Source organism: Acinonyx jubatus, chromosome B4 (genome assembly GCF_027475565.1).
Source record: "Acinonyx jubatus isolate Ajub_Pintada_27869175 chromosome B4, VMU_Ajub_asm_v1.0, whole genome shotgun sequence".
In the NCBI taxonomy this organism is placed as follows: domain Eukaryota; kingdom Metazoa; phylum Chordata; class Mammalia; order Carnivora; family Felidae; genus Acinonyx; species Acinonyx jubatus.
Genome location: NC_069387.1, coordinates 121752136 through 121879732, shown reverse-complemented (window position 1 = coordinate 121879732; position 127597 = coordinate 121752136). Strand labels below are relative to the sequence as shown.

Genomic DNA, 127597 nt, shown 5'->3' with positions numbered 1-127597 from the left:
ATGAGGCCAACATTACTGTGACACCCAAACTAGACAAAGATATTACAAGGTAAGAAAAATATTGACCAGCGTTTCTCATAAACAAAGATATAAAATTCCTCAGCAGAGTAATGGCAAACTAAGTCCAGCAATATATAGGGACTCCTGGGGGCTCAGTCGGTTAAGCATCTGACTCTTGGTTTCAGCTCAGGTCATAACCTCATGGTTTGCAAGTTCGATCCCTGCATCAGGCTCCACGCTGACAGCGTGGAGCCTTCCTGGGATTCTCTCTCTCCTTCTCTCCCCCACTCTCTCTCTCAAAATAAATAAACTTAAAAAAAAAAAGTCTAGCAATATATAAAAAAGTAATATACCATGAGCTAATGGTGTTAATCCTGGGGGCATAAGGCTGGTTCAATATTCAAAACTCAATCAATATAATCTACCATATTAACAGTCTAAAAAAAATCAACAGTATCCCAACATATTAGACACCCTACACCAAATGGACAAATTCCTAGAAAGGTATGCTACCCAAACTGACTCAAGAAGATATGAAAATCTAAATGGATCTATAACAAATGAAGAGTTGAATTAGTAATCAAAAAAACTTCCCACAAAGAAAAAAAGCCCAGGCTCAGATGCCTTCATTAGTGAATTCTACTAATCATCTCATGCAGAGTTAACACCAATTCTTCACAAACTCTTCCAAAAAACAGAAAAGGAGGGAATATTTCCCAACTCAATTTATGAGACCACTATTACCCTGAAACCCAGATGAGAACATTATATTTATTTATTTTTTTTAATTTTTTTAATGTTTATTTATTTTTGAGAGAGAGAGAGAGAGAGAGAGAGAGGAGACAGAGCATGAGCAGAGGCAGAGAGAGAGTGAGACATAGAATCTGAAGCAGGCTTCAGGCTCCAAGCTGTCAGCACAATGCCCGATGTGGGGCTTGAACTCACAAACCGCGAGATCATGACCTGAGCCAAAGTCGGATGCTTAACCGACTGAGCCACCCAGGTGCCCCGAGAACATTATATTTAAAGAAAAACACAGAAAAATACTCCCTATAGACATAAAAATCCTCCATAAAATCCAGCAACATACAGAAATAATTATATATCAATATCCAAGTGGAATTTATCCCAGGATTAACTTTGCATAGGTTGACTTAACATATGAAAAAAATCAATTGATGTAATCTTTTTTTTTAAATTTTTTTAACGTTTTTATTTATTTTTGAGACAGAGAGAGACAGAGCATGAACAGGGGAGGGGCAGAGAGAGAGGGAGACACAGAATCGGAAGCAGGCTCCAGGCTCTGAGCCATCAGCCCAGAGCCCGACGCGGGGCTCGAACTCACGGGCCGCGAGATCGTGACCTGAGCTAAAGTCGGACGCTCAACCGACTGAGCCACCCAGGCGCCCCCGATGTAATCTTTTAATAATAGAATGAAAAACAAAAACCATGTGATCATCTCAATAGCTACAGAAAAAACATTTGACAAAATCTAATACCCTTTCATGATAAAAAAAACAACAACACTCAACAAACTAGGAATGGAGGGAAACTTCTTCAACCTGATAAAGGCCATCTATGAAAAACTACAGCTAACATCATACTTAATGGTGAAAGATGGACTACTTCCCTCCTAAGATCAGGAACAAGATAAAGATGTCTGCTCTTGCCACTTCTATTCAACACTGTACTGGAAGTTATAGCCAGAGAAATTAGACAAAGAATTAAAAGGTATCCAAGTTGAAAAGAAAGAATAAGACTATATTCACAGATAACATGATCTTCTGTGTAGAAAGTTCTCAGGAAAACACACACACACACACACACACACACACACACACACACCTTTTAGAATGAATGAGCAAGTTCAGCAAGGTTGTAAGATACAAGATTAAAATAGAAAAATCAATTATATCCCTATATATGAACAATCTGAAAATGAAATTAGGCAAGCATTTCCACTTACAATAACCTCAAAAAGGATAAACTACTTGGGAAAAAGTTTAACAAGAGTACAGACCTACACATTGAAAACTACAAAACATCACTGAAAGAAATTAAAGAATCAAATAAACGGAAACACAACTCAAGTTCACTGACTGTAAGACTTATTATTGTTAAGATGGCAATATTCTCCCAAATTAATCCACAGATTCAATGCAGTTCTACCAAAATCCCAGTTGTCTTTTTTGCAGAAACTGACAAGCTGATCATAAAATTCATGTGAAAAGACAAGGGACCCAGAAATGCCAAAACAACCTTGAACAAGAGGAACAAAGTAGGAGTACTCACACTTCCTAATTTTAAGACTCACTCCAAATTAATAGTTATCAAAGAGATAGTGTAGTACTAGCATATGGACAGACATACAGATCGATGCAATAGAATTGAGACTCCAGAAATAAACTGTTATGTTGATCTTTGACAAAGTGTCAAGACAATTCAATGAGAAAAGAAATGTCTTTTAACAAATGGTGCTGACATAATTGGATAGCCACATGCAAAAGAATGAAATTGGACCCTTTCCTCACACCATACATAAGAATTAACTCAAGATACATCATACACCTACATATAAGAATTAAAACTATAAAATTCTTAGAAAAAAATAGTGGTAAATCTTTGTGGCCTTGGATAGTTTTAGATACAATATCAAAAGCTCAAGCAACCAAAGAAAACAATACATTGAATTCATAAAAATTTTTAAAGTTTAATGCTTCAAAAGACACCATGAGTGAAGTTTAAAAACAATGCATAGAATGATAGAAAATATTTACAAATCATATATCTGATAAGACACTTGTATCTAGAACATATTTTTAAAAACTCTTTTAATTCAGCAATAAAAAGACAAATAGCCCAATCACAAAACGGGAAAAGGGTTTGAACGGATGTTTTTCCAAAGAAGATATATAAATAATTTAAGGAATCTACTCCTGAAATCATTGTTGCACTATATGCTAACTAACTTGGATGTAAATGAGATACCACCTCACACCTGTCAGACGACTAACATTAACAACTCAGACAACAACAGATGTTGGCGAGGATGCAGAGAAAGAGGATCTCTTTTGCATTGTTGGTGGGAATGAAGCTGGTGCAGCCACTCTGGAAAACCCAGCAATTGCACTACTAGGTATTTATCCAAAGGATACAGGTATGCTGTTTCGAAGGGGCACATGCATCCCAATGTTGATAGCAGCACTATCAACAATAGGCAAAGTATGGAAAGAGACTAAATGTCCATCGATGGATGAATGGATAAAGAAGATGTGGTATATATACAATGGAGTATTACTCAGCAATCAAAAAGAATGAAATCTTGCCATTTGCAGCTACATGGATAGAACTGGAGGATATTATGCTAAGTGAAATTAGTCAGTCAGAGAAAGACAAATATCATAGGACTTCACTCATATGAGGAGTTTAAGACACAAAACACATGAGCATAAGGGAAGCAAAAATAATATAAAAACAGGGAGGGGATCAAAACATAAGAGACTCTTAAATATGGAGAACAAACAGATGTTTTTCCAAAGAAGATAGGTAAATAATTTAAGAAATCTACTCCTGAAATCATTGTTGCACTATATGCTAACTTGGATGTAAATTTAAAAATTAAATAAATAAATATATATCTATACGTATATATAGAGAGAGAGAGACAAAAAAAGACATATAAATAATAAGTACATGAAAAGATGCTCAACATCATTAGTCATTAGGGAAATTCAGATCACAACCACAATGAGATGCCACTTGACAACCACTAGGTGGCTAAAATAAAAAAGATAGACAATAACAAGTGTTGGCAAGGATGTGTAGAAATTGGAACTCCATACAGTGCTGGTGGGAATGTAAAATGGTGTGGACCCTTTGGAAAACAGTTCAGCAATTCCTCAAAACGTTAAACGCTATTATCATATGATCCAGCAATTCAACTTCTAAGTATATACCCAAGCAAAAGGAAAATGTGCCCCCACCAGAGTTGCACACTAATGTTCACAGCAGCATTATACATAAGAGCGAAAAAGTAGGAACAACCCAAATGTCCATCAATAGATGAATAAATAAAATGTGGTACATCTATACAATGGAACATTATTCAGCAATAAAAGAAAATGAAGCATTGATTCATCAACAACATGTATGAACCTTGAAAACATACTAAGTGAAAAAAGCCAGTCACAAAAGAACAGATAATTTATCATCCCATTTCTATGAAATATCCAGAATAGGTAAATCTATAGAGACAGAAAGTAGACTGGTGGTTGACAGAGTGTGGGGCAGGTAGTATTTACTGCTAATGGGTCCAAGGTTTCTTTTAAGGGTAATGAAAAGTTTCTAAAATTCCATGGTGGTGATGGTGGCACACTAAACTAGGCACTTTTAGATGGTAATTTTTATGGTATGTTAGTTATATCTCAATTTTTTAAAACCCCTAAACAAGTGTTTACAGCAGCTCTATTTATAATAATAATAATAATAATAATAATAATAATCCAAATATCATTCAGTGAATGAAAGGTAGATAAATTATGGTACATTCACATAATGTCATAAAATAGAATAAACTATAGTTACACACAGAAAATTGGATGAATCTCTAAGGCATTACACTGTGTGAAAGAAACCAGTCTCAAAAGGTTATATGACAATCCTGAAAATTAAAAACTATATTGATGGAGAACAGTGGTTCCCAGAAGTTAGAAGTGGGGGTTGGTTGTGTCCACAAAAGGACAGCATGAGGGAGTGTTTTTGAGGGCTATGGGGCTGTTATGCATCCTGATTCTGTACACATGTGTTAAAACTAACACCAAAAATGTCAATTTTACTTATATGTTAAATTAAAACATGAAATTTAAAAAGATATACTCATTTCCCATGCAGTTGTTATAAAACATAAAACAAGACTGCAAAAGAGATCTTATATGGAGAAGCAGGACGTGCATTTAAGGATCATTCCTTTCAGAGAATGTGTTCCAGAAATACACTTGAATTTATGCACACTCCTCTACTCAAATCTTTTTCAAATGCAAGTAAGACATTGTTTGGATCTTTATATTTATTACTTTAAAGCAAGTTCTTTCTTGCTATGTCAGAAGTTACTGACTTGTCCACATAAAATGAAATGAATGAGTTAAAACCTCAGTAGTTATTCAGGCACGCATTTCAGTAGCCAAGACTGGAAAAAAGACATGTCTTAGACAATACAAGTGAAATTACCTTGTGTATGATGGAATCCTATAAAATGCTAGGTATTTTTATTTGGAATTATTACATTTCCTACGCACTGGGGACTCGAGGTTTAATTTTTCTAGGAGACAGATCCACAGAATTTTAGAGCCAGAAAGGATTTAATGTTTATCTGTTCGCTTTATTTTGCCAAGGAAACCAAGGCCCAAAAGTGCTATGGAACTTGTCCAAGATCAGAGAGCTAATGGATGGCACAGCAAGAACTGGAACTTGTTTTCTTAACTCTAATTCTTTGGCCCTTGCCCCTCAAGTGACCTGTGGAGTCATGCTCTAAATAAGGAGCTGTCTGTAATGTTGGGGACCACATTGGGGACCTACCTTGGAAGCTGAGTTCTTATATGTCAAGTTCTTCCAGTCAGTGTAAGGCTATTTTCCAGGGACACAACTGATCTTGTGGACACGAAGTGATAAAGGAGATTCTACTCTGCTTTGCAGACAGGTCAGCGAGCCCACAACATTAAGCGTTCACCACCTAAACTGAATATTCTGGGCTATTCAGGATTTCTATGACTAATTTTTATTCTACTTGTCCCTAAATATAAAGTTAAACTGTCTGGAATATGCTTCTTTTCCCACTATTTCCAGGTACCGGCAATCCTCCAAAAAGTTGTATTTTAATTCAACTGCTGGTTCTCGTGACGACACAACATTTTATCTCCGAGTCTTCTGAGGGGACAGAAGGCTGCAGGTTCTCATTACATTAGAAATGGCTAATGGGTCTATTGAGTCAGGGATTAAGTGAGTCAGTGTGGCACGGGAATTAAGAGCATTAGTTCCTGGGTCAGGATTCAGGCTCCACTCCTGAGTGGTTATATGCCCTTGACTTCTCTGTGCCTCATTTGCCGAATCTGGTTGTTCCACTGGTTAAATGAGTTAATACATGTAGGCACAATACCCGGATCACAATGAGCATTCAATAAATATTACAATTTTTCATTAAGTCTCAAAAGTTATACATTACTCTTGAGAACAACCCCAGAAAGACATGTTCACCCATAACCCCAGCATGTACAACCATGAATAGCATCTATAAGATGGTTAGTTTAAGTGTTGAATGAGTAAATGTAGCCTAATTTACAAGACTGCCTTCGGAGTTACCCCGTCTTTAAGAAGCTATTTTACTGGGAACTACAACATTCCACATGTGGTGTTGGAAATACCATTCCCTCTCCCTCAGGAAAAGGGCAGCTTTACCTGCCTGTGGTGTCCCATTTGTAGGATTCCAAAGAGTTGGGGAAAGAGAATTAGATAAAAGAAGTTTCCAAACGTTCCCCTTGGCAAAGTTTCCTGGGTTGACTGTCACTGGGACAGAAAAATCAGACAGAAGGGAGTAACTTGACTCACTTCATTCAAGCATTTATTGAGCATCTACCATGTGCTACAGTACAGCATCCCAAACAGGAAATTCAACTCTGAGCAAGACATCCTTGCCCTGGGAAGTCAGCCTAGTAGGCCACACTACCCAATGCACTCTATGTCTATAGCAGAAATGGAAAGGGCCATCGTTGTCCCCAAAGGGCAATACTAACTCTATTTGGGGAATCACAAAACTGTCATTTGGAATGGGTCTTTATGAGTAAGGAGAGTCTGCACAGCAAAGAGGAGAAGGAAGAGTATTTCAGGCAGAAAAAAAAAACAAACATTCAAGAATAGATGAATGAGGGAGGTTGGCAGGGTTAGGGAACAGGAGAAAAAATAAATAAAAGTGTGCCAAATACGAGAGAGAAGAGCTCAAAGAGAGGCCTAAACCTGTCAAAATGTCTTTGTTCTTAAAGGAAACTTCACTATGACTTCCAGCATCGATCTAATCTCATATGAATGTTTATTAATCGGTGCCTAAGCAAAAAGAAAAGATCCGACATACAGTTCTCTATAAAATCTACCCCCTCCCTTTCCCATACTACTCTGCCCACATCTGGAGCCAAAGATGTTGATTTGACTTTGTTTTGTTGTGTTGTTTTAATAAATACAACTAGCACTCCTTAGCAAGTCTGTTCTGGCTGTTGTGCCCTAAAACAAGCTGCCAGATATGCGCTTGCTCGTGGTTTTCGCCTCCCTCCTTGCCAATCCCTACCCCCAGCTGCTTGTTAGTGATACCAGAGAGCTGTTACCACTATTCCCTGTGCTTGACTGAGGACCAAGTCCCAGTTCAGCTTTCTTTTCATTCTACTGTGGCCCGGACAATCCCTCTTGCCCAGCCAGATCAGCCCAACCAGACCCTGAGGGTTGTATTACCAGCCTAGCTGATCAATCACAGCCAGAGAGAGATCACGGAATCCTACTGCAAACAGGTACAAGGAAACCTTACTTCCTGCTCTCCCAACATAAAGATTGTTTGCCTCAGTATGACATTTCTGACAAAAACTGATGGGGTGGAGAGCTGCTTACCAAGTTCCAGTTCCTTCTACTCCACCCACCTCTTCTTTGATCTCACTGCATACGATAAAGAAAAAAACAACTAGCTGTTGCTCAAACACGCACAATTACTTCCAGAAACCTAAAACAAACATGACGGCCAAGAGCACTGTATCCACTTCAAAATAAATCTTCGTGATAAAGCATTCAGTGAAACAATCATTAACTGGACGTAGAGGGGAGCAAGTCTTCTAAATGGTCATAGTGGTTTTAAACCTTTTGCAGGCTGCTGCACATAACTGAAAAAAGTAGTCGAATTTGGGCAGCACATTGGGGAGAGAGGAATAGACAGCTTAAAATACCCCTAAATAAGTGAGCAATAACTCCAAGGTAATCATAACTGTGGTATAATGGCCACGATCTTAAGAAAAAGTATCCAAAACTTGAAAATAAAGTAAGAGGGTAACGATGCCATTTCAGCACCATACTGGGGCAGTGTTTAACAAGCCCATTGAAGGATCATTCAGTCCTCTCGGGAATGTACCTGTTCTTGACTCCGTTATGTAATATTTTATCAGCGTCCAGACACGAAGTTTTGTTGTATTTTTTTTAAGATTTTAAGTAATCTCTACACCCAAAGTGGGGCTTGAACTCACAACCCCAAAAGCAAGAGTCACGTGCTCCACCAAGCCGGCGAGGCGCCCACGAGATGTTGAAGTTTTATGCTAACTTGTGCGTGTTTGTCCAGTAATACCAAAGGTTACAGTTTATTGCGCTGGAGGACATTAACCGGTTTTGTTACTACTAACAAATTCAATTCTGCAATCCTTTGACTGATTAAGGCTCTACTCCTTGGATTCTCCTTCAAATCAGCAACTTTAGCACCTAGTGATTCCTTTATACGTTGAATTTAATAAACTTTTATACATGTTCATCTTATTTTTGTACAAGCATCATGTTTTTAACTTTTTGAAAGCCATACTTTAGTCATTGTATTGTTCATTCAGCCATTTCTCTGCATTGTGTTGCTATCTACGAAAAACTGTCTTCTGCCCCGGCCACTTCTCAAAAGGCACCATCTTTTCTTTCTTAATGTGCACCAGCTTGACACTAACACATTGACAAGCCAAAATGGCCTGTCAATGGCCTGATCGTACCTTGCTTGGCCTTAAGTGGTTTATTTAATTGAATTATTGCTGACATTTCCAAACTGGAAGCAGTCACAACAACAATAAATACAGAGGTCTGCAGGGGCCTAAAAAGGGAGGATTTCTTGCAGCAAACTGTCAAACTCCTCAGACACTGACCCGTCTATATCTGACCACTTTAAAAAGGCAGCTGCCGGGGCGCCTGGGTGACTCAGTTGGTTAAACGTCCAACTTCAGCTCAGGTCATGATCTCCCAGTTTGTGAGTTCAAGCCGGGTCGAGCTTGGTGCTGACAGCTCAGAGCCTGGAGCCTGCTTCAGACTCTGTGTCTTCCTCGCTCTCTGCCCCTCCCCTACTCGCTCCCCGTCTCTCTCTCCCCCCCTCAAAAATATTTTAAAAATATTAAAAAGGCAGCTGTCGCTAAAGGCTCTGCCCGACGCATCTCGGAACAGAGCTGAGATCCTTCACTGCTTGAACGTGATAAGCAGGAAGTGCTGAGAGCTGACCTGCACCAGACTGAGGCCTTATCCTAACTGTTTGCCACAGACCGACTTCATGTTTGGTTTGTTAACTTCCCACACCCTCTGTTATCCCATTTGTTGTATGACTTGTCTTATGTTCTGCTTTGTGTGCCGGATAAGAAGCCAAGGCAATTATGTGGTGAAATGTCATGGAGTTTGGAAGCCTGAAACTGCTTGCCCATGACACTGGTCAACGTTAGTAACATCGGCTTTTCCAAAATTCCTCACAAAAAGCTACCCTTTGCCACGTGGACTCTACGGCTACATTTACTGAGTCTCAACCATCCGTAAGGAGCTGTGCCAAAGGACTATGGCCGATATAATAATGAACAAAACGTATTCCTCACCCTCAAATATCGAGCAGGAAAAATTAATGTTTACAAGTTAGTTAAAATAGAATGGAGTATGTGTCATAGCAGGAATACAAATTAAACTCCACGCACTCAGAAGTTAAGTCCCTCTAACATTCTCCAGAGCTTCTTGCGCCCATCTATCTTTATGATTATGCATGATGACGCAGCATTTTCCATGCCATTCCTCTCCACTAGACTGTATGCTCCAGGGCTGAGATCATGCCTTGTTCACTCCTGAGTTCTTAGTGCCTGATAAATAATAAATGCTTGGTTGAAGAGTCATTCAATCAAGATGGTCTTCATCATTACAACTTGGCCCCAATTGTGAGAGACTTCACGTTGGAGTCTGGCTGCTCACTTAAGAAGTCAGTTCCTTGAAAACTAGCCATATAATTTCACATTTGGAGGGAACTTGGAGAACATGTGGTCCAGCATGTCACTAAATTTGGTTGTGTAGATCATTGGTGTGTAGATCATTCAGAAGACAGCTTCTAGAATGTTCATAGGTGACGTATGCAAAGACATTTTAAATTTCAATAGGATGCATGTATGTATGTGTGTAGAAAAGATCTAGAACAAAGGAGAGCTTGCATAGATTAATGCTTAAAACAATGCTAAATTTATTTGAGAAAGTAAATATAGAACAGGTGAAACTTTTATGTTATTAGAGATCATAGTGGTGGCCCTTGGTATGGGAGTCAGAGGCCTGATGGGGGTTTCTGGGGTACAGAAAATGTTTCTTTAGCTGGGTGCTGGCTGCATGGGGATGGTCAGTTTGTAAGCTGTATTATGATGACTGCTCTTTTCTGTATGTCCAATGTATTTCAATCCAAAAGCGTTTTTAAAAGGTGAATGTAGTTAGTGAAATTAACAGTAGCGCATGGATACTGGAAAAATCCTAACCTGGAAAAGGAAAACTAAATTTGGAACACACAGACTCCAATTCCATTGTGTACATGAGAAGAAACTCAGTGATTGCCACAAATTAGCGGCGACCTTGAGCAGGAACCACCTTCATCCAGCCTTTTCTCCCATTTTCCCTTTCGTTCTCCCATTCTCAATTCCAGCAGGATCTGTACCCGCATTGTCTCCACAATGGTTTTATCAGCTGCTCCCAGCTCAGACACCCCTGACAAATCCTAACTCTTGCAGGGAGGTGCCCTTCCCCATTTGGCTGTTTTCACCATTCCTCTAAGCCCTTAGCCATATGCTGCCTTGCAACTAAATTGTCAGACTCTCAAAGAGACAGATCCTACAACATGTAACAATTCCATCCATTGGGCAAGCTACTTTCCGGTAAACCCGGGGAGGGGGGCGAAATCATGATTTGTGCTTTGGAGTCAAATTGCCTGTGTGCCAGCTTGTATCCCAGCTCTAGCACTTACTGCTGTGGGACTCCGGGCAAGTTTCATAACCATTTTGTGCCTCAGCTTCTTCAACTGTAAAGTCAGGGTTATGATAAACCTATCTTCTGCTGTTGTTGGTGAAGCGAAAGAAGATGGTCCATGTGGAGTGCTTGAAAGGGTGCTTAGTTAACTGTTCGCCATCATTACTATTATCTGCAAAGTGGAGAAAACACAAGCACCTTTCTCCTGCCAGAGTGAGGGAAAGGATAGAGTGGGCTAGAGCTGTCGGATATGTGCCTAAGCCTCAAGGGGGCGAGGACAGGGGAGGTCAGGAAGATCTGAGAAGATTCTCCAAGATGGAAGGTGTGTGCGGGCAAGGCAAGGGGGATACAGGGGCGCCACCCAAGACTTCGCGAATCAGAATCTGCAGTTACAAAGGCCTAAATTTCCCTTTGGCGCTTAAGCTCCTTAGACCTGGGCCCCTGACACCCTGCCCCCAGGGTCCTGGCATCTCGAGAGGTGAAGGGGATTCCCCTTTGAAACACGGTGCTTTAGAACAGCGGCGCAGCAACAGCACGCGACCAAAAGCGGGCTAGTAACCGCCTTCTTGCTCGCTCGTGAGCCGTCTTCGGGCAGGTCCTGCGGCCGGCACAGTGCTCCTTCCGCCTCCTACCTCCGGGAAGGCCACCGGCCGGGCCGCCCCTTCTGGGCGCAAACTGGGGAAGGCCGTTCGGCGCCGGCGGTGTTGCCCCGGGCGCTTCTCCACTTCCCGGCGGGGCGCGGGCAGTCTGGGGGGGCGCTTCCCCAGCCCGCGCCTCGCCCACACTCATACCTGACGAATCGCGGCCCCGGCCGCCCCGGCCGTGCGTCCCCGACTGGGGCCGTGCGGCCGCCCTGCGCTCCTTGCTCTTCCCGCAGCCCATCGCGCGCGGGGCCCTGTGGGAACGCAGGGCTGAGGGCAACAGAGCGGGGGCCGCGCGCCCCCTGCCGGCGATGGGCGGGGCTGCCGGTGGTGGGCGGGGCTGACGGGGGCGGGGCGACGGGCGGAGACACCCTGGTGCCCACGCCTCCTCTCCTAATAAACTCGTGGATTTTTTTCACATGAAGATACGCTGACTAAAGTAGGAAAATGCAACGTGGAAAGGAGGGGAAAGGTATCATCACAGATCTTATCTGTCAGATGACTGTTGCCGCGTTTACTATTTCTTTCCAGTTTTTTTTACCCTCAATACATAGTTTTGCTCGCAGGTTTTCACTTACTACTAGCGTTTTCCATACGATCACATAGTATGGTAAGCCACCCAGATAACTTCTTGACTTCCACCCTCGCCTCAGGATTTTTCAACGGATGAAACGGACACTGACCATTTTATTTTAAACAGAAGCCTGCTCACCCCATCCTCACCTCGACGGGCACAATTTACCCTACTCTTCCGTTTTATATAGCAATGACAGTCTTCTAACTTACGCTCTGTTCTCTCTCCTACTCACACTTCCCTCCCCTTACCAGAATAGCATCTTAGCATTTTTTTTCTTTCGTTTCATGTATCCCAAAAGCTTAGAACTGTGCCTGGGACATGGTAGGAATTCAATATTGAAAGGAAGAAGAGAGGAAACATTATCTTTAATAACTACCAATATAAAAGCCCTCCCAATAGAGCTACTGTACTAGGCTTACCTAGTCCTCTTTTGATAGATATTTAATTTGTTTCTTATGTTAAATACTATGCCTAAGACTGCAGTGAACATCTTTGTGTTTAGAGCTTTCAGGCTCTCCTTGCACATTGCCACATGGCCTTCCAGAATGGTGGTCCCCCTTTATACTCCTAGGAGTAAGGAATAACAGTTCCATACTACCTGAGAGTGATTTTTAACATGGAAGCCACATTGGGCCACATCAGATGGGGTCACTGTTCTCAATCAGCACAGTGCTTGGTTTTTCCTTCTTTCAATGAATTAACATACGTTAAGCATTCAACCCATATCCGGCTTTGTCCTAGGGTTACCGGATGTCTAAAACCAAGTTGCCTGCTCTTAAGGAACATCCATCCCAGCTGAGATTTAGTGAGCTTGTCTGGTCACCAGATGTGTGGCGATGGTGAGGCCCTTTGTTCTCATCTGGGTTTGTGGGCAAGCTTATTTCCTGCTCCTCTTGGGAGCAACCCAGAGTCAAAATGCTCTTGGAAAACATTGGGTGCTTATTTGCTTAAATACAGAAAACAAAAGCTGAACCCAAACCTTTTAAAAACAGACACTGCACAAAGCCAAAGTGAGGCTGAACAATCTCATCCAGGTGCTTACACTCTGTTATGATGGTAAGTAATATAACTAAGCAGGGGACTTTTAAAGGCAAAGAGAAGTTCCCTCCCTCCGTGAGCCAGGTCTATAATTCCTTTGTTCGGTTGGAATTATTATTTCAGAGATCTTTTTTAACACGGTTTTCTTTTTTTTTAATGTTTTTTTTAAATTTATTTTTGAGAAAGAGAAAGAGAGAGAGAGATACAGAGCATGAGCAGGGGAGGGGCAGGGAGAGAGAGGCAGGGACACAGAATGTGAAGCAGGCTCCAGGCTCTGAGCTGTCAGCCCAGAACCTGACATGGGGCTCGAACTCAAGGACTGCAAGATCGTGACCTGAGCCAAAGTGGGGCGCTTACCTACTGAGCCACCCAGGCACCCCAAAACATGCTTCTCAACGTATGCTAAAATTACTACATATTTTGTCAGCAAAATTCCAGTTGTGGTTGTCTTTTCTTTTTCTCTATTTAAAGCACACATTTCACTCAAATGATGGCTTTTCCTTTTTTTTTTTTTAAATACCTACGCAAAAGTAGCTGACAATCATGTGCTTGCCTGAGTCATCTTACCATATACTAGCGATTTGTTGGACACTCAAGATGAGCCAAGCACCCTGCTTACTGTTTTTCTCACATCATCTCATGTTGTCTACACAAGAGTGCTATGTGGTAGGGCCTGTTATTGTTCCTATTTTACAGTGAGAAGCCTGAGGCTTCTGGGTTAATTGCCCAGATACACAGGCCTACTATGCAAATCCAGGTCTCCTTATTCCAGGGCTTCTGCTCTTAAGCACTAACTTATGTAATGATTGCAGTATCGCAATCCACTAATCCCTAGAACATGAAAGGACTCTTTGGGAAATGTTTTTGAGGGATGATTTAATTATACATGATCTGTGTGAAGTACATCAAAAAAGAGGGCTCTATTTGGTCCAATAATAGTGAATGTTCAGTCCTCAGCTTACTTGGCCTGTCCATAGCATGGTACCTCCATTTTTCATTCTCTCCTCCTTGGAACAGTTGCCTTCCAGGATACCACACTCTCCCATTTCCTCCCATCTTGCAGGCTGCCCCTCTCAGTCTCCTTTGCTGGTTCCTTCCCAATCTCCCTGGCACTTAATATTTAAATGTCCCAGGGCTCAATCCTTAAACTTTCCCTGCCCTTCCCTCCCACCCCCATCTCAATCTGCATTCGCTCCCTCGGTGACTTCATCTGGTCTCAAAGCTTTCTGTGCCATCTGCCAAACTTACATCTCTTGCCTTAACCATCATCTGCACCTGAGTGTCCAATAAACTGTTCAAACCTAGAGGGTCCAAATAGATTGTCCCCTCCCCAAACCTGTACCTTCCTAGGTCTTCCCCTGCCCAGAAAAAGGCAACTCCATTCTTCCAGGTGTTCAGACGGAACACCTTGGAGTTCTCCTCAACCCCTCTCTCATATACCCCGCATTCAGTTTGCCAGAAAATCCTGTCCATGCTACCTTCAAACGATATTTTTAAATGAATAAAAATAAACAAACAAGCAAAATCCCTCTAACTACCAGTGTATAGGAAACAGAGGACAAAGGAACAAGTTAAACAACACATAGGTATGTGATCAGCAATATCCAGAATGTACCGATTTCATCAACGAATACTGACAAGAGAAGAAAAGAAAAAGAAGTGGGAGCATCTCATTTCAGAGACACTTAAGATATATGAGGTATCTAAGGGGAGTCAAATTCATAGACACAAAAAGTAGACTAGCAGTTGCCAGGGGCTGGGAGAAGGGGGCAGAGGGAGTTAGTGTTTAATGGAGACAGAGTTCGGTTTGGGAAGATGATAAAGTTCCAGACAAGGATAGTGGTGGTGGTGGTTGCATAACAATGTGAATGTACTTAATGCCACCAAACTGTAGACTTTAAAATGCTCCAGATGGGGGGGGGGGGGGGGGTGGTGCCTGAGTGGCTCAGTTGCTTAAGCGTCCAACTCTCGATTTCTGCTCAGGTCACGATGTCACAGTTTCTGAGTTTGAGCCCCTTATCGGGCTCTGCACTGACAGTGCGGAGCCTGCTTGGGACCCTTTCTTTCTCTCCCTCTCTCTCTGCCCCTCCCCTGTTCATGCTTTCTCTCTCTGTCTCTCTCTCTGTTTCTCAAAATAAACATTAAAAAAATAATCAAAATCAAAATAAAATGCTCCAAGTGGTAAAATTCTCATGTTGTACATATGTTAGTACAAGGCAGCGTGTGGACTTTGGATCCTGATTTGAACAAATCAATTGTAAAAACATTTTACAGGTGTAAAATACGGACTGCATATTTACATATTGCTAGTGTTTTAATGTTACAGTTCTTATCTTTTAGAGATACACTTTGAAGTATTTACAACTAAAATTATATGTCTGGGATTTTCTTTAAAATAATCCCATGTATTGGGTAGAAATACAGATAAAATAACATTGGCCCGGTATGAATTGTTGAAGCTGGCTGATGGGAACGGGGGGGTTCCCTCCACATTCTCTCTAATTTGTACGTTTGACATTTTCCGTAATAAAAAAGTTCTTAAGATTTTTCAACATCCAAAAACGGAGTACCTCTCATCTGGATTATCACAACAGCCTCCTAATGGTCTCCCTACCTCTGCCCTGCAGCGCCCCCCCGCCCCCGCTTCTGCTATTACAACAGGTCAACCAGAAGCATCCTGTTAAAATCATGTCACGCCTCTGCTTAGAAACTGCCATGGCTCCCCATCTCCTAGGAGTGAATCCAGTGGCCTAAAAGGTCCTATGTGAGGCATCCCCAGCCCGACTCTCTCTGACCTTCTCTCCTTTTCTCCTCTTTGTTCACTCTGTCCAGCCACACTGATTTTCTTCTTTCCCTGAAACACACCAAGCACATCCCATCTGAAGTCTTTCCACTGACTGTTCCTTCTTTTTTAAATTTTTTTTAATGTTTATTTATTTTTGAGAGACAGAGAGAAAGAGAGCACAAACAGGAGAGAAGCAGAGAGAGAGGGAGACACAGAATCCCAAGCAGGCTCCAGGCTCTGAGCCGTCAGCACAGAGGCAGGTCTGGAACTCACGAACCGAACCGTGAGATCATGACTGGAGCCAAAGCCAGATGCTTAACCGACTGAGCCACCCAGGCGCCCCTCCCCTGACTGTTCCTCCTGCTGGAACCACGATCCCCTCATGTACCCATGTGGCTCACTCCCTTGCCTTCCTCAGATCTTCATTCAAAATGCAGCTTCTCGAGGAAGATTTCCCTGGCCGCTCTTCTTTTCTCTTGCACCCCTTGCTCTACTGCTGACCCCAACACCTCCTTTCCCTCTTCTGGGCTTCAATTTTCTCCTTAGAGATGATCACCATAGAGCTGGGTGGCTCAGTTGGTTGAGCATCTGGCTTTGGCTTAGGTCATGATCTCAGGGTTCGTGAGTTTGAGCCCTGCATCTGGCTCACTGTCAACATGGAGCTCCACTGTCAACATGGAGCCCACTTCGGATTTGGGCAGGAATTGCTGTCTGTTTTGTTTGGTACCCAGAGCAGCATCTGACACCAGAAAGGCCACCACTAACTATTTGCTGAAAGAAAGAAGGAGAATCAATGAGATTACTCGTTGGTGATCTTGGAGTGGCATTCATCCATCCCCACAGAAAATACTTATGGAGCCCTTGCTGTGTGCAGGGCACCACTACGGGACAAGAGTTTATGGATGCCCACCCCACCCCCCACCGCTACCGTCTTTGTGATTTTCTATGGGATGACTGATGTCAAAGCCGTGGTCAGAACATCTCATTTACATTAAATCATCCAGTCCACCTCAGAGGGCCACTCCATAAATGGAATTTGTTTTATTTCTTATTATTTGTTTAAGTTTATTTATTTTGAGAGAGGGAGTGTGAGCAGGGGAGGGGCAGAGAGAGGATCCCAAACAGGCTGCCCTCCATCAGCCCAGGGCCCCACACGGGGCTCGAACTCACGAACTGTGAGATCGTGACCTGAGCCAAAATCAAGAGTCGGATGCCCAACCAACTGAGCCACCCAGGGGCCCCCATAAATGGAATTCATGAACAAAGTCTTAAAGTCCTAACAATTAGGGCTTTGCAAGTATTTGATGAATTTAATCTCTAAGTGTTGGCAATCCAGGTATGGTACGTTTCTCCTCATCCAGAAGAGGAGTTCCCTTTTCTAGTTAACTCTGTGTGGCTTGCCCGGGTTGTCCTGCTCCCGCCTGTCCCTGGTCCCAGGGCCAGGTCCCTAGCCCACCAGCTGCTCCTCCCTCTACTTGCTAAATCTCTGGATTCATCTGCTGCTCCCAGCCCTCCCTCTGGTGCCTCGGTCACCCGGCCGCACCCCCACCATTTTCCCTCCACCATAGTGAAGTTCTCAAGGGCAGGTCTGTGTCTAATTCACCTTTGTGTCCCCAGCACCTGGCTCAGTGTCCAAAGAGAATTAACGTGAAAATAATATAACACAACACCCACCATCAATCATACATTGAAAAACATTCTAGTTTTTTTTTTTTTTGAGCTTTCCAGTTATTTGGGTTTGCCATGGAATTTACATTTTAAAGCAATTTTCCTAAATTGAAGTTCTCTACTATTAGAACTTTCTGCTTGAGTCACACGCAAACTCCACGGTCCATTTTAAAGGTGATTGTAACACTGCGTCACCCACTTGTAGGACTGTCTGTTGTCTGTTGGCCCAAGACAATTAACCAAGTATGCCAGGCCAGATAAATGCCAGGCAAGGTAAAAATGAATGCCGGTTTTGCTACGGATGGAAACGTGGGCTCCAGAACTAGCTGGGGCAGGTCGTGGGGAAATGGAGCTACCAACCGCTCTTCCTGAAACATTCCAGACAGGGCTGCTCCTGGCCTCGGAGACTTCCCACAGTGCCCGTCCTGGGGATTGAAGTCCAGGCGAGGAGGGTGGAGAACCCGGCTGTGTGGCCCCAGACCCCCATTCAAACCCTGCTTCCCTCGCTCTCAGCTGTGTGATTTTGAGCAAGTTCCTGAACTTCTCCGAGCTTCCACCCTCTCTATAAAATGAGTATCTACATGGCGATAACTAGGAGGATGAAATAAAAGACAGGTAAACACTCAGTGTGACAAGTGGCACACAGCAGACACAGAGCAAGGGAAATCTCCTTGCTCTTCCCACGTCTTCCTTGGGGAGCTGTGCGCTTCAAAGTTCCCCTGAGAAAAACACCAAATGCCCTTACAACACCCCGAGTAACGGCTGGGCATTATTATACCCATTTTTCAGGTGAGGAAACTGAAACGTGAAGGTGTTAGGTTCCTACCAAGTGGCAAAAGCAGGGGCACCCGGGTGGCCCAGTGGGTCGAGCATCCAACTCTTGATTTCGGTGCAGGTCATGGTCTCACGGTGGTGGGATGGAGCCCCACACTGGCTCCTCGCTGGGCACGGCGCCTGCTTCGGATTCTCTCTCCCCCACCTTTTCCACCCCTGCCCCACTCGCTCTCTCTCCCTCAAAAGTAAATACACGTTTAAAAAGTTTTGAAAATGAAAAACACGGCTGAGACTCCTCTAACACAAATTCGGACAAGACAAAGGGCACGTCTCCGTTGCAGTCTGTTCACCTTGACGCTTGCTGAAACCAGACTGGTGTGGGCAACAGACATCTGGACACATTTGACTGCCCTGCACCCCCTTCCCCTTCCTTCTGAAAATGGAATCCTTCTTTTTGGTGGAGGAACCCACAGCGTAAAGCTCAAGGAAACCCTGACCTCACCAGTCACATACGCCACCAGTTGAGCAAACAGAAGCTTGGAAAAATTAAGGTAAAACACATAAATGCAGAAAGCGTATGCTCAGTGCACGTAGGCACAGATACGCCAGCCCTTCTGGCTTCAGGTCTCCAGGCCTATGTCAGCACGGATTGGCTGTGTTGACTTGAGGTGAGTTCTGTAGTATCTCCGGGCTTCAATCTTCCTCGTTTGTGAAGAACGGGACGATAATAATAGTGCTTACTTCCTAGGATGTTTATGAGACTGCATAAGTTAATACACGTAAGACACTGAGAATAGAGGAAGCGTATACAGTCTGCTTGGGCTGCCATAAATAAAAAGCATACAATGGGGAACTTAGACAATAGAAATTTACTTTCTCACAGGTCTGGAGGCTGGAAGTCTGAGATCGGGCTGCAGGTAGGGCTGGATTCTGGTGAGAGCCGTCCTCCTGGCTTGCACAGGACCACCCAGGGCCATTTCTCTGGGTGTGTGTGAGGAGAGAGAGAAAGAGAGAGAGAGAGAGAGAGAGAGAGAAAAGGAGGGATGGAGGGCAGGGGAGGGGGCAGGAGACCGTGTTGGGGGAGGGAGGAGATGGGGGGAGGGCGAGGGAGGAGAAAGGAGATGGGGAGAGGAGGGGAGAGAGAAAGGGAGAGATCTCACTTCCTTTTCTTACAAGGCCACCAATGCTGTCAGATTAAGACCCCATCCAGTCACTTGAGGGGTTGGGGTTTCAACATATGAATTGCAGGGAGTGGGGAGGACACACAATTCAGTCCTTAGCAGTAACTACTAGCTGGTTTTCTTGTTATCGTAAGTATTAGTCCTATTGCATTTCCGGAGGGTAACCGACATCATCTCCTTTTTTTTGAGAGCGGGCTTTGCTAGGGAGAAAGGGGCAAGTCAGTGGAGGAAAAGGTGAAGTCTTTGGTTGCCTGAGGACGAGGAATCTGAGGAAGAAGAAGGGAGGGTTCTTTCCAAAGAGCCTCCCGGTGGTGTTAACCTAGTGCCAGTTCTAAGTTGTGCTTTCCCCCAGAAGCAGTGCACTTAAACTTTTCACACAGGTATGTTTAAAATAAATAGGGATTTGGCATATTAGAAAAAAAGTAGAAAATGCGGAAAAGTAGAAAGAAGATAAAACACCCATAATCCACCTTCCAAAGACAAGTACTAATAGCAATATGGTGTCTTTGGGTGCAGGCTGGAGGCACCCCACGGACACATGAGGCAAGTGGGGAGGGAATTCTCACGGCTCATTCCTTTTGCCACTTCAGTGCTCTCAGGAGCAGTTCCTGTTACCAGATTAATGGGCGGAGAGGTCCCTGCTGCCCATGAATCTGGAACCACCTTTTTCCTGCCCACTTGCCACCGGGGCCTCCAGCCTCACTTTGCTTTTGGGTGGCCTCAGCCCCCAATATCTTTCCACAAGTCCCCTTTTGCTTAAGTAGGCCAAAGACAGTGTCTGTTGCTTACAAGCAACCAATCCTAGCTGATAAACCGAAGCTGTCAATTTTTTGAAAACTGCAGTTTAAAAAAAATTTTTTTTAGTGTTTATTTATTATTGAGAGAGAGAGAGAGACAGAGACAGAGCATGAGTGGGGGAGGGCAGAGAGAGAGGGAGACACAGAATCTGAAACAGGCTCCAGGCTCTAAGCTGTCAGCACAGAGCCCAATGTGGGGCTCAAACTCACAAACTGTGAGATCGTGACCTGAGCCGAAGTTGGGCGTTTAACCATCTGAGCCACCCAAGCGCCCCTATTTATTTTCATTTTTTAAATGTTTTTATTTATTTTTGAGAGAGACAGAGTGGGAGCAGGGGAGGGGCAGAGAGAGAGGGAGACACAGAATCTGAAGCAGGCTCCAGGCTCTGAGCTGTCAGCACGGAGCCCGACACGGGGCTCAGATCCAAAAACTGTGAGATCGTGACCTGAGCCGAAGTCAGCGCTCAATCGACTGAGCCACCCAGGCACCCCTGAAAACTGAGTTTTTGATGGCTACATGATCTTCCATTTCAGGGCTGTATCCTGAAATGTACATTAAGTACACGAGGTGCACTCAGCCAGGTCCATTTTGCCAGACACTTAGGTTAGATAAACAACTTTCCCCGGGGGCCTGGGTGGCTCAGTCCGTAGAGCGTCTGACTCAGGTCAAGATCTCACGGTTTGTGGGTTCAAGCCCGTGGTCGGGCTCGCTGCTGTCAGCCTGTCAGTGAAGAGCCTGCTTCAGATCCTCTGTCCCCCTCTCTCTGCCCCTCCCCAGCTTGCACTCTCTTTAAAAAAAAATAAAAATAAAATAAACAACTTTCCCTCCTGGATATCAACAATAATACCAAATTCATGTAACAGTTGCTTTTCTGTCGTCCCTTTCTCCTGTCTCTGTCCCCACTCACCAGGACTTTACTCCAGCTATCACCTTTTTAAAGTTTCTTTCTCTTTATGTATTTATTTGATTTTATTTTTTAGAGAGAGAGAACAGGGGAGAGGGATAGAGGGAGAGGTGAGGCATCTCTCTGGGACCTCTTTTATAAGGGCACTGAAGCCATTCATAAGGGCTTCACCCTCATGACCTAATCACCTCCCGATACCATCACATGAGCAGGAGGATTTAACGTGAGTTTAGGGGAGGTACACAGACATTCAGTGTTATGGCATCCAGCAAGAGGGGACTGGTTACGTAAATTATGATACATCCATAAAATGCAATGCTAAGACCCCATAACAAGAATGAGCAAGCTCTAATGTACTGATATGCACGTTCTCCAAAACAGTCTTTAAATACAATATAGCCAGAGCACGGCACATAGCCGTGTGCATGGCATACTACCATTTCGTTAAAAAAAAAAAAAAAAAAGTAAAGAGGAGAAGAATCTATACATGTACATGCTCATGAATACAGATAATATCTCTGTAAGAATTTACAAATTAGTAACAGTAGTCACCTCTGTTAAGGGACTAGGAAACTTGAGACAGATGGGAGTAACTTTTGCTACATGTATCTTTTGGTACCTTTTGAATTTTGGACCATATGATTGCAAAGAATATTAATAATGAGGACGAAACCTAAAAACAAAAAAGTTGTAGTGAGAGTAAAGTCCTGGTGAGTAGGGACAGAGATAGGAGGAAGGGAAGACAGGGAAGACAAAAAATAATACCACGAATTTGGCATTATTGTTGATATCGAGGGCAAAAGTTGGACCTACAAAGAAGGGAGAGGATGGTCTAGGTGTGTGGGGCTGAAGAAGTGTGCAAATTCACCTGACATGCCTGCCGGCCATTACCATCCCAGCTGGGCTCATATTAGTGATGTGTTTGAAAGGGCAGGTGGGTGTGGCCTGGAGTCAGGGAGAAACAGTCAGCCCTCAGGATTCAAGGTGCCATGGTTGACATGGAACTTTCCTACAGGGCTTCAGGTTATGGGAGACATCGTGGTAACTAGTCTTTGTGGACCAGGTGGCGGAGGAAGGTTTATTTCGCAAAGATGTACGTGAAAGGTTGGAGTCAGGAGAAGGGAAGGAAACCAGGGCAGGGAAAGAAGAAAAAGAAGAAAAATTAAAATGATAGAAAACCTAGTTTGGACCAGCCACTGTCCTAGCAGTATGTGTGGACTTGTGGACTTTGCCGACATCCAGGCCTCCTGACTTCTGGTAACAGCAGAAACGGGATGGCTGGATCTATTCAGAATTTTTTGAGAGCCCCCAGACTGTCTCCCCAAGTGGTCACACTATTTTGCGTTCCCACCAACAGTGCACCAGGGTTGTAATTTCTCCACATCCTCGCCAGCATTGTTATTTTCTGTTTTCTTCAGACTAGGTTTTATTATATTTTCTTAAAACTCACTGGATGCAGCATAGAGAATGGATCCGAGGGGCTCCAGGGTTAACTCCTGTGGGCCTGGATGAGTTGCTAAAGTGAGAGATGTGCCTGCGCAGCACTGACCTCTGTTCAAGACATAATAATGTTCTAATAGCGCTGCTTTGTAACCACGGAGCCAAGGCAAGTTTCAGGGAAGCTTGTCACTGCCAGCCTGTCAGTGTTGTTCATTGTCACCTGTGAGACTAGTGATGTGTGCCTTGTCTCAGTGAAACCCCCTTGGGCTCTGCCTTCAGGATGGTTACAGAGCAGGAATCTCCCATGTGACCAGCAGGGTATAAGCAGCCCAGCCTGCACGTCAGTTTGGACACTGATCCTAAGATGTTGAGGGCGCGTGTCGGTGGTTCCTGATCTGAAAGAGAAAGTATACCCACTCCGCCCTGTAACCAAAGGACAATGGTGCCCACTTCCAGCCTCCCCAGACCCTTTGTTGTGATGCAGACTTCGGCGACTCCCTGTGCATGACCTCACTTTAACGCTATTACCAAATTTTAGCCTTTTCCTGCAACATTGTCTTGGGGATCCTAATAGGGCTTCCTTAGGGCTCACCCCCTGTCTAACTGCTCCCCCGACTACAAAGGGGAATGACTGGTTCTATAGTTTCCCAGTGCCTGGCACAAAATACACCTGTATCCTAAATATTTGCTGAATAGTCCAGGTTAGGAGAGGTAAGGAGTGCAGAGTGGGGACAGGAGTCCTACAATCTAGTGCCTTCTGCCCCCCACCGGGTCACACAGATCACTCAGCAGTGCCTCGCCTGTAGTAGCTGCTCAGTAAACATTTCTCAAATGAGTAAGTGAACGTATGACGAAATCGATGTTCCGTTTACCTGGGTTCGGCAACGACATCAAAGGTGCTACAGAGCAAAAGAAAGGAAGGTCAGTGAGGAAGCTGCATGGGGCTTGTCTTTCTCCAGGCCTTCTGGACACGTCTCTCTCATGAGTGCTTCTCTCAACCCTTTTAGACAAGATGGCCTGAGCTTATTAACTTGTCCTGAAGTTGGTTCTCAGCGAGAGGTCCCAACTGACTTTATTCTGACATTTTACCCACATTTCACCCATGCGCCTCAACAGCACTGTATGGGTTCGCTGGCCTGTTTTGAACGGCCAATAATGGTTTAAAAGCCGATTTTTTTTCCTGCCAGTTTTTTCTTGTCAATCTTGCCTTTTTACCAGTTTCCTTTTCCCAAAATTGCCCATAATTTTTCTCTGCCCTAAAAACCTCTAAATAGAGACTTTCTCCACTTTAAGAAAAATGTCTTTTGAAGTCCTATATATATAAAGAGATCTTAAAGTGCCATCATTTCTTGGGCTTCTCTCCTTTTATCTTCCTTAAGTATCAACTGGCTCCCCACAATGTGTGAAGTTTTTCTCAAGCTCCGTTTTATTTCTATTCGGTAGCCACAAAACTCCTTTTGTGCTTGAGATGGGCTTCGGTGGAAAGATCTAGGAGTAAGTGTTCATTTTTAGATTTTTCCGAGAATAAATCAAAATGACCTCAATGTTTCACTGAAATTATTGGGGGGAGGGGAGAGTGGAATTGCCCCTGGCTTTGGTACTTGGAAGATGAGCACCCAGTTTCTTAATCCAGCCCTTTTAAAACAGCTATACAGGGGCGTCTGGGTGGCGCAGTCGGTTAAGCGTCCGACCTCAGCCAGGTCACGATCTCGCGGTCTGTGAGTTCGAGCCCCGCGTCAGGCTCTGGGCTGATGGCTCAGAGCCTGGAGCCTGTTTCCGATTCTGTGTCTCCCTCTCTCTCTGCCCCTCCCCCGTTCATGCTCTGTCTCTCTCTGTCCCAAAAATAAATAAACGTTGAAAAAATAAATAAATAAAACAGCTATACAGATAGCGTTTGTAACCATAATAATAATTAAGGTGTTAGTAACACAAAAGAGAAATAAACCAAAGAGCTTATCTTGGGCAAAGGAATGCACTTTGGTATTTATATCTGGAAACGGGTTTGCCCGAATTCTGGCAACTTCCTTGCTACATATCCAGACAAGAAGGAAGCGGCTCTGTGAGACACTGACTCAAGAAGGGCTAGAGAGATACATGGTTTCCTCACCCAAAGATTCTGCCTCAGTCATGTTTCCTACCCCATGCCATGAGGCCAGGGCCTTCCTTTTCACGTCTCATCCACACCTCCTCTGAGTAAACCTGAGATAATAGTGAAGCATTTTTTTGTTTTAAAGGTATAGTAGTTGGGGACTCCTTCAGATGCAACTGGCAGAAACTCCAAACCAGCTGGATTAAATAAGAGACAATTTATTGGTTTAAGGAAAGGAATGTCAGCTTCAGGCACAGCTTGATACAGGAGCTCAAATGATGTCATCAGGACTCCTGATCTCTTAAATTTTTTTTTAATGTTTATTTTTGAGAGAGACAGAGACAGAGTGTGAGCAGGGGAGGGGCGGAGAGAAAGGGAGACAGAATCCAGAACAGGCTCCGGGCTCTGAGCTGTCAGCACAGAGCCCGACACGGGGCTCGAACCCACAAACCGCGAGATCATGATCTAAGCCGAAGTCGGACGCTTAACCAACTGAGCCACTCAGGCGCCCCAGGATTCCTGATCTCTTAAACAGGCTTTCTCTACTGGAGATCATAATGATCAATGGAAGCACATACCAGCTTAGCATCCTCAGAGGAAGGAGGGGATGTTTCTTTGGCAAAAAAAAGTCTTAAGGAAGATTTTGAATGGTATCATTTGGGTCATGAGCCCAATTCTCCCATGCATGAGGTCCAAGGATGTGGCTATGACCCGAGCCACTCAAACCAGACAGGGCAGCTTTTCCCATAGGGAAGAAGAGGGAAGAGACGTCAGGCAGGAAAACGCAACAGATCATTCTCACAAAAGGCCTTTCAGAGTAACTTAGTGGAATAGCGGGCAGGAGGAAGTAAGTCGGGGATGGGGTGCTAGCTATGGGACAGTTTCTTTCCCTTCCATTTTTTTCCTTTCCTCCTCCCTTCCCTCGCGTCTTCCAACAATGCGCCTTCCTCGCTGAAAAACAGCAGGAGCAGCAGCTGCGACTGCAGACTTAAGACACATTAAAATGAAGATTTTAATAGAGATAGGAATAACAGAGACTGAGCAGGCTTCCCAAGTCAGGAGGGAGACTGTTGGCTGCCGCAGGGGAGACAAGGCAGGCCAGGCAAAGAAGATGGCCCGCATCACGTCACGGCTTTGCAGCTGGGGAGTCACATTCATTCAATACTGTGGCTGGGCAGAGGCTGCATGGTGGGAAAGGGGGGCCTATGGGAGAGGAGCTAAGAGAAGGACCCCAGGGCAGATTGGAAGGCTTATTGAACCTCATGCCGAAATGTTTGCACTTGATCTTATCTCTAGGTTCGAGAGAGCAGGGGAGGTCTTTAACCCTAGAATTCGTTTTTCAAATATTTTGATGATGACGTCTCTGGCAGCTGAGGGGGAGGTGAGACAGGATTGGGCAAGACTGTTGCCAAGGAACCCAATTAGGAATCTAGGGTGGGAATCCGGGCAAGAAGTGACAAAGACCCCGAAAGGCCGCGGCAGAAGGAAGGGTGGGGGTCCAGAGGAGAGCTCAGGTAGAATCCATGGGATTTGGTTCCGCTACAGTTCGGGGAAGGAGTGATTTACAGAAGAGGAATGTGGAGACCAAGAGTTGGAAGCAAGGAGCTACTGCCCTCCCCTGGCAAATTATTGACAGAATAAATCATCCATAAGAGACAAAGTCCATTGTATTCTCAGAACAGAAGCTGCCTGTCACCAGGAAACAACATCAGGAGGTACTTGTTGTGTAAGTGTAGCTTTTCATTTCATTCACTTCTCTGCAAATATTTATCAGGCTCCTGTTATGTGCCAGCTCCAGTGCTGCATGCTGGGTATAAGCTGGGGAATGAAACACACATGGGTCCCGTCATCATGGAGCTTTCTATATACCCTCCAGGGGGAGAAGGACAACAAACAAATGCGTGGAGAATTAAAATTTACCAACTGTGTACGGAGGCAATCGATTCCGGGTCCAATGAGAAGAAATGAAGAGATAGGGAGCAGGAGACCTCCCAGAATAGGGGTCAAGATGAAGTTGGGTTCTGGGTGGGACCGTTCACATCTCCTTCATCTGGGGTGGACATTTCTGAAATAACAAAAATATTGATACATGGGTAAACCTCATTTTGAGTTCACATATCTCTCTCCCCATGTATCTTGTGGTTTCAAATACACTCTGAGTAACAACACTTGTTTTGCCTTCAAGGGTTTATGACTATAACTCACTTTGTTGTATTTTATTTTTATTTTTATTTTTAAGTAGGCACCACACCCAACCTGGGACTTGAACTCATGACCCTGATATCAAGACTCGCATACTCTACCAACTGAGCCAGCCAGGAGCCCCTCACTTGTTATTTTGAAATTTACAATATAATTCTTCATATAGGGTGATTGAGTTACCCGATGTGCCTGTGGTAACAACAGTGGCTCCCACTGGGTGAGGCTTTCCTCTTCCCAACCTCTTGTGTAGACCCCTCCCACACTGATGTTGTGGCCATGTGACTTGCTTTGACCAATGGGACATTAGGAGACATGGCGTGGTGCTCCAGCATTGGGCTTGCCCTCTCTCGCTGCGGGAGAACAAGTGAAGACGCCTGAGCTGTTTTACTGGAAATGAAGGAGCAGAGATGAGGATTCCGGCATGGCATCCTAGATCCATCGACTCTCAGCCAGCCTAGAAACTATCACCACACGAGTGACCCCAGATGAAACCAGCAAAAAAGCTCCCTAGCTCAGAATATCTAACTAGCTGAATGCAGTCCGAAGGACCAACACTGAGTAAATTAAGGGATTGCTGTTTTCAGCCACTACATTTTAGGGTAGTTCTTTTTATGCAGCAATAGATAACTGATAGGGTGTAATCTTCAAACAGCTTAATTATTTTTGTTTTATAAACAAGGAAACTTAAAAGCAGCAAAGTGAAAAGACTGTCCTAAGGTCTCACAACAATTTGGGGGTAGACCTAAATTCTTGACATCACGTCTTAGACTCTAAGACCCAATTCTTCTCTGCAACTTCCAATATCTCTTAGAAAATACCCAAACCTTAATCTACTACTTAACGATGGCTCGCCAACTTTCTAGTTTTCTTAGCAGGCAACTCAAAGTGTTATTGGGATCGTGGACTTCTATTCAATTTTAAATGATTAAGAACCAAGATTAGATATAAGTGTAGGAATAAATAGAACTGAACTCATCATTTTGAAAATAGCCACACAACCTCATAACCAAACCTCATAAATTCTTGGGAAATATATTATTTTATCAATTCCAGACAACAGACTAGTTGAGAGGAAACAGAAGAACATTTTACTCAACTTGTTAAAAATAAATCATTGTGACTTTCTTTAATGTGCTTATAGAAGGACTGCATTATTCTAGTTCTTTGAAATATTAAAATAACAAACCTGAGGTGGTGTAATCTAACACATATGTTTCTAAGTCTTTACAGATAGGAAATCATTTGTTTCCCAGGACATAAAAGAAACCCATTTCTCTTAAATGTTTTCTGTCCTTTTTTTTTCCCAGCTTGAAAACTACTTTCAACTTTTTAATAATAAAGACTTGAAGATGTTAAATTACTTGCCCAAAATTACACATTACAAATCAGAGAGACGGAATCAAATATTTTTCTTTCTGATGCCAAGGCTCATTCTCTCACTGCCCTAAGTAAAATAACTATTATTATACAAGTAACACAAGCTCATAAAAACCCAAACTACGAGAGAAATATACAGACTAAAAGGTCCCCCTCTCACCGTAGGAAGCCCTGTTGGTTACTTACCTGACTTCCATTCCCCACTTCCTTCTTCCTAAGAGCACCTGGATTTTTTCCCAGTTTCTTATCCTCCCCCCAAGAACCAAATGATTCCAGGGAGGTGGGCGCTAGCTGAGTTGGAGGTGTGGTTCTGATTTGTCTATTTTTAATTTTTTTTAATGTTTATTTATTTTGAGAAAGAGAGAACATGAGCAGGGGAGAGACAGAGAGAGAGAGACAGAGAGAGAGAGAGACAAAGACAGAATCCGAAGCAGGCTCCAGGCTCCGAGCTGTCAGCACAGAGCCCAGCACCGGACTTGAACCCACGGACTGTGAAATCGAGACCGGAGCCCAAGCTGGATGCTAAACCAACTGGGCCACCCGGGAGCCCCCGATTGGTCTATTTTTAAGTCAATTATAGTGGTCTTGGTAGGGACAAGGACATGTGACACACGTAACACATAGGGGGCGTCAGCTGCCCATTTGTTCTTCAAAAGACAGAAAGCTTGTGACTGTCCCGAGGATGTCCTCTCAGATCAGCAGCCGCAGGAGCCCGAACCGAATGATGGTCACTGCACCGCCTGGGCATTGGAACCAAGTTTCCCAGCAGCTGCGTCCAGCTGTGCCGGAGCGTGGCCGGGATCCCAAGACAGGCTTGTGGCCGGGTGACCTGGGACTCCTCTGGCAGGAGACTCTGACCTCCTCAGCTGCCGATGTGAAGTTTGAATGTTTCTCCTGAAACTACTGACTGCACCTGTCTCCCAAGAGGTGCGCTGCCTGAGAACAAAGCCTACTCACTGACGATGGCAAAGCAGAAAGATGGAAAGAACCTGGGTCCCCAGTGATGTCCTGAGCTGCTGAGTTAATGAACCCCAGAGTCCCTCTCCCCATGGACTTCTCGTTTTACAAGATAATACGTTTCCTTATTGTGTGAGCCACTGAGTTGGGGTTTTCTTTACTTGCGGCAGAAAGCATTGCTACTGATACAAATCACCCTCCGAACCCACTTCCCAGAAAGAACTTCTGAGAACAGTTTACTCTGAACGTTTCCAATACATTTACCAATATACATCTCATTTTGCAACTTGATTTATTTTGTAGTCATCAATATATATACTATGTACATCCTTCCACATCAGTACATAGAGATCTTCCTTCATGTTTTTCATGGCCACATAGAATTCTATATAGGGATGTGCCCTAATCACTGTGCTTTTATCCTTGACCACTTATCTTGTACCCTTTTTCTGCATCAAAAGACAGGAGGAGAGACCCACTGGCAGAGCCTTCCCTAGAGGTCAAATTACTGTGTTCTTCCTCTTTCCATTGCAAGTGGGGCCATGGGAAATATACTTTTAAATGAACACCAAAGGCAGTCTGAGCACATAAACCAGCCTTAAGAACAAAAGAAGGCAGATGTTTTGTAGAAGCAAGATCTCCCAGCAAGGCCTGGTCGCAAAGAGGCAACCTGAGACTATGTGAGGAGCAGGGATATTCCAGACTATTCCAGCCACGGGAGCCTCCTCCTACCCTCTCTTCTTTTCTTCATTGATGCTCCACTCCGTCGACCTAGCCTCCTCTGGTGTGCCAGGTTCTAGAGGCCCAGGGGGAGGTGAGGCGTGAGGTGGCTTAGCGGGGTAAGAAGCTTCCGGCAGGAAGAGGTCAGGAGGCACAGCAACCTGCTCGGCCTCCAGCTCGGTCTCCCGCCCCCCACCACACGCGGGGCCCCGCCTCCAACACATTCAGGCCCCTAGGCCCCGCCCCCTCCCACCCCGGCCCCGCCCCCTGCTCCCTTCCTGGAACACCGACCTCTGGAAGAGATAGTCCGCGCCCTCGTCACTCTATATGGGGTTCTTTTGAGTCTGTAAACAAGCAAACAAACCAAAACCAACAACAACAACAACAACCCCCCCCCCCAAACAAAGCAGAACAAAACTGCCAGGAAGTATTCATTCTCACCTGCGGCTATTTATTGTTAGAGCGAAACAGCCAATGTGGTTCGCCTAAGGTGAACCTCCACCTTACCTTCTGAGAGATCTTCTTGGAGAGATCCTAAACCCATCACAAAAGTCGGATGCTGAAGACCCAGCTCTGCACCCTGATCCTCACAGGAGCTGCTTCTGGCAAGAACTGCACTTGCTCGCCGTTCCGGGATGCGTCCCACGTTCAGCCAGCTGATTTCAATCGCTCTATCGACCTCAAACTAGCCCGGCTTGCTTAGAGATGGATTTTGTCTGGGTGGGAAGATAAAAGCAGCTGGCTTGACTTTTTCCGAGCTGTTGGAGGCCTGCCTACCTATCATGGCAAAATTAAAATAGCACCCAGCCACATCACACGTTAAATACACTTTTAGGGTTTTCTTGTAAATGTTACTCGATCAAAATGGAGAACAGTGAGTATATTATGCCAATGTTTACATAAAAAGAGGCAAATACAAATTTATATGTATGTTTACTTATTTGGAAGAGAAAAGGATAATGGAAGAACACACCATTAAAAAGAACAGTCATCTGTAGAAGAAGGGAAGAAACTAATTAGAACAGAAATAAAATCTAGACTTCGAGTATACCTTGTTTTGTAGATTCAAGGAATCATGCAATATTTTATATGGTTGTAAAAAATAAAATCAAATGATAAAAAAAAGCAATATCGAGGGGTGCCTGGGGGGCTCAGTCGGTTAAGTGTCCGACTTCGGCTCAGGTCATGATCTCACAGTTGGGGAGTTTGAGCCCCACACGGGGCTCTGTGCTGACAGCTCAGAACCTGGAGCCTGCTTGGGATTCTGGGTCTCCCTCTCTCTCTCTGCTCCTCCCCTCCTCGCTCTCTGCCTTTGTCTCTTTCAAAAATAAATAAACATTAAAAAAATTTTTAAGCGATATCTAATACTGCAAGTTAAATTTTTAAAAAGGAACAAAAAGAAGGTAACTGTGTGTTCAAGATCCAGCATTAGCCACATTGTGAAGAACTAAGACCAAGATCACAGTCAGCACTCGTGGGGCACCATTCGAGGGTTTCAGAGAACCAACTCATGCTTTTGAAAACCAGTAAATAAAAGAATCAAACATTTCTCTTGTCTTTCCTCTACAAACTCTACTTCAGGGGAACGAAATAATCGATGAGGGGGTATTTCCTCTTATAGCATCCCAACTATTAAAGGAATGATGAAATTAGAATATCAGCGTTTTACAACTTTTAATGAATTCATGGCTCTAGGCAAAGATCACCAATGGTTGCAAATATCTCACAGACACTGTGTGGCCCTGATGGATGGAGGTACCTCTGAGGAGGCTTCCAAAAGCAACCGCATCTGAATCTAATCAAGTAACTAGACGGACTACCCCTCAGAGGAAATACCGAGGAAAGGACACGTTAAATGGCACTGTGAGGTGCAAAGTAGCAGAATCCACACTGTGGTAAAGTCCTCAAGACAAGCAACCTGGTTTATTCAACAATAAAAATTGTAAGTAAAAAGAAGAGAAATGAAGGGGAAAATCTATAGACTGAAAGTACAGTAAGACCTTGGATTGTGAGTAACTTGTTCTGTGAATGTTCCACAAGGCAAGCAAGCATTTCTAACAAATTTTAACTTGATAAACGAGCGAAGTCTTGCAATATGTGTCGGACGCGACACCGAATGTCCCATAATCACAACTGAGCCAACGGTTCTTGAAATTCGCTTTGACATACAAGTGCTTTGGATTACAAGCACGTTTCCAGAATGAATTATGCTCGCAAACCAAGGTTTTACTAGTATTTTTGAGGGGCCCAGCTGGTTCAGTCGGTGGACCTTGAAACTCTTGATCTTGGGGCTGTGGGTCGAACCCACGTTGGGTGTAGAGATTACTTAAAAGTAAAATCTTAAAAAAAGTATATGAAACATTCATTTGTAATGAATTGACTTCATTTGGATCCTGCTTCAAACAAACCATTAAAAAAAAAATCTATTCTCGGGGCCCCTGGGTGGCTCAGTCGGTTAAGCAGCGGACTTCGGCTCAGGTCATGATCTCGCGGTCCGTGAGTTTGAGCCCCGCGTCGGGCTCTGTGCTGACAGCTCAGAGCCTGGAGCCTGTTTCCGATTCTGTGTCTCCCTCTCTCTGACCCTCCCCCGTTCATGCTCTGTCTCTCTCTGTCTCAAAAATAAATAAACATTAAAAAAAAATTTTTTTTTAAATCTATTCTCTAACAAGCACAAAAACATTAACACTGGCTAGGTATTTGATGGTATTAATATTTTATGTTGTCTTTGGGTTTTTGTGGTTATGTGTATTTTTTTCTAATTTTTTTTTACATTTGTTTATTTTTGAGAGACAGAGAGTGAGCAGGGGAGGGGCAGAGAGAGAGGGAGACACATAATCCGAGGCAGACTCCAGGCTCCGAGCTGTCAGCACAGAGCCCGATGCCGGGCTCGAACTCACAAACCTGAGATCATGACCTGAGCCGAAGTCGGACGCTTAACCGACCGAGCCACCCAGGCGCCCCTTTGTAATTATCTTTTTTAAAAGAGTTCTTATCTTTTAGAAATGTTGAAACAATTACAAATGAAATGACAGGGCATCTGGCTATCCTCCCACCCCCCAAAACAATCCTGGGTTGACAGCCAGGGGAAGAGGTAGAGGGTATAAAAGAAACAACAGTAGTTGTGAGCTGATAATTACTAAAGCTGAGTGAAAGGTACTGGGGTTCGTTATATACTATTTTCTTTACATTTGTGTTTGCTTGAAAATTTCATTGATAAGACATTTTAAGAAATCCTTTGGAAGGAGCTCTCCTAATTTTGCTTTTAAAATTACTTAAGTAAGAGTAACTCATTTAATTTGGTTGTGATTTTTTAGAAAAAGGCCATATTTCGGAATCCTTTCCAAGTGGGAAAATCATGGTAATAACAACAATTAGTACACAGCCAGTACTTGGAGTGTGCCTAGCTAAGTGTTTTGCTCGTTTAAGTCTTGTCAACCGTTTTTGAGGTTGGTGGTATAATGATTCCATTTTTTACACAGGATTACAGAAGATGAGGAAACTGAACCTCAGAGAGATTAAACGACTTGCTGGAAGTCCCAGTAAATGGACGAGTCAGGATTTGAACACAATTTGGCTTCACAGTCCATGCTCTTAACCACTATGTTAATCTACAAATTATTTCCCAGTGTATATGGGACATTTTTATGAACACTAGATTGAACAATTAGTGAACTTGACAAATATGATACTTCGCGCGCACTTAACATTTATTAATTTAAAAAAATTTTTAATGTTTATTTATTTTTGAGAGTGAGAGAGAGACAGAGCATGAGCGGGGAAGAGAGAGAGAGAGAGGGAGGCACAGAATCCAAAGCGGGCTCTAGGGTCCGAGCCGTCAGCACAGAGCCTGACGTGGGGCTCGAACCCACGAGCCGGGAGATCATGACCTGAGCCGAAGTCAGAAGCTTAACCGACTGAGCCACCCAGGCGCCCCCACATTTATTAACTTTTCGAGATTTTTTTTCTTTGTATTTTAAAGCAATGTGTTTTTTTGCAAGGTCCCAAATATGTTCACGGGCCCCAAATACCCCACAGGCCCTTATATCCCTAAGACGTCTGTGGAATTCAACCGTTGGCCTGTTCAATCCTTACCTAGGTTAGGAAACTTTAAGATGACCCAAGCAAATAAGACTCCGAGTCAGAAACACAGCCTCATGTCACCGAGGAGAAAAACAAGAAAAGGAAAACGCAAAGCCGTATTGCATTTTGTAAATATCGATGTTGCTCTTTGCATCCTTCCAGCCGAAAGAGGGTTGGTACGCGAATTAAGTTCCCTACGGTTCTTGGGATGTGAAAGAGTCCAGAGTGTGCCAGGCAAGGGTTTTCCGAGCATGGTGGTGGTACCGGAGCGGTAGGGGATGAGTTAAGGTGGAGCACAAGGCCGGACAGGCGTGTGAAATGGGGTGAGCCACCGTGTGGCCCAACTGCCGGGGATGCTATTTGTTGGAGGCTAAGTGAATGCTGCTCCCTGGCTGCTCCCTGGCCATGGTGCAGTGCACCACCTGTCCCCGAGGGCACGGGGTAGGTCCTCAGTAAATGTTTGTTGACCTGGAATGAATTCAAAGGAGGGTTTCATCTTCTTTCAAATTCAAATCTAGAGATAAGATAAGCATTTCCTAAAGTGTGGCCCACAGACTAGTTGTCCTAGAGAAATGTTTTTCCAGAAAAGCAAACCGCTGCAAGCATATATCCATTCATAACGCTCTAAGTACCGGCGCTAACGAGTCCTGCAATGAAAATAATTTTTTTACACTTAGTCTTGAACTCAAAATTTCCAATCCTATTTGAGCATAGGCTTCCCCCTTCCCTCCCTTTTTGGGTAACAGAACATTTCTACAGACACTGAAGAGACTCTACCAGGGCATCTCCGTGTGTATAGACCAAGCTCTATTCACACCCCTCAACTCCACATCAGAGGGCTGTTTTCCCAGTTTGCCCATAGGGAAAAAAGCGTTTTATTTACTTATTTATTCATTTGTATATTCACTCAACCAACATTTGTGGCGTGTCTATAATGGTTCGTACGCTGGGAATAACAAAAGATGCCCGAGACTTCCAAGAATCCACGGTCAAGATAGGAAGACAGAAGGCTAAGCAGTTGAGCTGAAAGACGCTGAGAGAGAGCAAGCAGGCACTGCCTCGCGCGCTGTGGGCCGTCACTCGTGCTGACGCCCAGATCCGGCTAGGAGGGGGCAGGGAGAACTTACCTGGCCCGGGTGTCTCAGGCCATTTGCGCTGAGGATCCAGTTGGTTTTTTGCCACATTTTGATTTCCCATAAGAGATATTCATTTGGTCTTCCTAAAACCCTTAGAATTTTTTAGGTAATGAGAGGAGAACAAACCCCTTTTCCAACACATCTGAGTTTATAGCGTGGAGTGACTTTTGGAAAACCCCTAAGGATGGGGGCTGGTTGCCAGGGGACCCAACCAGGTGATCAGAGACTTGGAACTCTCAGCATCCCCTTCCCCACCTCCAGAGAGGAGGGGCTGGAGATTGAGTTCAATCACCAATGGCCCATGCCTTCATCAATCATGCCTATGTGATGAAGCCTCATCAAATCCCAAAAGGACTGGGCTTGGGGGGCTTCTGGTTGGTGAACATGTGGAGGTGCCGGCAGAGTGGCGCCCCTAGAAGGGCCCGGAAGCTCTGTGCCCCTTCCCTCGTAGCTTGCCCTATGCTTCTCTTCGATCTGACGGTTCATCTGTTTCCTTTATAATATCCTTTATAATAAGCTGGTAAACGTAAGCAAATGTTTCTCTGAGTTCTGTGAGCTGCCCTAGCAAACTAAGTGAACCCAAAGAGGGGGTCATGGAAATCTCCAGTCTATAGCCCATGGTCAGAAGCACAAGTGGCAACGGAATTTCTGACTGGCAACTTGAAGGGCGGAAAGACAGTCTTGCGGCACTGAGCCTTCAACCTGCGGGTCGGACATTACCGGCAGGTAGTGTCAGAATTGAGTTGAATTATAGGACACCCAGCCGATGTCGGAGAATTACTTGTTGGTGTTGAAAAAAACCCCCACACAGTGGGGTTTCTCTTTTTCAATCCATTGTGAATTGATACCTTTGCAAAAATACATTAAAAATGTATTACTAAGTCAGTGTGATACTGGCATAAAGAAAGTCCTATAGGTTAATGGAACAGAATTGAGAGTCCAGGAATAAACCCTCATGTTTATGGTTAATTGATTTTCAGCGAGGGTGCCAAGACAATTTAATGGGGAAATAGTACTCTTTTCAACAAACGGTGCTGAACAACTGGATATTCACATGTAAAAGAGTGAAGCTGAATCCCTCCTTATACTGTGCACAAAAATAAACTCGAAACTGACCTAAATGTAAAAGCTATTCTTAGAAGGAAATACGGAAGCAAATTTTGAAACCTTGGATTAGGCAAGTTCTTCTTAGATACAACAGCAGAAGCATGAGAGACAAAAGAAAGGGGTGCCTGGGTGGCTCAGTCAGTTCAACTGCTGACTCTTGATTTTGGCTCAGGTCACGATACCGGGGTCCTGGGATCGAATCCCGTGTTGGGCTCCACCCTATCAGAGCAGAGCCTGCTTGGGATTCTCTCTCTCCTCTCTCTGCTCCTCCTCTACTCTCTCTCCCTCAAAAATAAATAAACTTAAAAAAAGCAAAGAAGAATGAAAGTGAAAAAACAACTCATAGAGTGGAAGAAGGTATTTGCAAATCTCATATCTGATAGTGGACTTATATCCAGAATTTATAAAAAAATTCCTACCACTCAGTAAAAAAAGGGTAAGTAACCCAACTTAAAAAATGGACAAAGGGTCCGAATAGACATTTCTCCAAAGAAGATAATACAGATGACCGAAGATGTGATGTGAGCAGGGTTTAGGAAAACCAATAGGAGACAATGCAGTTCCCCTGGGTTTGCAACATCAGGAAACCATTAACACCCGTACGCCTGAGGGTGCAAGGGGATGGAATAGTTCCAGAATCTATGGAGGGTAGCTGACTGGAAGGGGCTGTACTGACAGGACTGTGTACTTCGGTATGGGAAGGCAGCGAACCCACAGCTTCTAGCAGGAAAATAACTGGGGAAATAAATATCCCAGCTCCACTCTCTTCCCCGCCTTTGATCTCCTGTAAGTACCTCCCCCGTTGGCCAAACTCAAGAGTGAGCTTGAGTTCCACAGTTGGAAGAATGTGGTAGAAACAGGCCTGGGCAGAAGCGAATATGGGATTTAGGGAGTAGGAGGAAGAGGTGAGATTTATGGGTGGGCTATGGATGTGGAAAATCAAAAGAAATCTGAAGGCGTGAGGCAGGGAAGGTGGGGGTGGGGAATGAGATGTCAGGCGGATTTAGATGTGATAACATTTGCTGTCCTGAGCACCGGGATGTTCCCTGATGGGCAGATCCAGGGGACAGTTCGGCTTGGGGCAGAAGTGACCTAAAAACTGTTGTGCGGTTTCCGGAGGACTTCTGTAGGGTTTAAGCATTGCCTTGGGCCAGAGTCCACAAACTTTTTCTTAAAGGGACGGCTGGTAAATATTTTAAAGTTTTGCAACACAACTACTCAATGGCCACGGTAGTGGGGAAGCAGCCATCCGTCCGTAATACATAAACGAATCGTGTGGCTGTGTTCCAAACACAACTTTATTCATAAAACCAGGCAGCCGGCCTGCAGGCACTAGTCTGCCAACCCCTGCCCAGGACACGTAGGAATTTTTTCATTATTTTGCCTCCAGATAGCCTTGATGTGTCTATTTGAACAGGCCTTTCCCCAGTCTGGCTTCCGACAGATAAGCAGCTGGACACCTTTCAGAGAACCGGGAACGAATGAGCCAGTAGATTCGGCTTTAATTCCCATGGATGCGTTAGAAAGAATCTGTGTGGGGGCGCCTGGGTGGCGCAGTCGGTTAAGCGTCCGACTTCAGCCAGGTCACGATCTCGCGGTCCGTGAGTTCGAGCCCCGCGTCGGGCTCTGGGCTGATGGCTCGGAGCCTGGAGCCTGTTTCCGATTCTGTGTCTCCCTCTCTCTCTCTCTGCCCCTCCCCCGTTCCTGCTCTGTCTCTCTCTGTCCCAAAAATAAATAAACGTTGAAAAAAAAAAAAAAAAAGAAAGAATCCGTGTGGAGCTGCCTCACCCATAATAAGGGATATGGGACAGGAATTTGCAGCTCAAAATATTGGATTTCACAAATTTTCCTGAAAAAAAAAAAAAAGCTAGGTTAAAGGAAGCTTTCCTTTTCATGCCAGGAACATACCTTAGTTTGGTGCAATGAAGGCGGAGCTTTGAAATCCTACAGACCTGAGTCAAACGTGTCACTGACTTGCTGTTCGGTCTCACCGAGCCGCTGTCTCACCTATAAGATGGCGAGAACGCTTGCCTCCTGGGTAACCATAGCTATGACCAGCAAATGTTTAAAATGAAAGCAGAACTCAGTGTCTCCCTTTCTTGACCCTCTTTAGTGCATCTCTCGCTCTCTGGGCGCTGCTGGGCACTAGGAGCATCTTGGCGGTCCCTTGGATACCAGCCAGCCTTGTTTCCCTCATGATAAGCTCTGTAATGATTTCTTTTGCAGGGCACATCACCCACAATGGTGGTGGAGAGGTGAGTATATATACTAATTCAGACGAAAGGAGATGACAAGCAGGTCACAACAGGCAGAATTAACTTCCCCTTTGCGATTATTATTCCTGGGACCGCACTAGACACGGGACGCGTTCCCCAGGGCTCAATTTCAAGGGAGGAAGACCCAGCAAGGACTAGCTTAGACAGCGTGGAGAACCAGAAATGGAGTCTCTCCTCTGTTCCTCCTCTCCGCTTCTCCCTGTGTGTTGGCTTTCTCCACAGGGCTGGTGGCCAGGCAGGCGACAGCCCACAGGCCAGCTCCTCCCAGCTTTGACACCAGAGACAGACCAACACCCGCTGTCCTTGGTGTCAGCTTTACGGTCCTGGGTAAGGAAGGGCTTTTTACGTGGGGGAGTTGGAGGTCAAAACCAGCATCAGCATTGGGGCCTGGGGCAAGTGAAAGAAGCCATCACTCCCAAACAACTTAAATTCCTCCCTCCCCACTCCAAAGCTTGTACGGGTCAAATAAAAATGTGTGCTGCCTCCAAAGCCCACACTGGCTGGGTAGGAGTTTATAACCTTGGAGCTCAAAGATCTCAAGAACTTGTTAGCAATTCAGCAAATGAATCCGTGACATTGACTGGAAGCAAAGGTGGAAGGGGCCTTCCCAGGCAGGAAAATGCTGTTTCAGAAGGATAGTTAAGGCGGGGCATGTGCCAAGTTGGGAGAGGCATCTTTCTCCGAGACTTCTTAGAGCGGGGTCATAAATGCCTTAAAAAAAAAAACAAACTATCGCTCTAGGCTCAGAAAATTCAGTCATGTGAATTCCGTCTGTGCTTGTAATTTTGTATCCTTTGATTGGATTGGGTTCTCATCGGACTCAATCGGTGTCAAGTCAAAAGTGTGGGGGTGCAATGGTCTCTGATCCTGAGATGGGGGAGGCGTAAGGATCCTGGAGACAGGTGATCGTAAGCTCCACAGAGCTGGCCAGATAACTTTGTCCAGGGGCTTGTCAGTGGCCAAAACTTTCCAGGGTTCGGAATTACCTACCATCCAAACCGAGAATGTGCTTAGGTACCGATAAAGCAGGAATATTTAAAGAGAGAAAGAGGGGGGCGCCTGGGTGGCTCAGTCGGTTAAGCGTCCGACTTCAGCTCCGGTCACGATCTCGCAGTCCGCGAGTTCGAGCCCCGCGTCGGGCTCTGCGCTGACAGCTCAGAGCCTGGAGCCTGTTTCAGATTCTGTGTCTCCCTCTCTCTGACCCTCCCCCGTTCATGCTCTGTCTCTCTCTGTCTCAAAAATAAAGAAAGAACGTTAAAAAAAAAATTAAAAAAATAAAGAGAGAGAGAGAGATTAAAAAAATGAGGGGAAAATATTTGGAAGGAAGAATTTGATATTGCAAAACATATCGAGGTGCCCGTTTTGGAGAAAGCTGGAACTTTTCAGAACTTTCATCCATGTATTTTGCACTGAAGCATCCTTTCTATTTTGAATTATATATGGGAGGCATGGCATCATAATCCTTTTGGTGTTTAGAGCTACTACAAGAGCTGTCTGGATCTGGAGGTGGGAGGGAGGTCTGTGGTCTCTGTTTCCTCCCCACCAGGTACCTTCCTCAGTTCCTTCTGCAGGGCTCAGTCTGCCTCATCACCCCTCCCCTGCTAGGACCATTCCCTAGAGTCCCTATTAAAATGTACTGCCCTTTTATTCCTTCCCCAGGCACCTCTAATCCACAGTGATGATGGTGTTAATGATGACATAGCATATAAATTACTCCCATAACTGGATAAACTAGATAATCTTTAAAGATGGCAGGATGCCACTGTAATAAAGACATACTAATAGCTGTTACACTTCTTCAGTACTCAGTCTTTCTTAGTTCTGATTTTTTTTTTTCAGTTGTCCCCATCTCAATAATTCTAGCAACGGTAACAGTGACTAACAATTTTGGCCATTTTTCAATGTGCCAGGAACTCTTCCAGGCTCTTTCTCCTAACTCACCACCTCCCCACCACTCCGAGTTAGGTTGTTATCTCCAAAATGGATGAGGAGAGGCATCACTTTGCAGATAAGGAGACTGAGGCATGCAGAGGTCACGTAGCCCATTTACACGAGGTCACTCACCAGTAGTCGACCGCATCAGGATTTCATATGAAGGAGTCTAGCTCTAGAATCCTCCATTCAAGTTAGCCAAGCCAATCCCTCAAGAGTAAACCCTATTTCTTCACTATTCCTTTTTGGCACAAAAATGTTCTACCTGGGGGCGCCTGGGTGGCTCAGTCGGTTAAGCATCCGACTTGGGCTCAGGTCACGATCTTGTGGTTCATGAGTCCGAACCCCGCATCGAGCTCTGTGCTGACAGCATGGAACCTGGAGCCTGCTTCAGATTCTGTGTCTCCCTTTCTCTCTGCCCTTACCCCACTCATGGTCTGTCTGTCCATCTCTCTCTCTCTCTCTCTCAAAAATAAACATTAAAAAATTTTTAAAAAATGTTCTACCTCTAAAATGTATTGCCAGTCTATCCACTACTCTCCACCTCTCTATCTCCAGCCACCATAAGGATGAGAAGATCTCATCAAGAAATATGTTTCACCAGATCAGGGACTTGGTCTTGTGCCCCACTGTCTCCCCAGGGCTGGCTGACACATTGCAGACACTCAGTAAAGATGGGCAGATTTCCTAACTGAAATCAACAAGCACGCATTGAGCATCGATTCTGTTTTTCAGAGAAAATTGTTTGCTTTCAACGTTTTTACTTGCAGGTTTTCTCTTGGGTTTATATACAGACTTACAAAACTGGGATTGTATTGTACATCTTCCTATAGTTTGCTTTATTCTCAATAGTGTATTCTGAACATCCCCCCATGTTATTAAAATTTCTTTAGAAATTTTTTTATAAATGTTTATTATTGAGAGAGAGAGAGAGAGAGAGAGAGAGAGAGAGAGAAGGAAAGGGGCAGAGAGAGAGGGAGAGAGAATCCCAAGCAGGCTTCGTGCTGTCAGCACAGAGCCTGACACAGGGCTCGAACCCACAAACCGTGAGATCATGACCTGAGCCAAAACCAAGAGCTGGATGTTCAACTGACTGAACCACCCAAGTGCCCCCCCCCCCCAATTTTTAAATAGTAATCTACTATTCTATTTCATGACATTAATAATTTTCAAATTGTTAAACAATTAGATTGTATTAGTTATCTGTTTCTGTGTAACAAATTACCCCAAAACTCGATGACTTAAAACAACCAACATTTATTACCTCACAGTTTCTGTGGGGCAAGAAGTCTGGGAATGGCTGTGGCTCAGGACTTCTCAAGGATGCAACCAAGATATTGCGTGGGCTGCAGTCATTTCAAAGTTCAAATGGGGGAAGACCCGCTTCCAAGCTTACTTGGCTATTGGCAGAATTCAGTTCCTTGCTGGCTGCTGGTTGGTGGAATCAGTTCTTTTCTCCCACGGTCTATAGATAGGTGGGTAGATGGGTAGATATCTACAAATATCTACTTATCTATCATCTAATTTTTTTAATCTTTTATTTATTTTTGAGAAAGAGAGAGACAGAATGAGAGCAGGGAATGGGCAGAGAGCAGGGGAGACACAGAATCCGAAGCAGGCTCCAGGCTCTGAGCTGTCAGCCCAGAGCTCAATGCGGGGCTCGAACCCATGAATGGTGAGATCATGACCTGAGCCGAAGTCAGATGCTTAACTAACTGAGCCACCCACGCACCTCTCTATCATCTATCTAAAGAGAAAACGAGAAAGGGTACTCAAGACAGAATTCAGAGTCTTTTTATAATCTAATTGTGCCTGTTCTAGTCTATTCATTAGGAATGAGTGGATAAGTCCAGCCCACGAACTAGGGGAGAGGATTACACAAAAGTGTGAATACCAGGAGGTGGGGATAATTGGGGGCCATTTTAGTCTGCCTACCATATAGTTTTCCCCCAATTTTTTCTACTGCTAACAACGTTCTTCTGAATATCTTATTACCTGCATGGCAAATTATTTCCTTATGATACATTTATTGACTAGAAGGATGACAACATCGTAAAGGCTGCCAATGCACACTGACTAATAATTGCTTTCTAGAAAGCTTCTAGTCATCAGTGTATGGGAACACCCATCTCACCATCCCTTCATCATCATCTTTGTTGTAAAATTCTTCGCTTATTTGAAAGATCTCTCTTTCTTCTGATTTGCATTTGAGGGTAAACCTTTCCTCCCACCATGTTTATTAGCCATTCATATTTTTCCTCTTAGGAGTTTTCTATTTTGTGTCCATACTTATTTTTCTATCAGAGATTTAGTGGTTCTCTTATTAATTTGCATGTGCTTTTCAGATACAGATATGAACAATGGGTGGGGTATTTTTTGGGTAACGATTTCATTGGGATATCACTTACATACTACGCTATTCACCCATTCAACGTGTACAATTCAACGTTTTTTAGTGCATTGACGTATTTGTGCAACAAATCAATTTTAGGACATTTTCATCACCTCAGAATGAAACCCTGTGCCTTATAGCTACCACTCCTTACTCTCATCCCTTCTTCCAGCCCTAAGGAACCGCTACTTAACTTCCTGTCTCAAAGGATTTGCCTATTTTAGGCATTTAACATAAATGAAATCATATACTCCGGCTTCCTTCGCCTTTTTAATGTTTTCGAGGTTTATCCACGTTGTAACACGTATCGGAACTTCCTCCCTTTTCATGGCTGAATAAAGTTTCGTTGTATGGGGATGCCATCAGTGGATGGACATTTGAGTTATTGCCACTTTTTGGTTATATGAACAATACTGCTCGGAGCCTTCATGTAAGAGTCTTTGTGTGGATATATTTTTTAAATTTTCTTGGGTGTAGACCTAGGAAGGGGAATTGTTGGATGAAATAGCAGCTCTAGGTTTAACTGTTTGAGAAACTGCCAGACCATTCTCCACAATGGCTGTAGCATACTACATTCCCGCCAGCACTCAACGTGGGTTCTGATTTCTCCACATCCTCAATAATACTTGTCATTTTTTATCTTTTTTATTACAGCCAAACTAGTGAATACGAAGAAGTATCTTCTTGTGGATTTCATTTGGATTTCCCTTAGGGTTACTGATGCTGAGCACCTTTTCATGTGCTTATTGGTCATCTGTATGTCTTCTTAGAGACACGTGTGTTCAGATCCTGTGAATGGGTAGGAATTTTTATCAGACGGGTTGGGGCCAGAATGAACCTGCAGTGGGGCAAGACTAAAACAGAGCAGGTTTGAGACGTGGTTCCCCCAACCTCTAGCTGTGTGATTTCCGGGTTTCTTAAACTCTTAGCCTGTTTTCAAGTCTTTTAAATAGGGATAAGAATAACATGACGTCATTGTGTGGCTGAAATGAGAAAATACACATGTAGAATTTAGCAAAGTACCTGCTACATGGCACCCATGCAAGCAACGGAAGCTATTTTCATGATTTGTAAAAGGTTACATGGTAAGAGCTGTGTTTCAGGAAGATTAATCTGGCCATGTTATTATATTAAATAGATTAAAGAGAGACTGCAGACAGGGGCATCAATTCAGAGAAGACCCAGTAGTTTAAGCAAAAAGCAAACGAAAGGAGAAAAGTATGTTTTCTGGCCTTTCCTACTACAGACGGGTTTTTCTCCCGTCCACAGCCTGAGCAGCCCTGGAAAGAAGTGATCCGGTGGCTTTTTCAGGTAAATCAAAGGTATTTGCTCTATTTCCCCATGGATTAGTGAGTTAATTAGCTAACTAATTAATTAATTAATAACTCACTAATCCATGGGGAAATCGTGATGAATACATTTTGAATATTTTGATTAACACTTCATAATAACTTGAAGAACTTTAAATGTGTTTATTAACTCTGTTTCTCTGGAGAGAGATAACCTATAAGGCTCTAGTAATTTCAGGGGCATTTATATTATCAGTTAAAATATAGCTGTCTCCAATGCCTGCTCAGGCATTCAATGCCACCACATACCTATAGAGCAACATTATGTGCTGGGCACTGTTCCAGGCACTGAGCATACAGTGGTGAACACAGGGTCTTTGCACTCAAAGAGTTCATATCCTAATAAGGTGAAATGTTAACAATCTATTCATTCAGCAAATATTTATTGAGCACCTACTATATGCTCGGGATGCATTGGTGAACAAAACAAGCAAAAACCCTTGTCCTCATAGAGCTTACATTCTAATGGGAAGATACAGACAATAAGCCATAAACAAAATAAATAAGGAAACTCTACAGTTTGTTAGAAGGTGATAATTGTCATTGAAAAACAAAGCAATGAAGGGAGAGTGGGGATCAGGAGCTGGAATCACAACTTTTAGATAAGTTGATCAGGGTCAGCCTCATTGAGAAATGGAAGGAGCTGAGAGAGCGAGCTATGTGGATATCTGAGGGAAGAGAATGTACCAGGCAGGTAGAACAGCAAGTGCAAAGGGCCTGAGGCAGGAGCATTCCCGTTAGAAACAAGGACAACAAAAAGCGGAGCGAGCAAAGGAAAAAAGGAGACGTTAACAGAAGAGCGGTGAGGGGATAGATCATAAATACCATAGGGCTTTTTCCAGGGAAGAGGCAACCATTCATTTCTGAAAGAAACAAATCAAAAGTGCTGATTATATTTCTTGCTAAGCAAAGGACAGGTGCACTGTAAGGCAGAGTCTGTGAACAAAGAAATCTGTGGCCTTCCATAGTGTTTTGGAAAGCGTGGGTTCAGAGATTCGCACTTTTAGAAGCTGGACCGTTTGGGGATGAGTTGACCTTTAGCTAAGGAAGCAGGATTACTGGAGTGTGGCCGTCGCTGATTGGCTGACTTTCTGAAGCAAGGAGCTGTCGCCGCCAAGTGAGAGGTTGCCCCTGATTGATTTTTAAAAGAGATTCTGGTTGGTTGTACTATGACCAAAGAACAATTAGTCTTTTCCTTTGTTCAACTTGGAACGAACAAACTTGTCACCCTCCGCTTTGCAAGGCCACTGTAAAGTCTTTGTCTCTTACTCTGAGGGAAAGGGAGAGATACTGGAGGATTTCTGAGCCGAAGGGTGACAGGATCTAATTTACATTTTCCAAGGCTCACTCTGGCTGCTGTGTAGGCAAGGGTGGAAGCAGGGAGACAAGTCAGAAGGCCAGGTTGCTGCCGCCGTCCTGGTGAAACGAGATGTGGCTTGAACCATGGGGCTAGTAGCGGGGGTAATGAGAAGGGCCCCCATTTGGGATATATTTACTTACAGACAACAAATAAGTAAGACAATCCAATTCGGCTAAGTATATGGGAGTGAAAAAATGTTTACCTTCACATGAGTGATACGACCAGATGCCCTCATAGAGTAACCCAGGGTGGGGGGCTACTTTAGGAGGGGTGAGGGAAAGACTCTTTGAGGAGGTAAGATATCAAAGATGAAAAGGAGCCAGTTAAGACCTTGAAGGCAGGAGCCATGTGTGTGTGTGTGTGTGTGTGTGTGTGTGTGTGTGTGTGTGTCAGAGCCAAGACCAATGTGTTTAGAAGGTGGAAAGGGGTAGGGGAAGAGGCAGCATTTGGGGAGAGGGGGAGAGAAAAGCAGAAGCCAGATCCTTCCAGGCACTGAGTGCACAGAATGGATTGAGAAGAGAGGGCGAGAATAGAATCAGGAAGTTGGAAACAGAGACCGTTCTGTACTAGACAGTGTCATCGTGGAAGTTCTACGAGGCCTCATTAAAGTAATAAAGTAGAATCCAACCGGGAAGTCTTCGTTGTGTTTTGTTTGCCGATTTATGACTCCTATAAATAATGGTATAAGTTAAGGGGCAGCTATGGTGTGTGGACTAGTAAAAGAGACAATCACCTGTCCTCTGACCTTTGGTGAAAAGTCTAGATTGCTCTAGAAGCAATAAAACATCTGAACTGTCAAAAAAAAAAAAAAAAAAAAAGAAAGAAAAGAAAAAAGGAAAATCTAAATTAGTCTAGATACTGTCTTTTCCATGACTAAACTCTGATACACATCTTTCACCATGTGATCATGAAAAACAGTTAATGTTTACTGGGGGGCTTCCTGAATGCAGATATAAAAGGCACAGAGAACTCAGGTTGTCCAGATAGCATGACCTGGGATCCAACAGCAGAGGGGTGTGGCACAGGTCCTCGGTCTTTTAGAGTTAGCTCCTCAGGGTAAGGAGAGGGCTTTACCCACCTTTGCAGCCCTGGGCTTCCAGCCTAGCTCCTGGTAAACAGAGGGAGCTGAACAACCCTTCTGTTGGATCTTGATTAAACATGTCAGTTAGATCAACGGTACTGAAATAACAGCATGTTAACTCAGCGAAAGCAGTCACCTTGCAGCTTTTGGTTCGACATCCAGTGTGTGGATTAGTCATGTTTCTCTCAATCCTCCTACTTCCTTTTTTATATTTCCTGTCTTTAAGCACATCATTTCACTCTGAAAACTCCACTTGTAGGGCAAATCATAGGGAAAGGGAGGAGTTCAATGCAGGCCAATTTTACTACTTTTTAGCAAATAACACTTAAAAAGTTTGATAGAGATTGAAATTCATATCATATAGAGATCTTAAGATAATGGACCAACTTTTTTTTTTTTTTTAGGGCTTTCTTTGTGCATTTTATTTACTTCCAAACAATCCTAAGAAGTAGCTAGTATTACTCCCATTACAGAGATGAGGAAACTCTCGCGGAGAGATACAGAAATCTGGCTAGGGTCACAAGCCAGGACGAGGTGGACATGGAATTCAAATCAACTTGTTTGATTCCCCAATGGCATTGCTACTTACTCCTCTTGGAATAACTTGGAGGCTTTCACTTGTCTTCGCTTCCTTATTTGCTCTTGAAATGTTAAAATATGCGGAGAAACAGTAGAAGCTCTATAAATAAAACATGCCTATATATTTTTAAATGATTAAAGCTGGAAAGTTTAATGTGGCACCAGGCCACTTGTTTAGTGGAAGTAAAGGGAACGCGACTCCCGGCTCCCGTTGCAGAAATCCTGCTGCCCTTTGCAGTGAGCGGTGTCTGGCTCACAGCCCATCTGTGAGGGTCACAGCCCAGGGAAGTCCGACCCAGACTGCAGTCAGGGAAAGACAGCGGGGGAGCTTGGGCTGCAGAAGCGAGAACAGGCCGTGGATTCTTGCGGCGCAAATAATCATCCGGTGGGAAAAGCTACTTGTCAGGTAGCAACTATTGGGGGTGCGGGGGATGGGGGCGGGAGCGACAGGAAATGCAACATTTTAGATTCAGGGTTAAGGCTGGCTAGACTGACCAACCTGTTAAACCTGAAAGAGAGGGTTGTATCTTTAGATGAAATCTGAACAACGAACCCCCGAGCTCAAGTTGACCGAGGGGAAGCCTTTGTGCATTTGGCAACGTTTACAGGCACACAAGGAAAACACGAGGCGCTGAAGGCATTCCAGGAGGTAGCTGTTGCTCAAATCCACCTGGTAGATCGAGTGTCGCCCTGGAGGGCTGTTTCTGCCCTTGGTTTCCCCTTCTTAAAAAATCGAGGCGCAGGCACGCTGCCCTCAGGCGGGTGAGACACTTTCATGTGGGGGAGGGAGGGGACTGAAAAGGGGGGGAAGCCTGGGATATCACGCTTCGAAGAGGCCCGGGAAAACACCGTGGGAAGAAAGCCCGCAGAGACCTCAAGAGGGTGCCCGGGTCTCGGCCCCGGTAAGCCCCGCGGAGCTCGGAGGCCGCCGGCCAGGGCAGCGCAGCCTCTGCGGGAAGCCGCCCGCCTCGGCCCGCAGCCTGCTCTGCAGGCTCCCGCGGCTGCCGCCGCTCTGCACACCCGGCGGAGGAGGGCCGGGGCGGGGCCGCGGCCGGGGGCGGGGCCGGGGCGGGGCCGCGGCGGGCGGGCGGGCGCGCGGGAGGCGCGGAGGGAGGGTGCCGCGCCGAGGGAAGCGGCCCGCGGCGGAGGGAGGGGAGGCCGAGTCCTGGAAGCGGAGCTCCGCGCTGGGACTGGTTCCTTCGCAGCCATTTTCTGTCCAACCAAACAGCCGATTGGAGACGGGAGCCAACCAGGGCTGCATTGGAGGTTTGTGTCTCGCTTCGGCCAATGATCGCTCCTAAACCGACTCCACTTTAGCTCGAATGAAATGTCCGTCTCCTCCCGGCGCCGTCCCCGCCGCCAACGCCGCCGCGGCCGGGGCCATTCGCCTCCCTCCCGCCCGCCCTCCCGCCCGGGCCGGGGCCGGGGCTGGGGCCGGGCCGGCGCCTGCGAGGCCGCTCCCGCTGCGGGCCCGGCCGGGGAGCGGGCGCGGGGCCGCGGCGCGGCTCTTTGTGCGCCGGGCCGAGGAGCGGCGGGACGCGGGCCAGGCCGCCTCCTGCTCGCCGCCGCCGAGCTCCGGGCCCGAGGCCGAGGAGGGGGCGTCGGGGCACCGTCCGGCCCCCTCTCGGCGGCGCCCCGGCCGGCTCCATTTTGTGCGGGGAGCCGGGCGGGGGCATTGGCCCGGACCCCGGTCCCGACCCTGCGCCCTTGGCCGGGCTGCCGCGCGGAGTCCCCGGGGGCGTCCCCCTCCCGCCCGCCGGCTGGCCCGCGGGGGCTTGGCGGGGCCGGGCCGCTTTGTCTGCCCCGGCGCCCCGGGCGCGGCGGGCGGGCGGCAGGCGTTGGGCGCGGGCCCGGGCCCTGGGCGGGCGAGTCGGGGGATGCGCGCCAGGGGCGGCCGCCCCGCACCGGCGGGACTGACAGTCGGCCGGGCCCGGCGGTGGGGCCGGGGCCAGCCCGCGCACCTTCGTGGGGAGGAAGCGAGGTCCCCGGGAGGAAGGAGTGGATTTGGTTTCCCCGCAGTCTGGCTTACACGTAAAGAATGCAGCCATCTGGCGGCTTGCGGTCCCTGGACTTGCCCCGAAGGTGGGAAGGAAGCCTTTCGGATTGGACTAAGGTTTTAATCTTCGGTGGGAGGCGGGGAGGATCTGCCGGGCCTGAGGAGCAGTAGTAGTCTTCGAGAACAAAGAATTAGAGAGCACCCACAAGTCGTAATCTTGCCCAAAGTACTGTAACAAGGTAATTAAACAAGGTTAGCTAGCATACGACCTTTAAAAAAATTAGCATCCTACTAACCCGCATGGACTCCCACGGTGCCACGGTTCGTGCCCCGAATCACTGGGGTGGTTTGGGCTTTCTTAGTATGGAAAGTAATCGGCAAAATAAAGTGATAAGATAAACTGATCGATATAAGTGGCACTAATAAATAGGGGTTTTATTTGTAAAGTATTGAAAGTTTAACTAGAATGCCTTAAAAGGCAATTATTCCTTCCCCGCACTGCTCCTGTAGCTTAATTTAAGGATTCTATTGATGCAAAACTCTGGTTGTTGATGCCAAAGAATGGAGGGTGGAGGAAGGGTCTGCTGCTTTTCTTGGATACAAATTTGCATTTCTTCAAACATTAAACAGATGTATGCATTCCCTTGAGCTTTCACATATATCATAACCTGCCTTTAGGAAAATATATACCATATGAGGTGACAGTGTTTATCTTTAATGTATTGAATCTAAATATATACGGAGTCAACTATTTGGGTGAGTGTGATGAGGTGTGTCCCCCGCATCCCCCCCACCCCCAAGCAAAACACATAAATATATATAGCTCTATTATTTTAAGTGTTCTGGGGATTTTCTTTCTCAAAGACACCCTTAAAAAAAAAAAAACACGCTTCTAGCTACAAGGAAGGACTCTCCGGGCAGTTTTGGGGGTTAGAAAGAGGACAATATTTAAGAAGAAATTAGACATTGCTTTTAAGATTATAGCAGAATAGACAATGTCATCCTGTCTTTGCTGCCTGGACTGACATCTAAAGAATTCAATTCAGTGGCTACAATTTTTTCTTCTGTTTACTAGATTTCGTGCTTGAATGCATATCATTATTTTCTCTTCCTTTAAAATTAATACTGAAAGGAAATGTTTTTGTTTTGCCCCTCCCCCCAATTTAATTGCTTCACTTGAAAAAAGGAAAAGAACAAATGAGAAATGGAGGTTGTAACATTGTAATTGATACCAATTTATTCAGCTATTTATGCTTTGCAGTGAAAATGAAGTGCTACTCAGATGCAATTTTAGTCCAAAATGGTGGTGCTTTAAAATGATAAATAAAGGTCTTAATTGATCGTGTTCCATGTATGCTTTCTGGGCAGCATGTTTCTTCTTTCAGTATAATCTGAGGTGTTTAATTTAAAAGCATTGTATTCTGAGATATTTTTCTCCCCTTTTGAGTTTTTGGACTCCTAAATTTCACTGTAAAATATTAAGATTATCACCAAGAAATTAAGTTGGGGCATTTGTGTCTTGAGTGTTAATATTTTGAATAATTTAGATGTGTAAATTTTGGTCTCTGGCATACAATCTGGGTGTTGTGATGAATATTTATGATGAACATGACTAAATTCAGGGTTATGTTAGAAAAGCAATTCCTCCTGCCATAGAATTAACTTTTTTGCAAAGTCTCCAAAATATATCTGCCAATTTAAGAAACCTTTATTGGGTGCCTGCTTTTTTGCACTCGATTGAATAAGAATAGTAGGCGAAATTATACATGCCTTTTAAATTTTTACTAGGAAGGAAGCCTGTAGGCTATACGTTGTTACTACTAATAGATGTTTATCTTCTAGGTTGAAATTGGGCGAAGGGTAGACACCTTTTAGACAGGTGTTCCTGAATACCACTGGCAACACGGTTCTGACAGTATTTCATAACAGTAAGTACGTTTTACCATTTTGGTTGTTAATTAGATTTGAACAGTAATTAGCTGGGAACAAAATTATAACGGATGTATATTGGAGGTCCCAGGTAGAATGAATGCCTTTCAAGTCTAGACAGGCAGTACCTACTCATTTCTGTTGCTTCCTTCTTTTTAGTGACTTGCATGTATTGTTTCCTGTGGGCCCCTAAGCGCTGTGGAGGCTACAAGATAAAAAGCTTGTCCCAGCTCTTAAGAGGCTGTTTTGCTGGAAGGGCTTTAATGGAACTGAATGCTTAGAGGACATTATGCAGGGAAGGGAAGACGCTGGTTTTAAGGGTAGCACAGGTGGGGTCAGTGTGGGTAGCTGGGAATGTCAGGGACCTAGCCTTGAAGGCTGAGTGGAGTTTGGATAGGTGGCTATCACCAAAAGCAAAAGCTGAAAGCAGGGATTAGTAACTTCTGTTTAGGGGATGGGGAGTAGATCTGCATGGTCCAAGTGGGAAAATCCTAGGATAATCTAGTGAGAGATACTACATCTGTGATGTCAGGCACGTCGCAACTTCCTTGAGCCGTGACTCATGCCTCACTCCTAAAATAAAAGAGCTGTACCTGGTGATCCTTAAATAAGGCACATTCTAGCACTAAGATTTTTATCAGCCCTGAAGATAGAGTTGGAAACAAGTTTAGTTAGGTTAAGTGGGGGATCCGCTCGTGTAAAGCCATGAAAACCTAGGTTTGGATTTGATGCTGAAGACTTTTAAAACCACTATAGGTTCAAGAGCTATAGAAACAGTGTTTTAGTGAGATCGGTCTTAAAACAGTATGTACCCAGGTACGGTGGGTAGTAATCCAGTGGCAACAGAAAATGGCTGGGCATATCCACAAAACTTATTAAAAGAGGTAACAGTTCAGGTGGAACTTACAGGAGACTGAAGAACGTAAGATGGCACGGGTATAATTAGCCTGGAGTGTGGGATTGAAGTTGTGAAAAGGAGATCAAGGAGTTCTTGTCCATTGTCTCGTTGCAGGACACGGGGAGGGTGAGTTTCCTTTTCCAAAACCTTAAGCTGGCAGTGATGGGCTATCAGACACGTTCTACAGGCACGGCCTGCTGGCGCGGCAGGCAGGATATGGTGGGAGATTTAGGATTTCTAAGCATAAAGTGATATTTAACGAGTTTTCCTTAAGAGAGTGAGGGAAGAGAGAGAAAACATAACCTGGGATGAAACTAACAATTGGGAGGTGGGGAGGAACAAATAAACCGGGAAAGAACATTGCTTTTGAAATCAAGGGAGAAGAGAATTCCATGTGTGAGTGTGTGGTCCACAGTGGGCAGCACTACTAACCACAGGCAGGTAGGATGAAGGCAAGACTATTGGCAACTTTTGTTTTTTAAGTTTGTTTATTTTTAGAGAGAGGGAGTGGGGGAGGGGCAGAGAGAGAGAGGGAGAGAGAATCCCAAGCAGGCTCTGCACTGACCTGAGCTGAAATTGCGAGTTGGACACTTAACCCACCGAGCCACCCAGGCGCCCCCGATTATTGGCAACTTTAAGAGCAGTTTTGGTGTCATGGTGGGGTGGAGAAGCACATGTCCGGGGGTTTAGGAATGGAAAGGTGCATGAGGACCATCAGGGGGAGAATGATAGCTAGACAAGGGTGTGGAGCAGAATTACGGTTTACGAGTCTGTGCGTACTTGTGTGTGTTCAGTGGGGGAGACTAAGCATGTTTAAGAAAGAGTAAAGAAGCTGGTCAAGGAGGACTGAAGATCCGTTAGAGGGGAGGAATCTTTTTGTCATTTCTTCTCCTCAAAGAGATAAAAAGGCATTGGTCCAGAGGACAGGTGACAGTGGTTGTGTGAGAGAGAAAACCATGCCTAGAAAGAAGGGTGAGAGCTGTATCTGAAGGGACAAAAATAACACTAGGTTACATTTGTTGGGTTCTTAGTACGTATCCTGCACTTTGCTAAGTATTTCTTATATAATAACTTCACTTCTCATAGCAACTCCACTTAAAAAATGGGCAAGTTGAAGCACAAAGAGGATGGTAAGTAAAGACACAAAACCCGGTGGTCTATCCTGAGAGATCAGGTCTGTCCTGATCACAAACCCAAAACCAGGTGCATGGCTTACACCTCACAGATACTGTCCTGGCTCGAGACGCAGCTTTAAATGTCTTTAATACATGAGGTCAGTAGATCTAGAATTGAGAGAGGGTAAAGTCAAGATTTAGGCTGATGGGCTATGGGAAAAACTAGCAGGAACAAGTACTGTAAAGTAGTTGGCATCTGAGACTCTGGATTTAACTCCCATTTACTGTGCTGCCTTTGGGCAAGTCATTAGCCTTCCCTGACCTCAATTTCCTCATCTGTTTCGTGGGGTTGTGAACACTGACTGCATGAGATGTTTAGAAACTGTTCAATAAATGTTAAACATACTAAGGAGGGAACTGTTTCCTGCATTTGTGCAAATTATTAATACAATTTAAAATACTGCTGTATCACAAAATTACAGAATGAACATGTACTAGGCAGCTATTTCACATAATATTCTAGAAAACAGTATCAGTTCAACTAAGTAATTAGAATAGCCAATAAAATTAATTTGACGGGAGGGGCGCCTGGGTGGCTCAAGTCGTGATCTCACACTTCTTGGGATAGAGCCCCGGCGACGGCACCGAGCCTGCTTGGGATTCTCTCTGTCCCTCTTTCTTTGCCCCTCCCCCACCCATGCGCACGCACTCTCTCTCAAATCAATAAACATTAAGAAAACTTAATTTGATGAGACTGAACTACTCTTTGTCTATATTTATTAGTTCTTCTGGATCTAATGATTTGTCACTTTACCCATGTGTTGTCACTCTCCTACATGCTCTTCCCTCTTCATTGTCTGGATAAAGCCCAACACTTCAGCTTCTCTGTTCTTACACCAGGTACAGATGTGCCACGACTGGACATCCTGGTGCCAGTGCACATTCGTGGTCGCCAGCCGCAGCCCCGCTCCTCTCTTGGCTCAGCGCTTCTATTCCCCGCCCTTCCCACTGTCTGTCTCCCCAGCTGCAGCCATTCCAGCAGCGTCCTCTCGGGCCTTCCTCCAGTTCGTTTTCAGTCCGTCACCAGGACTGTCGATTTGACCTCCTACAAGGCTCTTTCCTCTGCTCCCCTTGTTCCCCAGGGCTGTTGTCTAGGACCAGACACGGGGAATGTTCATCGTCTCGCCGGAAGCCATGCGCTGACCGCAGCCTCATGGTCCTTCGTGGTCTTCTGCCTCCATTCTTGCTCCCCTCTGTCCGTTTCTACACCGGACTATAGCCAGAGTGATACCGTGAAAAAGAAATCTGATTTGCACAATTCTGCTAAAACTCCCCTTTGCTTCGCTCTGACTCACGAGGCACTGCTTGCTCTAGCCTCTACTTAGTTCATTCCAGTTCACCAGTACTATATTTTGTGTTTGCTTTGCCTGGAACATTCTTTTCCCATTTTTCTTTGCCTGATTTCTGTCTTTCAGTTGAAATTTCATTTCCTATGACTGCTTCCTTGACTCCCCAGACTGGTGTGGTCCCTTTTGCAGTAAGCTCTCAAAGCATGTAACACAACACCTTTGTTTTCCTTAGCATTTGGCACTAGCAGTTAGTTAATTGTCATTATTTAATAGCTATATATAACATTTACTGAGTACTGCTATTATACTATGCTAAGTCCTTCCATGGTGAGTCCTGTCTCGTCCCACGTGCTCAAGATCTCATGGCAAGTAAGTAGGAAGGAATTCAAACCAGGTGATAGGATTCCAGAGCCTGGGCCTTGGAAGTATTAATAGACTGCATTCCCCAGCCCTTCCCCCTGCTACTAGTTTATGTAATATTTGTCTTCTCTGCAAGATGAGGACAGAGATCTTGTCTGTGTTGTTGACTGCTACGTCACCAGCACATAGCACGGACCTGATAAATACCACGTGCTTACTTGGTAAATATTTGTTAACTGGCTTACTTAAAATCTACAGGCTATTTTGTATATTTTTAAAGGAAGTTCAGACCTTGAAAAAGCCTTTGGGATGTATCTAGCAAGTTTCCCTGCCTCCTTTCCCCCTTCATATATATGAGTGGCTAGCATAAGCATCAAAGATGAGGCTAATTTGTTGAATGCAAGGTACTAAGTTGCCTTGGGGATTCAAAGAAGGGGACACTAATTTTAGGCTTCAAAATGGGGTCTTATCAGAAAGATTTCAGGAGGATGGGAGAACGTTGGGATTAAAGTATGGGGCAGGATTTTCATGGTAGAAGGATAGAGGAGAGGAAGACAGAGGTGTGGTGAAATGACAGAAAAGCTAAGCCCTGCAGACCCAAAGACACAGCTAAGCCAGTGCCCTCAGGGTGGATGGGACCCGCCACCTCCTGAGAACACACGCGCCAGACATAGCCCCGTAGCAAGTTCCCTTTATTTCATTCTGACAAGTCTGAAATACTTTCAGAAGTATTTCTTGGAAGACTGCCGTTCAGTGGCTAATGCTGTGAATCCAAATGATAATCTTGCTGCTAATCCAGTGCATGAGAAGATAATGTGATTTAAACTTTATGCCTTTAATATTTTTTAATATTAAAAAATGTGTGTTTATAAATTAATTAATCTCTCATATTCCACCCCGCAAAGATTTTTTTCCAGTTGTAGATTCTGAAACAGCCACTTTGGTTCTTTCTCCTGAACCTTGATCTCCCTTAATCTCCCTTAGGGCACTGGAAAAAACTAGTCAATTCACAGATATCCTCATTGAGCTGTCTTTACGGCTAATAAATCCATCACCATATCTATTAAGGATCACTCTCTTAGTCTCTTGTTAGCATTTTAGAATTAAGATAGCATTTTATTTTGGGGTAATGTTTCACATGTTAGCTGTTTAAGATGGGGAAGTTGGTATTATTTCCATTTTATATAGAAATACATTTAATGGGTAGGCGATGCTGTTTTCAGGATCAGTAGAAGAGTCCGAATCAGAGCTCACTGCCTGTTGTTTACCACTTCTTAGAAGAAACTAAGAAGTGTCATCAATAAACAGGAACCCTTGATACCTAATAATAGGTACTTGCACAAATTACTAAAGGCAGGTGAATTCTATTTTCTAGCCCCTTAGAAAATTATATAAATTATGGAAATGTGTCTTTATCTACAATTAAATTAGATACCACAGTCAACAGATGCATCAAAGAAATGCCATGTTTTTGAAGACGTGGAAACTAGCTTGGTTATTTTACTACTAGATGAAAATCTAACAGAGATGGAAAAGACATGTTAACATAAGGGCTTAAATAGTGCAGTCAAAACATTAAGTCCTAGGCCTTGAGAATCCTTTAGGATCAAGTGTCTCTTTTGGATTGGTCTGAAAGCATGTAGAGATTGTATTTAATTTTTGCTACACTTTTTATTCAGGTAATGCGTTTAAAATTTTTCTACCCACAAATAGCCAGTCCCTTCCTGCTTTGAATAGTATTATTTGCAAAGCAGAAAGACTTCTAGGATTTGCTGTGTTGGTGACATGGAATGGAGACAATTCAGGGTTAGGGTTCACTTTTCTCTAGATTTTCCCTCTTAGAATTCTTTTAGCTTTGAGCAAACTTAATTCAGGCTTCTTTTAAAATAAAGCCACTTTAATTCTCATTCTTGTCTATGGTTATGGTTTTACTGTCTTTATATGTAGATGTCCAATCTCCCTGACCCCTCCTTTTCTTTTTCTTTAAAGGATCTAAAGTTTGAGGGCGGGAGAAACTGTTGACTAGATTTAGAGATGACAGCCTCATTCAAAACATGGGTGTGCTTATAAACATGGAGAACAAACTGAGGGTTGCTGGAGGGGTTGTGGGAGGGGGGATGGGCTAAATGGGTAAGGGGCATTAAGGAATCTATGGAAATTATTGCTTCACTGTATACTAACTAATTTGGATGTGAATTTTAAAAAATAAAAAATAAAGTTAAAAAAAATGGGTGTGCCTTCGGGTTGCATGGGTACAGATGTGTGCAAGGAATCCATATGCTTCCTATACCAGACAGTTTGAATCAAGACATTGTCCCTTGAACTTCTGTGAGACAGCAGAGACAGTTTGCGGCAGGTGCAAGAGGGTTTGCGTAGGGATAACAGGCTTTACTGTAGCAGGAGAGCGGAAAGTGATGGACATGGGTGCTTGTAGGTGACTGCTGAGCTGGTTTTGGCTTTGCTTTTCATTCCAGGGATAAGCTAGGTTCTAAGTCGGGGTTGTCTGCGCTATACGTGAGGCTTATGGAATTGAAAAGAAAGAGCTGTGTGTTTTAGATTCATTTCCTCGTTTTGTTTCTCCGTTGGTCTTGTGCTTATCACTTATGGAGGGTGGATTGGGGAATTTTGAGTCATTGGGAAAAATTATCCAAAGGTTTCCAAATCAAGAAATATAAATGTTTTCTTTTAGTAAGCTTAAGGCCTTGAAAACTAATTGACCCACCCTGTGACAGCTTATGAGGATTGAATCTAGTATGCTTTTTTAATACAAGTTTTACTGAAGGGTATTGCAAACCTTTTTCTCCTCGTAGATGGATGGCGACAGTGCTACAACAGACGCTTCTCAGCTAGGCATCTCTGCGGACTACATCGGAGGAAGCCACTATGTGATACAGCCCCACGATGGTAGGAAAGCTACGAGTAAAACACTGACTGGCAGAAGTAACTTAGTGGAAATCATATTACCGTCACATTCTAGGTTACTTGGGTCTTTACGGGAAAATTAGCAATCTTGTGTCAAAGGTCAACGATGGTCTAAGAAGATGTATCATGCTTTTTTTATTAGAAATAGTCTTCAAAAGAATGATGAGTTCTAGAAAAGAATTCTATAAATAAAGTATGCCTTTTAAAAACTGGTACCGTTTCTTTAAAAATTTGTTACTGATGTCCTACTTAAGTACTGAGTATGGCACATTCTTTTTCAGTTGATACAGTAAAAAATTCTTTAGAGGGTGAGTTGCTAGCTATTATATTTCTAGTACTTACGAACAGACTTATTTTTGTTTTTCATTAAGTATTAAGTTTGATCTGTGTCAGCTGTTAGGATGGCAGTGTCATGTCGGCCTGTGAGAAATAATTTACTTTGTGGCATTCTGATGTGGAAGATTAAAAAACACTAAGATACATTTTTTTAGAAGGCAGTTGGGGGTGGGTGAGAAGTTACCTCATCCTAAGACAGACACACATAAAAATGTAACTTGAATCAGCTTAAGTGCCTTTCTTTTTTAATACACATAAATAGTGGGAAGTTTACTTACAAGATACTGCATTTAGTCATAAAAGGATATTACTGGTATTGTGAAAGCTTCAGTTATATCTAAATCTATACAATTTGAGAATTCGCTTTTTGTAAGATCGCTGGATCGGTGCAATAGCTTTGTTCAAAAACTTAGTATCAATCTAATTGGGTCAGTAATATTCAAGGCCACTTTTCCATTCTGTATAAACTTGGCTTTGGATAAACATATAAATAACCTCCTAATCTAGCAATATGAAAGGAACCCTCAGTCATAGTCTGTAAGTTTTCCAGCTAAGTTATGTAATAAATATTTCTGAGTACCCCTTCTATGGAAGATGCTATACCAAGTTCTAGGAAGTACACAAAGCTGATCCCTGGCCTCTGGTAGCAAACATCTAATAGGGAGGATGAGAAATAAAAAGAATTCTAAAATGTGTCAGAAAAAACACAGAGCAATCCTGTGATATTTTTGTGAAAGGAGAAATCACTTCTGAAGGTGCTGTGGAGATGTTTCTGAGCTTTTTGGAGAATGGATAGGTAAGGTTTTAGTAGGCAGATCTGAGGACAAAAGTGTTTGAGGCAGTGGGTTGGAAATTAAGGAGTGGGTTTGGTTATGGCTATGAGAAAACCGTGAAAAGAACCGCTACCCTCCTCCCTAAAAATGCCTAGGAAATGAACCAGGATGTTCTGAACTTAGATTGTTTCAGGTAGTCTTCTCTATGACGAAGTAAAGGTTGTGAGAAACGTTAAACCTGAGTTATTTTTATTTTTTTAGATACGGAGGACAGCATGAATGATCATGAAGACACAAATGGTTCAAAAGAAAGTTTCAGAGAACAAGATATATATCTTCCAATTGCAAACGTAGCAAGGATAATGAAAAACGCCATACCTCAAACGGGAAAGGTAATGCAGGGGAGACATTTTACCCGGCTTGCTTTTTCCAGGGGAGAGGGGAATGTAAACTGCATGAATATGTATATACAGTTTCTGTATATAGTCAGCTATTGTTTTCAGTCCTTTAGTCTCTCTTTCTCTCTTTCAGTTCTACACCCTTAGTTACTGGACAGTATTCCATTTTCAGTTCCCGCGGCCCCCGGTGCTTCCCCCTCCCCCACTTGAAGCAGATAAAGTAGAATTAAGAATCTTTTAAAAATATCAGGTTTGCCAAAATGAACAAATCAGGGGACTATAGATGCTGGAGAGGATGTGGAGAAACGGGAACCCTCTTGCACTGTTGGTGGGAATGCAAACTGGTGCAGCCGCTCTGGAAAACAGTGTGGAGGTTCCTCAAAAAATTAAAAATAGACCTACCCTATGACCCAGCAGTAGCACTGCTGGGAATTTACCCAAGGGCTACAGGAGTACTGATGCATAGGGGCACTTGTACCCCAATGTTTATAGCAGCACTCTCAACAATAGCCAAATTGTGGAAAGAGCCTAAATGTCCATCAACTGATGAATGGATAAAGAAATTGTGGCTTATATACACAATGGAGTACTACGTGGCAATGAGAAGGAACGAAATATGGCCCTTTGTAGCAACGTGGATGGAACTGGAGAGTGTGATGCTAAGTGAAATAAGCCATACAGAGAAAGACAGATACTGTATGTTTTCACTCTCATGTGGATCCTGAGAAACTTAACAGAAACCCATGGGGGAGGGGAAGGAAAAATAAGAAAAAAAAGAGGTTAGAGTGGGAGAGAGAGCCAAAGCATAAGAGACTCTTAAAAACTGAGAACAAACTGAGGGTTGATGGGGGGGTGGGAGGGAGAGAAGGGTAGGTGATGGGCATTGAAGAGGGCATCTTTTGGGATGAGCACTGGGGGTGTTGTATGGAAACCAATTTGACAATAAATTTCATATATTAAAAAAAAATCAAAAAAATAAAATATCAGGTTTGGGCAGATGGAGTTGTAACTTCTATAATGTTGCAGCAAAATTGGGTCTTTTTTTTTTTTTTTTTAAGATTTTATTTTTAAGGAATCTCTACACCCGGCTCAAACTCAACAACCTCGAGATCAAGAGTCGCATGCTCCACCAACTAAGCCAGCCAGGTGCCCCCAAATTGGGTCATTTTGGACTGATACAGAAAAATCCTTATATTTGGAAGCAGCTATTTTTGTACAATCATAAATACTAACACACTTTTGAAGTCAACGGGCAGGAGTCGGTTTTAAGTAGTTCTGTCTTGAGACAAACAATCATATAGACTGTTATTTAGAACAACTTAAAAACATTCATTGTCACTCTACTCATCACTTGGTCTGAATTAAAATCCACACTTTTTATATTATATATAACGCAATAAACTTTCTTTCTCACTGCAGCTTATAAAGTACTTGTGAAAGTAATAAAGATCACAAATAAATAGATTATTAAAATACATCACCAAGGGGGTCCCTGGGTGGCTCATTCAGTTGAGCATGTGACTCCTGATTTTGGCTCCGGTCATGATCTCATGGTTTGTGAGTTTGAGCCCTGCCTTGGGCTGTGCGCTGACAGCATGGAGCCCACTTGGGATTCTCTCTCTCCCTCTCTCTCTACCCTTCCCCTGCTCGCACGCTCTTTCTCAAATAAATAAACTTAAAAATATGCATTCCTAAGCCTAGAAGTTCCAATGTGAGAGGTCCTCCTTATATTTTAAGGGGAAATAAATCAGAGCTGCTGATTGTTGTTGAAATAGGTTAAGGCTGCATGCCTCAGCCACTGGCTACGTACAGTTATTGAGCACTTGAAATGTGGCTGGTCTGAATTAAGATGTGCTGTAAATGTAAAACATACTTCACATTGTGAAGGTTTCGTATGAAAAGAAGAATGAAAATCTCTCCCATTTTAAAATGGATGCTGTGTTTAAATGTTAGATAATAACTTGGATTTGTTAGGTTAAATCTCAAAATTCATTTCACCTGTGTTATTTGTATTTAAAAAAATTTTTTTAATATATATATACTTTTGAGAGAGAGAGAGACACAGAGCACAAGTGGGGAAGGGACAGAGAGAGGCAAACACAGAATCTGAAGCGGGCTCCAGGCTCTGAGCTGTCAGCACAGAGCCCCACGTGGGGCTCGAACCCACGAACTGCGAGATCACGACATGAGCCAAAGTCGGACATTTAACTGACTGACCCACTCAGGCGCCCCTTACCTGTGTTTTTAAACCTAGCTACTAGAAAACCTAAAGTTATGTATACAGCTTGCATTATAGTATCTTGCCTGACTGCATTTATGCAGCTCTTGTTTGCTTTTCTCCGGGATATAAAATAGGCATGGAGATAGGAAACAGTATGTTTCAGCAAGGATTTTTGTTACTCCTGTTAGAAGTGACTTGGAATTGTACGATTTAATTCATTAGCTTTACTTTGAAACCCCACACCCTTAAAAGAATTCTCGCTTTTATAATGAGGTAGCCGGTGTGCCCCTTTTTGGTGGGCTTTTTAATAAACTCAAAGCCTGTACCTGACACTCTGGATCTTCAGTAGTAAAAATGTCGCCAAATGTCACTATTGTAAGCCTTACGTGAATTCAGTGTTTTGTCTTTTTAAAATTTTCCAGTGTCCTTATTTGCAGAAATGCTAGGGCAGAGAAGCGACCCCTAAGTGTAGCCCCGCAGTACACTATATACACAGGAGACTGATTTTCTTGGGGCACCTGCTTAGTAAGTGTTCGTCTTTATGGGATGGTAAGGACAGCCAGTGGTTGCTTCTATGCCTAAATTGTATCTGTTTCCTGTGAATAGTTGTCAAGGCTTCTCTCACTTGTATTCGAGTTTTTGTTCTCATTCCAAAGGTTGGAATTTTGATAGCACACAATTTGTCAACGTTATTAGCATATATTTCAGAGATTAAATGTTAACAGCCATAAACTGAAATTTATAGTCTTCTGAATAGCCTTTTATTTCTGCAGGTTGTTAGGAAGGGGATGGTTACATTCCCTGCAGATTTACCTGTGATTTTTCTCTTCAGATTGCAAAAGATGCCAAAGAATGTGTTCAGGAATGTGTAAGTGAGTTCATCAGCTTTATAACATCTGAAGCAAGTGAAAGATGCCATCAGGAGAAACGGAAGACAATCAACGGAGAAGATATTCTCTTTGCCATGTCTACCTTAGGCTTCGACAGTTATGTAGAACCTCTAAAGTTATACCTTCAGAAATTCAGAGAGGTAAATAAACTCTTCCATTATGCTTTTAAGAAACTAAGATATATGATTTACTTTAACTTTTTAAATGTATCATTCATCAGAAGAAGTATATGGTCACTTCTATTACTGTATTTAAATAGTAAGTCCTTTCTTTTTCCCTTTATTACTGATGACATCATAGTTATGTAATGATTCAGAGCACGGACTCTGGATTCCGGCCACCCGGAGGCTGGTTCCAAGCTCCACCACCTGTAACCTCTGGGACCCTGGGCAGATTATTTCAATAGGTTAGGCCTTGGTTTCCTGGTCTGTAAAGTGACGTGAGTAATAGCACCTACCTCACAGAATTACTGAGAGAACTAAGTCAAATAGTCCACGTATAGCACTTAGCTTGGCTGATCGTGAGGACTCAATGGTAACACGCTGTTATTATGATTAATTTAAAAGCGGAGCGTCTCAAAGCTTGAGGCCTTGCAGATAAGAAAAACGGAATTATAACTATCCTTTTTTTTGATTAAATTCTTCCGCATTTCTTACTGGGTTTATCTTTGCCCGTGGTACGAATTTTGTGGAAATAAATTGAGATCAGCGTATTTATTTCCACACTACCACTTGGGTGTCAGATTCACATTGCTTTCAAAATACTTCCTTAATAGCTTTAATGTTAGAACCCCATTAAATTAGTGACTTAGCATTGAGTGATTAAAGTAGGGAAGAGAATGTGTTAAATTCTTCACAGTACTTTTCCAAATCTTCTGCATCATAGAACCTTAGAAGTGGATGGAAACTTAGAGCTCTATGGTACAAACTATAATCTTGATTTAGGAGTTTGAAACTTTAAACTTGGCTATTATAGTGCTGTACTGTCCGGTTGGCTGAGAGCTTTATATGTATATAGTTAAATGATAACTTGGATCATTTATAGTAGATTTATGGGCTGAATATTTATAGTGCTTTTCAACAGACTACTTCATCTGTAAATAGACTTCTATTTTCCTTTTGATGCAGTGTGGAATTAGAATGATTTTATTTTTATCCGTAAATATTTTAGATTTTCTAGGTCATTACTAACACTGCCTTGTGATGATTACTGCTTATATAAAAAGTTAGCATTTTGAAGGGCCTCTTTGTATGTAATTAACCAGAAGTGTTAATACTCTGTGCAGTGTTTGTAATAATAGAAACTCCTAATTTTAGGAAACAAGCATTCTCATCTAGAAAACAGTGTCTTTTGAATGCCAGTGATTACTTTTTTGATTTGTCCTTCCCCAGGCTATGAAAGGAGAGAAAGGAATTGGTGGAGCAGTCACAACTACAGATGGATTAAGTGAAGAACTTACAGAGGAGGCATTTAGTAAGCAGTGTTATGATACGTTTATGCAACTGAATGTGTTCTTATAAGTCACATAGTTTGTTAGCAGTGACTAATACTAAATGTGGGGGTACTTTTGGACCATCAGCCCTGAGTATTCTGACATAGCACTTCTTTAGTTCATGCCCTTATAGTTGAAGTCAGTGAGGGATAAGTATCGAGATTGAAATTCTGCCGACATTATAACCTTTCACCCATAGTTCTGATTTCAGTAGGCCCTAGTTTTTGCTTTAAGATTTCACATGAGATAGGAATATTGAGAATTGTAGTTTGTAATATAAAATCTGTGATTTAAATAAATTTGAACTGATGGGTTTTTTGGAAAAAATTTGAATAGGGGCACCTGGCTGGGTTAATCAGTGGACCGTTCAACTCTTAATCTTGGGGTTGTGAGTTTGAGCCCCATGTTGGGTGTACACATTACTTTAAAATAAAAAATTTGTGGGGGCACCTGGGTGGCTTAGTCGGTTAAGCATCCAAGATTTCGGCTAAGGTCATGATCTTGCGTTCCTTGAGTTCAATCCCTGCGTCTGGCTCTGTGCCGACAGCTCAGAGCCTGGAGCCTCCTTCAGATTCTGTGTCTCCCTTCCTCTCTGCCCCTCCCCCACTTAACGCTCTTTCTTTCTCTCTCAAAAATAAATGAGCATTAAAAAAAGAAAATTAAAAAAAATAAAAAATCTGGAGAAAAAACCCTGAATATTGTCATATGGGTGAAATAAGAGGTCTATGGTGACTCTGTGTCTCATATAAAATTTATACGCATATATTTTTTCTCATACGTAAAATATATACTGCTTAGTTATGGAAGTGTGGCTCCCAGCCAGGCCTATGGTGTAGATCTACTTAATGAATTAGAAACTCCATCCAGTCTCTCTGCAGATTTGTACACATGGGCAGTTAGCTCAAGTGCATTTAATTTTACTTTATTTTTAGTTTATTTATTTTGAGAGAGGAGGGAGGGGCAGAAAGAAAGGGAGAAAGAATCCCCAGCAGGGTCCACACTGCCAGTCCAGAGCCCAACGCAGGGCTCAAACTCACAAACTGCAAGATCATGACCGGAGCCAAAATCAAGAGTCGGATACTTAACCAACTGAGCCACCCAGGCGCCCCAGCTCAAGTACATTTTGGAGAAATGAAAATTCAGACAGTTGAAAACTGCAATAGGAAAAATGTACTTTTTAGGGAGTTTTTTTTTTTCTAAAATGCTAAATGTGGGGGTTTATGATTTTGTCCAAGATGACACTGATTAGTGGCAGAATTGTAATGAGACATTAATGGCGTGACCTAAGGTTCAGATCGAGAGAGTAGATGTAATTCTTTTCCTGCTTTAACTTTATCTTCCAGCTAACCAGTTACCAGCTGGCTTAATAACTGCAGATGGTCAACAACAGAATGTTATGGTTTATACAACGTCATATCAACAGGTAAAATACAGCCTTCTTTGTATTTTAAATTATTGTAAAAAATTGATTGTACCCATTGATTTTTATCGCAGGTAGTTAATTTCAGCACATTACAGTTGACCCTTGAACAACACGGGTTTGAACTGCACTGGTCCGCTTAATTATTTATTATGTTTATTTATTTTTTGAGATAGAGATAGAGACAGCATATAAGCAGGGGGGAGAGAATCTCAAGCAGGTTCTGCACTGTCAGCACAGAGGCCAACACAGGGCTCGAACTCATGAACTGTGAGATCATGACCTGAGCCAAAATCAAGAGTCGGACATTTAGCCAACTGAGCCACCCAGGCACCCCTACACCAGTCCACTTATATGTGGATTTTTTTTACAGTACTATAAATGTGTTTTCCTTATAATTTTCTTAATAACATTTGCTTTTCTCTGATTTTGTTGTAAGACTATAGCATATAATACATGTAAACATAAAGTATGTGTTAATTGACTTTATGTTATCAATAAGGCTCTGGTCGACAGGCTATTAAATTTTGGGGGCGGTCAGAAGTTACATGAAGATTTTCAACTGTGCAGAGATTGGCTCACCTAACTGTTGTGTTATTCAAGGATCAATTGTGTTGTTATTATTAAGGACCTGATAAAGAAAGTTGTTAAAAAATTGCTTTCTCAAAATATATAATTGTGTATTCTCTTACTAATTAAATATGTACACACATATTCGTATCTGCATAGATTTCTAGAGAGATGCATTAAGAAATTATTAAAGTAGCTCCCTTGTGTAGAGAGAATGATTTGAGAGTGGGAAGTAGATTTCTTTTTCATTGCCGATTTTTATTTATTTTTTTAATTTTTTTTTTAACGTTTATTTATTTTTATTTTTGAGACAGAGAGAGATAGAGCATGAACGGGGGAGGGTCAGAGAGAGAGGGAGACAGAGAATCTGAAACAGGCTCCAGGCTCTGAGCTATCAGCACAGACCGCGATACGGAGCTCGAACTCACAGACGCGAGATCATGACCTGAGCTGAAGTCGGACACTTAACCGACTGAGCCACCCAGGCGCCTCTCCTATTTTTATTCTTTAAATGCTTATAACATGTTATTTGAAAATTATTTTTAAAATCCTGCTCAATTTAAATTTTCTAATCTTAGATTTCTGGTGTTCAGCAAATTCAGTTTTCATGATCTGAAGAAATGGTGGAATGGGAGTGGAGAGAAGCGAGTCTGTACGATTCCGGAACCAGAGACATTAGAAGGAAATGACTGGGGGAAGATGTCTCTTTGTATATTAAATAGCTGTAATGTAGCTTCCTGATGCTTGACTAATTGAGGTGTTAATTCTGACTTGAGAATCTTTTTCATGAATGATTTTAAAGAAAAATTTGGATTTTAAAGGTATTAAAATATTTTTGTTTTGTACGAGAGTTTGTTGCTCTGTATGACTCCTGTATGCATTGTATATTGCAATTTATTACTGTCAGAGATTTGTAGACAGTTTCTTATTTTCATATTGAATCATGTTACTTTTGTAATTCAAGTAAGCAGCTGGGTTAATTCATGATGTTTGCCCTTTTAATAAAATATAAGGGTAGAGTTCATTTTGAATGCAAGTTGCCTTTATTATAAATTTGAGTTTGTCTTGGTTATATAATATCTTGCATGGTAACCTAGCTAGATTTTTAGCATTTGCCATATTTATTAAAATTAATTTTTTGTAAAACATTCATAGCTTAAGCAGCACCATTTTTTACAAAATGTAATTGAAAAATTAAGTGTGAATGCAGAAGCAAATATTGTCTGCCCTATTAAACTTGGTGCCCTTTAACAGTGTTTACACTGTTCATTGTGCCTGTTAAGATAGTTTTAGTTTATTGGAGCTTTTGTTAGGACTAGATTTGTTTTTGAGCTACATTATTATGAATGTTGGGATTAAGTTTAATGTAGTCCTAGTGCTCTTGAAATGGTGCCCCTTTCATTTTTATATGATTTTTCCAAAGCATCTCTTCAAATACTAGAGTATCCTCTTCCAGAAGAGGAATTTTATAGTCTGATGGTAAATGTCCTCATTTTACCTTTTTAATCGAAACGTCAAGTTTCCTGTTACACTCTGGGAACCAGGAAGCGTTAGACATCCTCACGTGTCCACAGACCTTTTTCCGCATGGGTGAGTGAATGCAGTGAAGAAGAGTGAGTGCTGCGGACGGATGGCGGACGGACCGATGCCGTGAAACAGAAGCCCCAGCTCCGAGTGCGCCACCGTCTCGATCTCTGCAATAAACTAAACTTAAGACAGTTTGACTTTGTATAATTTAGTAGTATGTGCTCGAGTTGTTCCTTTTTTAAAGTGAGGATTTGTATTTCCCCCTTTTTGTTGGTAATTGAACTGTTTTGTTTTAATATCAACAACTGCTACTGTACAGTTTGCCTAAAAGGCAGTTTGAATGTCATCTTGGAAGGACACTCAAATTTATAAGATAGAAGCAATTTCACAGATACAGGCTGAACAGAAATATTTACTTTGCCAGAAGGCGCCTTTGGGGGCACATCTGGACTAATCTGAGGTTAAGAACTCCCTCACTACCCTCCCATTTAAAAGATAATCTTCATTACAGAAAATTCAAATAGGCAAAAAAAGGAGGGGCATTAAGCAAAATCAACTATCATCCTACTATGCTGAAATAACCAATGTTAATATTTTGGTAAATATCATTAGTCCTTTTACTTTGCTAAATATGTATATTTTTATAAAAATGGGCTCATACTTGCATACTGTTTTGTAACCTGCTTTTTTCACTTAACAATATATTGTAAACATCCTTCCCAGGTCATTACATGGTCTTTTATTTTTATTCATTTATTATTCTGTTGTATGGCTGAACCGTAATTTATTTAATCCTCTATTGGACATTTTGACTATATGCATCTTTTCACAGTTATAAACAACACTTCACTGAATCTTGTGTACATCGATGACTGTTTTCTTGAAATAAATTCTTAGAAGTAGTATTGCTAGGTTAAACAGATACATAAAAATTGAAGGCCTTTGATACTTCTCTATTAATGTATTTATGAAATAGTTTCTACTTGATCCAGGCAGTATATCACTATATAACTGATAAAGGCCCTTGGTCTTTGATTATCAGACTCTTCCTCTAAAATCAGTTTAAAGATGACAACTTTAAGACTTGTATCAATACAAACCACAACAAACGTCTAAAGTTAGTAATTGGTTGGTAGTACTGAAACTTGAGGTAAAATCAGGTCAAGTCTGGGTTATGTGGCCTTCATCCTCTGAAAGGACACTGGCACCCTGCTGGGATCAGGTACGCAATCTCCTTCCATGCATGGGAGAGGCAGTGTCGGCTTCTTCCTTGGCCTGGGTTGCATTTAATTGAATGTCACATTTTCTTCCCCTAGAACTTCTTAACCAAATAAGCTTGTACATTAACCTAAAAGTGTTTTCTTTACAACTCTGGAGATACTGATTTTATGAGTATTTAAGAGAGAGATGGGCTTCAGTGACTAAGTCACAGATGGAAGGATGTTCGTAACCTCGGTCTTCCCCCTCACTACCTCATTCTAACACAGATGCTTTAGTCTAGAGAGAATTTTGTGTGTTACCTTCCCAATGTCATATACTTGAGTATGATGATGTAATCTGTGTTTCTTTTCCTCCTACAGTGTAATATCTATGCAGTATTTTTTTTTTCTTCCAAAACATGCCTTATTGCCTGTTTTCTAGATTGCCTTAGTGGGATGAAGGAATGCCAGTTACCTTTAATGATTCCGGCTGAACCTAGTTATGAGGGCCCAACTAAAAGGATTTCTGCAACAGTATCAATTAAGCATGACAAATGAAAAAAAATCATTTCTAACATATGCCAAGAATAAAACCTTGAGTACAAGATTTTTAAAAAATATGTATTTTCTCTTTAGCGTAAGTCATTTTATCAGTAGTCCAAAACAAGACCATATTTGTTGCTTTATATAATAAAATACATTTCTGAATCACTCACATGATACTGGGTCAGATCTATACCAAAAGCTAGGCTATCTTAAATATGTATGTTTGGTTTCCCTGAATTAGACAATTTATGTTTAGGTATATTGACTTTAAACTCATATTAAGTGTTAGTGTGCTCATGAGTAAAAAATAGAACAATCCCAACTAATACTCAGTTTTAATTTATGGTTTCTTTTAGAGCTGGATATACTCCTTTGCTCACTTCAGGTTTAGCTTCCTCTTGCTTGTTAGGCTCCAATCCTGATTTCTTGGCTCCTTGTGCCAAGTGCTTTGTGTCTTCTGCCCTCCCCACCATGGCCTTAAACACGTATGCTTCCCTCTGCCTAGAACATTCTTTCTCTTCCTGTGCCTGGCTAAGTCTCACCCTTCAGATTTTAGCTTAAACTCCATCAGGAAAGCCTTTAAAACTTGTTAAACCTTCGTATTACCACATAGAGAAAATGTCACCACCCCAAACCGAGTAGGTTTGTACACAGCCTATATGTTGGCTGCTACAGCCCCTTAGACATTTCTTTCAAGACAATGCTGCTTTTTATACCTGATTTTAAGGATTTTAAAACCAGAAGGCAGAATCTCTTCAAGTCATGGGCCACAGATGACATTGGGATGGGTCCGTTTCTCTGGCTGCTGGCTATCACCTTTCAAGATGTAGGCTTGCCTAACAACACAGTTCCAGCTTTCCCTGACCGGCTCCAGAGTCCGTTTCCTTTGGCACAGCACGGTAGATGGATACCTGTGCAAAGCAACGTATTGTAAAAACTCCTTTGCCAAGGTTCACGCCAGCAAGCGTGCCAAATGACGGCAGTAAACTACGTGCTGGCTCTGTAGAAACCTAATGGCCATCGGGGGTGGAAATGACAAGTTGACAGGTAACTCCTCCATCTTTCACAACAATACAGAAGATGACAATATTGTGACAGGGCAGAGTGCACACTATTGCCTCTTGGCATGTATAATTTAGGTCTTCCTTGAGTGTCTTCTAAGAGCAAACAGTAAGTCTTTGGCACCTATTTTCCAGGGCTCAATTTCAGAGTATATCTGAATGAAAGATATTTCAAAACTTTAAGCACCAGGTACTTGGTTGAAAACACACTGCGGGGCGCCTGGGTGGCTCAGTCATTTAAGTGTCCGGCTTTGGCTCAAGTCATGATCTCCTGGTTCACGAGTTTGAGCCCTGTGTCGGGCTCTGTGCTGACAGTTCAGAGCCTGGAGCCTGCTTTGATACTGTGTCTCCCTCTCTCTCTTCTCCTCCCCTACTGGTACTCTGTCTCTCTCTCAAAAATAAATTAAAGGGGGCGCCTGGGTGGCTCAGTCGGTTAAGCGTCCGACTTCAGCTCAGGTCACAATCTCGCGGTCCGTGAGTTCGAGCCCCGCGTCGGGCTCTGGGCTGATGGCTCAGAGCCTGGAGCCTGCTTCCGATTCTGTGTCTCCCTCTCTCTCTGCCCCTCCCCCGTTCATGCTCTGTCTCTCTCTGTCTCAAAAATAAATAAACGTTAAAAAAAATAAATTTTAAAAAAATTTTAAAAATTAAAAAACAAAACACATCGCTAGGCAAAGACAAGTCATAACGGATGGTGCCTTACAGCCAGGGCAGGTATGCCAAGGGGGCCTATTCTCGCATACATAATGCCCAATATTCGGTCTGCAAGAGACCAAGACCAAATCCTTATCTCAGACCAAAGCAATCTCTAATCAAAGAACAGAAAGAAATATTTGAGCTAACAGCCATTTAAGAAAATGGCAGAGCCATTCCTCACTTTGGAGGAAAAGTAAAACTTTAAAAAAATGGGTTATTTGTGTACATTCCCAACCTTGCAAGTAGCAGTACCCATACCACAGGAGTATTACCCTGCAGGACAGTGTGAAGGAGAGAACTAAGCAACCTATAGTTGTTTATGGAGCACAAACTGCCGTGTGAGCAGGAATACTCACATCAAGGGCAGAGGGAAACAAATTCTAGTTTAGACTTCATTTCTTGAGAGTAAGGCAGTCTAGATACCCTCAATGACTCCTGGTTCAAAAAAACCAAATGCCGGGGGTGCCTGAGTGGCTCATTCAGTTAAACATCCGATTCTTGATTTCAGCTTAGGTCATGAACCCAGGGTTGTAGGATCGAGCCCCATATTGGGCTCTGCGTTGAGCATGGAGCCTGCTTGGGACTCTCTTTCTCTCCCTCTCTCCCTCTGCTCCTCTCCCCAACTCATGCGCGTGCTCTCTCTCTCTCACTTAAAAACAAAACGAATGCAAATGCTGAATAAGACAAAGTAATATTAGATAATATATTTAAAATATATCACTGCATTGACACAAAAGTAGGCAAAACTCCACAAAAATGAAGTGAAAACAGGAAAGCTGTGAGGTAAGCCAGCACCAAAGCCTGCTTTTGCCCCAAGAGTTCTGTTGAACTCTGGAGACCATGAACTGATGGGAGTGGAGGGGCACTGGACATAAAGCCTAAGGCTCATCTAGGATGGAGTCTAGCAGGACTGCCACAGAGAAATGGGCAGCAAGGAACCTTGCCTGTCGCGATTTTGGTGCGGGTGGCAGGGGATAAATAACGACTACAACCTCAAATTCGTAAGTACAGACCAGCACTCAAGGTTTGTGATCTGAAATCACAGAACCATCAAGCTGGTAATATAAAGTGCTCTCAGAGATGCCTGGGTGGCTCAGGTGGTTAAACATCCCACTTCTGATTTTGGCTCAGGTCACAATCTCAGTTTGTGAGATCAAGCCCTGCATCGGGCTCTGCGCCCACAGCGTATCTCTCCCTCTCTCTCTGCCCATCCCCAGCTCTGTCTCTCCCTCTCAAAATAAATGAATATTTAAAATGCTCTCAGGTTCGTAGTCTCTGGGTATCTGGCGGAGCAAACATACTCCCTTAAAGGTCTCAATTTTAGTCCATACTTCAAATAACCCCTATTTTCTAACAAAAGTTGAAAGGAAAATGGTACCATAAGTGAAAAAAAACAAGAAAACAAAAACACAGCTTATACAACAAAATCACCCACGAAGACTCTTAATATTGGTACCAACACATGGAAATTGATATGTAGAAAATATGAATAAGGAGCAAAAGAATACACAGAACAAATAAAATTCATAAGCCAAACAGAGTTCATAAGAAAAAAATAATAATTGAAAACTAAAAAAAACCAAAAAAACAGGAGGGGAGAAAAGAATAAGAAAATGAAAGATGAAAGACAAAGCAAAAAGTAGGGAGTGGACAATTAAAAGATACATTTATGATGAGGACCTAGAAATAAACCCAACCTATATCTGTAATCACTATGGATATAAATGTACTTAAGTATCCAGTTAAAAGGGCAAATTTTCTTCAGCCTTATCTTTGTATTGTGTCTCTTGCAAACTCAAAATATAAGGTCAAAGAAAGATCGATGATATTCAGATAAAAACTAACCAAAATATTGCTACAGCAACAACAACAACGATGACAGAAGGCAATGAGCATTAATAGAGATAACAGTCACTACATAATTATAACAGGTTTAAATCACCAAGGAAGATCCAAAAATTCTAAATTAATATGCACTTAATAATAAAGCCAAAAGAAAAAGCAAACAGAACTTCATGAGAAATTGAGAAATCTAGTTATAATGAGATCTTGAGACTCTTCTATAAATAAATCAAGTATCAAGTAAATCAGTAAAGAGAAGATTTGTACAGCATGACTGACAAGTTTGATTTAATAGACACTATACTCAACAAGTGGGGAATGCACACTCTTTTCAAGTATACATGGAGCATATATGAAAATTGATTACATAAATCATAAAGCTAGTCTCAAATTTCAGAAAATTAAAATATTGTAGCTCATATTCGCCGGTAAAATATTAGAAATAAAGATTAAGACAACCATAATGCACTTTTAGCATTTAGAAATCTACTTTTAAAATAACAATGGATTAAATATTCAAACCTCTGGATTAATCAAATGAGAAGGCACAAAATAAACTCACAGGAATGAAAACGGGTCATAACTACAGATGCCGAGGAAACTAAAAACATAAATATGGATTACTTCATATCAAAAAACTTAATGAAATGGAGAAGTGTTAGAAAAATTTATTGAACTTAATGAAATCGACTCAATAATATAAAATCCTAATATTCCTATGATCTGTAAAGAAATGGAATCAATAGTTAAAAATCTTTTCTTAATGACCAAATGTTTTTTTTTTATTTATTTTTTGAGAGAGAGCACACACACGAGTGGGAGAAGGACAGAGAGAAAGGGGGACAGAGGATCCAAAACAGGCTCCATGCTGACAGTGGAGAGCATGATGTGGGGCTTGAACTCATGAACCATGAGATCATGACCCGAGCCTAAGTCAGACACTTAACTGACTGAGCCACCCAGGCGCCCAGACCAAATGGTTTTAAAGACTCGTTCCAATCTTGAACCCTTCCAGACAATTGAAAAACTCATTTCATGAGGCTAGTATACCTCAAAACTAGTCAATGATGGAGCATAAAAGAAGTACTATAAGCTAGTTTTACTCATGAATACAGAAGCAAAAATCCTAAACAAAATATTGGCAAACTGAGTCCAGCAATGTATTATAAAACACACACACCATGACCAAGTTGCTTTATCCTGGAATTAAAGGTTGGTTCAATAATAAAGTCAGCCACCATTACTTAATACATTAACATCAAAAAACATTCAATCATGTAAATAGATGAGAAAAAAGCATTCAATAAAATTCAACACCCATTCATAATAAAACTATTAGCAAAGCAGAAATAGAAGAGAATCTTCTTAATTGATAAAGGCCATTTACACGGGAAAAAAATTACTGAACTGAAATGTTGAAAGCATTCCCTTTAAAACAAGGATGTTCACTATCAGTTCACTATCAGTTCTTTTCAACATTGTACTACAGGTTATAGCCAGTGCAGAAACTAAAGAAGAAAATTTTTTAAAGGTAGAAGCATCATAAAGGAAGAAAATTCTCACTACTTGCCGATAATGATTGTATTAAAAAAGTCAAGAGCATCTAAATACATCATTAGAATAAAAATTTAGCACGGCTGCTGGATCCAAAATCAACACATAGCACATGATCTATATTAGAAACAACCAGTTAGAATAGAAAAAATTTAAAAAGTTACCATAGCATTAAAAATATATAAAAATTCATAGGAAGAAATCTAATATAATACATGAAGGCCTTTATGGAGAAAAACCATTAAAGTTTATTGAGAGATATTAAAAGAAGACCAAATAAACGGAACACAGTGTTTTTGGCTAGGAAGACTTATTGCTGAAAAGACATCAATTTTCTCCAGGCTGATCAACAGATTCAATACAATTACAAAAGATAATACACAAACTGGGAGAAGATATATATACAACATGTTTAACTGACGAAGGACTGGTACCCAGAATTTATAAAGAAATCCTATGAATCAATGAAAAAAAGACACACCTAATACAAAAATGGGGAAAAGACATGAATAAGTACTTCACATAAGAGGAAACACATTCATATATTTAAAAAAAAAAAAAAACCCTCAATTTCATTAGTAATCAGGGAAATGCAAATTAAACCCACAGTAAGACACCATATAATCACCACCCAATTGGCAAATATAAAAGATAGTCAAGACCAAGTGTTTGCTAAGACATGGAACAATGGCACTCAACCATTGCCAGGAGGAACGTAAACTGGTACCAATGCTTTCAGAAACAGTTCAGCACGACCAAGCAAAACCTGCTTCTTAGAGCTGTGGTTCTCAAATTTTTGGTCTCAGAACCTCTCTGCATCCTTAAAAAATACTGAGGACCTCAAAAATCAGTTGTTTGTGTGGGTTATATTTATCAATATTTACCAAATTGAAAATTAAAAGAGGCATTTTCAAAACACAAAAATACACAAGTATACACTTGATTAGCTGTCAGAGTGATGATGTCATCATTTCTGGAAAAATTCATAAATTCATGAAAAATGACAGTGAAAAGGACAAATAATGTTTTAGTAATTTTACGAAAATAATTTTGTCCTCACAGAGCCCCTGAAAGGGTCCCTGGACCATACTTTGAACACAACCTCCCTGGAGCAAATCTTGTACATGTGTGCCAGGGGAAAGGTACAAGAATTCATTCATTCCTCAAATATTTATTAGCATCGCCATGTGCCCTCCATTGTCCTAGACATCGTGAGTGTCTCAACAGACAAGATCAGACAAAACAGACAAAATCCCTGCCCGCATGGAGCTTCCATTGTAATTGGCAGAATGTTCCGGGCAGCACTGTTTGATAGCTCAAAATGGAAAACAATCCAAATCTCCATGAACAGAAGAACAGATAAGTAAAGTGTGGGAGAGCCACACAATGGAATACGATACAGCGGTGAGAACAAATGAAATGCGGTTACATGCATAAACACGGATGGGAATTTCAAAACCAATGCCTGAAAAAAGTCACAGAAGGATATAATGCAGCAGGAAACCATTTACATGAAAGTTCAAAACCAGGTAAATCTAAACAGCATACTATTAGGGATACATACATAGATGGTAGAACCATAAATAAAAACATGGGAATTATTAACAAAAAAATCCACAATAATGTTTACCTTATGCGGTGGGGGGTGGGGAGGAAAAATAGGGGCATTCTGGGTATCTGAGAATGTTCTAGTTCTTATGCTGAAGGTTGAATACATGTGTGATCATTTTATTTCACAAGAAATATTTTAAAAGAAAAAAGCTATAAGGTTATTTAATACATAATGTCATCAATAAAGAGAGGGAACATCTCCTCGTACTTCAGCTACTGCTGTGCACTGCAAATCAGCTAATTGTTTTAACTGGTAGGGAAGAAGCACCTGATAAAATAGAAAAAGAGGGATGAGATGTGCTACTCCTTACGGAAGTTAACCAGTTTCCCAAAGGTTCAGATCCAACGAGATGGGAGTATTACAGTCCTGCTCTGCCAGGATGAATCAGAGTCACCAACATGACACTGGTTAACCGGTTACTTTGTACACTGGGTGTAATCTCTTGTATAAAGCAGAAAATAGAGACAGGTGATGCGAATTCCAAAATAAATGGATGGAGACGCTGCCTCTTTACTGAATTCTGCTGACTTTCAATAGTACAAATTCCCTTTGGCACATTCTCCTAATAATGTATTTATGTATTAAGTAACCCCCCAAATACAGAAAGCGCATGGTAGTTATTGTTTCTCCACATTGGTCAATAACAGTGTCAGGTTGGTCACACAAATGTCATAACAATTTTGTAATCGTGACTTTGCCAAGGTCATTGCTGGCAGTGACACTGCGCAGATTAAATAAGGGATAGTTAAGGTGCAATTTTTCCTGATTCAGGAAAATAGCCATAAATTTGTTACACAATTTCAAAACTTGAAAAAAAGAAAAAACGAAACAAAACAAAACATCTTGAAACATTCCATCCATCCCCTTTCCCCAAACGGCAAGCTAAAGTTATTATCTTGGGTGAGTTGCTTCAAGAAGTAGATCAGGCCTGGCAGCAAAAGGACTGCAACCCATTCCCAGAAAATGGGGAAGTCCAAAGTGTATTCTCCAGGCCCAATCTCGCCCCCACTGGGTCTAACACAGGGCCAACACACTGGGAAGTTCCAGATATTGCTGTAGCTATTTTAAAAATCCCAGGCAGCTACAAGACCTAAAAATCTCACCTTTATTTAAGGTGGAAGGGACAACACCACCAGGGGGCGCTAAACTGCAAGTGGTGGCAGGATGACTGTAGAGGAGGGGTGGGATGAGCTGAGGGTCCAGCTACTCCGCCATCTTGCACCCCCCAGGGCAGGATGACTTTTATATCAGAAAGTCGGACCTTCAGAACTCTGCCCACTCTCGTACATGCTATGCTGCCCTAAGTATCACACCCACACCTTTATTATGATGGACGGTCATTAATATACTGGCAGCTTTTTCCTCCCTCTCCAGTAAGAAACAGAGAAATTAGGAGGGAACCTTTCTCAGGTTCTTCAGGAACTTCCACTCTGTCTCCCCAGATACAAGGAATGAGTGATCCTCTTGGTCACAGCTGGATATTTGTTGGACCATGATTAACTAGTGGATAGAGTTATTCCATGTTCAAAAACAAATACAAGTCCTACCTTTTCTTTTTAACCTGCAAATGCTCAGGCACAGGTTCTCCTGTGCCTTCCTCAGTTCTCCTCCTTTAGCTTTTTGTCCCTGGGTGGTAAGGAGACCAGGAAGGGGGAGGTGGGTAGGAAGGGGGCCATTTCCTTCTCTGTAGTAGCTTTCATTACTGATATAACACAAACTCATACTTTCTACATTTTTTTTTTTATCTTCAGGAGTAAACACCCTGACATCTCTAAATACTCTGCAAAGACTTTTTGTTGAACCAGCAAAATCAAAACAGGAAATAGAGAATCCTTCTGTTGTCTCTACTCCCTCATACCTGTGACTTCCTAACCTTCTCTCTATCTAAGGCCAAAGGCTTTATAACCTGTATTCTCAAGACTTTTGAATTTGAGACACTGGCATTACTAGTAGTCAGATTGCAAATATGATGGCCTTTAAGTATCAGGCCCTTGTTCAATTCAATTTATCCAAGGTACTAAATACACAAAAGAACCTCACACTCTGTTTCAGATGACCTTGCTGAAATTAACAATCTCACAAGTGGACATTTCTTGATTTTAGCTCCTCAGAGGATAGGAAAGAAGCAAATAGATACTAATAAGATACAGAAATCTATTCTGAACAAGGAGGCTGATATCCTTAGATCTTAAAGCCTTTTCTTTCTTCATTCAGTTTATAGAAATTTTTCTCCCCAGAATGTTGTATTTCATGTTTTTTCAGGCATGATTAAAAAAAAAAAAAAAGAAAGAAAAGAAAAAAGAGTCTTCTTGAGTTACAGAAATAGTATGGAATCCCAACTCTAACTGGGAAACCTGGAAGGAAGTTGTGCCAATGTCATGTTGTTTTCTAGTGGTGAAAGAATCCTTTGTCCTATAAGCTTGGAGGTGACAATAGTGGCCTGACTTGATATGTATTAATGCTGGTGTTCTATGTCTTCCAGCAGTCCCAGTGCTTAATATCAAATAGGTAGGTTGTTTTTTCTAATGTTAGACAAGAGTCCATGGCTTTTCTATAAGGAAATAGTTTGGAAATATTTTTAGCTCATTTTCCATTTCATCCAATGTTAGAAATCATAACCCAGCAATACCTACCAATCTCACTAAATGCTCAGATCTTTTTAGGTCAAAGACTTCTGCTTGAGACCTATACATACCTATGTTAAATCCCGTTTAGCCCAGTATATATGTGACATATTCTTTATTTATCCCAGAACTCTTAGGAACCGAAGTAAGAGGAGCTAAAATCTGTTTCCCTATCAAAGCCTTCCTCCCACTCTGACCCCAATTTGAGAGAGGGGAGTGAGAATATGGAGAAATGTGAAGGTGACAATTTTCCTTAATCATGTTAACACATATTTAAGTACCAGCTAAATGGCTGATATGTAAGAAATAGAAAGACCCACTCTCTACCTCAAAGACCTACCATCTGGCAGAGGGAGAGAACAATGCTAACAAGTAAGGACACAATGTTTTTTAGGCAGCTATGACAGAAGATTTGACAAAGGACAGTGGGGGCATAAGACAAAGGGGTCATATCTACCTGGAAATGGAGCATGTCAGGAAATGCTTCATCTTGAAAAAGGACATGAGTCTTGAAAAAAACAAATGAAGGCAGGTGCGAGTAGAAAAGGGGCCTACAGACAGGAGGAGTTACGGGAAGGAAGAGCTAGCGGTAGCACAGAAACCAAGAAAATGTCCAAGTGTCCAGGGAATGGTTAAGTTACAAATGACAAGAGAAATCACTAGATTTGGGAAATGAGAAGTTATCCCTGACCTTTGCTAGAGCCGTTTTGATGGAATAGCAGGACAGAAGTCTGGCTGCTGTGAATTAAAATGGGTGAAAAGCATACAGACAAAAAATTAAAAGCAACTAGAGGACAAAAGAGATGACAACAGTTTAGATTTGTCTCCTGTAGCCATGTGCCTTTTTACTTATTAGCTCAGCCACAGTAAGGGTTAGAGAGACAGGCTTTGCATTTCTATGAGAAAATGACTCCCAAACACAATTCACTAACTTAAAAACAAGTTTTCGGATACAATCTATTCTTTATGAGACTGCCTATGTTATTTTAAGTGAACGATATAAAATCAACATTTTACAGATTTACTCTGCCATCCATCACTAATTTTTCTCTCATATAGTTCAAAACAAATAACACCTGTAATTGGTTATAATAGAAAAGGTGCTTTATTTTACACATCATTGGTACATAACACATAAAACTGCCTAAAATCAGTCTTGGGAAATGTAACTGTCAGTTTATACCTTAAGCAGTCAAAGACCAAGTCTATTTTGCAACCTATTTCATTCATGGGCAGATTACTGCAATAACTTTCAACCTAATTATCTCTTCATAGGCAATGTTACAAGTGATTTTGATGCTACAAGTGCCGCAATTTTTTAAAATAAAAATACCTTCAGTTATAATAGACCAGATCTCTAACCAGAACAAATCTTGGCTAGACTACAAGTCTTTGAAATAACAGGCCAACAGTTTCACCTGCTTAGAGATGATTATATTTATGTAATTGGGTTATAGAGCAAGGGGGCCTCATACATGCAATCAGATTGTTTTTTTTGAATGCAGATAACAGTGAGTTTATAATACCCTATTTCTAGTTAAACTGCCAAAACAGTTTACTAAGCTAAAACAAAGCCAATACAATATCTTAGAAAATATAATTCTAAGAGCATGCAACATCAAAATCTTTTTACTACGTATGTGAACCAAAGTTGTAGAGCCCAGGTAGAGGACTATGGCACAAAGGCTTGTACATCTGAATCGCTTATTCAGCAAGGAGGAGTAAAGAGTCATTTAACTCAGTGTAAATCCTCATATGAAAGATACCTGCATGATCTAGCCCACTGCTACTCAAAGGGATCTTCGCTTAGAAAATGTGCAAATCATAGGAAGCTAAATGCACTTCTCTTGTTATTTACCCTAGTACATTCTATTCATGAACACGCAGCTTAAAGATCTGTTATTAACTATGAATGTCAAGCCACAGAGATCTCTCAATGGCATCTTTCAGTCACCAATAAATATGACCAGTGCTTAATGCACAAATGCCAAAAAACAAAACAAAACAAAACGGTAACAGAATCTGGGCTAATTGTCAAAGTAAAAACATTTGTTATTTTCACAAATCCCTTGGTATATAGCAAGACTGCCTTTCTCTCTAGAAAATAAGATGTATTTAGAACCACAGGTTCATAGCACAACAGAGGCATATAAGCAAAGTAAACTAAACCAAATACTAAATAGTTACAAATGTGCACACTCAAACAAATATTCTATTCTTTGCTTAAAGTCAATTTCGTCCTTGTCATTAAGGGAAGTGCTTCAAGATGCAAATTGTTAATTAATGCAGAGAATAAGGAGTTAAAAGCCAGACTTTTTTTTCTAATAAAGCAGATAAATCATTAAATTGGACTTGAAACATATACTTACTATAACTTTTCATTCTTACTCTTTTTATAACTAAACACACAAATATACACAAAAAACCCTAGCATTTAATATGTGCAAAACTGCTTACCATTTATTTTAACTTTGGTTAAGTATTTGTTTAGCCTATACCAGACATATTATGGAAGCTATACAAATGATTACAAACATAATAATGAGGTAAGTTAAAATTCTACTAGTGCAAAAAGCAAGCATATGCTAAAAGCAAAGCATATGAATTTAACAAATGCAGAATGAAGCTCTCACCAAGGGAGGTGCTGAGACAACAAACCAGAGAAGCTCCTTGTAAACATTGTTTGTAAAAATACACATTTAAAGATTTAGGATTCATACAGCCACAAAAAAGGTATTCTAATAATACCAGAGTAGTGCATTTATTTTACCTTTAGAGTTTGGAAATCACTCATTATGTGTCTAACAGCTTGCATATTTTCTTCAAGAGAAACTTAATTAGTGAGACACATTAATTACAAATACTGTAGTATAAAAATCCCAGTTCTTTACAAAAATTATATATTAAAATATTCTATACACTTTAAATTAGTAACTGGAACATACACATATATCAATCCTGCACAATTAAATCCATCGTGTCCGGGAGTATTATATGTGAAGCTCGAGGACACAGCTACTCAGTCCACCTGACCTGGCATAAGGTCGCATGGTAGAAACAGATAGGCCTGGGCCCCTGCAGTTATTACGGCTCTTAGTTTGAACCATCTTTTCTGCAGTTATATTGCTCTGTATATTCACTCCAGATTTGTATCGGCAGCAGAACCGGGAAATTCCTAAAAGGTTCAAAACAAGCTACCTGTGGCAGAGTATCCATAATGCCTATCTGCATCTTTAAGGTTGCAATGGGACCTGAGTAAGCTGTCTAATGCTTATTTTTCAGTTGTAAAAAAGTTTATACAATTTTGAGGTAAAAACAATGCAAAAATAAAACATTTAGAGCATTTACAAAAATCTTACAAATGTTTAAAACACTATTTCAAAACTTGTGTCCTGTTAAGGTGCTTCTTTGTTTCTGCAATAAAGAGGACATGTACTTCAATTTTGAATTTTAAATTCGCATGTTTTAGTTTCAGCAAAAGCAAAGTTAGAGCCATTAAAACACTTGCTAAAATGTTCACAGATATACTTTGCTTCTGATGAAAAGACAGCATTTTAGTGCTGAAAGAAACCTTATATGTAAATTCTTTTAACTCCCTCTTGTATTAATGAGGAAATCAAAGACCAGGTACATTAAGTGCTTTGGCCAAAAATATATTCCAATGTATCAGCCTGGTATGAATCAAGAAAACCCATTACTCTTTTTGTATTTTGCCATGATTCTTGGAAAATAAAGAAAATTCAAAACCAGAGTTTCTAAACTCGCCTCTTTCTTTTTTAATTTCTTAAGCTCTGTGCTAACTGTAGGTAAACAAAAAAATGAATCAAATAGCGGCTCCTAATATTAGTATCACAGATATTATCCAGTAGAAGACAGTTGTTAGAGAATCACTGCTCATATAGAATAATAAAGTTATAGGGAGTACTCAAAGACAGGGCCTTTACAATGGAGAGAACATCTACTAAGTAAGACAGCACAGTGTACAACAGCCGGTTACTAGAATCATCTCAATACCTCTAGGATGACTGAGTTACGTGGCCTTTAGAAAAGATATTGGGGTAATAAAGCCTTCTAGCTTTTATCTTAATTTTACTATTTTCCTTTATAAAAGAGCAGTTATATAACTGTAAGGACGAATCCATACACTAATTTTCAGAGAGTCTTTGCTTCTTTTCTATTTTTATTTGGATCTAAAATTGAGCAAATACATTTTAAGAACAACTTACAAACTCAAACTCATAAGTGCTAGAAATACAGTCAGAGAATACTCTTTTAAATGACAAATCTTCATAACCAGTTACTAATAAATAATCATCACAATAGCTTCAGTAAAAAAAAAAAAAAAAAAAAAAAAAAACAAAAACAAGAAAAAAAAACTCAATTTAAAGGTGCTTTTTTATTGTTACCTTGAAGCCATCGAACTTGCGTAGCTGGTCCATATCCCTTTTCATTCTTTGCTGATATCCTGAACACAATGGCAGGCCTGGACGTATAATCGATATGTGCATTTGCAAGTTGCCCAGCAGTTACTATACATGATGTCTTAAGACCACAATAAATCCTCATAAACACAAGTTGACTTGGATTATCTTGTATTTGTGCTGTGCGGATAGCCAGGTAGGCTGAATATTCCAAAATATTTCCAGAAGGTGAAGTTGGAGGTTCCCAGGAAAGGTGGATACCCTCAACATTCTTGAAGAGAGGAGAAAAAACAAAAACAAAAACAGGTAAAGGTTCTGAAATTTTCTCTAATATCACTTATAATGTTGAGTCTATCTTTAGAACACAAAATATTGTTTTTTGCTAAAGTAATTGCATTAGATATTAGAACTTTTATTACCGATTTTTTTAAACTTACCTTAATTGGATTTACAATGTTTACTTCATTGCCCACTTTTCAATATCATAACTAGGCTTAAATGTCTGCCTATACCATCCCAAGAAAGGGATTTTTCTTACCTGAAAGCAGATCTTTTCTTCTCTAAAGAGGGGCAGGACCTTAGGATAAAATATAATTCAATTTCATGTGTTCTATTAAAATTCTCCAACACAAACTTTTTGGTTCCATACAACAAGAACAAAGTTAATATTAAGAAGCATACCAGATTTCTCTGACTTTCTAGAATTTGGATGCTGTAATTCTGCTTGAAATTTGGTCCTTAAAATTATGAGTTATTAGCAAGCAATATTTTTTAAACTTTTAATCCACCCCACTTATTACTTAATTTTTCAAAAACTGAAATAGTGTTGACACACAATGTTACATTGGTTTTTAGATACCCCTTTTAGATACCTCTCATTTCATCGGTTACTAACAAGAATCTCTAAACTGATGGTTTTACTTCATGTATAAACTTTCAATAAATAAATCACCAAGACTTGACCGGACATCTCACCTTTGAAATTCTGACTGCAGAAGGAGCTCCAGGAAAACCGGGAATACAAGTTTTAAATTCACTGATTTTGCTGAAAGGGCCTATTCCACATCCATTGATGGCTGCTACCCTGAATCTGTATCCTGTGCCTGGAACAAGATCTTGTTTCTTAAGTAAACTGTAGTCAGGTACGTCCGCATTTCCTATCTAAAATATAACATATACAAAAGTCAAAGAAAAAGTGCAATTATTTTGTCATTAAACAAGAAAACTTTTCAAAGAATGAATTATGTTTTAAGGTTCTAGTTCACATTTAATTTTTTCCCTCTGTCACACATGGAATAAACCCTCCAAATACAAAAGCAACTAAGCCTATAAATCAGTGATTCTTATCTGGAGGAAAAGTGACCTTTCCAGTTAAAAACCACTGATTATAAAAAGAAATTTAAGCATATTCTGCACATGAAGAATGTAAAGGTAGAAAAAAACTGACAACCACTATAAGCAAAGAAACAACCGTCCATATAAACTTAGAATAGAAATCTCAGAGGAATTCTTCTCAGTCTAACCAGGAACAATACCCTTTGGATACAGGCAAGCAAACTTGCCAGAAAAGAAGTGATCAGCATGTATTATGGAGCATTTTAAAAATTAATATTCAGCAGATGCTGAACAAATGTTAAATAATTTGATTGTATACTCTGGGTAGAAAGATCATAACATTCATAACTTTCAAACAATTTTTCCATATTTTCCCTCTCACTGCACCACTGTGAGACAGGTAGTCCTAATGTATCATTCCCATTTTTAAGGGAGCTTTATCATTTTTATTTTATAAGTGAGGAAACTGAGTCTCAGGTTAAACAAGTGACTTCTCCAAGGTCACACTGTTGAGTGCTGGAACTAATGATTCAAACCCAAGTTTACTGACTCTAAATTTTATGCTGTTTTTCTTTTGGGAAAAACAGGTAATTACTAGGCCCTTAGATATCGTTATTTCTAATATATGAAATTAAGCTACAGCCAGAAATTTCATTAGGTATAATACTAACAAATTATTCACCAGGATTTTCATTTTTGTCAACAATTGGAAAAATTCTATATGAAAAAGAGAGATGCCAGAGGTAATATTAGAGAAACTAAAATATAATGATAAATGATATATTGTCCGTTTGTGCAGGTCTTTGGGAGAGTCAAACTAAGTAGCTATTTCCTTGGCAATTCACTCTCTGAAATCCCCCATTCCAGAAAAAAATTAGTTCAGTGTGCTTTGGAGCTGTTATCTATTTGATAATTCTTAGAGGGTTAATGTTTATATATATGAGTTCCACTTTAAGGGGTTTCAGAATCAAGAGAAAACTAGATTGTATTCCTTCATCTACAGGGGCTATTAAATTTTTTAAGTTGTGAAATCAGGAATTAAAAAAGTTCTAAGAAAAAATGTTCATTCTCTAAACATACCAGATAACAAAATTAGAGGTATTTAAAAGACATCCTTATCTGTACTGGCCAGACCATATTAATTTTGACTCAAAATCCAGCCCAGTGATTGTATAAGATTTTTTAAGTGACCTGCTTATGATACAGTCCATAAAAAGAGCCTTATAAAAGAATACAAGATAAGAAGGCATATAGAACTCTTAATTATAGACTGTGAACAGATCCCAATTTCACTCATCCAAAGTGACTTCAATCAGGGTTATAAAAAAAGACCTCATTTGTGACACTTACAAACTCACAGTGTAGAAAACATATCAATAGCTACCTTTGAGATGCTTTGCTTCCCTTTGGGCAGCAAATAAAACTGGCTCACCAAAGCTGTGTTATTTTTAAAAATTCCTACATCACACCACTGTCGTTCTCCTGCTTTCACTGTGGCCACTGGATTTGAAGGAGTCTCTTTCTAATTTTAGAGAAAGAAAAATTTATCAAGACTCTTATTGAGCATATAAGAAACTTCAAGATTTAACAAATCCATGCAGTGATCTACAAGTAGGTATACGGGTAAACACCACAACATTAACAGCTCATAAGTAAATAAACTCTTAACAGATTAGGTCAACTGACAGTGAAACAGGGATGCCAATTCAAACATGGGGAGTGACAGGCATTCTCCAAGTCAGTAGCTCTGGACTATCAACCTAGCTAGAGTTAGCATGCTTTCCAATCAGTGATTTGTTAAAATGCCAGCTGTTTTATAGAACATTGTCATTTCAGAGACTCTCTCAGAAAATGTAATCCCTTTAGTGTGACATTATACCTTGCTCCAAAAGGAGCAAATAAGGAAAAATTCATTCCAAGCTGGCTTATTTCTAGATTCAAAAACAACTAGCAGAAATTCAGTGATCTTTGCACTTGAAATACCTGTGATTCTCCAAACCTAAAAGGAGAAAAAATGTTCAAAACTAAAATGCAATTTGAATATACTTTAGTATATACTAAAGAGGAGCAGATTAAACAGTTTTACATTTTTTACCTTGCTTTAAAACAAATACACTTCCTCTACCTTAAACTACTTTTAGTGATAAGTGAATTATACTTATCCCTGGAACTAACCTTTTTAAGCCATCTTCTTTATAAATGAGACACTGTTTCCAGAAGCTCAAAACAAATGTGCACTTCAGTTATTTATTTCTGTCTTAAATATATAACAGCAGAGGTACATGCTTATAATTCACATTATTTGTTATTTAGGCTATCACACATGACAAAGTGAGCTAACTAGAAAAGTCTTTAAGGTTTTAAAAAAAGGAATAGCTTTAAACTTGTTTTCATTTTTAAAGTTGTAAAAACTCTCTTCAACAACTTTTATAAAACAACTGGCTCCAACTGAAATAACAAATACCATTCTGTCTGATGTGCTGCAAGACAGATTGAAGAGAAAAACGTTCCCTTTAATAATTTTTCCCTGAGTCTAAGAACTCTAGGACTTAACGTAACATTCTGGAAAGGTGAAAGCTGATGAAGATAAAACTATGATCAAAATCCATAAAATCATGATTGAAAGGAAACTAAAACTACAGATAATTCTTGAAGATGCTAAGAGGTAAATATTAGGTCAAATAAAAACTCTTGCTCATAGCAATAAAGCTGAAATGACTCAGCATTTTAAAATAAATTAAAAGGTATATACACACACATGCACACACACACATATGTATTACCCTTGTATTTATGTAATTAAGACAGTTGTGTATACTTGTGAGGCACATTCCTAGCATTTTAAGTTTGGTGCCATGCAGACCAGTTCTGGCCTTTCATAAAACGATGCCATGTTGTAGATTATTGGCCTACCCAATAGGTATGCCTACCCAATTTTTATTTTCATATTGCAATATTCTGCTGTTCTCCTAAGAAGTAGCTAGTAATAGAGCCATTCAAGTTTTCCATTCTGTACCATGTCCTTTTACTCTTAAACCACTAATGTAACTTACATATATACGTATATATGTTCACATACACACATACATATTTCTGATTATGAAAGTAACACATTTCACTATACAAAAATACTGAAGGCCCAAAGAAGAAAATAAAAAGCATCTATGGTCGCACAACCTGAAGAAAGTCATCCAGCATTGTAGTATGGATGTATGTGGATTCACGTGAGAGTAGGAATGTATCTACTGTGTGAATCTTTTAATAAAATTGGGACCACAGCATATCTATATTACTTTTTATGCAGCTTTTTTTCACTTAGTGTATACTGTAAACATTTTCCTATTCAAGCCTTCATTTCTCAATCTATGTCAAGTCATTACTAAAGGACACTCAAGAATCTTCTCATGAATTCACGCTGAAGTTGTTCAGCATTTAAAGCATACTTGGCCACCTGTAAACACAAGTGATCTTCAGGTCACGTACTTACAGAAAATGACATCGCTGTGGCCTGTGTTTCCACACGGCTGATCTTAGTTGCAGGCAGGGCACATGTATCATCAACTAAAAACCAAACAATTCATCATATAAGACTTACATGATCACTTATCAAACAGACACATTAAAATATAATTTATAAACATAAAAAAATAGCCCCAGGGAGAAAAGCACAATAATTAGAAATACGGACCCTCTAACTCAAATTCATTCACAATGTTCATTTCTCAAGGGTTTGATGGCCAGCTAGAACTTCAGAGAACGTTTACCAAAGATGAAACACAATTCTTATAGCAAAAGAATGAAATGAGAATTTATAAAATCAGAAATCTATCAAGCTGGAGGAATTGTTACCCCATAGTCTAAAGAATAAATCTTTTCTATGGAAAAAAAATTTGCTGAATATATTCACGGTAGGAAAAACACATTCTGAACGTATTTTGGTGTGTGCTGATTTAAATATTTTATGGAAGGCAGAAGAGTATGTTATATAATAATTTTAATTGGAATGTTTTATCTGTTTATATATAACTCAATCCAAGATGAAATGCAATTCCCATCTAAACAAGTAAGTTTGATGAATTTATATACACAAATGTTTCAAAATACAGTATGTGAAACACATTTCAAACCTTCAGATTTGGTACTGAATGTTGTTAGTGAAGTTTCATCTTTAACAACTGCCCCATTTGTACTGGATGATTCAGTTTTAATGGTCTGCTGGGTTACCATAGTTTGTGCGCTGGAAACAGAACTGGATACAGAAGTTTCAGGGATTACTGTTCTTAAGTCCAGGCAACTACTTAGAACACCTATATTTGCTGAAGTATGAGGACCTAAAATTAAAGCGAAAAAAACAATTATTAACATAACACCTGCAATAAATGTGCTATCTTATTATGGTTCTTGTCACACGTTCTTGGTATTTCAATTTTAAAAATCATAAACACAGGCACTGCAAATGTCATGCATATGAATTAACCATTAGGCTAAACATAAAATGTTTAGAAAAATAAAGTGGACTACAGGGGCACCTGGGTGGCTCAGTCAGTTGAGCTCTAACTCTTGATTTCGGCTCAGGTCACGATCTCACAGTTTGTTGAGATCGAGCCCCATGTCGGGCTCTGCGCTGACAGCATGGAGCCTGCTTGGGATTCTCTTTTTCCCTCTCTTTGCCCCTCTCCTGCTCATGCACTCTCTCTCTCTCTTAAAATCAATAAATATTTTTTTAAAAATAAAGAAAAATAAAGTAAAACGTACTACATAGATAACAGATGTCTAACTTCTCAGGTCCTTCTTCCATTCTAAACACTGAATCATTGTTCTTGGACTCTTCTAAATCATAGATCAAATGCCTTGCCTCCCACTTTAGGGGAAGAAACAGAAGTCATCAGGCATGAATGCCTTGAGTTTTCTGCCTTCTTCTGCCCTAAACTAGAAACACATTTATGATTGGGCCCATCCTTTCTATCTTCTCTTCCATTTCAGAGGACGAACTGACCTCTCTCCAGAGGAAGGATAATCAATCCTCCTGTGATCTTGGTTCTATCCCTTCCCCATATTTTGGGACCCTCTTTTATCAATCATTCCTTTCTCTTCAGGGTTTTCAGATTCTTTTTTCATTAGCAGTTTTTGGCGCTCAGTCCTTAAACATTATCAAGTGTCTCAAGCAAACAAAACACCCATCTTCTTTGACTCCACAAATCTTCTCCAGTTGCCATTACCCCTCACTAATTCCTTCAGAGCAGTCTCTACTTCCCTGACCTCCTCAAATTTGGTTTCTACCCCTCTACTCTAATGAAATGGCTCTGGCAAACGTCAATGATTTCTAAGGGATGCTTTTCAATTTCCACTTACTTGACCTTTCTGCAACATAAACAATGCCGACCACATACTCCTTTTTTGAAGTTGTTTCTTTCTATGACTTATAATTACTCATTCCACAATATTTTTTATGCTTATTTATTTTGAAAGAGAGAGCGAGAGAGAAAGAGAGAACAAGCAGGGCAGGAGCAGAGAGAGAGAAACCCAAGTGGGCTCCACGCCATCAGCGCAGAGCCTGAGCAGGGTTCCATCCCACGAACTGTGAAATTATGACCTGAGCAAAATCAAGAGTTGGATGCTTAACCAACTGAGCCACCTAGGCACCCCTCACTCCACAATACTGAGGACTTACTATTTACCAGATATCGTGCATGCTTCTACAATGGTTAAATAAAGCAGGCATGGTTAATACTTCATGAAGTTATAATCGTGTGGTAGAGAAACATGCATACACAAACTGAGATGACCACTACAGAGAAAAAAAACAGGACACCAATCTACTTGGTTCTTTTCCTGGCCTTTTAAGAACCCCTTTTCAATCTCTGTAGCTGGCTTCTTCTCTTCAGATGACTTTTTATATGCAGGTGTTCCCAAGCCTTCTCTTTTCTCCATTTACATATTTTCCTATGTTTTCACTACCATTCATAAATCATACATCTCTCAAATACATATATCCTGGACACTGCCAGGTGCTAGGAATCTCGCAGTGAACAAGTCAGATAAAGTCACTGCTCCTTGTGGGGCTTATATTTTAGTTACCTTTAATTTCTAAATTTATACTCCAGCCAAAAATTACCACCTAGACTCTACACCTAAATATCCAACTGCCGATTAAAAATCTTTACCAGTATGTTCCTCAAGTGTCTCAAAAACACTAAGTTCAAAGTTGAACTTACCTTTTTCCCAAATCTGTTCTGGCTCCTATATTTCATTTCTTGATAAAGAGTATCATCACTCATTGAATATACAACCAAAAAACTGGGAGTCATGGTAAACTCGTTTTTATTTCTCATATCCAACCAGTTTCCAAGGCTAGTAATAGATGTTAGTTTCTAAAACTCTCAGAAATGATATATTCTCTCCTCTCCATTCCACCCACTGCTTCAGTCTCTGGTTATCTCTTAGAGTCCTAAAAGAACCTTCTACGAAGCCTCCCAATCATTTCCTACTCCAGTTCTTCTGATGGTGAGGCCAGAGTGTTCTTTCCAAAACAACAATAACAACTAACCATGTCACTCTTCCACTTTTGAAACATACCAGCTACTCCAACCTACAAAGAAAAAGGTCCAATCTCCCCTTGTTAACCTGAGATTGGGTAGCCAATCATTCACAGATTTGAATGTCTACGATCTGTCAGTGATACTGTCGCTGCACAACCACTCTGGTTTTCCCATTTGTTTCGTACTAATTTTTTCTAAACTGTCTTACAACATACGATTTAGAGTACATTAAGATTCTGAAATCTCAAAGCTCCTATTTGTTTTCAAGAGCATAAACTTCTTTATAAGATAGACATAGAAAATCACTATAAGAAAGAAATATAAATTGAGGTCCAGGACCAGGCTTTTATAATTTTAACCAAATGATTCCACCTGAAAATCAATAAAACAAAAGTGCTCTCCTTTTGCACAGGTGATGAAATAAGGAAAAATTACAGGAAATTATTTTCATTGAATATTCTTACCTACCACAGACTCATTAAGAAAAATGGAAATAAAGGTGTGCCTGGGTGGCTCAGTTGATTAAGTGTCTGACTTTGGCTCCAGTCACGATCTCATGGTTCATGAGTTTGACCCCACATTGGGCTTTCTGCTGTCAGCATGGAGCTCGCTTCGGCTCCTCTGTACCCCACTCTCTCTCTGCCCCTCCCCCTCTTGCACTGTCTCCCAAAAATAAACATTTAAAAAAATGGAAATAAAAATAATATTCATCTTGTTAAGTTTGTATCACTGAAGAGGCATTAGATTTATATCAGCTGTCATGACTTTCTCAAATTAAAAATAAAGTCACATTTCTTTTCTTTCTTTCTTTCTTTCTTTCTTTCTTTCTTTCTTTCTTTCTTTCTTTCTCTCTCTCTCTCTCTCTCTCTCTCTCTCTCTCTCTCTCTTACTTTCTTTCTTTTTTAATTTTAGAGAGAGAACACAAAAGTGAGGTAGGGGGGCAGAGGGAGAGAGAGAATCCCAAGCAGGCTCCACGCTCAGCCTGGAGCCCAACACAGGGCTTGATCCCACAACCCTGGGATCATGACCTTGGCCGAAATCAACAACTGGATGCTCAACCAACTGAGCCACCCAGGCGTTTCTAAAGTCACATGTTTCTATGTCAGGGACATCAGAATGAGATTTATAAAATAACTTTAGATACTGAAATCAGATACAATGTATCTGAAATGGCATCAGAATATTCAAATGAACTCATTTTAAATATAAGGATCACCAAAGTACAAGCTGTCGCATGAATGTAATCAACAGTTCTCATAAATGAACTATCTTTCTGAGGATAATCCAGTTATTTCCTAAGCAAATATTTACTAAATGACTACTATTAACCAAGCATGGATCTGGGTGCTGAGGAAATAGAGATGAACAAGAAAATCCCTGCCCCAAATAGATAATTTCAGATAGTTCTAAGTGCTAAGAAAATACAGTAATGGGAACGTGACACTGAACATACTGGCCAACCTCAAATGTCATACAAGAGCTTGCCTCATTTGAGTTCCATACCTCATAACTAAGCTTTGCAATTCAGGTCAGTGCTTTCTTAGTATCCTGACATCACTCTAACTAGGGTCAATGTGGCTAGTTTATTATTATTTTGAAAATGGATCAAAACCATAGAACATTTACTTTTTCAGAGACTATAATTCCCTATCGTTATTGTAAAAAGCTTTGGCTTTACTTCAAGTGCCATCTTTGAGACACCTGAGTGGATGAGTTGATTAAGCATCTGACTCTTAGTTTTGGCTCAGGTCATGATCTCATGGTCTGTGAGTTCGAGTCCTGTGCTGGGCTCTGCACTGATGGCGCGGAACCTGCTTGGGATTCTCTCTCTCTCTGCCCTCCCCTGCTCGCACTCTCTCTCTCTCTCTCTCTCAAAATAAATAAACATTTTTAAAAAATGCCATCTTTATACCTTCATTTTTCCTTAACATATCCACAACACAACTATTATGATTAGAAGTATTAGTTGCCATAGATGGATGTAAAGCAGCATTAAAATCAGTTGATGCTTTGAGATCTGGTCTGTTTTTCACAGAAGTTCCTTTCATAGGTGTATGTTCAGTTTTTGCACTGTTCGTTGTATCGCTGATCTATAAGAAATAAAACAGTTTATTGTAGCAAGCAATGTTCAGTTAAATAGAAATACATGTGAAAAACAAGCAAAATAATTTACAACTTGAACGCTTTTGAAAATAAATTTACCAAGATATAAAACAGTTTAAATTATACACTTAATTTGTATAGGATTATTCTTTAAATTTTACAACAGTTTAAAAAACCTATTTCCTCCCTTAATCTCCATTCTCAGAAGACCAGTTATACAGGGGAATAGGAGGGTATATTCTGGGGGGGGGGGGGAACCCCAGACTATGTTTTATGAGTGGTAGTTAGTATGCAAGTAAATATGTATGCAGCACAGGCGACAACACCAGAGCTACTGAGTTTAACACATTTGTCCAATTTTCTTAACAAAGTCAACATGGATTTTAAAGACCTGATGACTCCTAAAAATAAAATCTCAGTTCAAGCAAATGAATTATTCTATATGACTGAGTTTCCAAATAGATATCAAGATTTAATACATACACATATCAATATTCTTTGCCATTAAACATTTTTAAATAGCAGTCTCTTTAATTCTGTTTTTCTTTGCCTTCTTGTACACACTATAATGAACACATTTAAACTTTTTGATAATTCAGGTCATCAAGGTCAACATCAGTTACTATACAGCAATATATATGGGTCTAGTGAGCCATAAAAGTTACCTGGCTTCATTCAAAAACCCCAATATTGCTGCCCCCTTCTACTTACCTGTTTTTTGTGACTTTTCTGTCTCCATTGTCAATTATAACTTCTCATGGCTCTAGGATATTTGTCCACAGCAGCCATGTTCAGAACACATGAGCTTATCCCTACATCACTTCCCTTGAAAAGAATCTACTGTATATGCAGACAGCAGCTTGCCATATAAAACCAGTGTAAATCCTAGTGAGCTTATTCATTAGTCTCTACAGATACCTACTGTGAAGCACTTCATAAACAAGAAATAACCTCACAAACATCAGTGTTCAACTTAGCAACTCATATTCTTTGGCCAATGAAGTACATAGTAAAGAAATATATTTCATATGCATTTTTGAAGTACATCTTTAGAAACTTAAAACAGGAGTGTGTATGATACTTAGAAATGTCAAAATACAGATTTCAAGACACCGTAAGTATAAATTATAATGGATTAGCCTCTGATGCTGTGTGCAATGAAGGTAGACTTTAGTTTCCTGGTTAGGGGTTCTCAATCCAGGCCAGTGCCACAGTGCTCTATGGAGCTTTTCCTTAAAACCTGAGTTACCTGGGCATCATCCTAAAGATTCTGATTCACTAAATCTCGGGAAAGGCTTGGGATTCTGTATATGTTTGTTTGTTTTTTAATCTCAGAGGTGATTCTAATATGCAGCCAGAGTTAAGAACCTCTGTCCTAAGGTAATATGCTACAAATATTAATAAAAATTGGGACTCTAACCATAAACATTCATTTACCATCATAAATTTTTGTTTTTAACTTACACTGTTAGGAACGGTGCTATTACTGCCTGGTCTGTGAGGGTCCATTCTGACTCCTGTAGGAATGAGAAAGTTCAGACTGACATGGTCTAAATTAGCTTCAATAAAATATATTACAATCAAGTATTTCTGAAAGTAATGTATTAAAGCTTAAAAAGTAGTATCTTTATCAAAGTTAATCTATTTTCTTAATAGTCTGCTTACTGGTTGATTGAAATCCTTTCCAAAAGAACATGTAAAATGAAATCTGCTTTTACTTTCCAAGTGCCTATTACTTTGAATACTTGTTTAAAAAGCTGAAATATTTATGAAAGCTAATTAAAACCATCTCCTGAAGTCAGGTAGCATGTCGAAACAAGGAAGTACATCAGAGTGAACTGCAGAAAAAACATTCTATCCTATGTGTCTATGCGTTCTACCTACCACATCATGATGGGAAGACAGGCAAGTTTCGGAACTGAAATGCAACATATTTGATTAACCAGGCAGAAAACATCACATCATAACATTTTTAAAACTAGGCCTAATCACAGGCTTTCCTGTAGTCACTTTTTAAAAAAGCATCTGAACATGCAAGCTTCCAGGTGAAAATTATGTTACCTTGTAGATTTGGTGCCAGTGAGGAATCTGATGATGCAGTTTGGTGTGGCAAGTCTGTATTCAGCTGCAAAAGATAGCCCTCAACTGTAGGCACTTCATCCCATTTGACGTGGAAAGAGTTGGTAGTGGCTTTGATCAGCTGTACTTGTGATGGTGCCGGCGGTTTCTCTAAAGAACAATATTGATATTATGCTTTTAAGTTTCAAATGTATCAAGAGTTTGCTTGTACAATTTGTGTGGGCCTGGGGCTCTGAAAACATCAGCAATGAGTATTTCACCTGTTTACCCACAGGGAGATGTATTCAGATAAACTTAGCTATAGTAGGTCAAATGAAAACAGTTTGGGGTTCTGGTCCTACTTATTTATTTAATTCCTTATACAAATAGAGAGAAAAATTCCAAGCCATGTGAGTCACCAGAATCAGAAAGAAATATTTAATCCTAGAAATGGGGGCAGGGCACCAAGTATTTTATAGTTAGAGCTACATTATTTTACCTATGTAAGTTTTTAATTTAACGAGCCAATTTTCAGCCAATAGCATACATGTTAGAAATACTGTTAGTGTTAGCAAATATGATTTGGACATGATATTTTGGGAAAACCCAACTTCTTGAAGTTAATACCCTTTTATCAAAACTTGTACTACCCCAAACAGGTAACTACTTTGATGTAAAATATTACAACATTTCCAAAACAAGTAACAATCATAGGCTTTTAGAACTAGAAAGAAGGATCTGAGATTATTTCTACAATATCCTTGTCCTCTTTTTGTTTACCTACCAATTCAGGGAACTCACAATTCCTAAGGGAGTACATTCCATCTTTGGACAGTTACATAAGAAAATTTAGTCTCCTAGTGAGTTGATATCTATAAGCTATATTTTAATCATTACAGAACATGTCTGATATCTATCTTTTTGTATCTTTTAGAGAAGGGATCAGCAAACTGGCTGGCTTATGGGCTAGATCCAGTCTATGACTGTTTTTGTAACTAAAGTCTTGTTGAAACACAGCCATGCTCATTTGTTTATGTATTAGTTATGACTGTTTTCATTCTACAGCAGCAGAGTTGCATAGTTATAACAGAGACCATACGCGGCCTGCAAAGCCTAAAATATTTACTATCTGACCCTTTACAGAAAAAAACTGATGACTATGATTTGGAGGATAAGTAAGCCTAGTTCCTTCAACTATTCCCCATGTAGATTCCTCCATGATCCTATTCACAACCCAGTTTATTTATGTTTCTTAAAGACAACCCACATAAGGAAACAAAAAGAAGACAGGTCCAAGAAGTATACTACTTACACAACAAAAGCTTACATGAAGAGAAAATAGAGAAAACAGAAGGGTGCACATCAATGAAATAAATCAAGAAAATTCCCAGAACTAAAGAACATGAGTGTACAGACTAAAAGGGCCCAATGAGTATTCAACACACTGGGTTAAAAATAGATGCACCAAAGCACATCACCATGAAATTTAAGAATAATGGACACAAAAGTCCCAAAAGCTATCAAAGGTGAGGGGGAAGGTCACATTTAAAGAAACAAAAATCAGGGGTGCCTGGGTGGCTTAGTTGGTTAAGCATTCGACTCTTGGTTTTGGCTCAGGTCATGATCTTGCAGTTAATGAGTTCGAGGCCTGCATCGGGCTCTGTACTGACAGTGCAGAGCCTACTTGGGATTCTCTCCCTCCCTCTCTCTCTCCGCCTCTGTTGCATACACTCTCTCTCTCAAAATAAATATGTAAATTTTTAAAAAAAGGAACAAAAATCAGAAGTGGTTTGGGTTTCTCAACAAAAACACTAGAAGCTTAAATACAATATAACAATGCTTTCAAAATTCTGAAGGGTAAGGACATCCAGTGTTGAATTCTATTTCCCTGCATATAGCCAATTAAATGGAAGGAAGACTGAATATATTTCCAGACAATGCAAGATCTGAAAATAAATTTATCTCCTATGCACTCTTTTCCTGGGATGTGTTCCACAAAAAAAGAAAAAGTTAACTAAGAAAGGGAAAAATACAGGAACTAGAAACAGGGAATCTGGCACAGGTGAGAGGCAGAAGATATCTCCAGGAAGATGATGAAGGGAGACTCCAGGATGATAGCTGTGCACGATTTGTGGAGCAGGAGAACCATGCCAACCATCCCAGATTGGAGCAGGAGATGGTTCTTGTCTTTTCTTTTTTTAGTTTATTTATTTATTCTGAGAGAGAGTGAGAGAGAGAGAGAGCGAGCACGAGCAGGGGAGGGTCAGAGAGATCATGACATGAGCCGAAACCAAGAGTTGGATGCTTAACTGACTGAGCCACCCAGACAAGGAGCCCCAGGAGAAATTTCTTCAAGATGATGAAATATGATAGAATATATCTGATGCATCTAACCATAATGAGAGAAGATTTAAACAAATTAAAGAGTATGGACTGAATTGGTGGTAAATACATACAAATCAAAGACAAACAAAAATGACAATTATTAATCCATGGCATGGCTCACCTGTGAACAGTGTTTATATGGTCATAATGTAAACAATGACTACTCATCTAACAAAATTGCTGCATAACCATATTGAGAGAATGAGGGTAGGAAAGGTATAGAGCAGAGAAGCAAGGAATGGTGGGAAGAAGAGATAAATCCTTAACTGTTATAGTAGAAAGTGATCATTTTATGCCTAAACTGAAAAAAATCAAAGTAATATATTAATGTTATATGGAAATATGGAAGGAAATCCCAAAAGGATTGTTTAACAGAGTTGAAAGCAGATGCTTGTGAAGCAAGGAAAATGAGAGGAAGGTGGGAGCAAAGGACTATTTTTAATAAAAAGCCTTATGGCATTATTTACTCTTAAATGCTATCAAATTCACAAAGATTAACTATAAGTGAAAAAAAGCAAGATGAAGAGCCCTCATTTCCCCAGTTCCCAAAATTCATGCCAACTTATCAAGAGGAGAAGCAAAATCTAAATTCCAACTTTATGATAGTAGCCATGATTACTTTTAAATTGACATCATCTAAGGTTTATGGAAAAACTGGCCATTCAGAGCCAGTAATTTTTAATCTTTTAAAAGTCACAGATCGCTTAGACAATCTGCTTCAAGTGATGTATTCACTACCAAGAAAAATTTATACACACACATTTTTTCTTCCAATCTCAGGGATTGAAGTTTATCCTTGGACTTCAGGTAATAACTCCCAATTTCAAAGATGCAACAGTAAGTTGGATTTTCTATATTTCTTTCCCACTTGCTAGTATGTGCTTCTTCCATACAAAGCATTTAGTCTCTAACTTTGTTGTTCAATTTATTATTTTTTCAATTATCTTTATTTTTTTAAATTTACATCCAAATTAGTTAGCACACAGTGCAACAATGATTTCAAGAGTAGATTCCTTAATGCCCCTTACCCATTTAGCCCATCCCCCCTCTCCCACAATCCCTCCAGCAACCCTCTGTTTGTTCTCCGTATTTAAGAGTCTCTTATGGGGGCGCCTGGGTGGCTCAGTCGGTTAAGCGTCCAACTTCGGCTCAGGTCATGATCTCACGGTCTGTGAGTTCAAGCCCCGCGTCGGGCTCTGTGCTGACAGCTCAGAGCCCGGAGCCTGCTTCGGATTCTGTGTCTCCCTCTCTCTCTGACCCTCCCCCGTTCATGCTCTGTCTCTCTCTGTCTCAAAAACAAACATTAAAAAAAAAAATTTTTTTTAAATAAAAGATTAAAAAAAAAAAAAAAGAGTCTCCTATGTTTTGTCCCCCTCTTGGTTTTTATATTATTTTTGCTTCCCTTCCCCTATATTCATCTGTTTTGTCTCTTAAAGTCCTCATATGAGTGAAGTCATATGATATTTGTCTTTCTCTGACTAATGTCACTTAGCATAAATCAATTATCTTTTTTTAAAGTTTATTTATTTATTGAGAGAGAGAGAAAGAGAGAGAGAGACAGAGGGGCAAAGAGAGAGAGAATCCCAAGTAGGCTCCGCACCAGCAGCATGGAGTCCAATACGGGACTCGAACTCATGAACAGTGAGATCTATGACCTGAGCTGAAACCAAGAGTTGGATGCTTAACCAACTAAGCCACCCAAGTGCCCCATCAATTATCTTAATTTTTTTAAAATTTTTTTAAAATGTTTATTTTTGAGAGAAAGAAAGACAGAGCACAAGTCAGGGAGGGGCAGAGAGAGACGGAGACACCGAATCTGAAGCAGGCTCCAGGCTCTGAGCTGTCCGCACAGCCTGATGCGGGGTTCAAACTCACAAACCACGAGATCATGACCTGAGCTGAAGTAGGATGTTCAACCAACTGAGCCACCCAGGCGCCCCAATGTTTATTTATTTTTGAGAGAGAAAGAAAGACAGAAACAGAGTGTGAGTGAGGGGAGGGGCAGAGAGAGAGAGTGAAACACAGACTCTGAACAGGCTCCAGTCTCTGAGCTGTCAGTACAGAGCCTGATGCAGGGCTTGAACTCATAAGCTGTGAGATGATGACCTGAGCCGAAGTCAGATGATTAACCGACTGAGCCACCCAGGTGTCCCTCATCTTTTAGATAACACTTTGGCATACTACTGTATCCTTCCAGAATTTTCTATTTATGCACTTAAAAAAAACCCTGGAATTATAGATATGTTTTATAATCTGCTTTTCTCATATAACAGTGCACATTACATCATCTCCAAATCTGATTCTCCGCTGGCCTCCAGACTTCTTTGTTCCTTAACTACTTATTTGATCTCCTTATTTCAAACTTAGCATGGTCTAAATGGAACTCTTAATTTTCTCCCCAAGCCAGTTTTCTCCTCAGTCTTCTCCAGCTCAGTAAGTGGAAATACCACCAAATTATTCAAGCTAAAACTTCATCCTCCTGTCCTTTCTGTCATATGCCACCCCCAATTCATCAGCCAGTTCTGTCAACAAGAACTCCAAAACATATCCTGAATTCAGCCACTTCTCTGCATCTTCACTGGCACCACCGTAGTCTAAGACTTCTCTGACTGCTGTGAAAGCCTCCTAACTTGTCTCACTGTGTGCACCTTTGCTCACCTCCAATTTATTTTCCACGCAACTGCAGTGGCCATTCCAAAATGTACATCAGATCACGACACGTCTCTCCTTCAAACTAATAAATAACTTACCTTTGTACTTTATAAACAATCTAAACTCTACCATGATGTTTGAGGCCCTACAAGATCTGTCCTGTGGTCACTTTTCTAACCTCCATCCCTACACTCTCCTCTTTCACTGGGCCCAAACGAGCCACGCATTCCCATTTCAGGGCCCTTGTACTTGCTGTTCACTCTTCCTACAGTGTTGCTCCCCCAGCCTTTTCCACGGATAGCATCTTCTCCCCATCTGGATTATATTCCAAATGCCATTTCATTCTTTTCTAACTACCCACTCCAAAGTTAACCCCACCCCTCTTTACTCCAGTGCCTCCCATTACTATCCCACTGGTCTTACTGTCTTCACATGCTTACCAGAAATGGAACTGATTTTGTTAATTTGTTTGATTAGTGCCCATCATCCCCCTGCCCTCATACTCTCTAAGAATATAAGTTCTTTGACATCAGGGACATTATCAGTCTCTTTCACTGCTGTAGCATTTCACTTCTCAGCATTTAGAACAATTTAGAACAATTCCTGGTATACAGTATCAATCAATAAGTATTTATTAAAAAATAGATGAGTTCCATATTTAATAAATTTGTAGTGTTGTAATACTTTTTAAAAAATGGTTTTACTTTGGAATACTTTTAGATTTACAAAAAAAAAAATGCAGAGTGCCCATATATTCTTTATCTTTACTCAGTTTCCCCTAATGCTAACACATTTGTCAAAATTAAGAAATTAACACTGGAATAATAATGTTAACTAAACTACAGACCACTCAGATTTCACCAATTTTCTATTTACATTTTTGTTTGTTTTAATCCAATCTAGGGTGTACCACCTTGCATTTAGTCATCATATCTCCTGAGTCTCCTCCAATTTGTAACTATTTCTCACTTTCCTCGTTTTTCATCACTTTGAAACTTTTTTTAAAGTGCATATCCATTCATTTTGAGAGAGAGAGAGAGAGAGAGCAGAGGAGGGGCAGAGAGAGAGAGAGGGAGACAGAGAATGCGAAGTAGGCTCCACACTGCCAGCACAGAGTCCCATGCAGGGCTTGATCTCATGAACCATGAGATCAGGACCTGAGATGAAATCAAGAGTCCAACTCATTGCTTTCAAAGCCCCCCTCATCACTTTGAAACTTTTATTTAAGATTATTGTTCACATATTCTGTAGAATGTCTAGAATGTCCCTCAATTTGCGCTTATCTGATATGTTCTCTCAGAGTGGGGTTATAGGTTTTGGGGTAATACAAAGGTGAAGTTTCTTCTTATCACATGATATGAGAAGCAGGGATAAATGATATTAACATGACTATCACTAGTGATATTAACACTGATTACTTGATTAAGGTGGTGTTTTCCAGGTTTCTCTACCATACAGCCACTGTTTTTCTCTTTTCATATTCTATGCTTTGGAAGGGAGTCATCATATCCCAGTCTACACACTCAAAGAGAGGGGCTCTCGTGGGCACCTGGGTGGCTCAGTTGGTTGAATATCCAACTTCGGCTCAGGTCATGATGTCGTGGTTCGTGGGTTTGAGCCCCACACTGGCCTCTGCACTGTCAGCGCAGAGCCTGCTTGGGATTCTCTCTCTCTCTCAAAATAAATAAATAAACTTAAAAAAAAACCTCTCATGGAGTGAGAAATATCTACTCCAATGTAATATTTCTTCCATTCATTTTTAATTATGGAAAAGAGAGGCAGTGGCATTTACAGTAAGTCTTAAGAGAAAGACAGTGCTCAGGTATTTATTTACCTAAAAGAAAATTCTATTCGTTAAATACTCTTACCCACCAGTATCAAGATACCAAAGATCCTTGCAGCAAACTTGACTATTCAGTGCTTTTTTGTAGCCATCTCTTCCACTCCAAAAATACAATCGAGTGCCAATTGCAACAGCACAGTGTCCAGCTCGTGGTCTTGGTCTTGAATTTTTTTTATCTTCCTGAGAATCCGATACGAGGGTGGTCCACTCTGCTGTATCTACAAGACAGCAATATCCATGACTACAGTATTGCTCTTAAATAACAAAATAACAAGAACTCTTTTATTAATAAATTTTATTTCAATAAGTAGCTCTTAAAAGACTTACCCAGATTTAGATAAGAAAATGAACTAGTACATCTCCATTCACAATCATGAGGTGAAGTCTCAATATTCTCCCCCTTATGTGGAACCCATCCACCAAAAATGTACATCCTGAACAACAAAAAGAGAGAACATAAAGTGGCTGACTTTTTTTTCTAGAGCTTTACTTTTTTTTTCTTTTTAGATTTTCAATGCTAAGAATAGACTTAAACTTACTTGTTTACTCAAAGCTTCAGGACTATTAACTCACTTATTATGGTCAAGGTAATGGGAATAAGATAATGAATAAAGCAATCTTCTCTGAAGAGTTTACAATTCTATGAAGCAATACAGAATCAAATTATTTGTCTCTGGCAAGTTACTTAAGTGGAAAATATTTCAATTCTAATACATTTGAAAATCAATACTATTTATAATGAGTGAACCTCACTCAGAAAGACAGTCAAATAATCTATGATATCCAAAGTCAAATTTAGAGTTGTATGCATACAGTAACCAAAGAAGATTAAGTTTCTTATAACTTTGGTCACTGATATCACTCAAATAAAAAACTTTTGGGGCACCTGGTGGTTCTGTCAGTTAAGCATCTGACTCTTGATTTCGGCTCAGGTCACAATCTCGTGGTTTGTGAGATCGAGCTCCCCGCAGGAGCCTGCTTGGGATTCTCTCTCCCTCTCTTTCTCTCTCAAAATAAATAAATAAACATTAAAACAAAACAAAACACAAAAAACCTTTAACTATGTCCCTCGGGCCCCTAAAGGTTCTTGAGACATGCCTAATGACTGCTTGAAGGAGAAAGGCTCATCAGGCAGAGCTTAGGGCCGATGTGACGACATGCCAACTGGAGAAGCTCTATTTTATACCTATTTTCTATATTAGAGTTCCAGTGGAAAACCACATTTTATAAAAGGGTTCTGAGATTTTTTAAAATGTACCTATCAGATTTTGTTTATGGCTATCTTTTAAAAAGAACTAATGAGGTTGTAGCTGTTTCCTAAAACATTACTTTTAAGGTAAAGCCCCTACACAAGAAAATACTTAATTAAATTCTATTTACACAATAATGCACAAGTAAGGGAAATTGCTGATGATAGTAATAGCTAACCTTTATGGCGTACTCCTTATGTAGCAGGCACTGTTTGGAGCATTTCATATGTATTAATCCATTTAATCCTGAAGGCAACCTCGTGAAGTAGGTTTTATTATTGACTGTATTTTATATGTAAGGAAACTGAGGTATAGACAGATTAAATTTCCTTGCCCCAGGTCATACAGAACAAGTACCAAAACTGGAGACGTGAATTCAGGCATCTGGTTACAGAGTTTACGGTCTAACCATAACTCTATCCAAAGTTTAACCAGTGAGTGTACATTCTGAGTACATACCCGAGTATAAGTCAAGTACTACCAAAAATAAGTAAAACGAAACACTGAGTTAGGTGTGTCAAACCTGGCAACAGAGAACAGATCTGTTCCTCAGATGCCTGTGCCTCAGACTTAAGTCAATGTACTCTGTGCAAGGAGCACTGTGAGGAATGCACACAAGTATAAGAGGCAGCATGACAAGAAAATGCCGAAGTATTTTAGCCTCTGTAGGCTTATTATTTTTGCTTCAGGAAACAATCAAACACTATTAAATTCAATAATCTATTCCTAAGAACTTGGTAGCACCACTCTTCCCTGTGTGTGTCTTTCTTAAGTTGGTTAAAAAAAAAGTGAAAAACAAAAAAACCAGAAACCACCACCATACTTGTTTCCTATAACACTGGCTGTGTGAAGGCTTCGTGGAAGTGGCACCGTCCCTTTAGTTTCTGGTTTTGACCACGACATCGTTTCTAGAAGTAAAAATTAAGTATATTAGCAATTTGGTCTAATAATAGCAAATTACCTCAACTTGCAGAATCTTAAAAAAAAAAAAAAAAAAAGGACTTACCAAAAAGAAGCAAAACTGTTTCAAAACCATTACTTGAATTTCATCTTAAAATGAGCATTTACAGCCAACATAAATAGCTAATTATAGTAATCTATTTATACTTGAATGTTAGTGTTTGAAATACAGAGGTGTATTTAGGGTGCCACCAATTTTGAATTAAAACCAAATTAGAGATTTTCACATTTTAAGTAAGAGCACATTGTGTAGAAGATAGTCAAAAGTGAGAGGCACACCTACCTCCCAATCACTTCATTCCTAGGATCCTTTTAAAAAGAGCTAGCTAGCCCAGGGTTTTTCACTGACCAGTAATAACATTACTAATGCTACATTTTCTGTAGACAGAGTAACCATAAAAATTTGATCATCCCCAACTGGGACATTTTACAGAGTGGTAATTGGTACTACTGATAGTTACATGGGACAATAAGCATTAATCAGTCACCTTGGACAAACCAGGACATATGGCGACCCTACTTATAAGGAACACAGGAGAGTTACGGCCATAAACCAAACATTCATTTGTTTAACTTTATTGATCAGCAACCACTCACGTCACATCTCACCTGTTCCAGAGCTGGCTACACGTGCCTTCTATAAACCTAAGTGTGACTCGATAAATACTTTAACGAAAATATTTTTCAAAGGATTTTTACATTTTCCTTTATCAATCAAAACCAATTCCTGAGTCTGAATCAAGGTAAGCTTACCTAAGTCAAGTTGCCATAGATCATCCAGGCGAGCACCACACATTCCACCAAAGACATACATTTTAGGACTTCCAGAATCTTTTTTGCAATATATCACAGCTGTGTGGGATTCTCTTGGAGAAGGCACAATCCCTTTAGTCACTGGAATGCTCCAACCCACAACACCAGAACCGTGCTGTAGTTCCAACTCATAGAAATCATTTAAATATCTAGGATACCATGAAATAATATTAAAACATTAACAGAACATATATCTTCTATTTGATTTTTGTTTCTATTTATAAAGATAAGATATGCTTACTATGAAACATTCATTTAGTACAGAAAGGCATTAGGAGAGCAAAAACCCCTTCCTCATTTATTCACCACGTATTTATCAAAAACTACCATGCACCAGGTACTCTTGCGGGGATCAGCAGCAAACAGAAGAGATTAAAAAAATTGCTGCCATCATTTAACCAACACTCACATCCAAGACAACAACTGTGATGGTTTGAAAACATAGCCACAAATTCTCTGATACTTCCATTCAGGAGGTAGTTATGTCTGTCCTCACCCTCAATGTGACTGCTTCAACTAGAGTGTGGTGATATGACACTATGTGACTTCTGAGGCTTGGTCACAGCCAAGCCTTGGTTCTGAGGCTGTGACCAAGCCTCAGAAGTCACTATAAAATACTTGTTCTTGGAATCCTGAAGCATCAGGTAAGTCCAACTAACACAAATCTGAAGCAGCATACATAGGCATGCAGCATGACGGCCCCAGTTCAGTCCATCCTTCAGCCATTCCCATTGAGGCATCAGATGTGGGAGTGACCATTCAAGCCTTCCCATCTCAGGGTCTAGCCATCACTGCTGTGTCCTATCTTAATTCCTGATGCACAGAATCCCTGAGCATAATGTTATTTTGCATCACAAACTCTTTGGGGGTTTATTACATGGTACTAGATAACCAAGACAATCACTGTTGACAATAATTGGTAAATACCCCCTTTTGTTTTTTTAATTTTACAGAAAGAGAAAGCGTGAGTGGGGGAGTGGGGCAGAGGGAGAGACAGAGAATCTTAAGCAGGCTCCACGCTCAGCACAGAGCCCGGGGAGCTCAATCCCATGACCCTGGGATCATGAGTTGAGCCAAAATCAACAGCTGGATGCTCGACCAACTGAGCCACACAGGTGCACCAGTAAATACCCTTTCTGACCCCCCTTTCTGTATGGATCTCCACATATGCATAAATGAGACATACTACAAATGTTGCTTTGTAACTTTTTTCTTTTAAAATTTCACTCTATAATGTCATAGCAATGCCCTGCATAGCTTTTTTTTTTTTTAACTCTAGAAACTGGCATAAAACTTCTCATGCGTGACATTGATGTTTTCAATGTTTTGAGCAAAATGACTTTTATAGGAATATATTTCCTATCAAATTATTACTCAAATATGAGGGCAAAATCAAAACACTTTAGGAGATATAAAACTTCAAAGTGTAGCTATATAATTGTTTTGGGGAAAAAAATGACACTAGATGCCATTTCAGAAAAATGAAAGAAATGAAAGAAATCCAAGAAAGAATACGCTGAATAAGAGAAATGGCGGTACAAAGAAATCAGTGATTTATAATCACATTTAAATTTATGTTTATAAATGTGGATGTGAGGTCTAAGCAAACAGTAAGACTAACCAAATAATTAATTTCTTAACAGTATTATAATTTGGAATAAGATTCAAAAATACATGGAACATATGGGAAAATAAGGGTAAGTAAAAGAAGGTAAAGACAGTAATCTACTCTCAAAGATGACAAGATCTTCTCAGTTTAAATGTGTGTAATAATTTCTGAACTAACAGAAGCACAGAATTAGCACATATAACTTTCAAATCATTAAGAGGAAAGAAGAAAACAGTACATCAAGGAAAAGTAAGGAAAAGGAAAAATAAGCAAAGCAGTGTCAGTCTATGGAAAACAGTTAATAAGATGGTTAGGGAAAAAAAAACACTACAATACAAAACCATGTCAAAAGAAAGACAAACTATAAAAAGAAATTTGGTACACATCACCAAAAAAGATAAAATTTTCCTAATGTAAAAAGCTCCTACAAGATCAATATTATAACTAATCAAACAATAGACACAAACAAAAGGATATAAACTGACAGTTCACAGAATGAGAAATAAAAACTGTATAAATGTATATGTATACACACACAGAAACACATATACAAACACATACACAAATGTTCAACCTCATTACAATTTTTAAAAATCTTGCAAAGGCAGGAAAAGGCAGGGAGCTGGAGGTAGAGAAGCAACAATAAGCAGAATAGATGGAAAACATAAAATAACAAAAGTAGGAAAAGACTTCCCTATTAAGAGACAAAGTCTCTTGGGGGCAGGAAGCGTGTAGGGGAAACAAAGTAAAAGAACCCTAAATCCAGCTATAAGCAAGTAACAGCAATGATAATATTAAAAGTAACAAGTGATGTGGCATAGACTTACACAGATCTGAATGGGTACCAGCCAGTATGCTGTACCAGCTCATACTGGTTGTTAATCCTATTTAAAAAAGGCAAGTCTACAACAAAATAATACACACAAGCTGAAAATTAGATCTACAAGGAACAAACCACAAATGCACAATCACACTGGGAGATTTTAACATGTCATTCAGAAGTTGATCTGACCTAGACTCACAAAACAAAAAAGCTTAGAGTAATAATTTAAAACATTGCTTTAATAAAGAACCTAGTCCCCGGGGCCCCTGGGTGGCTCAGTCGGTTGGGCGTCCGACTTCGGCTCAGGTCATGATCTCACGGCTCGTGAGTTTGAGCCCCACGTAGGGCTCTGTGCTGACAGCTCAGAGCCTGGAGCCTGCTTCAGATTCTGTGTCTCCCTCTCTCTCTGCCCCTAACCCACTCTCATTCTGTCTCTGTCTCTCTCAAAAAAGAGACGTTTAACAAACATTAAAAAAAATTTTTTTTAAAAAGAACCTAATCCCCAAACAGTCAAGAACTTACAATCTTTATGAGTACCTACGGAACAATCACATATACCACATATACCACAAAGACAATCTCCAAGAAGGAAAAACCCCATACACCACATATTTTTATCACAATGTAATAAAACTAGGTATTAGCAACAATAACAAAAGTTTCCATTTGGAAACTAAACTTTTGTGTCAAATTACTTTTCGGTTAAAGAGAAAATAGGGGCGCCTGGTTAAGCGTCCAATTCTTGATTTCAGCTAAGGTCATGCTCTCACAGTTCATGAGCACAAGCCCCACACTGGGCTCTCTACTGAGTGTGAAGCCTGCTTGGGATTCTCTCCCTCTCTCTGCCCCCCTCTCTCTCAAAAATAAATAAATAAACATTTTTTAAAATGTAAAAAAACATTAAAATTAATGACAATAAGAGCACTATATATCAAAACCTATGGAATATGGCCAAAGCCATAACCAGAGAAAAATATGTAGCATTTATTTGAAAATAAATGAATAATCATTCAAATTACTAGAAGTTAGAAAAAAATTAGAAAAGGCATCCAAACTATTAAAAGTTTAAAAGAAGTTAGAAAAAAGGAAAAATGTAAAGAAATGGAATACGGTTGAAGAAAATAAATGAAAAAGAAAAATAATAAAACTAAAAAGTGGTTCTTTGAAAACAAGTAATATAACAAACCACTAGCGAGTCTGGTTAAGAAAAGAAAACACATGCATTTAAAAATGAGAAAAGAGCAGATATAGAGATTTCAAAGAGATACAGAGAATTGTCTTACAGTTTTTATCAATAAATATAAAAATCTAAATGAAATGGGTGATTTTTCAGGGAAAACATAAATTACCAAGTGACTCAAGAGAAAGTAGAAAATCTAAATAGATCAATAACTATAAGAGATATTTGAAAAAGAAGTCAACGATCATCTTCCTAAACTGTACCAATGTCAATTATGGGAAATTTCTACTAAATATTCAAGAAATTATGTTAGTTAAGCATAACAAAAAATGGAGAGCTTCCCATAACCTCAAAACACAGCCCTGGTTATGTTCCCAGGAATAACAGAACCCTGATACTCAAATCAGATTAGAACAGGATCTCACTACCCCAAATAAAAACACTATAGGAAAAATCACTAGTGAATACAGATAATATAAATGAATGTTAGCAAAGTGAATTCAGCAAAGTATGAAAAGAACACTGTAATGCAACAAACTGGGGGTTAACTACAAATAAAAAGATGACTCATTTCAGAACCTAACAATATAATTAACAAAATTAATGGATTAAAGGAAAAATCAGTAAGTTCATTTCCATGTCTGAAATGAATACAAACATCCATTTTTGGTTAAAAGGAGAGAAAAAAAACCAATTAGCAAACTAAAAATTAAAAAAAAAATTTTCTTTAACCTCACCAAAGGCAAATACTAGAAACCTACAGCAAAGATAACAAGTAATGATAAAGGGTAAATATACTAATGAAACAGAATACAGTCTTGAATAAGAGTTGGCAAACCTTTTCTGTAAAAAGTCAGACAGTAAATATTTTAGGTTATGGAGGCCTTCAGGTCTGTCACAACTACTCAACTTTGCTCTTTTAATATGAAAGCAGCCAAAGACAATATGCAAATAAATCGGCATGGCTGTGTTCCAATAAAACTTTATTAACAAAGAAAGATAGCAGGCCAAATTTGGCCCATACAGTGTAGTTTGTAACTCCTAGTCTAGAGAATTTAGAAAAAGACCCATTTAAATGAGGATTAAGATATGACAGAGATAGGACTTCAAATCAGTGAGGAAAAAAATGGCTTATTTAGTAAATGGTGGTGGGAGAATTAGAAATCCATTAGGAAGGAAAAGTAAAAATCTTCATACTAGTCATAAAAATATATTCTAAATCTATAAATATTTGAAACATAAAGAATCTGTGAATATATCAAAAAAATACAGAATGTACTAGAAATTATAGAAAAATAATTTTGGCATAGGAGAAACTCCTAAGCAAGAAAAAAAAAAAATCCCAGAAAGCAATAAAAAAATATTGTCAAACCTGATAAGATAAAAATGAAACTCTTTAAAAAAAAAAAGGTAGACAAAAGACATGGAAAAAATATTTGGAATGTAAGAACAAAATATATAAAGAGCTCCAAAGAATCGATAATAATAATAATAATAAAACTGAAATCCACAGAGGTATAATTAGAAATGACAAATGAGGGGAGCCTGAGTGGCCGAGTCAGGTAAGTGTCTGACTCTTGATTTAAGCTCAGGCCATGATCTCACAGTGGTGAAATTGAGCCCTGCATTGGGTTCCATGTTGCTGGGTGTGGAGCCTGCTTAAGATTCTCTCTTTTCCTCTCTCTGCCCCTCCCCTGCTTGCATGCTCTCTCTCTCAAAAGTATATAAATAAATAAACAAAATACATACATACATACATACATACATACATAGAAATAACAAATGAATTTGGCAAGGTCACAGAATACAAACTCAATATACAGAGAGCAACTGTGTTTCTATATATTAGCAATAAACCAATTATATTTCTATACACTAGCAATAAACAATCCAAAAATAAAATTAAGAAACCAAATCTATTCACGTCATTGAAAAGAATAAAAAAATTAGGAATAAATTTAATAAGATCAGAGTAAGACACACACATTTAAAACCTCAAAATATTGCTGGGAGAAATTAAAGAAGATCTAAATAAATGGAGAGACATTCCAGGTTCCTGGGTTGGAAGACTCAATATTAAGAAGATAGTAATTCTCCATAATTTTATCTATATTTTTCACACAGTACCTACCAAATTCCAGCAGACCTTGTTGCAGAAATTGGCAAGCTGATGCTAAATTTAAATAGAAATGCAAAGGACCCAGAATAGCCAAAACTCTCTTGAAAAAGCGTAATAAAATCTGAGAGCTTATATCTTCCAATTTCAAAACTTACTACAAAGCTATAGTAATCAAAACAGTGTGGTACCAGCATTAGGCTAGACATATAGATCAAGAGAACAGAATGGAGAGTCCATAAATAAATCCTTACAGTTATGGTTCATTGATTTTCAACAAAAATGTCAAGCACAGAACACACAGTTCTGGATCGCTGACTAACAGAATGTGAACAGAAATGAATCTGCTTTAACCAGAGGCTTTAAAAAGCATTGCGTCTATTTGCTCCCTCAAGCTGCATAAACTTGAGAGGCATGCCCATTATATATAATATATACAATATAACCTAAAAAAAAAAGCTGACTAATAAATGTTAAAAGGAAAAGATTCTAAAAGATGCACATCAACTTGAATTATGTTTGCCTCTGTTGGAGGACAGTGTTGTTGAGAGAAAGAACTTTATATATTTTCTAATTTCTTGAATTTTTACAAGTGTATAACTAAAAACATCTATTTAACTTAAAAATGAAAAAGACATGTGCTAGAAGTAGAAGTATCTGGATTAGTATGGTAGGATAAGTTTTTCTTCCTTTCTCCAGTTTCCAAGTTTTCTGTGATGTTTTAGTATGTGTTATTTTTTAAAGTTTGAAAAACCAAAAAAGCTAAGCCTCTAACATCAATGTAATGTAGATACTATGCTGATGACAACCTGAAAGTGTCAACAATCTTATTGAAAGATTGATGCCAACAATCTTATTTAGCCATTATAATGACACTGAAATGTTAAGTATTTAATCAGTCCCATTTCACAGTCAAGGAAAACAGGGTTAGATTACTTCCACTAAAGGACACACATGGTAAGCAGTGAATCAGAAAACAGTCTTTTGGACTCTAAATCTCCAAATCCTGAGTGCTATGACAATGTGATCAAAACACTGTGATCAAAAAAGAAAAGAGGTAGTGATAGTTCTGTTTGGAGAAAAGAGGAGAGGATTGGTTCACAAAGTATTTGCTTGTATGAACCACCTTAATGGCTTCCTGTATGAAAAATGGATATGATGGCCTTCATCTTGTAGTGAAATTTTTTGTCACCAAATTCCTAGAGACATCTAATTTGAAAATAACCATTTGTTACTTTTTATTATCATTTATGACAACTAAAATACATCATGACTCAAAACATACAAATATGTTGCTATAAGCAGTTATATTAGTATCATTTAATAAGATGATTTCTGATTAGAAAAGGCATAGTTTTGAAAACAGATACATACTCCAGGGACTACGGAAAATATAAGCGCACCCAAATTTGTTCACTGTTAGGTTCAAATGCAAAAGGCTAAGCTTCATCCTTTTAGTAATTAAAAATGAAAGAAACTAAATTCTTAAAAGTCATAAAACAAACATTTGGTCTGAAAAAGAATCAGCATACCTGGGAACATTATTGTTTGAGTCTTCACTTTCATTTGCCAGACCACCAAACAAATAGCATTTGTTACCATATAAAGAGAAGCTATGTCCAAGCCGGGGACAAGGAGGTAAACCAGAAGAAGGGGGGTGGGGTTTCACTTTTTTCCATAACCAACGACTTGCCTAAAAAAGAGCATAAATACAATCAGGCAAAATCAGGAAAACATTCCTATATTGTCAATAGTATAACATCATACCAATACATTTTAATCGAAATCCAATTAGAAGGCTCCAATAAGCTATCCTGGGGACAAATGACAAGTAAGCAGGTAACTTCTGGAACTAAAATAAACACTGCAATAGAAATTCAGTCTACTCTTCCATATTCACAGCTTTTCTCAACAGCAACCTAATAGTAAACATGATTAATAACTCAAATGCTAACAGTTTCAAAATATTTTCCAAATGAAAAATTAAATATATATAGCTTTAAGAGTAAACATAATTTGGGGCACCTAGGTGGCTCAGTCGGTTAGGCGTCCGACTTCGGCTCAGGTCACGATCTCACGGTCCGTGAGTTCGAGCCCCGCATCGGGCTCTGGGCTGATGGCTCAGAGCCTGGAGCCTGCTTCCGATTCTGTGTCTCCCTCTCTCTCTGCCCCTCCCCCGTTCATGCTCTGTCTCTCTCTGTCCCAAAAATAAATAAACATTAAAAAAAATTAAAAAAAAAAGATTAAACGTAATTTATACATTCTTACTTTCTGAAATTAGTATATATTTCAACCTTTAAGTATGCATAAAGGTCATTTAACAAACCAAACTCCAAAACTTATACTCTGGCCATGGATGCTCTATTTATCTAAAATGATTTGCTCATAAATAGGTATAATTCACCCACATCTGTCAATTACCAGATACCCTCATGATAATAGCCCTGTGAACACAGGCACAGTTTGGGAATAAAAGTCAATTAAGGGCTGTCAGAGAGGGCTCTGAGTGCGGTTTAGGAAAATCAAACATAAAAGGACATAAGAAACTGTCGTGTGTGTGTGTGTGTGCGTGCGCGCGCGTCTGTGAGCATGTGCACATATACTGCCAGGGGGGAAAAGTGATTATTAGTGTAATGGTAACAATTTCTATAACTGAGCAGAGGTTTTGAAAATACGGTCTGGGGACCAGCAGCAGCACAGGGGAACTTGGTAAGAATTCAAGGGGGGAGGCCTTACATCAGACAATATTGATTCAGAAACTCTGGGAGCAGGGCCCAGCAATCTGTGTTTTCACAAGCCCTCCAGATGCTTCTGTTGCTGCTAAAATTGAAGAACTATGACACTAAGATACAAAAACCCAAACATGTAACATGCACAATTGATGCTAAGTAACATATCTTTATGTTACAAATGTTACACTGAGTATTGAAAAAAAGACTCACTTTAGAAACTTTGGCTTTTTAGTGAAGTGGAAACATTTTCTTTGAAGCTCTAAAATGTGAAGTTCACACTATCTCAAATACATTAATGAAATATTTCGCAATCTTTCAAAGAATGAAGAGCAAGATCATTATTAAAGCTGCAGATTGAGATAAATTTTAAATACACTTACTTGCAACTCATACAACTCATTGCTGTATCTTCCATATTCAACCATTCCCCCGAACACTAATATTCTGGTACCATCACAGACAAATCCGTGGGCAGCGCAACCTGGAGGGATGTCTCCTCTAACCGCTGGTAGGAACCATTGATTTGTAACTAGTTGCCAAAATAAAATTAAGACCAATTATGATACACTGTTGTCACAAACTATGAGTGTGTACTTTATATGTATCTTCTAGATCAGTGGCTCTTAACTGGGGATGACTCTGCCCCCGGGAGAACAACATAGCTTTGCGGTTGCCTTACTGGAGAGGGAGAGGAGAGATGCTTACTGGCCACTAGTGGGTAGAGCCCAGAGACGCTGCCAAACATCTTACAAGGTCCGTGCAAGTTCTTCCAACAACTAATTCCTCTGGTTCAAAACGACCACATGCTGCTGTTGGAGAAACCCTGATCGATGTCATTAATTCTTCCCCAAACCTTGCTTGGTATCATCATCTCCATTCTACCGGTGAAAATCGGCTATTGAAGTTTGGTGACTTTAGCGCTGATCCTGGGGACCCGGCAGAGCAAAATTCAAACCAGGTCTCACCTTCCAAAGCCAGGATTTCTACACTACACCAAACTGTCAAATAACTTTTTAACTAAATAGTGGGGTGCGGGGGGGGGGAGGGTGAAAAAATAAAATAAAATGTCCCCTATCCCCTACGCCACAAGTGTATTCACCACTATGACTAAGTTATTTGGTCCGAGTCGTTGATCGTGACATAGACCCCCAATTCAGCAATCAGCCTCACACCGAGGAAACAGCTCCTGCGCGACAGCGGGCGCGTTTCCACGGCGGGGAAAACGGAACGCCGCCCTCCTATCTATCCCCGGGGCCCTCGGCCAAGGGGCACTGGTGAGTCGCGGCGGCGCTCCAGCTGACAGTCGTCTTCCGGAGCGCTGCACAGCTGAACTTGAGCAAGCACGCCCCACTGTGGGAGCCGGGCGCCCGGCTCAGCCACCGGCCGCTCCCCCGCCAGCGCGCAGGGGGACCAGCGGGGCAAAAACCCCGACTGCCACCGGCCAGATGCGGGGCAGTATTCGCGGGGAGCGTACCAGAACGCCTCTCGCTTTCCCTGCTCGCCCCCCGCCCCGCCCCGCCTCTCTCCCTCCTAAGGAAAGACCGCAGGCAACGACGAGAAGGGCCCGGCGCAGCTTCGGTTTGGAGTTGGTTTTGGTTTTTGACAGGGGACGGATCTCGGACCCCCGGAGTGGGCGAGACTCCGGGAAGAGGCCCCGGCGGGTGAAAACGGCCTCCCTCTCTCTCTCTCTGTCTCTCTCTCGCCTACGTCCGCCAGCAGGGCTGGGGCGCGGGGGGGTGGGGGTGGGGGGAGGAGGTCCCGGACCGCCTGCCTGAGGGCCGGCGCGCCCCGCTCAGGGCCCGGTTCCGCCCCGCGGGGCCCCGGGAAAACGGAGCTGCCGCCCGGGACGCTGAGGACCCCGGACCCGCCCGGCCGAGCCGCGCTCCCCGCAGCCCGCCCGAGGAGGCAGTGACCCGGCGGTGACAGCTGTCAGGGCCGCGGCCGCCGCCTCGCCTCCCCTCCCCCTCCGCGGCTCCCACAGGCGGGGCCGTAGAGTTGCCGCCGCGCCTACCCGTGTTGTAGACGTGCAGCTCGTCCGCGATGCCCTCGTTGCCCCCTCCAAAGATGATCATCAGCTCCCGGATGGCCACGGCCCGGTGTCCGTGCCGGGCGCGGGGGACCGGCCCCGTGAAGGAGGAAACCCGCCTCCAGTTGAGGAGGCTGGGAGCCGCCATCTTCCCAACCCCCGCCCCTCTGCCCACAATGCACCGCGCCCGCTCCGGCGCCTCCGCTCCCGGGGGAGGGCGGGGACCCGCCTCCAGCTGTGCGCCGGGGGCGGGGGCGGGGGGTCACGTGACCGCGGGCGCCCGGGGGCCAGGCTGGAGGCCCGCGGGGCGCGGAGGGGTCCCGGGCGGGGAGCCCCGTCCTCGCCTCCGGGCTACGTGTCCCGGCCGAGCCCGTTTGGCAACGGGCCTGCGGCTGGAAAGACCTTTCCTCCCGACCGAGTCTCTCGCCCCCAGCCCTCGCACAGGGTCCCCTCCCCCCCCGTTTTGTACAGCGGGAGAAAGTACAGCGTTTGCCTTTACAGCCACTTTACTTGAGCATCTAGGATGCCCGGGCGAGTCAGGCTCGGAACAGTTTACAGCGCGACGGGGAGGAAAGCTCGCGTAGAGGTTCGAAGTGCCGCGAGCGCGGGGAGCCGAGAGGGACGTCTGCCTGCGCGGGCGGGTGGCGCGCGTCGGGGGGCGCCGGGCGTCGAGGATGCCCGCGAACGCCGGAGGAGGCGGGCAGCCTGCCCCGCGAGCGAGCGGCCGTCCCTGAGCCCCCCGGACGGAAGGTCGGAGCTGCACCGACGAATCAGGCACTTGAGCGTTGGGCGGCTGTACCCATGCCGAGAAGTTTAGGAACAGCGAGCCGCGGAAGGCTGGTTTGCTTCAGCAGGTGGGAGACTGTAGGTTCGTGTTTTATTGCTGGATAACGTGTGAGGGTCTTCGGTTGCCAAACGCAGTCCTCATTGCCTTGCGTGTGTGAACTCACGATTCTCCCAACGATCCAGTGCAGTGGGTACTGCTGTCTCCCTTTTCGTGGATGGGGATATGCGGCACAGACAAGTAAAGCAGTTGTCCCCGGACACACAGCAGAAGCGGATTGGGACCGGGATTCAAACGCAGGGCTTCTGACTGCAGAGCCCTTTTCCCTAACCACTATACAATAAACTGCCTTTGCTCACATTCATATATAATGCTAATAAGGCTGAGACGCTTTATTATCCGGTCCTATAACGAATCACACTCAAAGAGATTCAATTCCAGAAAAAGACAAAAAATATTATTGAAAGCAGTTTAAATCTCTACCTCACACCCTCGAGAAGGTACCAAAGGGGGCTACACACAACATCAGGCAGATTTCCTAAAATTCCTTTTTCCTCATCTCTTATTTTCAAGTTCTCTCCTATGCCTGTATCATCCCCCTCTCCCCCAACTCCCTCGATTGTAAGCAGGCCTCTCCACCTTTTCATTCTAAACTTTCTTTTGAGAAGTGATTCTCTACCGTTTTAAAAAGGAATTCTCACTATTCTTTCAGCTGCCGCTTCTCAAGTTCTTCCCCTCACTTTTTTTATTATCCCCATTTTGCAAGATGGTCAAAGAGAATTTGGGAAAGGAGGGGGAAGATGGCTGGAAACAAGGAAAGGAGCTTATGAATATTTATGTATTAATATTTTTCTCTGCCACAGAGAAACTCATAACATAAACTCTTAAATGTTTGTGCTATAAAGTATGCCTCTGAAACAATACTGGGAAAGTTGGGACAAAGCAGTGAACTTTCACAGAAGTTAAAATATTTAATTTAAAGAACTGTACCTTATTCTGAGAGTTGAGGGTTAACATGTCCTAACTTAAGAATGATGCCGTAAGTAGATGGTAGTGGTGTGTGTGTGTGTGTGTGTGTGTGTGTGTGTGTGTGTGTTTAATGCCTTTACAGCAAAAGACTAGTGACAAAATTGAAAGTTGTAAACCCAAGTTGTGTGTATGTTTAATGACTTTAGAGCAAAAGACTAAGGACAAAATTGAAAGTTGTGAACCCACGTATTTATGATATGTGGAAGACCGAACATTCCTGAATTGGGAGAAAGATGAAGGCAAAATATTCAGAGAAGAGATTGTAAGTCATAACTGGTTGTGTAGATAAGGAAGTGCAGGACAATGGAGGAAGTGTGTATTCGATTCCTAGAACTGCTGTGACAAAATACCACAAACTGTGTGACTTGAAACAACAGAAATTTGTTGTGTTGCAGCTCTGGAGGCTACAAGCCCCAAATCAAAGTGTCAGCAGGGCCCTCCCGAAAACTGGAGGGGAGAATGCTTCCATGCCTCTTTCTGGCTCCTGGCGGTGGCCATTGATCCTAGACATTTCCTGGCTTGTAGCTGCATCTTCAGTCTCTGCCTTCATCATCACAGGGTGGTGTTCCTGTGTGTTTGTGTCTCTTCTCTGCTTATAAGTTCACAGTCGCATCCTAATGACCTCATCTTAATTTGATTACAACTGCAAATAAGGTCACATTCACGTGTATTGGGCATTAGGATTTCCACATATCTTTTTGGGGGAACACAATTCAATCCATGATAAGGCATGCCATCCAATAGGAATAATATTTGACCACAGCAGCTTTGACTCAACCCTGCCTAGTGAGGAGTTTAGTATAGGTCTCTGATTCTCAAGAAAGCTACCTTCAATCTTTGAAACTGCAGGAATGGAAGTTACCGCCTAGAGGGAGAGTGTAGCAAGGGAAGAGTGAGGCAGAACAGCATCCCAAAGAAGCCAACCTTTCAAGAGGTAAAGACAAAAAAGGAGGCACTCGTGAAGGAAATGGAGAATGAGGAGCCAGAGAGGTCAAAAGGGAACCGGGTGAGGGTGATGTCAAAAAAGCCACAGGTGAAGGGGGTTTCACAGAGGCGGAAGTGGTTATCAAAGCCAAAAGCCATAGAGAGGTCAGATAAGAAAAAGACAAGTGTCTTGTTGGATTTGCAAATTAAGAGGTTATCAGTGGCCTAGATTAACACACTCAGTGGAATGGGAGAAGGAAAGCCACAGAAGATCAAAGTGAGTAACAGGGAGGGGCAGATAACGTGTATAGTCTATTTTTTACAGAGCCTCGCCCATGAAAGGAAAGAAAATACAGTGGCTGCAGGGAGAAATGGATACATGGCAAGCTGTTAGTATTTTGCATGGATGAGACGAGCATGTCTGAGGGCCCCAGAAGGATGCAGTTGAAAAGCAGAGCCTGTAGGAGCAATAGAGATGTCTTAATCAGTTTGGGCTGCTGGGGCTGACTCAGTCGGTAGAGCATGTGACTCTTGGTCTCGGGGTTGTGGGTTTGAGCCCCACATTACATGTAGAGATTACTTGTAATCTTGGAAGTCCAAGATCAGAATGCCGGCACAGTCAGGTTCTGGGGAGAGCCCTCTGGCAGGTTGCAGACTGCTGACTTCTCGCTGTATCTTTATATGATAGAAGGGGGTGGGGTAGCTCTCTGGAGTCCACCCTCATGACCTACACACCAAAATACCAAAGGCCCCACCTCCTAGTTTCATCACCTTGGAGGTGAGGATTTCCACCTATGAATTTGGGGAGGAGGGCACAAATATTCATAGCAAGAGAATATGTCACTTGGAAATGTTTTCTGTTGCAAGTAGCAGAATATTCAACACGGAGGCTAAATGATAAGGCTGTTCATTATCTTGCACAAGAAATCTGGGGTAGGCGGGTCCAAGATTAGTTCAGTAGTTCAATAGTGTCACTGTTCTGGTTAGTGGCTCTGAATTTTTCTTGGCCTTGCCTTTGTGGTCATAAGAAGGTTGTTGCAGCTCTGGGCATTATGTCCTCACATAATCATGCCCGAAGATGTAAGGCAGGAAGACAGCCAGGATGGGGAAATAGAACTCTCCTTTTACAAGGAGAAAAAGCATCTTGCCTGGAAGGCATCTAGCACACTCACCCAAGGGTTTCATTGGCCAGAAGTAGGTCATTCAGTATATTAAGATTACATTCACTATACTGACAGAAATACCAAAACAATAATGGCTTTAAAAGCTTATATTTATCCCATAGAAATGAATTTTACAGGTAGCAGTCCAAAGCTGGGAGGCATGGCAGCTGTATTTTACCATGTCCTCACGAATTTGTAGACTCTGTGGATTGGAATTTGTGGATTGGAATTCCTCCTTCCAACTCATGGTCCAAGATGGCTGCTCCAGCATCAGCTATTGAATCTACATTCCAGCCAACAGGAAAGAATGAAGGAAAGGAATATTCCCTTCTCAAGAATACATTCTGGAATTGTACATGTTATTTCTGCTTACATCCCATGAGCCAGTATTTGGCCACAAGGCCATGACTAGTTGAAGAACGTCTGGGAAATGTAGTTTTTATTTGGAATGGCCATGTTCCCAACTAATGTTCAAGGTTCAGAAAAAGAAGAGGAGAACAGACTTTGGGGGTCATCTTCCAGGAGGGTAGCTACAGGAGTTTGGGAAAGTAGTTTTGTTTTGTTTTGTTTTTTGAAGAAACAAGCAAAGGAGAATGAAGTGGGAAATGAAAGTTGCTTGAGCCAACCAACCAGGCCTGCCTCAGGGAGGATTGACACTTGATGGAGCAGGATGCTGAAGGATCAAGAAATGATGGATTCAGAAATATACACAGGGGCACCTGGGTGGCGCAGTCGGTTGAGCGACCGACTCCAGCTCAGGTCAAGATCTCACGGTTTGTGAGTTCGAGCCCCGCGTCGGGCTCTGTGGTAACAGCTCAGAGCCTGGAGCCTGCTTCGGATTCTGTGTCTCCCTCTGTCTGCCCCTCCCCCACTCACACTCTGTCTTTCTTTCTCAAAAATAAACATTAGAAAACAAAGAGAAAACCAACTCTTCTTGTTGGTTTTAAGTGCCTAGGGAAATGAGAAAATTAGTAGACCCAATATTTTATTTGTTATCCTGTAATTTGAATCGTTAGAAACATTGAGAATTAAATGTTTGAGTTTGGGGGTTTTTGTTTTGTTTTTGTATAAAACTCAATCGAGGGTAGTTTGAACAGTGCTTACCTTCCTGTCTGTCATATAACTTATTGTACAGAGTGAGCATTTTTTCCATGCCTTGGCAAACTGTCATACTCCTTTCCAGATTTGGATCAGCTTTCTGTATTTTATTCTTTGCACTTCCGATGTCATGAAATATCTTTGAGATGACAGGTGATTTTTTTTTTTATCCATGTCTCTTCCCTTGGAACATCTTCATTCTTTCCTGCATGGCTACTGTCTGCAGTTATGTTCATAAATTTACCCTTACTAAATTCTTCTGGCTGCATATCCAGAGTAGAATAGTGACAGAGTGACAATGTCATCCCACAGCCAGCTGTTTCTTCTCTATCTCCATTTACCTTTGACTTGAACTTCACTCTCACCACTATTGCTTTTTGTTTCCTTGCTACACTATTATCTTTGTTGGCAATTCGATTATCCTTTTTTTTTTTTTTTTTGTAAATATCACAGGTGTTTACCACTGGGAATGAAGGAGACAACATGACCACATGCTTTGTTGTCTGTGCATAAACTGAATAACAAATTCCAGTCATCTATTGACTGGCTGACAGAGAAGTGACACGATTGGTCACAGATCATGATTTGGATCTGTTACCTGCATAGTCATTTCATGGACTAAAAAGCTAGCAGCAAAATTTGTACTTAGGCAAGTACTCACAGTTAATGTACTCGGGTAACAGATTTGAACGGTGACCTGTATTGTTGAGGGCCTGATGTAGGAAACCAAATGATTGATACTTGAAATTCGTGCTGTCGCCATGCAAAGCAAGGGCTATGCTGCACGTAGGTGGTGTGTGACATGTAGTTAGCACTTGTTTTATTTGCATCATCTTTGTCATTTTCGTTATATTACTACTGCTTTTACTGTTCCTTCTGAGCTGCAAGCCACTGAGGAGTCAGCCAGGGAGGGAGGGGCTGGTGCCGGGAGGTGGCAGACGGCTCTGTGTTCTCAGCCAAGAGTGTAAATGGCCACGTCCAAAGGATACCTTAATCTCGACTGAGGACTCAGGCCAAGGGCTTATTGGCAGAGGTCTGGGGAGGAGTTCTGGGGAGTGCCAGTAGGTGGGCAGGACTCAGCAGAGAGGCAGGGCAGGCACTGCTCCTGAGATGAGAGAAGCAGATGGTGTCTGAGAGGTCTGTTCACAGATTGCAGGGCTCCAGCCACGGGTCTTGGCTAGGGCTGTGGCCAAGGCATGAGAAGGGCAGCTGGCAAGGGCAAGGCAGGACTCTAGGCCAGGTAGTGCCCACACCAGTTACCGGAACAGGCAACTGGTGCGCAAGTCGAGGAAGAAAAGCACTCCTCTTGTGTGAAAGAGGGCGAAAGAGGCCCATTGCAGGTGCAGTGGCTGTAGCTTGGTAACAGAGAAGAGCCCGGAGTGCCTCCTCTTGGGACAAGAAGATGACCCATCATTGAGCCCCATCAGGAAAAAGTGAGGGAGCCGAGGCTCCTTTTAGTTCTAGTTCCTGCCCCATGTGGGTGATCTTGGAGCCCAGCCCTGGGAGACAGAGACAATAACAGAGGCTCTCAGCCTGACCCAATGTAGTGATTCATTGCTGCTATAGATTGCTTCTTCCTTTCCTTCTAGTCCTTCTATCAGCCTTAACAGATTTTATCTAAGACCTTATCTACCAAGTAGTACACTCAGCCAAGGCAGGCCCTTTGGGTAAGAAGGAATGACGAACATCTGACTCTCAACTAATACAAAGTAAACACGGAGTGAAAATGACTCAGATATACTTTGTATCAACTAGTGATACCACAAATGTAAGATGCATACAAATCACATAGGACTGCTTGTGGGCATATAACTGAAACCGGACCAAAGTGACGTACCCACATGATGGTTTATTTTCCTCATATGGTTAGATGTTTCAGTGTACTTCGTTCACAGCTGCTATGGTGACACCCGGTGCCATCGGGGACTTAGGCTCCTCCTATGCTCTTGCTCTGCCCTCCTTAACATGTGCTGGGCTGCTGAATCCTACAACATCAGGGGAACCTACCCACATTGGGCAAGGATATTTTCCATTTGCTTCTATGTACCTACTCTCCACTCTTCTTCAACTTGTTCAGTGTCCTGAGAGGCTGATTTAAGACAATATGTCACTGGAGCTCCCCTGCCCTCTGATTTCCAGTAGAGTTTGGCCAGTGGGGGGCACCACCAACAGGAGATTGTAAACTTGGGGTAATTAGCCTTCTAGTCGCTTTCTTGTGATCAGTGCAGGCTGCTGCTTTTCCAGTCCTGGAAACCCCTCCTTCCCTTGCCCTCCAGAGTTACAGGTGGTCATAGCTCCCTAACTGCACCCTTTCTTAACCTGCGTTTCCTTAATACCGACCTTTCCAAATAATGCCCTTTTTTCAGAGTCTCCACCATTAGTTTGGAGAGAGCCATCTGTGTCCTGCCAGTGCTGGAAGCCGAGCTCCCCAGCCTGAGTGGCAGGGCCCGGGCTGTGGACGGATTGGTGACTGCAGGGTCACCACCCACAGTGAAGCTTCTTGTACTCCCGCTTTTAGGTAATTCGGCCTTAAAACTACCTGGGGTGTTGTCTGTTGGGGAATTGCCCTCGGCAGGTCCCCTGGGAAAAGAACCATTAGGGAAGAAAATAAGTTTCCGCAAGAAATTGTGTGGCCTTACGTTTAGCCCTTGCCATCCCCTATGGAGACTCCTCTACTTACAGGAAGGAGAGCCTCATACATTTGCCAGCAAAGAGGGCCTGTATAGGAGAGACGTATGGATTTTGAAAGCCTCACTCCGGGAACTAAGGAGTGTATCTCTGGGCACAGGTGACTTCGACCCCTAGGCCCACCTGGCCCCCTGGAGGCATTCCAGATGATGACTAAACCTAGTCAGTTAAAGTACAGAATGGTTCATTGGTTCCTAGGTGCGTTGTGTCTCTGAGAATGTATAAGGTGTGGGTTTCTAAGGCCCTCTTGGCCCCCTTCCTGGCACCTCGGACCCAGGCGAACACTTTTGTTCTTCAAAACCACGAATGGTTCAGGGAAACAGCTAAGAGGTCATGTCCCTGTAGCTGTTCCACTTGAGGTGTTGAGAGATAAATGACAATTCGTGAAAACAGCAAAGTAAATACTTTATAAATTATAGATAAACATAGATACATAATAAAAACAGTAAGAGACCTGTATCTCTTTCTGGTCTCATTTCTTCTCCCAGCGAAGCATCTGTGCACACAGTGTGGAAATCAAGGTCATAGGTAGTAAGCCTCTTGCATCCTTAGAACATGGCCCACTGGAAATAAAGGAGACTGATTCCAAAGTTGGAGACAGTAAAGTGTCAGAGAGAAAGGGTACGAAGAACAATCAGAGAGATTTGGGTCCACATGGAAGTTAATATGAGTAACAAACAGAGCCTATGAAACAACATAATTATTATTTCAACTGTGAGTCTCCCTCTGGGCTACTTTGGTTGTCATACTCTCCGAACCTGCTTATCCACCAGCTCTCACACTGTGGCAGGCATTCTGCTAAGTGGATCAGAGGTACAAAAGGGGGAGAAAACCCCGTCTTTGGAGGAAACCGGGAGGGGCAGGAGTCAGTTTGGAGGGCTTTCCACCACGATGCCGTGGGACACGTCTGATGGACTGTCCTGCTGCTCCTAATGGCACATGATTTTGGAAGGGCAGGGGGAAGCCCTGAGCCAGGAAATACGTTTGCCCGAGTGAGAGCCAGGAGGACTGGAGCAGGAGTGCTTGACGGCAGTACTCTGTGCTGCCACAGAACCTTCTCACTCCCCCCAGGTGATCCGTGCATCCAACGTATCTGCCACAACCAGAGACGAATACGTCACAACCGTGTCTGTTAGCTAAAACACTGAGTAAAGTTGTCCCATAAAACAGAGTACATCTCCTTGAAGTGAAAAGAGGAATAGCATAATGTCAAGCCTGCTTCAGAGAAAAATGACACACTTCCTGGATTGTGTGAGGGCTTCAGGATAGGAGGATGTAAGGGAACACCACCAGGGCAGCAGATAATTCCCTACCCCTACGAACAGTGACGGGACAGCCAGGTAAGCGGAGAATGCGAAAACAGTGGATGTGGTTTCACCCTTCGAGTTGCAGCCACAAATCCTGGTACAGCAAAACCTTGGTTTGCGAGCACAATTCGTTCCAGAAACATGCTTGTAATCCAAAGCACTTGTATGTCAAAGCGCATTTCCCCATAAGAAATCACGGAAACGCAGAAGATTCGTTCCACAACCCAAAAACATTCATATAGACATGATTACAATACTGTAATATGATACAAAAAATAAAGAAAATACAAAATATAAACACAAAGAAACAAATTAACCTGCACTGACCTTTGAAAGCCTCCGTGGCTGGTGAGGGAGACCTAGGAGAGGAGGGTTATTGTGCAGGATGACTTTCACTATCACCGTCGATGTCACTACTATCTATTGGCTCAATGGAATCTTCTTCTGCATGGGGGCCATTGTAAATGCTCGCATGGATGTTGACTACAGTCCAGTGTTAACAAACTCTTGCCGTGCACTGTATTTAATGGAACTGGCAATAAGGCAGCAGAGGAAAGGGTCTCTCTCTGTCTGCAGGCAGCCTGAGCTAGGAGGAAGCAAATCATTCCTAAGCTTACTCTTGGGTGGAAAAGCAAAGGCCTGTCTTTGGTGCTTTGAAGTGACAAAAAATATACTAGTGCCAGTTGTGGGCACCTTCCAGTGTTCCGGAAAATCACTGATTTCTGCCAAACACCGTGGCCTGAGACCAAGCATCTGAGCAATCACCCACAATCTTGCAGCGAGAGAGAGAAGAACCATTGGCTCAGCTGTGATCATGTGACGTTCAGCATCACGGACTACTCGTATTGCAAGACACCGCTCTATATCAAGTTAAAATGTATTAGAAATGTTTGCTCATTTTGTGGAACACTCACAGAACAAGTTACGGTCTAAGGTTTTACTGTATTTGGAACACGCCTCAAATAAGAAGCAGGTGAGAAGTGCTGACAGGCATTCCGGTCCTGGCTTCATCACCAACTTGCTTTGGGAACTTGGACTTTAACATGCTCAAAGCCTCAGTTTGCCTATCTGCAAATTGGGGCCAACAACATCTGTTCAACTTACCTGACAGCAATGTTACGAGAATAAAAACAGAAGATGTGCGGTTGCTTTGTCAATGTCCAAAGTTCTGTACAAATGGAAGCTATTCCAGATATTCCCTCTCCAAGCTCAAGTCTGAAAAAACAAACACTAAATCCTTTAGAGATGCCTGTTTAATATAGTAGCCACTTGTCACATTGGCTATTGAGCACTTAAAATGTGACCTAGTGCAACTGAGGAACCGACTTCTAAATTTTACTCACTGTTAATGAATTTAAGTTGGGACACTGGTACTGGATTCAGTCATTGGAAAGCCATTAAGTATGTTTGCAACATCCTGAGTATGTGAGCCTACTTTTTAAACTGTAAATTTTGTGACATCTAAATACATACCAGTCTGTGATGAAATTTGGTCTTTGAATTGAGATGTGCTACAAGTGAAAATACACACCAGATTTCAGACTTAATGCAAACTATCTTGTTAATAATATTTTAGGGATGCCCGAGTGGCTTAGTCGGTTAAACGTCTGACTTTACCTCAGGCCATGATCTCAACGGTCCGTGAGTTCGAGCCCTGCGTGGGGCTCTGTGCTGACAGCTCAGAGCCTGGTGCCTGCTTCAGATTCTGTGTCTCCCTCTCTCTCTGCCCCTCCCCCACTTATGTTCTGTCTCTCCCTCCCTCTCTCTCTCAAAAATAAATAAATAAATAAATAAATAAATAATAAATAAATAAATAAATAAAAATTTTACATTAATTACATATTGAAATAATATTTTGTATATATTATTAATTAAAATATTAAAATTTCATCTCTTTGTACTTATCTTTCTTAAAAAATGTTTTAAGTTTCTTTCTTTAATTTGAGATAAAGGCAGAGAGAAGGAACAGGGAAAGGACAGAGAGAGAGAGAGAGAGGGAGAGAGAGAATCCCAAGCAGTCTCGCCACCATCAGCACAGAGTCTAGCACGAGGCTCGAACCCACAAACCACGAGTTCAAGACCTGAGCTGAAACCAAGAGTGGGACGCTTAACCAAGTAAGGTTAAGGTGCCACCCAGGCACCCCTGTGCTTACACTTTTTTAAATTTAAATTTTAGTTAACATTCAGCACAATATTGTTTTCAGGGGTAGAATTCAGTTACAACACATAGAATTCACTTACATACAGTACCCAGTGCTCATCACAAGTGCCCTCCTTCATACCCATCACCCATCTAGCCCATGCCCCACCCACCTCCCTCCATCAACCCTCAGTTTGTTCTCTATCATTAAGAGTCTCTTGTGGTTTCCTCTCTTCTCTTCCTCCCCTCCCTCACCTCCCATATATTCATCTGTTTTGTTTCTTAAATCCCACATACAAGTGAATCATAAGTTATTTGTCTTTCTCTGACTGACTTATTTCACTTAGCATAATACATTGTAGCTCCATCCACATTGTTGCAAATGGTAATATTTCATTCTTTTTGATGGCTGAGTAATATTTCATTGTGTTTATACACCACATCTTCTTTATCCATTCATCAGTCCGTAGACATTTGGGCTCTCCTCATAGTTTGGCTATTGTTGCTAATTCTGCTATAAACATTTGGGTGCTGTACCCCTTTGAATCTGCATTTTTGTGTCCTTTGGGTAAATACCTAGTAGTGCAATTGCTGGGTCATAGAGTAGTTCTATTTTTAGCTCTTCAATGAACCTCCCTACTGTTTTCCAGAGTAGCTGCACCAGTTTGCATTCCCACCAACAGTGCAAAAGGGTTCCCCTTTGTCTGCATCCTTGCCAACACCCGTTGTTTCTTATGTTATTAATTTTAGCCATTCTGACAGGTGTGAGGTGATATCTCATCATGGTTTTGATTTGTATTTCCCTGGTATCTTTTTTTTTAATGCTTAGC

The 127597-nt window shown here is 41.3% G+C and overlaps 2 protein-coding genes across 9 annotated transcripts; one reads left to right on the top strand and one right to left on the bottom strand.

The window, feature by feature from the left end:
* Nucleotides 1-48577: 48577 nt before the first annotated feature.
* Nucleotides 48578-66981, top strand: NFYB (nuclear transcription factor Y subunit beta). Of its 4 annotated transcripts, none has more exons than XM_027070967.2 (8): nt 48578-48728; nt 51301-51386; nt 57920-58013; nt 59402-59532; nt 62592-62789; nt 64041-64122; nt 65485-65564; nt 66710-66981. In XM_027070967.2, the coding sequence occupies exons 3-8, from the start codon at nt 57920-57922 to the stop codon at nt 66740-66742; spliced, it is 618 nt and encodes a 205-aa protein (XP_026926768.1). In that variant the 5' UTR covers nt 48578-48728; nt 51301-51386; the 3' UTR covers nt 66743-66981. The 4 variants fall into 4 exon arrangements, 2 of the variants coding, with proteins under 2 accessions (XP_026926768.1, XP_014924297.1); XM_015068811.3 differs by lacking the exon at nt 48578-48728 and adding an exon at nt 49491-49544; XR_008300448.1 differs by lacking the exons at nt 48578-48728; nt 59402-59532; nt 62592-62789; ... (1 more) ...; nt 65485-65564; nt 66710-66981 and adding an exon at nt 48745-49575.
* HCFC2 (host cell factor C2) lies at nt 65737-115826 on the bottom strand. Of its 5 annotated transcripts, none has more exons than XM_027070962.2 (17): nt 115620-115826; nt 113989-114137; nt 112409-112569; nt 105089-105297; nt 104199-104283; nt 102453-102559; nt 102155-102343; nt 95249-95416; nt 94652-94704; nt 92997-93174; nt 88673-88876; nt 88033-88106; nt 85930-86067; nt 84186-84371; nt 83749-83787; nt 83196-83481; nt 65737-70314 (listed from the first exon to the last, which is right to left on the bottom strand). In XM_027070962.2, exons 1-17 carry the CDS (start codon nt 115780-115782, stop codon nt 70223-70225), a joined length of 2481 nt encoding a protein of 826 aa, XP_026926763.1. In that variant the 5' UTR covers nt 115783-115826; the 3' UTR covers nt 65737-70222. The 5 variants fall into 5 exon arrangements, with proteins under 5 accessions (XP_026926763.1, XP_026926760.1, XP_026926761.1 ...); XM_027070959.2 differs by lacking the exon at nt 65737-70314 and adding an exon at nt 79872-81964; XM_027070965.2 differs by lacking the exon at nt 65737-70314 and adding an exon at nt 81827-82203.
* Nucleotides 115827-127597: the final 11771 nt, after the last annotated feature.

What these genes read in the sequence shown, in the direction of transcription:
- NFYB (XM_027070967.2), top strand. Translation starts at nt 57,920, where the DNA reads ATGGATGGCGACAGTGCTACAACAGACGCTTCTCAGCTAGGCATCTCT. An exon ending in ACTTACAGAGGAGGCATTTA is followed by an intron (nt 64,123 to 65,484) that starts GTAAGCAGTGTT and finishes TTTATCTTCCAG; the next exon opens with CTAACCAGTTACCAGCTGGC. An exon ending in ATACAACGTCATATCAACAG is followed by an intron (nt 65,565 to 66,709) that starts GTAAAATACAGC and finishes TTCTAATCTTAG; the next exon opens with ATTTCTGGTGTTCAGCAAAT.
- HCFC2 (XM_027070959.2), bottom strand. Translation starts at nt 115,782, where the DNA reads ATGGCGGCTCCCAGCCTCCTCAACTGGAGGCGGGTTTCCTCCTTCACG. An exon ending in ATTTTCTTATCTAAATCTGG is followed by an intron (nt 102,344 to 102,452) that starts GTAAGTCTTTTA and finishes GCTGTCTTGTAG; the next exon opens with ATACAGCAGAGTGGACCACC. An exon ending in CCACAGCGATGTCATTTTCT is followed by an intron (nt 86,068 to 88,032) that starts GTAAGTACGTGA and finishes CTCTAAAATTAG; the next exon opens with AAAGAGACTCCTTCAAATCC.